A 144,179-nucleotide genomic window follows, 5' to 3' on the forward strand; every position below is an offset into this window, starting at 1 on the left:
TATGCTATAGATACATGATATAATTCATGACACAATTATGTCACTCCACTCAGTTAATTTCTGAACAAAAACTTTGAAGTGATCTGATAAGATGCCAGAGTTGAATGCATTCCAATTAAATTCTCTGGCAAAATCCCAGAAATACTGATACATATTCCATATAAATAATATTGATAATTAAGTTTCTTTAAGGCATTACAAAGTAACAAAACTTTGGTCAAAGATTTGAATATACATATACATATACATATACATATACATATACATATACATATATATATGTGTGTGTGTGTGTGTGTGTGTGTGTGTGTGTGTGTGTGTGTGTGTTATTCAGCTTTGTTCGGGTATTTTCCCACGTCATTGTAGTTGTGCTTTTAAAGTTGTAGCAACGTTTTGGCAGAATCTCATCTGCCATCAAATATATATATATATATACACACACATATATACATATATACACACACACACACACACACACACACACACACACACACATATATATATATATATATATATATATGCATACATACATACATACACATAAATACATATACACACACTCATATACACACACATTTAATATAAGAAGTTTCTTCAGTTCAGAAATTATCAAAAATAATCTACATTGAATAATCGGTAATAGGCAGAATAGACCAAATGAAACAATAACACAATATCTTATGTGTTCTCATGTCTTTTCTTCTCCTTATTAAATTTAACTTATTTTAAACCCAATTTTATGATTTTCATTTCTGAATCTGAATTCTTTACTTAATCTGTATGAAAAGTTTCCTCAAAACTTTGAACTTTGCATTTTTTTTCTGAACTTTTTCCAACCCTTATTCATTCTGTTGAAATTTGTAATTCAGGATCCACTATAGTATGCTATGCCAAGCTGATGTTTGTTGATTCAAGCTTAAGATGATACTATTGTTGGAATGGAATAATTAAAAAATATCCAAAGCACTTGCTATCTAGTTTTTATAATTGCTGGCTATGAAAGGGGCATGTCAAAATCTACAATAGTACTGCAATCCAAATAAAATTATAATTTATTTTATTAGCATTCTAAGGGTAGAACACAAATGTTAGTGTGGGGTGATTTTTCCAGTATTTTCAATATAGTAAATGATCCCACTTTAGTAACAATGCAAATGTAGGCAAAATAAATGTCATAAAATTGACTAAATATCATGGTTTGGCAGGATGAAGAAATAAATTAATAGATTAAGATCTGGTGAATATTATAAGAAACAATACTTTTTTTCCTCCTTAGGTAGTTCAGCTCATGAAGTTTGCCTTGGTTTCAAGCAGTTTCAAAAGGTCCTCTCAAAATGATCTCCCCATTTATCAGATATAGGTCAGCCTAAAGTAACAGGGAACAATATTGGAGTGGGAGCAAAGAGCAAAATACCAGAACTATAGACAACATGCTTTATATATACTGTATAGTGCCAACCCTTGCTATGCTTGGTTGAAAGGTTCATATAGCAGAAATAAAATACATCTACCAAGGAACTTAAATAGTCCCTGCAAAAAAGCATAGCAAAGAATACTAGGGCAGATAATCAAATAATTCTTTTGTATTTGGTAGTTTTCTATTTAAGAGAATTTAATAATCAAAGTGAAGATGCTTAGTGCTGTATAAAAATCATTTGGGAGAGAACCTCAGTCAATAGAGGTAAAATTCACCAATATACTCTGTAGTGCAAGGAATCATCTATTTAAAAGAGAAGAAATATTTCATTAGGCTAAAGGTTGTTTATTATTATTATAGCAAAAAAATTGAGCCATTCTGCTTATAATCATGAACAGAGTAGGCATTTTACAAGGATATTCAGCCAGATGGAGGCGATGAAGATATATTCACAATAATGTATCTTTTAATTTTAAAAGCTGAGAAATTGGTGTTTCTATGTGAGGCTGAAATCTATTCAAGTTTACAGCCAGCAACATTCTGGCCAGTCAAGATCATTAGCCTTTTCTGGAAAATATACAATAAGTCTATATTTGTAACATGCCAATATTTTTACCACACAAAGAGATGGTAATAATCATTAAGACTATTGCTGTACTTTTTAAAAAAAATATTATGGTGGGTGGGGTGGTGGTGGAAGCCAACCTGTGTCTGCTTATCTGCTTTGAGATAAGTTAAATTCTTTAAAATTGTAAATGAATTTCTTCGAGTGGCGGGATTCAAATTTTTTTACTACAGTTCTGTGGGCATGGCTTGGTGGGCATGGCATGGCTTGATGGGTGTGGCAGGGGAAGGTTACTGAAAAATCCCATTCTCTCCCCAGCCCACTAACCTGCTTTCCAGCTCCATTCTCCTGTGCAGGGAAACAAAAGAAGACCCAGCCAATCAGCTGGGACTCAGGAGGCAGATGGGAGTGAGGCTAACTAGAGATGTTATTTGCCAGTTCTCCAAATTATTCAAAATTTTCGCTACCAGTTTTCCAGAACTGGTCAGAACCTGCTTAATACCACCTCTGAATTTCTTAACATAGTAACAAGTTGTTGATTTTTCTTTTTCCTAAGGACTATTAATTTCTTTTTTGTAATTGAGAGTGATGACAATAAGAATAAGAACTTTCGAAGGATGAAATGACCCTTATCTTCTTTTTAGTAACTTACATGGTAGACTTTAGGAAAAACCCTCACATACTACCACCTCTTACACTATTAAACAATACAGTATCAACGGTAGAGGCCTTCAAATTTCTAGGTTCTATCATATCACATGACCTAAAATGGACACCTAACACCAAAAACATCATTAAAAAAGCTTTTTCTGCACCAACTCAGAAAGGTCAAACTGCCCAAAGAGCTGCTGATACAGTTCTACAGAGGAATTATTGAGTCTGTCATCTGCACCTCTATAATTGTCAGGTTTGGTTTTGAACCCAACAAGACAGACACAGACTTCAGAGGATAATTAGGACTGCAGAAAAAACAATTACTACCAACCTGACTTCCTTTGAAGACCTGCATGAGTCAAAAAAAAGGCTGTGAAAATATTTACAGACCCCTCACATCCTGAACATAAACCATTTCAACTCCTACCCTCAAAATGATGCTATAGAGCACTGCACACCAGAACAATTAGACACAAGAACAATTTTTCCCAAACACCATCATTCTGCTAAACAATACTCCCTCAATACTGTCCAAGTATTTACTAAGTCTGCATTACTATTACTACTAATCTTCTGATAGTTCCTATCAACCATCTCCTCCCACTTGTGACTGTATGACTGCAGCTTTGTTGCTTGTATCTTTACAATTTATATTGACTGTTTCCTAGTATGATTTGATTGCCTATTTGTACCCTATGACTATCATTAAGTGTTGTACCTTATGATTCTTGATGAACATATATATTTTTAATGTACACTGAGAGCATACGAACCAAGACAAATTCCTTGTATGTCTAATCACACTTGGCCAATAAAGAATTCATTCATTCATTCATTCATTCATTTATTCATTCATTCATTCATCCATTCATTCATTCACATAGCTCAAAGTAAAATAACCATTCTATTGCACACTACCCCAGATTAATCTGTAGAATCCAAACCACATTTTTGCTATTCAATGTTGTTCAGTAGAAACCATTTACTTAGTTTTGACTCTTAAGTACATGACCAGCTATTTTATATTCTTTAGTCACAAATGTGTACCAATAATTAAAACATTATCACTATTTCAGATAAGTATCCTTATTTCATGAGGTTATACTAAATATCTTTGGGCTACCTATTTTATTTTCAAAGCTTTTAATGCATACTTTCTTGTCTAGCAGTTTGTCTAATAGTAATGCATGTTAGACAAACCATACAAGCTTTTCCCTATTAACTGTATCATACAAAAGACTGAACCATAAAATTATCAGCCTTAGAATTGTATGTAAGATACATTTATAGTGGTAATTAACAGGACAAAGGAGAAGAGGCAAGCAAAGAGCATGCTGACTTGATAACATCAATCTGATGCCAAGTTGAACATACAATAGTTGAAAGAAGCTGTGCTTGACAGGTAGCATGGAAAACACACTTTCCTATAAAGTCACCAAGAGTTGGACATGATTAAATGATTAACAACAACAAATAACAACAATGTTCTGAGGATCCAAGGAATTAGCTACATGATATAAACTTCATCATTTTTCCATGATTAAGGATGTCATACTTATTGAGTTCTTACTCGTCAGATTAATGTTTCAAACCAAGATTTAGATTTATTAAAATTAACAGCTAATCTTTTAAATTTCCTCATGTTTCAATGGTATATTCTGAATAGGTTTCACATTATTCATTGTTCCAGATATAACTCAAAACAACTTTGGAGGGAAAAAAAGTTTGAGTAATGGGAGATAAAAACAATTATGTTATTGTGTTATAACTAGTCTGGAAAACAATGTTTAACTACTATGGTAGCAAATACTTTTCTATATCCCTTTAATATCATGTATTCATTGTTTGGTAGATATATGGAATCACTGAAGCAGTAGGTGTGAGCTTAATAGTATATAATATTAGCTATATAATTTTAAACACTGATTTAAATATATTGATTGAGAATATTGATGTTTTCCAAATTTTTCAGATTATTTGATACAGTATATATTTGTATTTATTTTTAAAGAACTTTAAATTTTTTGTCAACCATCCTAGAAACATATTAAACCACTACAATTTTATTCAGGTGACTATTTGCATTTCATTTATCCATATTTCACAATGGAAATGGCTTGTTTCTCTGAAATTAAAGAATGTGATGTCAGAATGCTTTGAAACTGGTATTAATACATCTCTTCACATTTTGATGACAGAACATAAAATTATTAGAAATTTCATCAAAACATAATTTTAGACCTAAGTAAAAGTCTTTTGGTCTGTCATTTGAATCTTGCCGAGTAGGATTTATTTATCCATTAGGCACAACTGGACTATGAAAACATTTTATTTTACTTTAAATTAGAGTAACTAAAAATGAAGTAGAGATTATTTTTATGCCCTTTAATAAAAAATTTATTTTCACACTTCTAATAGAGCAAGCAAAAATGCACCAAATTTGAAGATAAAATTGATGATATTACTTGTAAACTTAGGTTATTGAATAACAGGCATCATAAATAATTAGCAACCATTTATTGTTACAAAAATAATGTATTTATTATAAAAATACAAAGAAAATTTTGAAAAAAATTTCAGTGAAAAAATAAAGGATGCATTTAAAATATAATTAATAATGTAAGTCATAATTGAGCTAATTCCTGGCAGAACATATATTTTGTTGTAATAGCCATAGCATAAATACTTAGTGTAAATTTTACAAAAGTCTAAATATTTTGATTTTTGATGTTAAAATGTTGTATCTATAAATATACTCAAAAAAGTGAAATATATCCCAATGTTTTTATCTTATGAGTGTACTTTCCACCTAGCAGAGGTGTCAAATTCAAGGCCCACAGGCTGAATCTGGCCTGTGGGGTGCTTAATTCTGGCCCATGGAACTGGCCTGGAAATAGCAAAGGACTGGCTAGCAGTGCCTATGGCAGCCAAAACGGGGCACAGAGATGCCACACATAATCCCCCATGCCCTGTTTTCACACTCCATTTTGGTTGGCAGAGTGCTGCAGGATGCCATCCAGGCTAAAAATGGGCCATGGGGGGCCATGCATTTTGGCTCGCAGGTGCTACGGAGGTCTCTGTCCCATTTTATCATCACCCTGCCCCCCTCCCCCCAAACTGGCACACAGAGGAGAAATACAATGCTGATCTGGCCCTTGAAGAAATCAGTTTGACGCTCCTGACCTAGAGCATGTACAGCTCATAATTCTTGATGGACTGGGCATTGAGAATTAAAGAAAGATGATCATTTGACTGATGATGTTACATACCCTAATAATGAAGCATCTGCAGGAAGAGAAGCAAAGGTTAATAAGCCAACAAAGTTGAAATCTACAGCATCTACTAATCAGTAGAAAAAGATTTGAATATTTAAATCTGTACCTTAGCCCTTCTCAAGAGGCGGGCTTGTAAACTTCTGGCAGGCTTAATAATTGAGCTCTGTAGTTCTACAGTTGGCAAATATGAGAGATATTAACAAGACAAATATGTTTTATTGTATTTACCAGCTGATTACTGTTACTTCAAAGCCTGTAAATTTTTATGTTTATTCATCTGCAATGGTAGTATAGTGACAGAAGGCAAGCTTGATGTTAATGAGAAAACAGGCTTGGGAAGTGCTGTGAAGACATTTGAGCAGCATCACTACCATTAGCTGCCTTTCAAATGTGGCATTTAAAGCCACATGCTTTTCACACTGTGAATATAAGTGATTTATGAGGACACAATTGCATTGCAAAGGCATCTGTACTGGGACTTTATGTTTTGTTTCTTTTAATTACTGCAATATGTTGAGTTGCATCAATAGCTTACAGCCTTGTTTGAGATTATGTGTGTGTGTGTGTGTATGTAATATATATATATATATATATATATATATATATATATATATATATATATATATTAGAATTTGCAAAGTTCAACATTTTGTCTACGTTCATTAAATCTTTTGCTATCCTTCTTGATATATTTGTCTTTGAAAGTTCGCAGACCAAAAATAATTCATCTCTAGCAAAAATATAATTTGATAAATGTTTAATTTTCTTTTTTAGGATGGACAATTATGAATATACTTCAAATTTAAACTTAACTTTCCTAATCTGTAACAAAAAATGTAAAATATAAACCTAGGAAGAAACAAGTGCTATCTTTGTGTTGCTAATTCTCTGTCTTGCCGTTATCTACAACAACCAGTTTTGGAGCAAATAAACCTACTATACAGTGATATCGTTGGAAATCCTTGGATTTTGGCAACTTTTGAAAATACAAAAGAGGAAGGAAACTTTGCACATATCTCTGGATATGTAAGAAGCAAGGCTCTTATTACAGCAGGTAATTGAGAGATGCATGAAATATTTGGGCACATTAAATAAAATTTACTATTCAAAGCCCATAGATGTGTGATAAAAAAACTGTGCTCTTTAAGAACTAAGGATGAAGCAAACATCTCACATGAGCCAGTTATTCAATATAAAAATTGTTTTAAAATCATGGCATAGAAATGCTAAATGAAATTATAGCTGTTTTCTTTCTTCTGTCTCTGTTGCAATGAAACACAGTAAGAAAACAAGCTTAGGAAAACCCTGACCTAAGATCAGATAATTTCCAAAGTACATGAGCAAGCATCCCTAACTGAAACAGAGAAAATCTATGAACAAACAAAAGACCTATGTCTTCAAACATAGAGAAAAATCCTATTTTTCCTGCAAAATATCTGAGGGTATTATACCCACAATGAGACAAAGGGTTTGGCCAGCATATTAAAGCAGATTACTATAAACCATGGGGATAATTTGACATTATTCCTTTCAAGAAAAAATGTCTGAATCAGGAAAAGGCTGGAAAAGAGGGAAGAGGCAGTGGGAAATGATGTATTGTGGAAGGCAATGCCTCAAAGGAGCTTTACTGCAGTGCCAATAAAGATATATAAACTGATATAAACTTAGGTTATCTGGACAGTAGAACATCTGCTCAGTTCTTTAGAAATAAAGATTTTGTTCATGATTTCAATACAAGGTGCAAGAAGGCTGGTTTGGATAGCAAGCAGAAAGTATATAAGCTTGTAGAAGGTTCTAATGAAATGCAAAGTGAGTGATAGAAAGCCCACATATTAAGGTTAGATTTTACAGATTTGTACTCCAATTTACTAACTGTAAGTTATATTGTCAGACAGAGTTGAATTATTTGAGTTTACTTAAGCACAAGTAAGAATGGTGATCTATTCTCAAAAGGACATTGTTAAAATTCTTTCAGAGCGGATTCCCCAAAGAATTGTAAATTTTCTGTTAAGAAAAAAAAAAGAGATTGTAAAGCAACATAAGATGATAAAATGGAACCATTAGAACAGAGACCAAACCAGGAAGATATAAAGGGAAGAACTAGCCATAAATCTCAATATTGTAAGTTGCAAAATGCTGATCGGTAATACTTTATGTAATTTACATAGCAAATTCCTTGAGAAGCAAATAGCACAAAAGTAGTGAGACTGTTGAAAATTCGGTAAATGAAACACAATAGTTGACAGTGGGTTTCAAAAACCATACCTTAGTTTATTAAGCCAGAAGGAAAAATCAGTATTTTGTAATTGCCTTGGATGAAGTGTCCTGTTACTATTTGTACTCAGGATAATTTGCTCATCATTTGCTTACATAAAGATTTTGCAGTCTGATAAAGCCAGCATAGCATCTTGTTAAGGTGTTCACAGAGTTTTATACACAATTTTATGCACAGTAAAACTAACAGAAGTTTATACAGGCAGACAGAGAGACTTAAAGCCAAGAGGAAAAGAATCAACCCACTCAGTTGAGGGCCTGAGGGGATATCCAAAACATGCATGAACCACAAAAACAGAAAACAGCAGGATTTGGGAGATAGATAATCTTTGTCCCAATTATGAGACATTTTTCATCCAAATTCTTCCACAGTGGCAGGCCGAGCCCTGTACTATAAATTGTCCATCTGAGTAGTATTTTTCCTTATATGGTGAATTAGAGGAATTACATTGAATAAATATACCATAAATTATATTGAATAGCCCTGTTGCTTATTTAAGCTGTCTGGAACCCTCCAACTGAGTATGGTACCTGATTCTTATAGTGGCAAAACTATCAGTTGGGCCAACAGAAAGCAAGTTACTGGAATTCACCCTTCATTGAGGCTGAATATATTTCAAAGAGCGAAAGCATTCATAAAGCCATATTGATTTCTAAATTACTATAGAACTTTGGCATGATTAAGTCAAATTTAAAGTGATGTTTAAAAATAACATTCAGTTCAGTTGTAGCAGAAAGAAAGTATAAATTTATGAATAAAGCACATTGACACCAAATGCTATATGAATGGAATGAACAAAAAATAATTTATCAGTATTCTTCTACAGAACATGTAATTCCAATGTCAAAGAATATTCTTCTGCCTACTTGCCCTACATGGTAACTGTTATAATCCTTGCTGTAAATGATAAATCCTACATGCTACCTAATTATGCAAGGAAATATCTGTAATCAAATAACCAAGCTTAGAAAGCATTAATAATTTCACAGACCAAATGGTAATTGATGCACTATTGAAACTATTGAACCAAAGATTTTAGAAACCTTCAGTAAAGAAAGTTGTGAGTGGACATTGACAACGTAAGAAGATATGTTGGACATTACATCATTGCTTTGCAGCTATAGTAATTATTTTACCCATGAAGGAAATGGTGAAAGATTTCATATAGTTTTCATATACCATATACCTGTTTCTCACTTATTATTACAAGGGTTATATTTGAGAGATAAGAGAACTTCCTGCATCAATTTTTTTATGTTTCCCTCTATTCAAGAATAAGTTAAAATAAGTGAGGCTTTCCTATCTTCATGTATTTTTTTCCAAACCTAATTTTTAATATGGATAACTAATATTCCAAACCCAACTGTTAATATGGATAATTAATATAGTTATATTAATGGATAACTAGGCATGTAAGACAACTATATTATGAATATTTATCTTATTCTACTTAATTAGTTGGATTTTTTTCAGCAATACTTAGTGTTTTTGATATCATACTTTAATTTATTAGAAGGTTTTCCAGGATAACAATGAGCATGCAAAATCAAACACATTTCCAGTAATTCAGGTATAATAGATTAACTTACTATCTTTCTCGAACATCACTTGGCTCATTTTGGATACTTGCTTGTTATTTTGGGTACTGTTAAATCTGTACCTGAGGTCCCTAACTGTAATCACTGCTTCTTGTTTGTCTACAGGCTGTAAAACGAAAAAAAAATACAATTTAATATTGCTATTTTTTATATCATTTGTTCTCTTCTGAATTGCTAGATTAACAAAGATTCCATCAGGTTTCTACAAATCACATGTAATATTGGATGCTGGGCAAATTATGCCCTTGGGAATGAGAAATAATTAAGAAGTATGTTCACTGATATTTCAATGTCAAAGGAAGTAATATTCAGGCAATGTAATATCTCAGTTATATCAAACCATATCATAATACAATGAACTAAGTATTAATTGTAGTTCAGTAATCATATTTCCAATATTGTCTTTCTATCCCATAGAAATTGAGCTACTACTCAACTAGTCCTTTGATCTTGTTAGTTGCCTATTGAAAGAACAGATGTCACTAAAGCCAGATATACTTAGGATGCTTCTCCTTCTTGTTTCTGTTTCCATGTACACATGCAAGTGTTTTGCTTTGCCATTAAGAGCCAGATGTTTTAATGATTCAAATAGTAAAGCATCTCTTTCAAATGCTTTATATAAATCCTAAATAGCATTAAAAAAATCCCAGCACCTACTTTTTTGGTTGCTTAGTGCACTGTAATCTGAAATGATGTCAAATGCCTGGCAGTTTATATTGCTGATCAATTTTGTGCATCCCCTTTGCTGAAAGAAATGTATGTCCTTCAAAATGGGAAAATGCATAATCCTTCCCAACAGGTGCGTTATTTTGTTCAGAGGATGGAGGATTGTGTATATATCTTGATTGAGGCATAGGAAGCCACTTATGTCACAGTCTGTCTTGTCACTTTTAAAGAATATTCTTTACTTACTTGATTGAAGTCATTTCTTCATGATAACTTGATTAGAAAATCAAAGTTATAAATACTAATAGGTTATAGTAACAGAATCTTACAAGTCTTTTCCTTTATCTTCAGGAGAACTAGTGAGCTTCAATCTGAGATGCTTTCTCAAATTACATTTCTGCTCGGACTCAGCTTTCTTTTTCTAACCATATTCTTGGTTGCTGATCCCACTGTCACTTGAGGATGTTCCTAGCTATTTCTTCTAACTGTCACGAGATTCTTCTACAATTAGATTCCCATCACAGATTCAATAAACCTTCCCAAAAAGAAGATGGTGGACTGGTAGTTGTTCCATCTATCTAAGATCCAAGGAGTTCACAAGGAAATGGTACAGTTCAATTTCCTTCAAAGCTGTTGGCTTCACCCTCTCCCAGAGAAAAACATTAACTGCCTTTTAGAATGAGCAACTCACCTGCCCTGATCTGCACAAATGAGCCAGGAATAGCATGGACAAAATCCACAAGAGGTCATAGTGGAAAATACCCAAAAATGTCATCAGAACCTCTAGGCCAAAAGGAATCTCAGGTTACAAAGTTACACAATATCCTAATCATCTCCTTGTATTCTGTCCAGAAGCCTAATAAAAGCATGGTAATTTTCACCTTCTGTAGCAGATGATTTCCACACATATAATTTTCAAAATAGTGTGTTTGTTGTTTATTGCTCATTGTCTATAATCCATCCATGATTTCAATTTTTTTTAATGGAAAAGTAGTCAATAAGTTCAAATAACTGCTGAGCATTATCTTATTGTAAGCATGGTCAGAATACGTCTTCCTGAGATGTGGCATGGAAAAGTACAGTCTGAAGTTTTAAATGCTACTTAAAATAAGTGTAAACAGGGTTCATATAAGCACTTTGTTGAGTGTAAATACAACAGACATGAATGCTGACTTAATGTTTGGTATAAGTTAGTAAATTTTATTCCTGCATAAACTGATAAGTAGCCTTTTAAAGAACCTTTAGTTTTTGCTATATATATTGGAAAGAAAATAACAACTGAATGTTTGCTACACTTTAGTAATACTTCAATTTTTTTTCACCACAGATATATATTTTCTTACCATGCATGACCATATATAAATCGTGTTCTGCTGATTATTCTTTCTGTTCCCCTTCCTCCTATTCATTTAATGTCTACATCCATAATAATGTGCTTAAATTATGTCAGGAAAAGTTTAGTAGCAACTTTTCTTGCTTATTTTATTAAAAGGCATAGGTTTCTGGGAACTGATTTGGTTCTATTGATGTTTGTCTTGATTTCATTGCGTAGGTAATTCTGTCTCCTGAATGCCAAGCTGAAATCCATCAGATGAGCATCTCTGTCACATAGGTCAGAATAAATGAGGTTGCAGCATATGACACTACATCTGTAAATAGATCTTGATTAGTGATGAAGTTGATGTGTGGGCTGAAAGTTGTTGGATTCTTGAGGGAGGGAAGGAAGTAAAGAAGGAAGAAATCATTTTTGGAAGTGAGGAGAGATGAAGGAAGGAGAGGGGAAAGAAGAGGAGGGGAAAAAGGGAAGGGGTAGGGGAAGGGGAAAGAAGGAAGGTAGGTAGACAGATAGGGTTTTCAATGCTCCCTGCCAGCTTTGCACAAGTGCACTCCAACTCCCAGTGGTTTTTTTTTAACCGCATGTGTTAATTCTGTTTCTGTTAGGTTAGGAAATATCTCTGAAACAATGAACCAACAGATTACAATTCACTTAGTAATCAACTAAACTTGTGGTTGATTATATTTGAGGATTTACTATCTTCAAAAATGTAATCCCTCTACCCTGAAGTGATATATCCATGCAACAATCTGAGACAAGCTTATTTTCCAGTGTTATATGGAAGGGAGAATTTACAAGATGCTCAGAAAAGCCTCTGCCAGGTTTCAGTTGCTGGAGTACATAAATTAATTAGTTAGTTAAGATTTTAAAAAAGCTACAGGTCTGGATTCAATTCTTCCTACAGCAATAGGATGCCATTATGAATGGTGGATTTCAGTTTTGGCTTCACTTTTCATTTACATCAATAAAATAGACTCATCCTTAGAGGTTGGGGAATTGCCATAATTATTTCTATCTGGAAGAAAAGAAAGAAAGGCAATCCAGTCAATTACTGTTCAGTGAATCTTCTTAGTGCAACTAGTAAAATTATGCTAGACCCTTTTATTGGAAACTTGAACATTAGTGGAAGAGGTTCAGGCAGGTCACTCAATGGTGGATTAAGGACTGATTCTCTCCCATTTGATTCAAAAATATATTCAGCTGCATTAATTCAGTCCTGTTTGCCTTGTTTGTAGACCTCAAACAAGCTTTTGATTCCATTTCTGGAAAACCTCTTTGGAAAAAATTCAAAACATTTACAAACCATAGACAATATTCACTTTATTATGTTAATAAAAATATCAGTTTGAGAGTAAGGTTTATTATAGTCAGTTACCTCTCAAATTTAGTGTCAACTAGCAAAAGGGTTAAATGAGGGTATATTTGGGCTCTACTTTTTAAAACTGCTATATTAGTACATATTACTGCTATAATGGTTGATACCTTAAGAAAGGAAGAGTTTTATCTCCCAAAACAGGCTAATAGATTTCTGTCTGTATTGCTTTACAGACAATGCTATTATACTATTGTAAATACTGGTAAGAAGGTCTTATAACTGTTGAGGTAATTCCCTGTTAGGAGAATGAGCGCATACAGGGAGATGTATCTGAGAGTAGTGTTTGAATAATACACACACAGCACACAGATACATTGTACAGTAAATTTAGGTTTTTACTTCCAGAAAGGTTTAAGCAAAGTTCAAAATAGGCAATCCAAAGTTGTTCACATGTTAAATCAGTCAGTTTTCAATCCAGGGATAATCCAAATATCAAAGTCCAGTGTCAAAAACAGTTCAGTAACAAACTTAAATCAAATCCAGTAATATCAGTCAGTTAGAAGAAATGGAGGAACAGCAACATTTTCCAACAAAAGGAAACAGAGATTCACTCTCTTCTGAAACTCAGACTAAACAACCCAGATTTCTGGCTCCATCTTATGGCCATTTGAGAAACTACTCCCAATTACATGCTCTTACATTCCCTTAAAAAGACAGTATTAAAATGTCTATCCTGGTCTATATATTTCTAACCCAAATACCTGTTAGGTGACTTACATTCCTAACAATAACCTTGGGTGGGATTCTACTGGTTCGGACTGGTTCTATAGAACCAGTTGTTATGATTCTGTGCAGTTGGGAGAAGTGGCAAATCACACCACTGGCTGGACCTACCCCACCCCACCCAGTCACTCCTTATCTCACATATGTGCCATCCAACTTGCCTGCATTGTGCCTTCGCCTATTTTTTGGTAAGTTGCTATTATTCCTCCCCCCCCCCAATGATCAGCTGTTTTGATTATCAGCTGTGCCACAGTTTAGATTAGCTAGAAACCAGGGAATCATCAAATTTCTTGCTTTCTACCTAATCTAAATCATTGTTGTACTGCTTTGCCTTTGCCAGGAGACTTCCCTGAGACCCAGTCAGGATGATATTCAGCAGGTTGTGGGGGGAGAAGTGGCCTGAGAGCAGAGCTGAACTTTCCTTAGGACTGAAGTTTCTATTTTTCAGTGCAGACTCAGGCAGCAGATTACAGAAAGGTAGATCTGTGAGTGAATCTGTGATTCTGCAATCAACTCAATCTGCCTGCCTGCTTTGTCTGATTTTTGGTAAAAGTTGTTCAGTTTTTTATTAAAAAATCAATATTTACATAAATAGTTACAATATTTACATACAAGTTACACCCACCCAGTCACATGACCAAGCCACACCCAGTCAACAAGCAATGACCACCCAGTCACATGACCACCAAGCCACACCCAAAAATTAGGCCATGCCCATAGAACTGGTTGTTAAGAAATTTGAATCCCACCCCTCCTTATAACTTTCTGCAGGGATCATTTTTTACACATGAACTATGAAGAAACAATGTCTGCATTCTGAATGGAATGACAAAAAGTTCTGCTGCTCTTTCTTAGGGCATATCATAAAACAACTCTCCTGTTTTAAGTTCCTGCAATTTGTGCTGCATGTTTCAGGGAAGTCACATACTCATATCTTCCAGGTTGTTCTGAGTTCTCATAAGAGTTCAGCAGCAATCCTCTATTTCCTCTATGTCTTTTTCTCTAAGCCCGGTGTGTACTAGGTGTTGTAAAGCTTTTTGAAGGTTCAAGAGGGTGCCATGGTTGGAGCACAGTTAAGCCCAGGTGTCAGCCATGGAAATTAGGCAGAGTTCAAACTTCTTAAGAAAGCTACTTCAGGTAGCAAAATCTCTAGATTTGAAGGCAGGATTTTTTTAAACGTCAAAACAAGATATCATGTTCACCATATTGATGCAAAAAACTTAGCAAGGATACAAAAATTCCAAGGGTGTGCATTTATTGATTAATGATTGATTAATTCTAGATTTTAATTCTATCCCAATCACATAATTGTTGAACTAAAAGGGGGAACTAATCTGTAATGCTATGGTTCAAGATTAATAAAAACAATAATGATACATAAAAATATTTTAAAATCATTCCTCATAACATGTCTATGTTGCTATTGTAACTAAGTAAAAAGAACCTTCAGGCAGCTCCATTTTAACATGCTTTTGAGAGAGCAATGTAATTGGATCAAATCTGATTTCAGATGGTAAATTGGGAAACCATGAGTTCCATTTTAACCCTGAAAGTCAGCTAGGTGATCTTGGGCCAGTCACTGTCTCTAAGCTCAATTCACCTCATATAATTGTTGTTGTACAGAAAATAGATAGTGTTGGATATATTATTTTGTGAAAAATAATAGTCAGAATATAAATAAATGCATACATACATACATACATACTTCTAAGGCATATTTATAATAGATTCTAGTATTTGTTAATATGCAATCTGTTATATTTTGCATCAAGTGCAGTTTCTGAGCTGCCTTAAAAGACAGCTCCAATCAGGTAGTAGTCCAACTGGATGGATGTGAGACTATGAGTTACTATTTCTAAATCCTCCCACTCCAGGTGAAGTCCAACTGAAGCTGGTGAAAGCTATCCTGACAATATCATCCACCTGCCCATGTGGCAGCATTGCTGTATTCAGAAGTTACCTGCAAGTTATTGACCTGATATCTCAGAAGCACAACCCCTTCAAGAGGAATCAGTAAGGCTGGCAAAGTATCTCAATGTAGAAACAGCAAATTCCTTTGTGTTTGGGTTCAACTTCAATCTCTTTCAGATTAGTCAATTTGACAAATCTCAGCTATTAACAGCATCCATATGCTAGTAATTCAGATGTTGTTACTTCACAAGAGGTCTGTAGGGGGCGTTTATAAGCGCACCAACGTGTCTACCATGTCCTATTGTTTCTTTTATTTTTCTTATACGTATCCATGTATTCATAATTATGTTTTTACTTATTACTTATTTACTGTCAATTACTTGTAAGCAATTGACAAACCAAATAAAATAAATAAATAAATTCAGATGCTGTATTGATAAATTGTGGTACCAATCTTTAAAACAAATGTAAGTTTTTGTTCACATCATACAATTAATACCTTACCAAATTACAGAAAGACTTCCTAAAATATTTGCAGTGGTGTTTTAACCGCATAAAATGGATGAAAAAAAAAAAAGAGATTATCCAGTCAAGTAATTTTTCACAAAAGTGGAGAATGGGTTAATTATTTTCAAGCCTTAAATCACATTTACATTTTGCCACATATCCATTGATGTTATCAGGAATTCAGCAGAATTCATACACTGTACACGACCCTTCTTAAGTGGCAGGAAAAGAGATTACAATTAGTCTTTCTCTCAATCCTCTCCAAATATTTTTGCTTAATTAATTGCACAGTTATATCAGGAGTCATAAGAAATGTGTCTGTTTCTTTTTACACAGCTGTGGGCTAAATTTGTAACAGGCATTTCTGCTCTCTAGTGTATTTCTGCATCTTGAATATATATATATATATATATATATATATATATATATATATATATATATATATATGGATCTTTGGTTGTTCGGGTTTTCTCCGCGTAAGATTGAGTATCTAGGCAACATTTCGATGAAGTCTCATTCATCATCTTCAGGCTTCTGTCTCGGCTCTTGCTTCTCAGAGGATGTGAGAAGCAAGAGCCAAGACAGAAGCCTGAAGATGATGAATGAGACTTCATCGAAACGCTGCCTAGATACTCGAATCTTATGCGGGCGAAACCCGAACAAACAAAGATCCACATACAAATACCCGAGAACCTCAGAAAATATATATATATATATATATATATATATATATATATATATATGTGTGTGTGTGTGTGTGTGTGTGTGTGTGTGTTTGTGTGTTTGTGTGGTATTCAGCTTTGTTCGGGTATTTTCCCACATCATTATAGTTGTGTTTTTAAAGTTGTAGCAACATTTCGGCAGAATCTCATCTGCCATCATCAGGCTTCTGTATTGTGTTCATCTGTGAGTCAGACTTTTACAGTTGTTTCAGTTTTAAATTTGGGGCTACCCTACTGCTGTGCTAGAATGTTTTTTTCTTCATCCTGATTGGTTGGGAGTCTTGGTCTGTGTTTATTGGTCTTGGACTTTGCTGTGTTCTGCTTGATTGATGTTTCTAATAACTTCTGTTTGTTTTGTGGCTTTTTGTGTATCTTGATTGGCTGGCAACATTGTGCTCCTGTATTGGAGGCTTTTAGTGCAGCTTGGCTCCAAGTAAATGGATACCTATCATTTGTCAGGAAGCTGGGTTTCATCTGGGTGCCTGGTTGGGGTGTGTTTGAGCTGGAGGTATCAGGGGGGATCTGTTTGTGCCCAGGTGTTTGCCTGGCTTGTGGTGTGGAGATTTTTTTTGTTTGTGAGTGCAGGCTTCCAAATAATTGACAGTCTGGTGGAATCATCTCTTCTATTCATGCTTTCAGGTCTTTTGATGCTATGACCTGTGGCTTCCATGTGTTGGACTAGTGAGGAAGTGTGTTCCAGCTTTTTTACTGCATTTTTGTGTTCATCCAGATGGGTACTTATTCTTCTATTGGTCTGTCCAATGTATGTGGCCGGGCATGATGCACAGGGGACTTCATATATGCCTTGGTTTTCCAGGTCAATTTTATCTTTGGGGTTTCTAAGGATGGCTGCTATTTTTCTGTCTGTTTTGAAGGCAGTCTTGATGTGATGTCTGTGTAGTATCTTACTGATTTTGTCTGTTGTACCTCTTATGTAGGGCAGGAACGCTGTTCCATAGGTCTGTTCATCTTCTGGGTCTCCATTATGTCTCAGTGTGTTTTTGTGGATCAAGATGGTGATTTTGCTTTTGTGGAAACTGTTGGCTGTCAGTACTTTAGTCAGGGTGCATAGTTCAGTCTTTATGTGTGTCTTGTCTGCCAGGTGTTTGGTTCTAGCAATTAGTGTTTTGGCCACAGAGTTTATCTGTGCTGGGTGGTGGTGGGATTGGGCGTTGAGGTAGCGGTTGGTGTGTGTTTTCTTCTGGTATATGGTGTGTCCTAGTGTGCCATCTGGTTTTTTTTTTTTTTTTTTTGTAGATTAGTACATCTAGGAATGGTAGTTGTTTGTTTGTTTCCATTTCCATGGTGAACTTGATTTTGGGGTGTGTGCTGTTTAGGTGTGTTAGGAAATTGATTAGGTTTTCTTTTCCATGGGGCCAAATCACAAATGTGTCATCGATGTATCTTAACCATAGTTTGGGTTTGTGGGGGGAGGAGGGGGGGCATTAGCCAGGGCTCTGGATTCGAATTCTTCCATGAACAGGTTTGCAATGATGGGTGACAGTGGTGATCCCATAGGGGTTCCTTCAATTTGCTTGTATCTTTCACATGCTCTTCTCTTTGGGCAGGTTACTTTGGAAAGGTGATTCTTGAAAAAGTATGGGACTGTATCTTCTATTTATTATACTGCTCATGTTCAATTAAGTCAATACATTCAGTGCAGCAAAAAGAAAAGTAACCCAAATACATATGCAGAAATATATTTAAACATGCATTAATATGTGGATATTACTATGGTTTCATTGGGCTTTGGTGATACCAATGTATGGATTTGTTAAGATCATAGAGCAAGGAAAGTAAAATACATTTACTAAAACTGAAAAAGTCTAAGAATAGCAAAAGGAATACAACAGTCACAAATACAAACAAGTGAATAGAATTAGATCATTCAAGCTAAATGTTTTTCTATTAAATATGTTAAACTACCATAAATCTACCATGCATTATAAGTATTAATCAGCTCAGATATCCAAACTGAGCATGTTGAATATTTCAAACTGGATAAAGCATGTGTCATGTGCATAGATAAGTCTGCCTTTTCTGACTGCTAAGCATTTAGCTAAGGTCTGCAGGGAATGTACACTCATGCTGACCTCAGTGCATGTGAAACTTTCTACACAATCCCTATTAAAGCATGGTCCCACATCATACAAATATGAATACAGCTAGTCCTCTAATCTTCTCCTGAATCCATATTTATTCAAAGCAAATATTGGATGATGCATCAATGATGATATTCATAACAGCTGGTTGTGAATATACACTTCATTAGCTTCACTGTGTCTGTGTCTTCAGCAAAAACTATCTGTCTTGTCTTTTGTCAATACACTAGAAGGCTGTTCCTTTTATCACTGCTCTTCCTGATCTCAGGCAATAACAATTTGAGAATGGACAGTTTGAGAATGGAATAAGATAAACATTCCATTCACATGTAGAAATCTACCAATACATAACATATTAGACTTTCTATCTCTCCTCATGCTTAAATCTACAAAACCAATTTGAAATAGCATATTATAGTCTTACAATCTGGATGAAGAATAGTGATCAAAATGGGAATTTTTTTAATAACCACAACAAAACAGATCACACAACAAAAATATTTTCCGGAGTTGTTTCCCAAAATATGGAGCCAGCTGAATAGAATCAGGACAGGTCATGCCAGAACTAAGGCAAAGCTCTTTAAGTGGGGAATGGCTGAAAGCCTACAATGTGCACTGGAACAAACTATAACATATATAATACAAGAATGACTCCTCAGGAAATTTCAAGGCACGTGGAATGATTGCAACCATATCACAAGTGCTTAGATGGTTAGCTTCCTTAGATATTGGTTTATAACATCTATGACATTACTATTCCCATGGCTCTATATTATGGAGATATTATTATAGTTTTATCTTAATTTAACATTTTATCTCCTGTATTGTATTGTATTTGTTGAGTCCAAAGTCTTCCTCGCTTGTTCCAAACAGGATTTTTCCCATTTTGTCACTAAAACGTTAAAGAAGAATATCAGCATAAATTATGTTTATGTTATAAGGACAATTCTTATAATAAATCTCCCATCCCACTTCTTCAGTGTAGACATCAATACTACATATATGCATATCTGCTTTACAATAGGGTTAGGTTTGGTATTGTGGAAGCTTCTCATTGATGTTTATAAATAGAGGTGCATGGTTTCAGATTCAGACTTTATGACAGGACATCACTATATTTCTTACTAGTGACATGCATAATCCAGTCATATTTTAATCTAGAGCCCTGTATAAGGACTAAAGCATCACCATTATTTAATTTAGAGCATTGTATTCTGTGTCATTAGATGTAATTTCTGTTGGGTATGTCAAGACTTATATCTACTGTAGATGTAAATGACTGATATCATAGACAATAACAAAAGAAAAAGCAATCCATTTAAGAAGGAAGAACATCTGCAAAGACATTTTATGTATTATATTTTCTAATATAATGTAAGATCAGTATATTTCAATGAAATGTTCAATAAAATAGTCTACCTGAGGTACATACTATTTTGATTTCAAAAGAATCACATTACAATAATTAACTACATAATATATCAATCCTTAACTGGTCTTTTGAGAGTCTTCTAGATGTGATATTCAGAATAGTTTAATCACGCAGAAAAAAACAAACCCTAGGGGAGAATTTATTGTTTATTGTGTATAGGTGCTCAGATCATGATTTCAAAGACTGTTTTATTTCCTTTTCCTTCTATAAGCTGTGGTCAAAATCTTCCCTACATATAATTCTAGCAGTCAGTTTCAGCCCTTTGTTCAAAATTTATTCCAGAAGAAAAATTTATTCCAGAAAGGTTGGTTGTTTAATTCAAATGCTTCTGTCCCTTTGGTTTCAGGATTATTAAAAACAGTTTTAGAATCTCTGAAAAGCATATTTTCTTTTTTAATATTAATTTATTGCAGTGTCTGTCACAAAGGCAAGTAGAATAGGTGAGTACAGATGCTGTTAGCAGATTTCATTTTTAGAAAAGCATCACTAATAACTTCAAAGAGCAGTTCCTGCCTCCCTCTTGTCTCTTGTCCTCCCTGTCTTTGCTATGTATGTACTTCTGTTCAAGGGTTTTCTTTACAAGTTGACCTGGAAAATGGTGTGTAAAATATTGTAATACACCAATTTATCACGTTATTTCCACTGAGATTGCAAAGGAAAAGATGATTGAGATCACTGTATTAAGCTGTTTGCACATAACACCCGAAGCCAATATCACTTCATTTCAAAGATGTGCTCTCAAGCTTTCATCTTCCTTTGCTATCTGAGCTGCTTTGAAACCTTTTTTAAAAAAAAATATTTCTAAAGAATCAGCACTTGAAGGCATAAACTACATGCCTCATTGAAACAAACAGAAGTGCATCTCCTATTATTTCGGTGAACTAGCAGTACTCAGTAGAGTTGATTCTCATGTTAATTGGTGGAAATTTAGGGCAGAATAAGAAGTATTGATATAATTAGATTATTCATTTAGTATCCCACTTTTGCATTCATAGAAGAGTCATGTTAGCTAGTACCTTTAAATCTTAACAACAAAATAAATTTTAAAACAAAAGAGAAATTACCTTAAAAGCTTTAAGGTAATTTCTTACCTAAAGGTAAGGGCACTGGTATTTAAAGGCTAATTGAAGAAATGAGTCTTTACCTTTTGTTCTAAATGTGGAGTAAGGAATGGCCAAAGATAACTTCTAAAAAAATACATTGTCTCGTTTAAGAGCAATTCAGAAGGAGGCCATTTCTGAGCATCTAATAAATGAGTCATTATAGGTAGTTCAAAAGATTTCTTCTAGAGATCTTAACCCAGGCAAAAAATACTGAATCTTTTTCGAACATTTAACATCAAAATATATAATTGTGCTCAGAAATTAATTGACAACTAGTACAAATCAGGAGTACCTTATGATCCTGAAATAAAACTATTAAAAGAAACAAGAAGAATGTACAATAGAAACGCTGCTTGAGTATTTTGAAAAAGATTATAAGTCATAATGAAGCAGTAGGGGTGAGTCCTGACCCTCTTAGTCATGTTGGCCATATCTAATCTTCAAAGTAGTCTATGCCAGCAAGGCTCAAAGTCATGCAATTTCTTTGAATATACAGAAATGGATCCTTGCTGCAATCATCATTTTAAGACATTTTGAATGCTTTTGAAGATTAAACGTAACCATTTTGGAAGGGTGAAACTCAAACCCCAGCTCTTCTGATTTTCTTTAATCTATTTGATGTGTCAATAGAAATATACATTGTAATAATAAAAATAAAGATGCAATACACAAATTATAAAAGCAGTATGAAACCATTAAAATAATATACAAAAAAGAAAAAAGTAAGAATAAATATGTTGTATAATGCCATTTGTGACAATCAATGATATTAAAGGTGTTTATTGTAGAGAAAATATTTTGCTCCCTTGTCCTTCTAAAAGGCAAAAGAATATGATTTAAATAGTCCTTTCATCACTGTGATAATGTAATTGTGAATGTATATGTATATATTTATCTAATATAACATTTTAAAAAATAGAGATCACAGTAATAGTTTCAGTGGCTTGCCCTTCAATAACTTTATCTTGGAAGAGCTATATTCTGTTGTTGTCACTCTGCAGTAGTGTCATTGCAAACACAAATGTAAATATAATCTTGAAATTAGACAGACCAATTCATAGCTATTATGAAAAATCAATATAAATCTTCTGCTGCCTCCCTAGTAAGTATGGGTTATACCTCATGCAGAGAAGAGAAGTATGTCATAGGAATTATATTTTTTATGCCTTTGAATCAGCGTTGACCCCTGGAGAGAGGATATACAAATCTATGCATTTTCTTCACAAGGTTTTTCAGAAGTGGATTTCCATTGCCTCCTTCTCAGAGCTGGGAGATAGGGTCTCACCCAAGGTCATCCAGTTGGCTTCATGCCTAAACAGGCCTAGAATTCATGGCTTCTAGCCTAGTGTCTTAATCACTACACCAAACTGACCCTCATGTTATTTGGTGTCAGAATAACAAGCAACTATATCAATAGCTTGAGAATACATATTACAAAGCATGCAGGATTGTAAAATTCTAGTTTTTATTCTTAATATTGTAATTATTGTTTTTGAATACCATATTATCACCATTATCATTATGTCCTGGTCATTGCATAATATATGTGAATATATTTTGTAACCATAATTAGAATCAGAAACCTGGTCATTAAATGAAACCAAAACTGTGCTTATGATCTTACTTCAGCTTTCATTTGCTTTACAGATCTGTTGTAAATGATCTGTCACAGATGGCTGTAAATACAAGAATTGATAATACTTACTTGTTCATCATTTGTCACTACAAGTAGTCACTAAATAAGGCAGTTGCTAAACAAGGACTATTTGTACTAACAAATCAAATAAAATAGCAACAACATCAGGAAGCAAATTAAAAGAGAACTGGAATAGCTTTTTCTGGTCTGTTAGTTTTCTTCCTGGAAAGAAAAGACCACAGGGCATAAAATTACATATTTTTTTCATTTATTCTTTTAACTTTTCCAGCAAACATTTAGAGTTAGTACATATTTTTACTAATTTTTACTGCGTTGCATAAGCAAATATCTATTGCATGAACTCAAGCTTTATAACGATTTATACACAATAATAATCCAGAAATGGATCAGGAGGTCGTTAAAATCTTTTCCAATATCTGTAAGAGGTGTTCTAATGGGTGGTCTTGAATGAATCATAGAAGACCTACTTTGTTTTAATATTGAATTATATGCTTTGATATTGCATAATCTGCTGTCTAAGAAACCTTGGTTAGTTATGTCTAAACCAGGGGTGTCAAACTCAATTTTATTGAGGGCCACATCAGGGTTGTGTTTGACTTCAGGGGCTGGGATGGGCATGCCATTGTGGGCATGGCCAGCTTGACGTAACTCATGTCGGGGGCATCGGTGGTGGCCCAAGCACTCTGCCAGTGAAAATGGGCTCCTGAGCTCTGTTTTCAGCCATGACAGCCTCCTGCCACCATCTGCCAATGAAAACAGAGCCCAGAGGGGAGGCACATGCAGCCCTATGTGCTCTGTTTTTGCCGGGAGAAGGCCACCATGGCTGAAAACAGAGCTCAGGAGCCTGTTTTCACAGGCAGAGGACAACAGGAGGCCATCACAGATGGAAATGGAGCCTGGGAGGGTCACACACAACCCTCCTGAGCTCTGTTTTTGCTGGCAGAGGGCAACAGGAGGCCGTCACAGCTGAAAAAAGAGCCAGGGAGGGTCACACAGCCCTGTGATCCAGATCTAAGCAACCCACTGAGCCTTGAGTATGACACTCCTAGTCTAAACTATTCTCTGGTCTCTAAAGGCAGCACCAATGATAAGCATTCAGTCCCACTTAATTTGGGCCTCCAAAGAGATGTGTTCTAGGAAATAATGTAATTGTTAGCTCCCAAGTTCCAAATAAAAATAATTAAATCATGGATATCATTTCTATAAATTTTCTTTATAAAAATTTGATATTTATTTCAGTAAGAACCAAATAAAATATTTAGTCTCATTCCTAGATTATCATAACTAATTGGTTAAGCTATTTTACTGACAAACTTTTTCAGATTACTTTTAGTTTTTTTTTCAAATAATTACAGAAGATAAATAAATAGATAGAGATGTAGATATATAGATCAGTTTATAGATCAAAATTGCCCCATTTTAGTAATTCACCAAAGATCCATCTATTGTTAATACTTAGGCCTGATCATAAACATTAATTTATAATTAATACAATATTCTTAAATGTGAGGGTGCAGTCTGGAATTGAACTTCAGCATATTGATATATAATTTTGTGGTGTGTAGATCTAAACTTTTTTCTATTTATAAAGATTTAAGTCTTGCCATACTAATACTGAACTAAAACTTATTCTGAAATATTCATCCAAACAGTCTTACTAAATTTAATAAAAAATAAACTTCTATTTGAGAAGAAAATTTTGAGAAATCATTGTGATTGTATTCAGAGTTAGGGTAGTTATCTTAATTAAGAACTATGGGCAAGAGTCCTGGCTTTTATTGTATAATGTTATCTTCAATATGCAGCTTTTATTATTGAATACAACCTCAAGAGAAAATGTGATGAAGGGAGTCTTCCCAATATTCCTTTTCAATTCAGAATCATGAACAAAAGTGATATTATGAAATAATACAGTGTGACTAAGTGAAGAAACAAAACACCAACATTAAAGTGATCTTTAAAATACTATCCTCTCCTCAACTCCCCCTCACAAAAATCTGGGTGAATCCTAAATAAATAAGAACAAGAAAAAACTAGAATGCTCGGACTGGAGAAACTTTCTTTCACAGAACAAAACTTTTCAGAAATTGGAAGGCTCTTTAGCTTGATTTTATGTTATTGCTTAAGACGCGTCATACAGTAATGATTAAATAGTATCTGAATTTGTCAAGTTATTTTTTGGATGCATTACTCGAGATGCATTTCTTAAAACTCAGGGGTTCTCAGGGTTGCCACAAAGAAGAGGGAGTCTCCAAAGCACCTGAGGGCAGGACAAGAAGCAATCTATGGAAACTAATCAAGGAGAGAAGCTAAGAAGAAATTTCCGGACAGTTAGAACAATTAACCTACCTGTCAATGAATACTTCAGTTTCAACCATAACAACACAAGAGCACACAATAGATACAAAGTTAACTGCACCAAACTTGATTCCAGGAAATACGACTTCAGTAACAGAGTGGTCAATGTCTGGAATACTCTACCTGACTCTGTGGTTTTTTCCCCAATCTCCAAAAACATTAACCTTAGACTATCTTCCATTGACCTCACCTCTTTCCTAAGAGGTCTGTAGGCGGTGTGCATAAGCGCACCAATGTGCCTAACATCCCTGTCCTATTGTTTCTTTTTATTTTTCCTATATGTATCCATTTCATGTATTCATAACTATGTTTATACTTATACCTATTATCTTTTAAGTGATTGACGAATCAAATAAAAAATAAAAATAAAACTTGCCTGCAGAAGTTGTGAATTCTCCAACACTGGAAGTTTTTAAGAAGAGATTGGACAAATATTTGTCTGAAATAGTATAGAGTTTCCTGCCTGAAGAGGGGGTCGGACTAGAAAACCGCCAAGATCCCTTCCAACTCTGTTATTCTATTCTATTCTATTCTATTCTATTCTATTCTATTCTATTCTATTCTATTCTATTCTATTCTATTCTATTCTATTTAAGTGCACTAAAATTGCTTGTCTTCTTTCATTTCTTCCCTTCTTTAGTGACATTGAAGAGAACAGGAATCAAAAGGATGTCCACTTAAAAGTGTAAACACTCTGAATCATAAATTGTTGGTAATAAGTCCTAGCACATGAAAACATTGGGTCTCTGCTGGTCAATACTTGCTCCTTCAAAACTGCAACCATTGGGAAAAAAATCTGACTCAAATAAAGCAAGTATATTTCTTCTCCCATACTTCAGAACTGGGTGGAATCTATTTTTCCCACGTTATCATACTCCTACAGTTTGAGGTGGTATGTGTGTGTATGTGCTTTCAACACACTGCCCAGTATAACATAATTTAATTTGCATTAAATTAATCCTCAGCATAATTTTACAAGGATCTACATTTGTGCCATTAAAAATGCTTGCAAATTTTATTGTTTATTTCTAAGAGCATTTTCTTTGCCTAAAAAGATTGTGCCAAATGCCATATCTGAAGGGCAAATAGTGATGAAATTTGATGTAACTCCTTTACAACTGATGTTTTCTACTTTTATATCTATGAATATGTGAGTAGAACCTCTCCAGGCCTATCTGAGCTTATAATTGAGACCTGGCTCTATTTCTGTTTGTTTTTTTACTTTTTAAAGTCATACTGAATGATTAAATAGTTATTTATAGCTCAGGCTTTGTTTACAAACTTAATTGCAGATATAATTTGCTATATATTATTTAAATGTACTGACCTGCTTTGCTTGTAATAGTTGAGAGTCTGTTGCTGACAATATATGCTTATTTCCTATTTTAAAAAAATGTTAATATATTTGCACCAAAGTAGTTCTAATTATGTTGAAATATATCTTTTAAATAGCAGTTAATCATAATCACTCCCTCAGCCTTTTAGAAAAGTTTCATTTATACCAATTAACTTAGTCATTCTGTATAAAGTATAGCAGCTCCAATGCAAAAGCCATTTTTAAAACTATCATGTAGATATAAAATTGTATAAAACAGGGGTGCCAAACTCAAGGCCCAGAGGCCAGATCTAGCCTGCAGGTGCTTAGATCCAGCCCATCAGGCTGCCCTGGAAACAGTTAATGTCCAGCCCTGAGTGCCTCTGTCAGTGAAAACAGAACTCGGAAGAGCTCCATTTTCATCCAGGATGGCCTCCTGCAATCCTCTGCCAGCAAAAACAGAGTTCACGAGGGCCATGCAAGCCCCACCCCCCTTGCTCTGTTTTCACTGGCAGAAGGCTGCAGGACACTATCCCGGCTAAAAATGGAGTTTGGGAACCCGTTTTCGCTGGCAGAGCCCTCAGACCATAGGTGCCCCAACACAAGTGACATCAAAGTGCCAATGCCCTTGGCCTATCCCTGGCTTCCAGGGATAGTCAAACATAACCCTGACGCAGCTTTCAGTGAAATCAAGTTTGACACCCCTGGTGTAGAACGTAGATCTAATTAGATCTGGCCTGTAAAAATCAGGTCAACCACTCTTCTCCAGATGTCTGTAGTTCAGATCACATGACCCTATTGAAATGTTCCATGTTCCATTTTTTTTAGCAGAAAAAAGCATGTTATGTATAAGAATCAACAAGCATCTTGCTTACTGAATGATCAAGTATTAAATAATACTGTACATTGAATTTATTATGTGTTTGAAGGGGTTCTCCATCTGCACTACTAACAACTGTGGGGAAGGGGAAAACAAATTAGGATGATAAATGCAGCCTCAGGAACCATAATACAAGCAATGATATTTTATATGTACATCACAACTTTGTATGCATATACAAAAGGACTGCAACTTCCTATTTAACACTTTGGTGCTACTTTCATTGTTTGGACAAAAGTAGCCTGATCGGTAGACACTGTTACTAACAGACCTGGTAAATAAAATTTGGAATGTACAGTGTCCATTCATTTTAATCAAATCAAATCAAACCTTTAGTATGGTTATAGAGCAGCATACATTGATTTAAATAAACATTAAATTTTGTTTAATTCATCCTTTAGTATATAATATATCTGGTTGTTGTCTTCCAAGTATTTATGCAAGGAAAGCACATTTTAAATGGGAAAGCAAATATTAACATATCATGATTTTTTTTTAATATAATAAACAAAAATATTTTTATATGTTTATTATTTTATAATTTTGTTTTGTGCTGCCTAGAGTTACTTTTCATGATATGGGCAGCCCTATAAATGTAATGATAGATGATAGATAGATAGATAGATAGATAGATAGATAGATAGATAGATAGATAGGCAGACAGATATAAGTCTCAAATGCCATTGCCCAAGATTGACAAAAATGAATTACCTTTTATGCAAAATAAGAAGTTACTTGGTTTTGTGATCTAATTATCCCTTTGATTTTCAGCCTTCATAAGCCCATAGAAATTATTTGTTTCAGCTGCATGCTTTCAAGATTTAGTATGATGAGTGCCTTGGAAACTTCATATTTGCAAATGACAAGGCAGGAAATGGGGAGATTTCCAAGTCTGATTTTGTATTCCAAGAAAGCAATTCACATAAACAAAGGCTAAATGAACTAGCTATGTCTTGTCAGGAATAAAAAGAAATCAAGGAAAATCCTATCTATAACTCATAAATATCCCAATATAGCCAATGTTGAAAGATTATCTATCCACTACATAAAAATGTAATGTTTACTATACAAAATTGTAGGTAGGGCATTAAAAATTCCCTGCTGAATTCAACCTTTTATGCTGTTTACAGTAGTATATTCTGACTTGAAATGTTTGATATGTAATGACATTTAACATTATTTTTTATTTAAGGCAGAGATATTATCCACCTTCACAACAATTGTTCCATAATTTTGGAACCAAAAGGGATGAATTTATGCTATGTTCTTGGTATCATTAGACCCAATGATAAACTGAGTCACTCAGGAAAAAATAATACATCAAAGTATTCATTTTTGCATCATCTGCATAGCCAGTTATTCACTTCCACAATTTTTTTGGTTCTTCTCGAGTCACAGCCTTCAACTGAAAAAGGCAACAAAGCAACCCTTTTCTGTTATCTTCTAATATTTTATCCCTTGCAATGTCTTCAAAATTATTTGGTTGTGTCATTTATTCCCATACAGATCAATATAAAAGGATATTTGTCAATAGACTTAAAGGGTCTTATAGGTTTTTTTCTTCCACATTCTGAATGTATGTGGTCTGGTAAGACAGCACACTTTTCTTAACAAACTCTCTGGCCCAACAGATTCTTGTTTAATCCTTCTCAGAGGAAATCATCCCAATCCATCACTGTCTCTTCTTCAAGGAAGTGTCAGGAGTACTTCCTTTTGTGTAGAGTGCTCTTCCTCAGCTTGTGGAAGTTTGTCTTTGTTAGGGGTGTCATGTTATGTCTGTCCATTGCTCCATATAGCTTTCTTCTGTCTTCCAGAGCTTCTTGCCATTGTTCCTCCACAAGCACTTTTTATGTATGTCTAATTCAAGAAATTAGCTGGGTTTTTTTTTTTTTGATAAATTGGAGGGCTATAGTAGTGGCCAATTTTGACTTTAGCTTTTTTTTGTTATAGTTGTTTATTATGTTCATAGATTGCTCAAATTACATCCATGTTTGAGTGGCCTTGTTTACATTATGCATAAGAAAGCACTATTGTAATACAAAGCAAAAAATAATAATTGTAAATAAAAATATTAGCAACATTAAAAACAACAACATCTAATTGCACCCGGAAATACTAAAATTCATCAACAAATGTTGATACTAATGTGGGAAAAACTCATACCATATTAGCCTTCCAGGCCTGCTGAATCAGCCAGGTTTTTCTAACTTCCAGCAGAATCAAAGAAAAACTTCCTAAAGGTAAGAGCTATTTGACAACGGAACAAATGTATTTTCATTTTTGCCATTCACATTTCTTTCTGTCCCTCTTTTTGCATTCTTTCTTTAATGATTCTATTCCACCATTTCTTTGATATTAGTGTAACTCTTGTCCCACCGTGAGATATCCTGTGGCAAGATGGCCATGGCAAGTTATCCTGCAATGAGTTGGCCATGGCAAGCTGGCTGTGGTGAGTTAGCCATGGTGAGTTAGCCATGGTGAGTTGGTCATGGCAAATTGTCATAGACCCTGTTGGAGACACTTAGATGATTTCTGATGTGTGAATTGAAGTATATGATCTCAATAAAAGCCTTACATTTTATGATTCTATGAAGATAATCCCCCATTTTACCCAATCATAAAATTTTAGAATAAATTGGCAGGTTTCTAGGCAGTTACAAAATTGTAGGAGCTTAATTGTGCCAGTTCAGGAAAAAAGGATAGCAAATATTTTAAAACTAGATATGTGTTACTTAATATATGCTATGTGATGCTATTCAGTTTTCTTAATTTAAGAAACAAAGAATTTAACTACTTGAGAAATTGTAGATAGGTGATTTCATATTGTAATCTTCACATGTTCAAGAACAGTTACTAAAATTTACAGAACAATTTCATGGAAAATTGAAGTTGTTTCTTTTCTTTTTTCTTTTCTTTTTTTACATTCTGATTTTAGATTTGAATCCTTTTTGAGAAAAGATAGCATCTATTCTATTGGAAAATTAATGGAAATAATTTCTGACTTGGTCTTGTAATAATAGGGACAAATTATATTGGGATACACAATCCCAAGATGTACAAGACATGTCCTTCTACATAATACAAGCTACTATAATGTACTTATTTCTGATGCTTCTGTCATGCCCCTGTTGGAATCTGACTTGGAGGGGGAAGCCGAACAGCTGACAGGGAGTGGGAGTGTGACTCTGTTGGCTGTGGAAGAAACTTGGGAAGGGCAAAGTCCAGCTGGGCAGAGCAGGGGAGGGGTAGAGCAAGGGAGAAGGAATTCAGAGAAAGACCCAGGACCAACCCCTCTTCATCCTAGGCAATGTAGGGAGGAACAGAGAAGCGAGCAACGTGAGTTGCATGGCTTATGGGGGAGGAAAGGGCCCTGATTCTCTTCATTAGCTGTAGCTGGGAACACAGTGTATAAAAAAAGAAGCTATATGCAAGCTATTGGGAGCAAATGTGAATTTATCTTGTATTGTCATGGCTTATTTGTGTTCCTGGCATCTTCCTAATTGTGTGAGTGTTGGTGTGCTTTCAAATCTAAAATTCCTTCTGCCCTGTCAAGCTAATTACTTCAGCTTGATTTGTTTGGATTTTTAGTTACAGTTTGTGTGTACCTTGTTTTGGACTGAACTTTCTACAGTTAAAAGAGAGTTTTTCCCCAGCTGAAGATAACCTGAACATTGGGGGCAAAGTTGGAGATGATAAAGGGACTATTATTGCTTATTTGACTGTGTTGCCTTTGTGCCATGCCCTGGGTCATCACAGATTCTTTAATTTAGAGAGTTATAAAGTTATATTGTAATGATAAGAGTTATAATAATAAAACATCTACTCTTCAACATATTAGTCTGGAAAAGCTTTCTCCTGCCAATCAAGTTGACAAGAAAAATTGATTCACAATTTAATATGACCAAATCCTAATCAGATATTTATGGGCAATTTAAGCAACCAAACACTAAAAAGTGCTGAATCAAAGAAGACAAAGAAGTTGACAAATGAACAAGTAATTATTCTCTGAGTTATAGAGAAACATAATGGCGACAAACATCAATTGCTTACTTGATGCATTCAATAATGGTGCTATGTAATATAATAATGGTTGAAACTGCTACTTAATGCTTTTATTTTTATCCTACACCTTAGAATGTAGCAGTCAGACAAAATTGTCCAACTTTTTCCATTAATAGAATGGAAAACTTGGATTTTTCTCATAGAATCCACATTCCCAAAATAGGAATGAAAGCATGACATTTAGATTTAATTAAAAAAAAAACATATCATGAATTTTGTTCTTAACCTTCATGAAGAACACTTGAGCTAGTTGTATCTAAAGTTGAATTTAAAATAAGTACTTTGTAATAGAAAATAGTTAATTGTCAACTATTAAGATAATGGATAGGTTTTTATATTTGGCTCCAGTATTATCACTTTTTCTTCACTTTATACTTTTATTCAGGTAGATCACTTTGGATTTAATGTACATTATTTGGCCTTTCATGAAAAATGGAAAGTTAGAATAGAATAGAATAGAATTCTTTATTGGCCAAGTGTGATTGGACACACAAGGAAATTGTTTTAGTGCAAATGCTCTCAGTATACATAAAAGAAAAGATACATTCATCAAGAGTCTTAAGGTACAACACTTAGTGATAGTCATAGGGTACAATAAGCAATCAAATTATACTAGGAAACAGTCAATACAAATCGTAAGGATACAAGCGACAAAGTTACAGTCATACAGTCACAAGTGGGAGGGGATGGGTGATAAGGAGTGATGAGAAGGTTAATAGTAATAGTAGTGCAGACTTTTTAAATGGCTGAACAGTGTTAAGGAAATTATTTGTTTAGCAGAGTGATGGCTTTCGAGAAAAAACTGTTCTTGTGTCTAGTTGTTCTGGTGTGCAATGCTCTATAGCATCATTTTGAGGGAAGGAGTTGAAACAGTTTATGTCCGGGATGTGAGGGGTCTGTAAATATTTTCATGCACTAGCTAAAATATTATTTAAGGTATATGATAAGCACCTGTAAATACATGCTAATTAGTATGGGATGATGCAGTACAGCTTACATTTGACTTTGAAAGTTTCTCTTGAGCAAATTTGACCATCATTGTGGGGTCAAATCATGCTGTGATATGAATGGCCATATAAATAATAAAGAAAAAAAGATGTTCTGGCTACATAATGTAATTGATTCTGAAAAAATCTTTCTTATTAAAGTTACATATGGCTATGACTTAATAAGAAAGATAAACACTTCTTAATTTAATATAAACTATTTTTTTTTAAAAGCTGTAAATCTTTCACCCATCTTGGCTCTTGCCATCCTTGTTTCCTATCTTTGGGTGAACAATGGAAGTCATCAGAACCAATCAATTAAAAAATGAATCTTAGAAAAAACCTTCAGCACCCATAGCAGGTGAGGCTTTACTGTGTTGCATTTCTTTGACTTTATTTTAAAAAGCCAGCTGCCTGCACTCGATAGATTAATAACAGACAAAACCATTTTTGTCATGATATTTTTATGGTAAGACATTTCATTTCAGAGAACAGAGACATTCTATTAAGATCTATAACAGTATTTGAAAATGTGTGGGAAAACTCTATCTTTGATAAAGATATTACTTCTACATTATATTTACTTTTTGTTATTTAATCTTTCCAGGCCAGGTGAAGGTTCTCATACCAATATTCAATGAAAGTACATCAAAAAGCTATCTGGGGTTGAAAAGCTCTAGCTTGAAACACACAGAAATAATATTAGCAATGTCTCTGTCCTTTAACTGTACTGCTTCAGAAATTTTGAACTCCACAACTCACGGCAATCTTGATAAAGATGCTTTTATGAGAAAGCTTTTCTATCCAATATTGCTCAGCTCTTACCTTACCAAGTTTCTGAACTTGCTGTGTGTATGGTACATGACTGACATAACAATGTCCAAGCCATATTCGATTATGTTTCCTAGTCTTAATCTTTTTAATGCAATTTTTTTTAGTTCAATTGATTGATAAACTGATTTTAAGATACATAAACTGATTTTAAGATAAAGTATGAAACTGTCAAGGTGGCTAACAAGTAAGATGATAAAAGATTCAATTAAAGCATTTTATTAAATCCACTTTCTATCAGGATTCCCTAAGAAAGCAATAAAAAGTAATGATGGAATGATGAAAGTGATAAAATAGCTGTGACAGAATAAAACAAATAAATGAAAACATTGAGGAGTCTGGGTGAATAAAATTTAGCCAGACAGAAATCCAGTATAGCACATTTCCTTCTATTTACCAGTTTCATCACTCAGGTTGATAGCACCATGAAACAAATCCTTTGGCAAAATTTCATATAAAAGATTAATATGCCAACATTCCAAGCAGTTAAAGAACTTTAGAGATAAAAGTCAACTCTTTCATTTGTTCCCCCAAATAAACTTGAAGCTAATAAAGCTTTTATAAAGCTGTTTCTAACAGTAAATTCCAGTGGTCTTGTTGAATATAAACAAGTTAAAACCTTCATGTCAACATAATGCATTGAATTATGTAGACTGGATTCACTGGATAATAAAGATTTTAATTCCTGAATGTTTTTGTGTGTATCTTATAGATTTCTGACTGCTAATCATGAAAATAACATGTAATTTAACCTATCACATACTGTTTTGTAGATATCTTCTATTTTTACATAATGATCTGTGGTGGGATTCAAATTTTTTTACTACCAGTTCAGTGAGCGTGGCTTAATATTTGCTGGTTCTCCAAACTACTCAAAATTTCTGCTACCAGTTCTCCAGAATAATGATGACAATATTCAGTATCTGCTAACTATGGTGCACACATTAAAACAAAAATGAAAATCTGGAACTGTTGTGGAAGCACATCCATACAACATTCATCCATACAAATGGAATGTCTGAATTCTAAAAGTAATGGCTGTGCTGCTTGTAATGCAGCTTGGATATACCAAGCACTGTTGTTAAAGATGCAAATGGGACAGCCGTGCAAGATTTCAGAGAAAGCCTGGATGATACTATGAAAAGCCTTATTACTTTTAACAGTTCAAAATAATGTATTATAGTATTATAGACTAGATTACTAAATATGAAAGTGTATGGGAAGAGATTTTTTTGTAAGTTTCTACCAGTTTTTAATCAGGTTACTTACAAACTGTAAGAGAACTTGAAATGGGACAGCATGACAGACAACTGGATAGAGAAACATATAATTCTGATATCCATTATTCTGCTTTTCCCTTTATTGAATATGTGGAATCTATGTTATTTTTAGAACATACATACATACATACATACATACATACATACATACATACATACATACATACCAGAGGTGGTATTCAACTGGTTTGCACTGCCTCGGGTGAACCGGTAGCAGTGATTTGACGTGGGTCAGCAAACCAGTGGCTGGCCATGTCCCCGAACAGGGTGCCCGGTGCCCGGTCACCTGGTTGTCCACGTGTCCTGGTAGCTCTCTAGCTTTCCCTACCACGTGGTGGTCATGGCACAACTCAGGCAGATGTCCCAGGGCTGCTGCACATGCATACTGCATGTGCAGCCACTACATACACAGTGTGCATGTGCAGCAGTCCTGGGACATCCACCTGCCCTCCCAGAGCACGTTTTCTTCCTTCTCCCAGCAGACGCATCTCTTCCAGTCCGGCCTGGCCCAGCCAGTCAACAGATGGGTGGGCGGATATCCTGGGGCTTCTCACCCCTCTTGTTGTAATATGCCTGCATTAGCCCCTCAGGCCAGCTGAGCCAGGAGCACTGTTCCCAGGCTTCTACTTGGCTGTGCATGGTCGATGCATGAAGAGGCTGGTCCTGCCCCTCAACCTCCACTCCCTAGCCTGGCCTGAGAAGGTAAGGGTGACCAGCTGGGTCCTTATCTTCCCCTCTCTCCCCCCTCCTTTCTCTCTGTGTCCCTATATCTCCCTCAAAGCCATGGCTGGCTTTCCTTGGTGCTCTTTGCTACTTTCATTTCTTCTTTTTGGAATCCAGACTGACTGAACAAGGATCGCCAGCCCTGCTGGAAGCGTCCTTTCAGGCAACCCTTCTCTTCCTCCTCTTCCTCATGTATGCACACCTCCCTCCTGGACCTGCCACGGCTGCCGGTCATGAGAGGAGGAGGAGAAGGGTTGCCCCAAGGGACTGGCTAAACAAGGATTGGCTGCTGTGCTGGAAGCATCACTTCAGGTGACCCATCTACCCCTCCCCTTCCTCTTGTGACCGGCAGCTGTGGTAGGGCTGGGAGGATGGCATACATGCCCAAGGAGGAGAAGGAGGAGGGTCGCCCGAAGGGATTGGCTGAACAAGGATCACCAGCCATGTTGGAAGCATCTCTTCGGGTGATTCATATCCCGCTCCCCTTCCTCTTGTGACCAGCAGCCATAACAGGGCCAGGAGGATGGTGTGCACACCCGAGGAGAGGGAGGAGGAGGAGGAGGGTTGCCTGAAGTGACTGGCTGAACAAGGATCACCAGCCGCGCTGGAAGCATCTCTTTGGGCGACCTGTCTCCCCCTCCCCTTCCTCTCATGACCAGCAGCCATGGCGGGGGTGGGAGGATGGCGTGCATACCTGAGGAGGAGGAGAGTCACCTGAAGGGATGGTTCCAGCATGGCTGGCGATCCTTGTTCAGCCAGTCTTGATTCCAAAAAGAAATGAAAGTAGCAAAGAGCACTTGGCCTAGCTGCGGCATTGAGACACAGAGAGAGAGAGAGGGAGAGGGAGAGATGGGGAGCGAGTGGGGAAGATAGGGAGAGGGACAGAGATAGATACAAAGGGGGAGAGAGAGCCATAGAGAGAGACACACAGAGAGGAGGGAGAGAGAGGGAAAGAGAGAGAAAAAGGGAGGGAAAGAGAGAGAAAAGGGGAGGGAAAGAGAGAAAAAGAAGGAATGAGAGAGGAAGGGAGAGAGACAAGACAGAAAAGAAAGAGAAAAGAGAAAGAAAGAGAAAAGAAAGGAAGTAAAAGGAAGAAAAGGGATAGATAAAGAAAGGGAGAAATGGAAGGAAGGGACAAAGAAAGAAAAAGAAAGAGGGAGGGAGGAGGAGAAAGTGAATGAGATATATGAATGGATAGATAAATACAAGGAAGGAGGGAGGGAGAAAAAAAGGGAGAGGAAGGAAGGACACAAACCCTGGCTTCAGAAGACTCTTTGAAGCAGCACAGCAATCTAGGGCTGGCCTGCAAGGGATCTTGGAGGTCATCTAGTCCAATCCCCTCCTCCAGCAGGAGATCCTTACAGAATCGTAGAAAAGCAGGGTTAGAAGTGTGTGTGTGTGTGTGTGTGTGTATGGCTGTCAAAACTTCAAAAATAGTTTAAGTAGCTCTGTGGAGATCAGTCATAAATTAGAACACTTGTTAAGCAACCTGCCATTAAGTGAGGACCACTTGTATTTGGTTTGCCAGTCACATGGTCACCTGGCCAGCCCACCTAGTCACATGCCCACAAAGCCATGCCCATCCAATCATGTGAGCACAAAGCCATGCCCCTCTGGTCATGTGACCAAGTCACGCGCACCTAGTCACATGACCACCAAGCCACACCCACAAATTAAGCCACGGCTACAGAACCTGTAGTAAAAAAAAATTGAATCTCACCACTGATACATACATACGTACATACATACATACACATGGTACATACTCTATATGTGGAACAAATTTACAGTAAGTTACTGAAGCACCAGACTGGATTTGTCTGTTTAAATGTTTTTCTGTGAATTCCTTTGAATTTAGGATTGAATACATTCCTATAATACATAAATGTTTCTTACATTGATTAAGTTATGTTAACCCTTACAACTTTTTTCCCAATAAGCTAGGCTACATTTTAGCCATTTTGATCTGAGAACTGTTTGTGTCTTCATTTTCCTTTTTTAAACTTGTAACTCTAATTAAGAATTTTATTTTAAATGGTTTCTTTGAATCTCATTTAGAGATAAAAGGATGTCATATGTTAACTGCAACAATATTTGACACTGTTTTCAATCTACAGTTCAAATGGAGTTTCTTGCTAGTGTTCAGGTAGACACCCTTTAGACATAAAGTAAAACAGGTTCAAATGGCCATTTCAGAGAATATCTACAGAAAATTGGCCTTTTTTCTTTTGATTGCTCTACTGTATTTTAGAAAAATTTTCTTGTTCTTGTTTCAGAATTCTTTTTAGCTTCATTTTATGTATGTGTGTGTACTGAAAAGTTTGAACATGTTTATATACACACATACCTAAATACACACACACACACACACACACACACACACGTGTAATTTGACATTTATGTTTTTGCTTTAATATTTATTTTCTTGACAGTCCTCTGTGGATTTGTTTTGTTTTCCTCTTTGCACTGTACTTTGTTGCTGTTGCCTTTTTCTGTTTTATTTGTTCCATATTTAATTTTTAGTGACATTAGATTTCAACAGACATCATAAGAAGAAACATATTCAAGGGGATGATAAATTTATTTCAAGGCAGACTATCTCTGCTTCTGAAAACATAACATGCCAAACTGATCAGTTTTGATCTCTGACTTGGGATGACTACAGTCCTAGAGAGACAGAGGGAAGAAATTTATTAAATTTATCAGTTTTATGAATAGAAACATAAATGATTGTACAATAAAACCTAATGGTAATTATAGTGTATGATATCTTCCAAATGTCTAGATATCATGCTTAAAAATATTGGCAATACATATCCCAAATATAAGATTTAAATGCTCTTACTTTGTGGAGGGGCTTAAAATGTTCTTACCTTGTGGAGAAGCTAAATCTCTCCAGAATGAAACTAGCATCTTTCTAGAACTAGTTATTTTCAATAAATAAGATATAGAAAATTGAAATCCTACTTTTCTAATAATATTTTTATACAGCCACAGTCTATAGGTTATATTCCCTGCATTTGCAATTTGAATCCACTTGAAAGAGAATATAGATTGAGGAAATACTATTCTTATTTTCTTTCCTGCAGAAACAACACTGATACACACACATACACACACACATGAATATATGCAGCAAATTCTTTTCCAAATTTTCAATAAAATGTGGTTTATATTTTTGGGGTTTTATTTATTTTAAATAAAAAAATTGGCACATGTCTGATTTTCCTAAATTCAAATAGTTATGGTTTGGTATGGGGAATGCAGGATATCTATCATGGATTTGTTTCTAGATAAAATATTCTAATTAGGAAAAAAAAACCCACTTATTTGTGAAGGCTGCCTTAACATTTTTTTCCTCAACATTACATCAGAATGCATTGACTATGTTTGATCTTACCTCAAAGTGATAAAAATGCAGATATTGATTCAAGTCACTTTCAAAACTGTATAGATTGAGGGAATCTGCATACAAATTGTGAATATTAAACAATGTGGTACACAAAACAAAAGCAGGTTTTCTTGTAGTTCTAAACAATCACAGTATTTCAGAACTTCAGAATTGGAAAACGGCATTATAATTTAATCCATGATCTCTCTGCTTTTCTCTTTTCTGGGAAGATTTTGTAAAGGCAGACTATACTCTGAGGAAAGTCGTTAGTTTGTGTCTCTCCTTTCCTGATTGTCTTTGTTTGCTCATTCCTTCCTAGAGCTGCAAAAAGCATATGGTCTTGAAATCTTAGTGTCAGTGCACTACCATGAAGATAATTTTCAGGCTATCTATCCTTCTTTTTAAAAGGGAATAGGGATATGTGAATGGGAATAAACAACAAATATAGAAAGCAGTCAATAAAATTTGAGAATAAATATGAAAAAAATACTTTCCCTCCCATAATAAAGCACAGGGCATAACATATAAGATTTAGTAAACCATACACAATTTCATATGAATACAATATTTATTTCAAGATTAATCCCTCATGGTAAACATAACAATATTGTCAAAAGATTGTTTTTGTTGCATATTTCTAAGTTTTAATAGTCTCCTCTTTCTTCTCTAAGTTTAACATTCATTCCTGTTGCTAAACCTTATATATCCATATGTTGTTATTCCAAAGTTAACATGTATTGAATAATTATTGCCTTACTAAGAATTTTCTTGAATTCATGTTTCTAAATTGCTAGTGTTCTTCAATTACAGTTTTATGACTAAATACCTTATAAAGTCAGAGAATTGTACTGTTCAGTAGCTAATAGTACCAGATGGCTTTGTAGCTGAGAACAGTTTATCAGAACCAAGTCAATCAATTTGAAATAAAATAGCTCATTTGAGTTTCTTTTGTGTTTGTGTGCACCCGGCTTGAAAACTTCCAGGACTAAACACTGGGTTGTTGTTTTTTGCAAATATAATTACTTGCAATGGTTTTCCAGCTCTTCATTAATAGTTTTCCCAAACCCTTCCTTCATTTCTTCTATTCATTCTAACTTGTTTTGATTTTGCATGCATTCATTATGAGTTACTTGCTACATAATTAGTCCATAAATTTCAACTCTATCTGTGGTAACAATATTTAAGGCAGTGAAATATTATAAAATACTATCAACACCTCTACAGTTCAAGGAGTCATTGTTTACAAGATAACCTCTATTTTAGTGGCTTGTAATTTGAATAATTAAAAATAACTTAATTAAAAAACAATGATTTTCTTCCAAAGATAAACAATAAAATTTGAGAAATACTTTACCTTAAATTATATTGAATTTGTCATATCCTTCAAGTTGCATTGAACACGAAATGCTGCTTTATGAATAGATGCCACTCAAAATAAATTGCAGACATCAAATGTTGACATTTATCACTACTGTTAAGGTTTGAAATGCTGCTAAACAAGGATAGTGGTTGTAAGATGAGATTTTATCAAAATGATGAAATGTGAATTTTTGGCATCATGACTCAAGCTATCCCCTTGTACATTTTTGCATGATTTAGAATATAAATGGAGTAGATGTGAAATTTATCTGTCTGATTTCTTTATATTCTGGTAGTTACAAAGGCTGTCACATTGGTAATGAGGCAAAGAGGAAATAAAATACTGCTTCCTCACCATTGTTGTTTTACCACAAAAATCTTACTAATATAGGAGATGACCAGGGTGAACCTCAGGGAAGGATCAAATGCATCATAAATCATGGATTCCTGTAAGCCTGCAAGAGGAAAACCTTCTATGCACCAATTCCACCCTCACTTTCTACAATTTTGTAAACAACAAACTAAAGGACTCAATGTCTATCCCACCCCTGAAAGGACCTAATGATAAAGACTGCAACAATGACACCATTAAAGCCAACCTCTTTAACACATTCTTTGGGTCAGTAGTTGTAAACAGCAATGGAACATGCCCAATATTTCTTAGTTGAACCACAGACAACTACAATGATCTAATACATATCGATTTTACAGAAGACAATGTTGAAAATGCACTACGCAATCTAAAACCATCTAAACTATTGGATTGGATGGAATATGTGCCTACTTCTTAAAAAAGCTATCCACTGCCATAGCCGAAGCACTAAGCATAATCTTTGAAAAATCTTTCAGGACTAGCTCCTTACCAACCCTATGGTCACTAGCCACAGTCATCCCCATCTTCAAAAAGGAACACCCCAGCATAATTGAAAATTCCTCTCTAATAAACAATTTGGTTTCAGAACTATCCTGTAATCTGCAACTCTTACACTGAAAAAAACATATGAACAACACAACTTGATTAGGGCAAAGCAATTGATGCAATTTACATAGACTTCTGTAAAGTCTTTGATTCAGTGGTTCACGACAAACGGTTCCTAAGATTAAAATTTTATGGTATCTCTGTACACCTGCATAACTGGATAGAAGCTTTCCTGTCAAACAGACAACAAGTGGTCAAAATTGGGAGTGTCCTGTCAAATCCTGTACCTTCAACAATGGTGTTTCCCAAGGCAGCATTCTTGTACCAATTCTCTTCATACTCTATATAAATGACCACTGTAATCATATTAAGAGAAACTGCGTTCTTTTCACTGATGATGTAAAGCTATTCAACACCACGGACAATATTGCTACCATTCAAAAAGACTTCAACTATGTGTCAGAATGGTTAAACAAATGGAAACTTCAAATCTCAACAAATAAATGCTCTGTCTTACATATTGGAAAAAAAAAATAGAAAATAAAATACAAGCTGAATAATCAAGACCTTGTTGATGACCCAGACTTTGCCAAAGACCTTGGAGTACTCATCTCAAATGATCTAAGTGCTAGAGCCCACTGTAACTACATAGCCAAAGGGTATTAAGAGTTGTAAACCTAATCCTGTGTAGCTTTTTCACTGGTAATATCACTCTACTAACTAGAGCATACAAAACATTTGCTAGACCAATACTTGAATACAGTTTATCATATCTGATATTAATACAATTGAGAAACTCCAGAAATATTTCACAAAAGTTCTGCACTCCTCTACTTGTTGCAGAATACCTTTTGCCACCAGACTTGAAATTTTAGACCTAGAAAACCTAGAACTATGCTGCCTTCGGTTCAATCTAAGTATAGTACATAAAATTATATATTGCAATGTCCTACCTGTCAATGAATACTTCAGCTTCAACCACTACAATACAAGAGCACACAATAGATATAAACTCAAGGTAAACTGCACCAAACTTGATTGCAGGAAATACAACCTCAGCAACAGAGTGGTCAATGTCTGGAATAGTCTAACTGACTGTGGTTTCTTCCCCAAACCCCAAAAACTTTAACCTTAGACTGTCTACTATTGATCTCACCCCTGAGAGGTCTGTAGGCAGCGTGCATAAGCGCACCAACGTGCCTACCGTCCCTGTCCTATTGTTTCTTTTTTTCCTTATTCGTATCCATTTCATATATTCATAACCATGTTTATACTTATACCTGTTATCTAATAATCACTTCACAAAATAAAATAAATAAAAATTTAAAAAAATCTAAATCCGGTCCACCTTGAATGCCCACTTAATTCCCACTCATTGTTCTTGATTGTTAGTAGCTCAGATTCTTATAAAAGGCTTAAGCTTGCAATAAATCTTTATAATCATCAACTGCCTGAATCTTCTGATTTCCCTGATATTTGACAACTAATAAATAATTTGTGGTTTGGTTCAATTCTTTGCACCTTGAATGTTATATCCTAAACTGGCGTTAAAGCTTTTATTCTTTATAATGTTTCCCCCAAAGAATAAAGAACCCATAAGCAACGTTTAACTCACCATTACCTTCAAAAGGCTTGTTCATTGTATCTTGAATGGAATTTCCAATAGATCTCATGAAACTTTCAAGAGTGAAGGCTGCCCAGAAGGAATCGTGCATTTATTTATTTATTTTTTCTTTTATTCTGGCATATGATCCCAAATTATATCTTGCACCTCTATTACAATACTTCACATTGTGAGCATGCCCCTAAATATTTGGTTTTCTCCAATCTCAATGAATAGGCCACTTTCACATAAATGAAAAAGAAACTAGACTGTTTCAATGGAAAAGATTATGAGCACAGGCCTTTTTACTTTTTCAGGTGAATATTGAGTAGGTTACTGACATTAAATTAGAGAAAAGTAAGCAAAGATAAAGGGTGATCAGAGGGCGATGAGAACTTTGTGATTTAGTCTTTCTTTTCTTCTTTTTGTCCTACTCACCCTATTATTTTTTTCCACAAATATTGTCAGATCATTTTTAAACTAATGGAGCTTGATTCAAATACTAGATTCTACAATCAATTTTAGAGATACTATATTTGTATCTGTGGTGTGTCTGTCTGTCTGTCTGTCTGTCTGTCTATCTATCTATCTATCTATCTATCTATCTATCTATCTATCTATCTATCTAACTATCTATCTATCTATCATCTATCTACCTACCTACACATAAACACACACACACACACTTCATTTTTGTATATAACATTGACTTCACATATGCTGTGGGACGCCACGTTATTTATTTCTTTTCTCCATTTGTTAAACAATTATGAAAAAGAAAAGTTTTGCATTGACCTTTGACTGGTTAAATATCACTCATCAAGCAGGGACCTTTACTCTAGTGTTTATGACAGAGTGTCTCTAAAAATATCAGCTGAACAAATTATAAGTCAATACGTATAGAAAAAATAATTTCAGCAGGCCTGAAAAAAACATTTATCAATGGGGAGCTTATTGTCACTTTGTCCTTTTGAATATTGCTTTGGTCTTTTAAAGTAAAACACATGCACTTACAAGAATTACAATTAAAGTTGAGGAAAAAAACACATGTTTGCAAATGATCTCATGATTTGAAGTTCATAATTCCAAGTTTTACTCCTGACTAGCAGTATGCCAAATACTGCAGCTGTGTTAGGATTTAAAACAGGGGCCAGGGAGGAGTACAGACATTTTTACAAATCTTTCCTTTCAGTGTAACACTGGATTTTAGCATCAGTTCTTTTTCTTATCTCCTCATATTGAACAGAATTGGATAGATGGCAAAGTATGCCAATTGTGTCAAAATTGTGTAAACTTAGCAATGTGAAGAATGTAGCCTTTGCTATTCAGTTTGATGGTGTTTTGTTAAAATGCTTTCAGAAAAAAATGGTTACCAGGATATTTAGGACACAGATTTACTGCCTAGGCAAAGTGTCCGTAATGACCCAGTAGACCAGAACATCTTCAAAAGACCTGTCATGATCCATCAAATCAATGATCTGTGAAATATAAATTCTCTATGGAAGCTGTTATGGGCCATTAAGTAAATAATAGCTGCTTTATAAACTCAGTATTAACTTCATAGTTATTAGAGAAGGTCAAGGTGAATGGGGAAAACTAAGAACTAATCCCAAACTCTGAATGAAACTGAAATTTCAGAAAAACTATTTCCATCAAATTGTTACTGTGTGTGTGTGTGTGTGTGTGTGTGTGTGTGTGTGTGTTTGTCTGTATCCAATATGTGCAATTGTTATGCATTTCTAGGATCATAAACCACCTTTATTGAGATGCTCAATCGACAGTAGAAATTTAGAACTAGATACTGACACCCACAACTAAACAATTACAACTAACCATTAATAATAAACTCAACAATGTGCCCATCTATTCACACAAAGCAGCATAACAGCAGTAGCTATCAAAAGTTCTTAAGTTGTTGTTGTTGTTGTTGTTGTTATTATTATTATTATTATTATTATTATTATTATTATTATTATTATTATTATTATGAAAGTATGATAATGTTTAGGTTTGAACAAGTTTAAGTTTGATATTAATTTTGACTTTTTATAGGTTCAGCTTAAAGCAAAGCCATGGAAGTATTACTGAGTGTGCACCCTTTAAAAAAGAGAAACAGACAAATAACAAACTAGCATATAATTAGTAGCAAACACATACACACATTTCGGGATCCTTGATGCATTGCTTTATTATACATAGCCACCATTAATACTTTTAAAAGTTAAGCCATTTGGTTTTATGTTTTCTTTTAGTTTATAGTTTACTAAAATATTTTATATTGTAAAATACTTGCTCTCTCTTATAGGCATTGTGTTAATATTTTGAACAATATCTATGTAAAAAATAATCTTAGTGCACTGTTTTCATCAAGAATATGTATCAACAGCAGGAATAAGTCCGCATTACTTCAGATCAAGTAAGAAAATTCGTGATTCTGAATTTTAGAGTGTTAATATTGGCAACAACTAACTAAATCTTTTATATTTGAGAATAGATGAAATTTTGAATATGACTATTGTTAAGTTTGGATACAGAGAGAAAGAGGGGGCAAGAAGGAGAGAAAGAGAGACAGAAAGAGAGACAGACAGATAGACAGGAACTTCCAACTAGGAATTAGAAGATGGGTATCATTTTTTTTCTTTTTAGAAAGTTAAAGCATCTATGATGTAGGAAGTTACAATAAGCAACACAACTTTTGTTTACTTTCTATGAGTGAACACTACATCAGAAAGCACAACTAGGAAATTATGAATATGAATCATAGCACAGCATAAATACTTGAACTTTCAGGGATTTCCACAAGAGACCTGCTAGGTACCAGAGATACCTAATGAAGTTTGTGTTCCTGGGTCAGAGAATTATTACAGAACACTGAATTAATTAACAAGTTCTGTAATATATGGTTTTCAGAATCCTTACCCATATCTCTAGTAAATAACAAATTACAATCTCCATCATGTCCCAGTCATGATCATTTTCTTAAACACTTTGAGTTTATACATTCAAATGTACCCATGTACACAACCGCACACACACACACACACACACACACACACACACACATTTTGGCACATCTCATCTCACAGTTTGTAATTTGTAAAATTGTAACAATGATTCAAATTAGTTCAGAATGGTCTGTTTCAGAAGAGCATCATTTAATTTGGCCATCTCCTGTATGTACCCAGTCCAGCAGTAGATGGTGCCCTAATTATACATACGTGTTTCTGGTTATGGGTATGTTGTGTTAAGGCCTGCAATACTAAAGCAAACATTCCAGCTCTGTCAGCATATAATGACCTCATGCATTAAGATACTTGACAATGTTTATGGCACTACTTATGTCTGGCTAATCTTTAGTGATGCTTAAAGTACAATGCATGAGTAATTGTCAGTTAAAGGAATAGAAATGAATAAAGCTCAATACTGAAAACATTTGCTTGTAATAACTTTTCTATCTAAATGAGATCAGTTTAAGTGCAGCTCTCATGAAATAGATATTATTTCCTAAGTGATAGTGCAGCTTCCAACATGTGATTTTTAAAAAAATCAAAGTTATTCTTAATCAAAGCAAATTCAAATGACTTATTAGAACCAACTGTTCCGAGGCATTAATCAGTTATGAAGATAAGATGTACCTAAAAAGAAAATAATAAATTTTAATTCAAGTCCATTTTTAGCACTTTCTCTGATATTTGAATGGTGACTTGAAATGATCCTGAATTTGCCAGGTAATGAAACAACTATATCAACCTGTCCAGGAGGTAATTTATAAGTAGAAAGTAAACAAAATTAGAAATTTTCAAGTTTCATTATCTCCTGAAATGATTTCCTGGATCAGTAGTTCCTACTTGTGCACTGTTGAGTAAAATTTATCCACGGTAAATACATTTAACTGAATATTTAATTTCTTTTCCAATATCTAAAGAATGCCTCTAATATACATAATTAAAAACAAGGGAAGCATATTTCAAAAACAGATTGCTAAATTAAATACCTCCTCCTCTTAACTAGAGAGACTCAACCATTCTTCATTTCTTGTAACAATTTGGAAGATATTTGCTGTTTTATGGAATTCTTTTTTAAACTCAATGTAATTGATGATGTAACTAGGACCTTTTTGAATTTCCAAGTCCTCTATTAGCAATACAAAAATAACTGATGAGTTAAAAATGCAATTTTTGTGTTTAATAAATTAAAATTCATTATATATTGTAGACATAGTTCAAATGTGTTTGTTTGTGCATATGCACACACACACACAAACACACACACACACACACACAGACACAACTATAGTACTTAGACTTTTATACCACTTCACAGTGCTTTACAGACCTCTCTAAGCAGTTTATAGAATCAGCATATTGCTCCCAACAATCTAGGTCTTCAGTTTACCAACCTCAGAAGGACAGAAAGTTGAGACAACCTTGAGCCAGTGAGAATCAAACTGCCAAACTGCAGGCAACCAACCAGCAGTCAGCAGAAGTAGCCTGCAGTATTGCATTCTAACTGCTGTGCCACCATGGCTCACATATACTTGAAAGTGCTTCTAACTGAAATACTAAGTACTAATATTGTCCACACAATATTAATTACTAATACTTCTGGACAATATTAATATTGTCCAGAAAACCTTATACAATTTCAGAATATTAAAAAGGACAAATTAGGGCAAATTTCTTATGATTTTAAAATTTGTTTTTTAACAAATAAATTATAAAACTAATGAAGTTTGTAAATGCATTGCTTTTCATGTTTTGGAATATTCTCAGATTCTTAATTTGATTTATTCTGTAAACATCTTAAAACATCTTCCTGGCAATGTGAAACCTTTCACTACATTATGAAAGTCTAGAAATAATAATAAAGGGTTGCTTGCCAATATTCATTTCAACTTTGGTCTGAAGTTATTTATATGCTAAACTCATTTCTCCATTTCATTTACAATTTTTGTTGTTATTTTTATCTCTGTAAAATGATTGGAAGGCCAATTAAAAATAATTAGGTGATCAAACATAATTGGCTTGGCCTCAGAGTTTGTGAATAAGATTCTGTTCATGATAAATCCTACTTTCTTCAGTCATACCTCACCTTTTCCTCTATAGACAATTGCATTCCACTCACCCACCACCACCCAAAAGCTGCTATTAGGTATCTGAACACATTAGTAAAGTGAAACAGGAGACTTGGAGAAAGAATTGTAACAATTCTGAACTTGAACTGAACATGTGTGGCTGAACCCAAGCCATCTAATCTAATCCAATGTTGTCTTTGTTTAACTGATTGTGCCAACATTTAAATCCTTAAAACATAGATATCATCATTCTAGGCTGATAATTTCAAAACTTCAAAATTGCAGAGCATATATTTGCATGTATCTGACTTTTTAAATTTCTTCTACTTTAGACAATTAACAAAAATTCCAAGACAGTTATAGAACTGAGCCCTGATCTGAGTTACTATCTCTCTCTCTCTCTCTCTCTCTCTTTTCCCCCTTCTCTTTATGAACAGGGAGATGTTCCATGATGCCATAGTAGCTATGCTGGTGATACAGATATATGGAATCATTACCATTGTTGAACCTGCTTCTTTGATCAATGCTTTCATAGATCTCAACTAAATTTTCACTAACAACAGATGCCTTGGGGCTGTCTCAAATAGCCATGCATAGTAATCAGATGCCTGTGCCTATCTTTCAAATTTTGTTTGCTTTATATTCTTAAAAAATGAAACATTCATGTGCTTTGTAAAAGATAATTCTAAGGCATATGTTGAAGTTCCTTAAAATATGTTCCTGGAAGCAGAAAAGTTTCCTGTATTTTTATCTTATATCTAAAATTACCTTCTAAATAAAACTTTATACAGTGGTGCTATCCGCCACTTAGTAAATGAACGGTCATATCTGTTATAAAAATAACTAGCATACTAGCGTTATCTGTTATTTATATGACAAGAACCACATTACAAATAAACCATGCTGCCTTCTAATCTAGAGTAAATAATTTCTTACCTATAAGATGAATTCTATTTAAAGAATGATTAATTACAACCAAAATTATATACCATAATGCATCAATTGATCATTAAATCTATTCTCACTGAGCACTTATCTCATGAACAGAAGTGACAAAGTATTACTGGTAAACAATTACTAGAAAGTTCTAATATGTTCCAAATCAAGTAATTCATTAGACCCTTGCCAGCTGTGCTCTTCTACAGTTTTAGTCATCATGCAGCCACCAATGTATTATGGTTAAGGAAACATTGAACTCAACCACAATAGTTTGAAATACACCAAGTTTGAACTTATAAAAATAGTCATATTTTTCCCAGAAAGTTCTTGAGCTTTAACGAAATAAAGGTTAGTGATGGGTACTATTATAAAGATATATTTTTATAAATATGAAAATATTGGAACATGTAGTTGGGATGCGTGTGAAAATCTGTGATTTCTTACTTTGTCTAAGGGAAAAGTACATCATGCAATACTTTTTTTTGGTATAATTGCCACATTTTCCTTCCTTCCTTCCTTCCTTCCTTCCTTCCTTCCTTCCTTCCTTCCTTCCTTCCTTCCTTCCTGCCTGCCTGCCTGCCTGCCTGCCTGCCTGCCTGCCTTCCTTCCTTCCTTCCTTCCTTCCTTCCTTCCTTTGTCTCTCCCTTCTGTCTGTCTCCCTCATATTAAGGCTGGGTGTTGCTGCTGTTTTCAGTCATGTTAACAGAAAGCAAGCATAAAGCAAAAAAAACAACAACCCACTACTGCTAGTAAGTACTGAGACTCATATCTAAGAAAGGCTTTGAAAAATTTCCCAAATTCATCTGTACATAAATAGGATAGATAATTTTGAGAGACCATTTGCATTTCTACCATACGAACACCTGCATTGCACAGTTCTGGATCAGAATATGTTTAAGAAGTGTGGATTTGCTTCCTCCTTTCTCTATTATTATTTCTTAATGGAAGATATGATGCTGATATATCTCTGAGGCATCTGCTTCATTTAAAATCAACCCTTCATGTGACCTAAATCAAATGGGTTTGATATTAGACTGTAGCTGTCATGTTTAACATGCTACATTTTAGATGCAGGCAAAACTTCAATTTCTGAAAGTCATCATTTAATATTAAATAATATATCCAATCTTTTTAAATTGAAGGAATAACCTTCACCATGTAACACAAACTGTATTTAATGAATACAGTTTCTTGGAATTTATAATAGTGATCAACTATCAGCAGGACTTACAATTCTTACATTGAGAAAGATAGCAAAATATTCAAACAACTGAACTACCTTCTTGCATTTGTATTTGAATCTTTTAATAGTCAGGTTTTGCTTTTCTGTTACTTAAATTTGGAAAGAAAAAAATGAATTCTTAGTTGTAGTTCTGGCTTTGCTTTCTTTTAACCTTATATCTAACACTCTTATTAGTCTATGTTATATTCTTATTATATTATTAGCATTTATTGAAGAATACTTAGATCTATATACTGTTTCACCATGCTTTACAGTCCTCTATAAGCAGTTTACAGAGTCTGCATATTGGCCCCCAACAATCTGGGTCCCCATTTTACTGACCTTGGAAGTATGAAGGCTGAGACAACCTTGAGCTAGTAAGACCTGAACTGCCAAACTGCTGGCAGTCGGCAGTCAGCAGAAGTAGCCTGCAGTACTGCATTCTAACCACTGCACCACCATGGCTCTTGGAACAGTCAAATATTTCTAAATGTCTTGTTAGCAAGGAACTGCCAAGACAAAAGTAGAAAGGAATATCATTTGTTGCTTATCAGTATTGTTGATATACAGTGGAGGACAAGTAACTTTCAAATAGCTTGAGAATTTCACATATTTTGTTGTTGTCTCAGACTATAACATGGCAATAAGAGAACTGAAATTTGTAGCCTCCTTTGTAGGGTTCCTGATACCATTTTTCTCTGAAATTTGGAAGAACCAGCTTCAGAAATCAACAGGAAAGCACAGTGAAAATACAATGTTACAATTTCAACATAAATTATTGCAGGCATGACATCCGCTGTGGGAAATCCCATGATATCAACAGAAACCTTAACTGATTTATCATTCCCTGCTGAAGCAATCAGTCTCCTTCTCTACTTCAACTGCTCAAAATTCTTCTTAAAAAAACAGTGTGGGGGGGGGGGGAGATCCCTAATTGGCAGTGATATATCCCTGAGTTATTTGTTAATATATTCCCTTAGAGCATATGAAAAAGAAACTCACAGAAGTTTTAATTTATACAGGGATTAAAACACAGAAATAACCAAAGTTCCAAAAAGTAATGGCAAAAATTATATGTAATGAGCCTGAATCAATCCACCACTGAATGAAAAAAATCTCTCCTATTGAAGTTCATGAACTATAATCTGTCATGCTGGCCCAGTGCAAGTGGATATATGGATTCTTTTTGTTTTCCAGTCTAAGATTGAGGGGAAATCACTTCCCAAGGTCACCTGGCAGGATAAGGAAGAATAAGACTTGGATCTTAACCACTGCATCACATTGGCTTTAAAATATACATGCTCATTAAAATAATGACTGCTATTTTGCAGACGATGAGAGTGGAAGGAAATTAAGAGAGAAGAAATGCCATATTTATTTTTCTTATACCCTCAGGCTTATAATAATAATAAAGATATCACAGCAAGAAAAAATATATTAGGAAAATGGAATTGGCTCAGATGAAACTCAATGTTTCAGAGTTTTATAATGTCCAATTGGGACAGACTGCTTGCAATTTAACCACAAGCCTTGAAAGAAATAGATTGGCAAACTTGCCTTCCTCAAAAGAGCTGCAATTATTGGAGATTATTGGTTTTACAGCATTGGCCCTTAGTCTTCTGTGGCTATTTGTAATCTGCCTACTTCTGGTCACTTGCCAGCCATGTAGAACAGTCAATTTCATTCCTCCCCTGCCCCATTGCTCTTTTTCATAAGTCAATTGGTTCTGATGGTCTCTCTGAGGTAGAATGGGTAACATGAGTAGTGACCCAAAGCGAGCAATTAAAGCAGCAAATTTCCATGACCTCTGCCTTTCCCATGGCTTGTTATGTGTCTCCATGCTTGGTTAAGTAATTCATATATTAAAATAATCAAAGGTAATTATTGTTGACATGCTCTGAAAACTAATGTTTTCTTTTTTTCCCATTTTACTAATGTTGAAGATAATTTATATCTTAGAGGAATTATTTTACAAGTCTGGTATGTGGCATTTTCTCCCTTTTGCTGATGATCTTCCTGCTACGTTCTTATAATAAGCATTAAAATTTAAGTATACTGGTTCTTGGCAATTGTCTTGGGCTCATATTCATGATAACTGCTAACTCCCCAGGTCATACACAGCTTAATTGAAAATCTTCCTCACACTGAAGTCAACTTCAGGATTATCATTCTGTCACTGTGTTATCAAGAGACTTAAGTGTTAATAGAGATTCTTCATTAGGATTTCCACTCTCTACCTTAGTTTCTCACATTGCTCAATTGCTTTGAGATTTTTCTATTCCACAGCTGAAGGCCTTAAAAGAAAAAAAACAGAGAATTTTCATTAAAGAAGTATAGAAAGCGATCAATATCTGCCTTTCCCATTTATTATCCCCCCAATGTATTTTGCAAGAAACAAGCAACCATTCTCAGTCCTTTCTTTTCCTTCCTTTCCTTTCCCTTCCCTTCCCTTCCCTTTCCTTTTATCATCTATATTCAAGGGCATTAATTCTAGAGCAAAATTTCAAAAGGTGAAATAATTTCCAAAGCTCTTTCTAATAGCTGTCATTGAATGGCAAAATCTATTGTGTGGAGAGCCAATTACAGACTGAAATTATATATTTATCAGCATTTTAAAGTGCAGACCTCCAAGATTACAGCTAAAGTAAATTGGTGTCTCTTGGGTCCAGAACAAACAAATAGAAAAGGGCAATAAATGTGCTGAAACCAATTTCTTGTCAGGATTGCACTTTTGGTCAATATCAGCATGTGCTGGTACTCTGCAATTTTATCAACTTAAAAATTGTTCATTGCTATCATTGTAAAAGCAACATGTGATTATTATTATTTGTTTATTTGGCCAATGACTGGCAACATGAAATAAAAAAGAATAAAAGACAACAATTACAATCAGGATTGACAGAGAAAAATGGGTACAATTATATATTGACAACTATAAAATTGTTTTTAACTAGATTTTCCTTATTATCATTGCAGCAGCACAAAATTTGCTAATTGCACAAATGGTAGATGGGTTTATATCCTGGAGAAGATAGTTTGCATAGAAATTATCTGATCTCCCTAGAAATCTCTCTAATAGAGGGAGAATATAGGTTGATCTGATGTCTCCGTAGAATTTGCTGCACAATAAGACATGCAAGATATCTTCAACTTACCCATAGCCACATGTACACAATAAGAAGATTTTATCATACCTGTTCTGCAGACATGCTGAGGAGTAGACATTTAATATGGCTCTAAAATGCTATTCTACTCTTAGGAAACATTTGATCAACATATGCTTATGTAATCAGTTTTTTTGTGTGTGTGTGTGCGGGGGGAAGATAATACCCAACAAATGTTAACCACCTTGTAAGCTGATAGCTGTGGAGACTGAGGAAAAGATGATGACTAGATTTCAAGGGTGCTGAGGGGTTATAAGCTATGTTAAACTTACTAACTGTGATTGAGAATAAATAATGTTAACTGAAATATTAGGCAGGCCTGCTAACACACATAATGTGTTTTATATTTTATAGCAATAGCACCTAGACTTACAGTGTTATTTATAATGCTCTACAGTTCTCTATAAGAGATTTACAGAGTCAGCATATTGTACCCAACAATCTGGGTCCTCATTTCACTGACCTTGGAAGGATAGAAGGCTAAGTCAACCTTGAGCCTTGTAAGATTCAAACTGCTGGTAATCGGCAGTCAGCAGAAGTAGCCTGCAGTACTGCATTCTAACCACTGCGCTTATAACTCTTTTAAGTCATATACTTAGATTTTCAGTCTGACTTGTCCAATTTATGACTAGTATATAACCAAAAAAAAAGGATCAACTTGCTTTGTTCATGAAAACACCACTGTATGAAATACTAGCCCTCACATTATCAGATAGCTACTGAGCTCATTGCATTTTAGCCTCTTTTTTTCTAAAGCTGATAAGCCTCGGTCATACTGAGTTACACACATTTGCTATATATAATCTTATACAAAGACCAATGTATTAGTGCCATTGAATGGTGAAAAATTATGCAGTGTATTATGTTTTTTTTCCTATATTACTTTTAGAATAATGTAAAAAAATATTTGGTAGAATGAGAGGCATCATATTATATTAGGCATCCAGCCACTTTTTTTAGTCATTGGATAGAATGCATAGAATTGAAAGAAGAATAATGGTACTATCTAAAGTTCCTATGCAATTTGTTTAGGTGATTGAAAACTTTCCATGTTTGGGAATTGTGCTTACTTTCTGCTTTGGATTGCTAAAATGTTTATCTTAAATTTCTAATCAGGCTTTCATTTATCTTACACAGTTGACCTTTGCAAGCAGGGAAGGATGATGAAGTAAGTGCAGCCCTTTTGGCAACTGTGATTAGCTCCTTTCTCCTTCCCTCTTCCCTCTTTTTTTCTTCTCCTTTCATTCAAGAATTATTGAAGATATTTTTATACAATAAACTAATGAGAAGAAATGGACCATTTTTCTCTCTGGATCCATATAAATAATAATAGTAATTTGCTGTTTAAAAAGTGTAGGAATGTCAGAGAGGACTTTTCTGACTATGACAGATGTTGTGAATTTTTGTTGGTTTTTATTTTGCAGTATTTTTCTGATGCATTTGCTTTTGCCTCTAAAAAAATTACTGAAGTATTTGTAGATTTCAAACAGAGAAGGTTATTCCTTTTTTATTTTCTGTGTTTATTAATAATTCTAAATGATGTTTTCCTTGTAGCCTGGGTTTTAAAAGGCTATGGTCTGTTTCTCAACCTAGGTGTTATCTGAAACATGCTTGTTTGCTTTTAAATGGGGATGAAAATTGCTTTCCTACAGAGCATTTATAAAAGAGATGAATGTGAATGATCATTCTAAATGTACAAGGGGCATGATTCTTATAATTAATTTTTTCCTAGGTAATTGGAAAAAATATATAAGGTTTTTTAATATATATTTAACATTATCATTCAATGGTGCATTAGTAAATCAAAGTTTCTGACTCTGGAGCACATTAGTTCAAATGGAACTATTTTATAAATATAGGCTTTGGAAAACTCTTGAGATACCTAAGCCAGTAACCTATTTTTATAAAAGGTTTGTGGAAGAGGTGGTATTCAGCAAGTTCTGACCAGTTCTGAAGAACCAATAGCGGAAATTTTGAGTAGTTTGGAGAACCGGCAAATACCACCTCTGGCTGGCCACGCCCCTATGTATTGTCTACCTCCCGAGTCCCAGCGGATAAGCTGGATCTTCTTTTTCCCTGTACAGGAGAACAGAGCTGGAAAGCAGGTGAGTGGGGTGGAGGGAATGGGATTTTGCAGTAACCTTCCCTTGCCACGCCAACAAGCCACGCCCATCAAGCTATGTCCACCAAGCCATGCCCACAGAACCAGTAGTAAAAAATTTTGAAACCCACCACTGTTTTGTGGCAAACATAATCACACACACACACACACACACACACACACGCACACACACACTGTTTGGAAAAATTAGCTGGAAGGTTCTATTTTTAATGCCTTAATCATTTATTTTAAAACGAAATTAATACATCATAACTGTTTGTCTAAATTTATTTCATGTATTTTGTACACCACAGAAAATGGTTAATAAAACTGCATATAGTTGTTCTATTGTTAGGTGCCTTTGGAACTTGGAACATCAACCTTAACACACTAAATTAAAGTAACATCTATTTTGTTACATTATTGGTATTTTTAAGACTGAAATTCATATAATTCTTAATATGACTTTATGTTGTTTTCATAGCTAGTTAGCTGTATCCCCAAGATTTGGAATGTAACAAAATAATTAGGATAGTACATTTTTCATGCTTGTAGAATTGCCAAAATAAGTATTATATAAGATTGAAAAGAAAAAAGGTACACCCATTGCAACAATGTGTGTAACCTGGTAAATTTTGGCCCTTGTTTCATTTTAATTGACAGAGGACCAAGGAAGGTGACTTTGATCAATCTGGTCATTTTTTTGTGGATTTTGCTTTGTCCATGGAAAAAATAATCTAGTCCTTTTCCCTCTGAGGGGAGTACATTTATATATTTTTATTGTTTTGTTACATTTTATATGTCCATATTTTTCTTCTTTTTGGAAGGGGAATAATTAGATGTGATAAAACAAGAAAAAAATAAGATAAAGTATTGTCATGATTTTTAATGAGGAAAGAGTCCATTTATGGCGTTTAACATGGAAGAATAATAGTAAAATAGGAGCTTGATATGAAGAAATATAGTTATTCTGTGTAGAAGAACTGAATCATCTTCTTTTCAATCTAAAATTATCCAATTAACATAAAATATGGGCAATGAAGCATACTTAAGTGAAAAAAAATTCATTCCAGCTCATAGCTAAATAATAATTTTCATAGAGTTAGGTTATGGCTAACAGGTTGTACAGTTAAAATCAGGATTACATACAGTATATTCAGAAAGGAAAAGTGCTAACTATTATAGTTTCCACAATCTTAGTACCAGTTGCTGGGTACTAAGGGAACATGAGTAGGAGACAACCACTGGATTAATGTGTTGTCTTATATAAGTAGTAAGTATATGTAAAAATGTGTCATGTTTGTGCAATATAGAGGTTACATCAGCTTCTTTTTATTTTATTGACACGTACAATTTGTTTGGAGATGACCAAACTTCTATCTGTATTGCTAATGACAACAAATTTTATTTACAAGAATACCACTATGTGCCCACTAGTCCAAAAAGGACTAGTTCAAAAAAGACTAGTTGGCATATATTTTTGAACTCATGACTGGAAGAGCATTGCATCCCTCATTTTTTCCTCGTCCAGCAAATCACACTAAGCTCTTCTGGTGCAGTCTATTTCCTGCTCTGGACTACTTTGAAAAGCTGACTATATTCTAAGTCAGGGGTGTCAAACTCGCAAGGTCACATTGTCATCAGATGATGTATTGCGACTTTCCCCCCCTCACTAAACCGGGGTTGGGCGTGGCTAGCATGTGATGCATCTGGCATGTGGGCAGCAAGTTTGATACCCCTGGTCAAAGTCATTCCATGTGATCAGTATGTTTATTTTTTTGGGGGGGGGGGTTGGTTTTCCCTCAGAGGGTAGTCTTAGCTAGTTAATTATCTGAAATGGATAACCTGGATGAAGACTATTTATCAATGTACTTGATGTCTGTATCAAATGTGAAAGTAACTTGAGGCAGCTTATACTACACATAGCAATAATGTATTTTAAAAATGAAACAAATTTAATTAAACAGCACATGAAAAAAAAATCATCCTAAACTTTGACCTAAGTTGTAAACTTTCAACATAGCTTAATATGATTTATTTTTTATTTTTTTTATTTTATTTGGTTTGTCAATTGCTTATAAGTTAATAAGTATAAGTAAAAACATAGTTATGAATACATAGATACATATAAGAAAAATAAAAGAAACAATAGGACAGGGACGGTAGGCACACTGGTGCACTTATGCATGCCCTCTACCCTCTTAGGAAAGGGGTGAGGTCAATAGTAGACAGTCTAAAGTTAAAGCTTTTGGGGGGTTTGGGAAAGAAACCACAGAGTCAGGTAGAGTATTCCAGACATTGATCACTCTATTGCTGGTCGTATTTCCTGCAATCAAGTTTGGTGCGATTAACCTTGAGTTTGTATCTATTGTTTGCTCTTGTATTGTTATGGTTGAAGCTGAAGTATTCATTGACAGGTAGGACATCGCATGTATGATTTTATATACTATACTTAGATCGGACTGAAGACAGCATAGTTCTAGGTTTTCTAGGTCTAGAATTTCAAGTCTGGTGGCATAAGGTATTCTGCAATGAGTAGAGGAGTGGAGAACTCTACTTGTGAAATATTTCTCGACTTTCTCAACTGTGTTAATATCAGATACATAATGTGGGTTCCAGACTGATGAGCTGTATTCGAGTATTGGTCTAGCAAATGTTTTGTATGCTCTCATTATTAGTGTAATATTACCAGAGAAAAAGCTACGTAAGATTAGGTTAACAACTCTTAATGCCTTTTTGGCTATGTAGTTACAGTGGGCTCTAGCACTTAGATCATTAGAGATGAGTACTCCAAGGTCCTTGACAGAGTTTGGATCATCAACAAGGTCTTGACTATTCAGCCTGTATTTTATTTTATTGATGGTGTGCATGCCACTGCAGAAAAGGTAGGATCATGTGTAGCTGTCAGAAGGCATTCAGTTGTTTTTGGTCTTCTATGTCATAATTGTTTGGGGGTGCCCTACAAGATATTTATGACTTATGGCAATTGCCAGGACAAATCAATGCAATTTCTTGCCAGCAATTGCCTTCTTTTTGAGATACTGGGGTTAAAGTTACCTAGCCTTTAAACTCACTGTTTCCCAGTTTTAACCTGGTGCTTTAACAATTATGGCAAACTGGCTCTCACACTTAATAATTTAATAGATTAATCGCCTGAAAACTGAAAGGATTTTTTTCAGGTGGTGTTATCTTTACCTGCAGGATGCCTGAATGCAGGTAGGCATTTGGAGAGGCTCCTTTCTTGTCCCTACGTGGTTTATTCACTCACAGGAATTGAACCACCGACCTGCTGACATCAGCGGTGCGCAGGCCCAGCGTCTTACCATGTAAGCCATCGTGGCCTCCCATATTATAGAAAGGGCTATTTTTAGACAACCATGATATAAATTTATTTCAAGAAATAATCTGATTGAAGCATTAGTATTTGTCATATTTTTTTCAATAATGTAGAAAAATTAATAAAATTTGTTTAGTGGATTATAGTGGAGAGAGAAACTACTAATGTAAAGGGGATTACTTGGAAGGAACACATAGGCATCCTTTATTAATTCATCTTAATTATCTGCATTGTATTTTATTAAATAGGTAACCCATGACAGAAAATTTTTTAATGCTTGCATATTCTTGTCTAGTCATTTATTTTCTAACTTCAGATTTTTACTAAAGCAGACATTTTAACAATTTGACAATGGTGTCTCAAGTTAAGCTATGCCAAGCTGTAGACATCATTTATGTCTTATACACATATTCTGGTAGATGCAGCACAATAAAGCTATCACAAAACACACTATGTAGAAAGATGAAACTATAGCCATATTCACAGAATGTCCCAGGCAGTGTAAATTGTGTATTTATATAAAAATGGCAATATTTTTGAATACTGTGGAATTAAGTTTGTACCAGTGTGCTGAAGGACATGTAGAACAAGTTACTCAAGTAAAGAGATAATAAGGAATTACATGAGGATGATAAAGAAATGCAAAATTCCCGAAACATAGAAATTATATTTGAGAAATTTGAAGATTTTTTTTCAGCACCTTTGTGTATTCTTTAGCAAATTGTAGAGGGTCAGCACTGCACTAGAATATAAGAGAAAAGCAAATATAGTCTTATCTTTAAAAAGGGAAAAAATAGAACTCATGAAACTGCATCTCAGATTGACACTGATACTTGGAAAATATTATTAAACTGTCCGTTTGTGAACATTTTATAAAAAAGAATGCATTGCTTCATAGTAGTCAGCATGGGTTTATTCAAAGTTTTGCAGCGATAATTCAGCACCAGAAAAATAAACACAGATGGCTGATACTTCATTTAACATCTTTATAAACATAATAAGTAGATTTTACAAACAAGTTGTAGATTTCTCCAACATGGAGCACACTCAAACACAAGTAACAAGTTGCAAGTAACTGTTGCAAGTAACTTCAGCAGCAACTTGGGAGCTCAGAAACAGACATCAGTTTCACTTTAGTTCAGCAGGCAAGCAAGATACACAGCAAAGGAGAGAAGCAGTTTCATCTTTAATAGACAGTAAACATAGCTCAACATAGCTTCAGAGCTGCAGAGCTTAACATAGAGCCATGCCTAGGCTACTTTTTGTTTCAGTTTCCAACCTAGGCTAATTCTAGTTTCAGATTCCGAAACAGTCCTTGTTATGTCTTTGGGACTGGTTGGAGTCCCCAACCAGGTCTGCTGTTTGAGCGGGAGCACCAGCCGCTCCCATTGGCTGGCACCATTTGACAGCCGGCTATAAAAGGCGGCTGTCGAGCAGTGCCAGCCCCGTTGCCGCCAGCTAGCCTGCCTAGCGAGAAGGCAGACGTGGCAACCCTTTATTCATTGCAATAAAGCCTTTTACGTTTCACTCTGGTTCAGCCTCGTTCCTCCGCCGCTCTACAACACTGGCGACGAGGGCGGGATGTGATCAGAGGCTACCAGTAGTGCGATTCCGAAGAGCTGAAGCCACATAGAGCGAGCCACGGGCGCTGAAGCCGCTGATGCTCACAAAGAGCGCGAAATTCAAAAAGCCTCCGGGTTTGAGCTGTAGTCATTAGAGCGAAGTCACGGGTGCTGAAGCCGCAGCCGCCGGCGCTCACAAAGGGCGCGAAATTCAAAAAAAGCCTCCGTAGCCGGAGAGACAGACACCGCCTGATAAGCGCAGCCGCAAGCGCTCTTTTAAGAGCGCGAATTTTGAATCAAGACTGAAGGGACGAGCCCTGCCGTTTCCAAAATGAATGCCAATCCGACATTCCCGCCATTCAAGCCAGCCGAGGAAACGTGGGACTCATACAAAAACCGTTTCAGCTACTTCCTCGATGCCATCGGTTTAGCAGATGCTGCTGAGCACAGGAAAAAATCCTATTTCCTCAGCTACTGTGGGGCTGCGGTTTTTGACACCGCTACAGCACTAGTTGCTCCTCGCGCTATCAGGAGCATTCCGTGGGATGAACTCCAAGAGATCCTCTCCAACCACTACTCACCTAAGCCATCCCAGATAGCCAGGAGATATGCTTTCCGAACCAGAAAACAGGCTGAGGGAGAGTCAATTAATGAGTATGTGGCAGCTCTGAGGACAGCTGCCTTACAGTGTGGTTTCAGAGACTACCTAGAAGACATGTTATTAGACCAGATCATCTGTGGGGTTAGAGACCTTAGGCTTCAAAGACGTTTGCTAGCAAAAAAGGACTTAAACCTAGCTTTAGCCGTGGAGGAAGCCCAAGCTGCTGAGCTCTCTGCCCAATCAGCAGCTGAAATTCAAGGAACTCCTGTAAAACCCAGCAGTTCCACCATCCATTCAGAGGAAGTTTTCCTTGAAGAAGACCCCATAGACTCAACAGACATTAACCGCCTTAAGCAACAAAACCCTTCACAGGTAGGAGCAGGACAGAGAAACAACTTCGCCCCCAAGCAACCTCCCATTTGCCTAGCTTGCGGAGGCTCCCACTCTAGGGCATCCTGCAGGTTTAAGAACGCCATCTGCCTGAATTGTCAAAAGAAAGGCCACCTCGCTAGAATCTGCCTAGCAGGGCGAACCTTTCCTCAAAGACCTCCACCACCTAATACTTTCCAAAGGCAAGTGGAGGACTGCTATATCTGCTACCACGCTAACCAAACTTCCCAGACTCCTAATAAAATCAGTATTTCTGTTTCTTTAGAAGGTAAGCCCTGCAGGATGGAAGTAGACACGGGATCTGCACTTTCAATCATCTCCTGGGAAACCCTAAAGAAGATTCATCCCAGATTTGCGAAGAAGAAGCTGCAGAGATGCCACCTGACACTGCGGGACTACCAGGGCAAGAACATTCCTGTCCTCAGGAAAGGCAAGATTTTAGTTCAATTCCAAGCCTTTAAAGGCCGTTTGCCTTTGTGGTTGTTAATGGTGCCCTCCCCAGTCTGTTGGGGCTAGATTGGTTCCCCTTCCTCGGCCTTAGTGTAACTGGGATCCATGCTGTCTCAACTTCTGACGTAGACGCCCTATTCTCAGATTACTCTGATGTTTTTAGCAGCGAGCTGGGTTGTTATTCTGGCACCCCCATCTCCTTCTCTGTGGACCCCCAGGCAATTCCTCTTCGCCTTAAGCCACGCAGAGTGCCTTTCGCCATCCGTCCCAAGTTAGATTTAGAATTAGATAAGTTACTAAAGCAAGGGGTGTTAGAACCAACTGACTTTGCCAAATGGGAGACCCCCATAGTAACTCCACTCAAGAAAGATGGCAGTTTAAGAATCTGCGCAGACTATAAGACCACCCTCAATCGTTATCTACAGGTCAGCGCCTACCCTGTCCCTGTTATTCAACACCTGTTACACACCTTCGAACCCGGCTCCATCTTTGCCAAATTAGATATGTCCCAGGCATACCAACAGTTCCCTGTGGATGATCAGACAGCTGAGTTACAAACCATAGTCACACATAGAGGGGCATTCAAGTGCAAACGCCTCCAATTCGGCGTAAGTGTAGCCCCGGGTATATTCCAATCCCTCATGGAAAGGATTCTCCAAGGTCTCCCGGGGGTTGTCCCTTACTTCGATGACATTTTAGTCTCAGCAATTGACAGACCTCAGCTCATTCAGAGGGTCAGAGCAGTCCTAGAGAAGTTTAGGCAGCATGGCCTCAAACTTAAAAGGGAGAAGTGCGCCATTGCCACTAGGCAAGTGGACTTTCTGGGGTATAGGATAGATGCCTCTGGCATTCACCCAGTCGAATCCAAAGTAAAGGCTATCCATGAGGCGCCTACACCAACTAACAAGACGGAGCTCCAAGCCTTTCTGGGGCTACTAAACTTTTACGCCTCATTTCTCCCGCACAAAGCATCTATTGCTGAACCCTTACACAGACTGTTAGACAAAGAATCCCCCTGGCATTGGGGACCCAAAGAAGCCCATGCCTTCAAGTCAGTCAAATCCTTACTCACATCTGATGCAGTCTTAATCCAATTTGATCAATGACTTCCCCTGGTCCTAGCTGCTGATGCATCCCCCTTTGGGATTGGGGCTGTTCTGAGCCACAGGCTTCCCAACGGTTCCGAGGCACCAATCGCTTTCTTCTCTAGGACCTTCTCTACTGCAGAAAGGAACTACAGCCAAATTGATAAGGAGGCCTTGGCTGCAGTAGCTGCAGTAAAAAATTTTCATGAATTTTTGTTTGGGCACCATTTTGAGCTTATAACCGACCATAAACCACTCCTGGGGCTGTTATCAGGGGATAAGCAAACCCCACAGGTACTATCACCTAGAATGACCAGGTGGACTTTGTTCCTGGCCGCTTATTCATTCAAGTTGGAAAAAACCCTGGAAAAAACTTGAGTCACGCCGATGCCCTTAGTCGCTGCCCCCTACCAGTCCCAGTCGAAGACCCAGCACCTGTTCATGCCATTTTTGAAGTTAACGAACTTAAATTGCCGGTTACAGCCGAGGACATTGCTGCGCACTCAAAAAAAGACAGAATAGTTGCCCAAGTTATGGACTGGGTGGGAAGTGGGTGGCCGGAAACACAATACACCACTGACTTTGCTCCTTTCAAAACCCGTAAGCAGGAATTGTCGAAACTACAAGGATGTCTGTTGTGGGGGACAAGGGAAGTCATCCCAGCCACTCTTCGTGTACCCATCCTGAAGGTACTTCATGAGGGCCACCCGGGCATCATAAGGATGAAGGCTCTGGCCCGCAGCTACGTTTGGTCGCCCGGCATGGATGCCCAAATCTCCAACTGGGTAAGCTCATGCCAACCTTGCCAAGAAACCAGGGCTGCCCCACCAGCAGCCACGCCTACCAAGTGGGCACATCGACCTGGCTGGACCAGTACATGGCAGGACCTTCTTGGTTGTAGTAGACTCTTATTCCAAATGGATAGACTTGGCCCTACTACCCTCGACAACCACTCAAGCAATTGTTAAGGCCCTGACCCGCTTCTTCGTTACCCATGGGCTCCCTGACACACTGGTGTCTGACAATGGCCCCCAGTTCACGTCATGTGAGTTTAGCATGTACGTTGCCAACTTGGGCATCAGACACATCCTTACAGCCCCCTTTCACCCCGCTAGTAACGGGATGGCTGAGAGGGCAGTCAGGTCAGCAAAAGAGGCACTTGCCAGGTTTGGCCAGGAAAACTGGCACTCCAAACTGTCACGTTACCTCCTGAGCCAACATACGATGCCATGCACCGCTACAAATAAATCCCCTGCCGAGCTCTTGATGGGGAGACGCCTTAGGACCACCCTGGACAGGTTGCACCCCCACTACTGCCCGGACACCCCTTTAGGATCTGACAGTTTGGTCAGGGATTTTGCCTTGCATGACCTGGTGTATGCCAGGAATTATGCAGGGGATCCTCTGTGGGTACCAGGTCAAGTTGTGTCAGTCACAGGTCCTAGATCCTACAGGGTCCTCCTGGAAGACGGACGCCTGTGGCGTAGGCACGTGGACCAGCTCAGAAGGCGATGGAGAAGCACAACTGATACCAACCCAGCCCAACCTCCTAGCACCGAGGACTCCCTGCCGGTACCAGCCTACCCAGTCGGGAGCTCCCTGCAGGATCCGATCTACCCCATCGACCAGGAGAGTTTGCTGGAGGGCCCGAGCTGTCAACAAGGGACACCGAACCAACAGCCAAGCGAACCTGTCTGCCGGCCGGACCAAGCGACTCGCCAAGGTCAGCCCGAACATGGGGACTTACCTAATTCACAGAGCACCACACCTGACCGAACCCACTTCCCAACAACCTCCGAGATGATTCCTGGGGGCAAGGACTTGACGCCAGCCAGCAGCTTGCCCGGGTTGCGACGTTCTGGCCGCCAGCGCAGACAACCAACTTACCTGAAGGACTACGCATGCTCCCAGCTGGGGGAAAGGAGTGTTATGTCTTTGGGACTGGTTGGAGTCCCCAACCAGGTCCGCTGTTTGAGCGGGAGCACCAGCCGCTCCCATTGGCTGGCACCGTTTGACAGCCGGCTATAAAAGGCGGCTGTCGAGCAGTGCCAGCCCCGTTGCTGCCAGCTAGCCTGCCTAGCGAGAAGGCAGACGCGGCAACCCTTTATTCATTGCAATAAAGCCTTTTACGTTTCACTCTGGTTCAGCCTCGTTCCTCCGCCGCTCTACAACAGTCCTCATTGGCTGACTTAGTTGCTATGCCTATTCATTGGCTGACATTGTTACCATGCTCTATTCCAGTTCATGAATATACTCTGACAGGGTTTTTCAAGTAATGAAAAGTTAGTCCAATCTTCTATGAAAGATTGTGAGAAGACTGATAAATAGGAGAAACTACAGACATGAACAATAAACAGATGGATTATGAGTTAGTTGATTCCTATCTCGTAAATAGTGTAGCAGCTGAATACCACTTAGAAAAATCCCCAAAAGTAGAACATTCAAAGCAATTCCTCCTTAATGAGCTTAGTAATAAAAGCTGGCAAAAAGTTACGGTAATAATATCTAAGATTCTATACCTTGCCTTTGAAGTTTTTTTTTCTATTAAAACATTTTGTTGGAAGTCTATGCAATTCTTGCTTCCATCACTGTGTTCTGTGGTATGACAAGTTTTATAACAGGATACACACACACACACACACACACACACACACACACCCTGCCTAAAAAAATCAAAGTCCCTGTGCTGGGCTGAAATTTTAGGGTTCCATTCTTAATACTGTTCTGTACAACATATTTATAACTTAAATGTGCTGTTAAAAGCATTACTGCTGACTTTGCAGATTATCATGAAGACACAAAAAGCTGGACAAATGGACAGAAACAAACAAGATGAAGCTAATATTTTGTAAAGTTCTAAATTTGTGTAGGAAAAATTGAAGGCATTATAGAATTAGTAGGATCTTGAACCTGAACGTGAGCCAATAATGTGACAGCCTCAAACAAATGACAATAACCACAAAATCGAAATCTCTAAGCTGTATCAAAAGAACCACAGTGTTAAAATGTCATTATTCATTGTATTTTGCATTTGTTGGATCATACATAGATTGCTGGGTCCACTACTGAACACTACATCTTAGGAAAGATATTAGCAAATGGAGTGTGATCAGGATGGCAACCAACAAGCTAAGTGGGAGGGAAAGGGAGACCAAAAATTGGCATTTGGGGATATTTGTACTCTAAAGAGTAGCTAGTGGAGGGGAGGGCTGTTTTCAAGATTCTGAGTATCATGTAGATGGACAGAATTATTCAGCATTGTTATAGAATATGAAGGACAAGAAATAATGGATTAAAATAGAAGGAAACAGATTTTATATCAAGAAAAATATCCTAATGGTAAAATATGTTCAATAGTGGAACAGATTACCTTGGCTGGACTCTTCTTCTGAAGCTGAATATTATCTTTCAGAATGTAGCTACAGGGGAATCCTTTGTTACTTTAGGGTTTCAACTGGGTGGGACATCAGATCTTTTTTAATAATATTCTCTGATTTTAGGAAATTCAGGTATCATGGTAATGAAATTTCATCAACATAATGCTATAGAAAAAAAGGTGAAAAGTATAGAAATATGCATGTGATAAAAGAAAATGCATATAAGAATACCACATCCTAAAAATGAAGTGCAAAAGCACTATGAACTATAAATAAAATATTCAAAATAAATTATAAAATACTGCGAAATAAGTATTTTTCCAGGAGACTAACATTTTTTTTCAAATAATGGAGGAATGTGACAAATTAAATTTAACATAAGATTAAGAACTGAAAAAAATGTAGTAAGTCACTACTGGGATTATTCATTCTTCTTTACAGTTCATTCTGTATGATCATTCTGACAAAGATTCTTTTATTAAGCAGTTCTCTGGATGAAATAACTTTGAATCTATGTTGTAAGTTCCGTACAAATAAAGGTAACAAATATTGCTTCTTTAGCATATACATGCAGTAAAGTTATTTATTTTATATAACTTACATTATAACTATTTGCCAAGTGATATTAGACTTTGTAGAAGTAAATGTAACAATTTAAATTGAAGAATTGGTGAAATTAACTTTCCTGTTTAAAGGAGAAAATCCGTTTTTGTTTTTTGTTTTGGTCTGTAACCATGACTTCCGGATACATGGACCTTCAAAACTGCTCTGGGGATTTTTCATTACTCTTAACAGCGTGTTTCTCAAACCTATAAAATTTCAAGTGGTAGAAGAATTCTGGAAGTTGAAGTACACAAACCTTAATCCTGCCAGTATTGAGAACACTGTTTTCTCTCTCTCTGTTTCTGAGGAGGAAGGGAAACAGATAAGAAGAACATTCTGTCATGCTAGTGCAACATTGGATTTCATTTCATTTTTTCCCTCAGAATGTTAAAGTACATGTCCTCTGTCAAAGCAATCTATTTCTGAGTCAATGTTCTGCTTCATATACCAAACAGTGTGAAGAAGCGCTGCAGAAGCACCAAAGAAAGAGTAACGGAATATCATAAGGGAATTAAAGTACCTTAAATGAGATTCTGGTCCAAAGAAGTTAAGCTTTACATATAAAGTAAGGCTTCCCTTTCTGCTTGGTCATTTTCAGAGGACTGCTTTTAAAAAGAGGATGAATATATTTACTTTTCCATGCATAGTAGAAGTCCTCATTTATCCAGAAAGTCAAAAGTCAATAAAGCAAACAACAAATCCTTGTTGATTTTAACTTTTCTGGCCAAGTTTTGTATGTGCCTAGTATAGAAATCATATTATATCTATTTCTTTCTGTCCAGAAAAGCTGTTTTATCGGCCCTTAAATCAGCCTTCAATACTTGCAGCGGGCAGCATTATCCACTATACTACAGGCAATAGGCTTATATTTGACCTAGGAAGGTAAACCTAACTATTCTTTTATACATACATACATACATACATACATACATGTGTAGTGTGTAGATAGATAGATAGATAGATAACTTCTGTACATTAAAACATTGCACACAGCTTCAGATTTACTTCCTTAGCCTGCACATGACCATTAGACCCAGGAGATGTCATGGATTGAGTAAAATGTGATGAAACTCACTTAACAACGCTCTTGCTTAGAAACCAAAATTTTGGGCTCAATTGTGGTCATAAGTGAAAGACTATCTGCCTTCTTCTGCATGGCAGCCTTGTCCTAGTAAACTCCTCTGCCAATTTTCCTCTCTGTTAGAGGCACCAAAATAATCCAGATTCCAGATGAGATAAGGTCTTCTGCTGGAGCAGGGAGTTGGACTAGATGGCCTCCAAGGTCCCTTCTAACACTGCTATTCTATGATTCTGTAAGGATTTCCTGGTGAAGCAGGGGGTTGGACTAGAACAGGGGTCTTCAAACTTGACAGCTTTAAATCTTGTGGACTTCAACTCCCAGAATTCCTCCTCCAGTCATGTTAGCTAAGGCGGTTGAATTCTACAAATCTTAAACTTGCCAAGTTTGAAAATCCTTGGACTAGAAGACGACCTCTGAGATCCCTTCCAGCCCTAGATTCCTGTACTATTTCAAAGAGTCTTCTGAAGCCAGGATTTGTGTCCTTCCTTCCTCTCCTTTTTTTCTCCCTCCCTCCATCCCTCCCTCTTTCCATGTATCTATCTATCCATCCATTCATTCATATATCTCATTCACTTTTTCCTCCCTCCTGCTCCCTTCCTTCCTTTCTTTCTTTCTTTCTTTCTTTCTTTCTTTCTTTCTTTCTTTCTTTCTTTCTTTCTTTCTTTCTTTCTTTCTTTCTTTCTTTCTCTCCCTTCCTTCCATCCCATCTTTCTTTGTTTATCCCTTTCTCTTTCTTTCTCCCTTTTTTCTTTCCCTTTTCTTTCTTTCTTGTTTCTTCCTTCTCTCTTTCTTTCTCTCTCTCTCTCTTTCCCTCTCTCCCTTTTCCTCTCCCTTTCTCTCTCTTTTTTTCCCTCTCTCTTTCTCTTTCTCTCTTTCCCTCTCTCTTTCTCTTTCTCTCTTTGTCTTTCTATCCCTTCCCTTTCTCCTTCCCTCTCTCCTTCTAAAGCTAGGAGAGGAAACACACCTGAAACAAACATACACACACACTTCCAAGTGCCCACCTGAAACAAACACACACACACACATTTTCAAGTGCCACTCCTTACGAGGGTTCTTCCTGGCCAGTCTCCAGTCCCATGTTGGAAAAGTCAGCAGGCAAGGCTCCAAGTCCAACAAAGGGGCTGCAGGTTGGACTTCCTCCCCTCCTGCTTTTGGGAAAAGGAAAGGGCTGGAAACTTCAAGCGAGGCTCGTGCTGCAGCGTCGTACCCCGCCCCCAGCAGCTCTGGGCTAGGGAAAGATTTGGCTTTCCCAACTGCTTGAAATGTTACTTTTATCCCACAGCTGGTGACAGAGGAAAAGGCAAGCCAGCCAGAGCTGTTGCCACTTGGCTCCCTGCCAGCCCACATCTCATCCCCTACCCAGATTCTCCAGCATCTTGTGGGGCTTGCCTGCCAAGAGGCATGAGGGAGCAACAAGAAAGCACGAGGCTATTCTGCCTGCATCACCCCTCTGCCAGCCACCCGTCCCTCACCGAACAAGCATTTTGGCAATTGTTGGGAGGCAGGGGAGCTTCATTTGTTCAACTTCTACCTATTCACCATTAGGCACCACAAAAAAAGGAGGAGGTTAATATGGCCTGACAAGAAAAGAGAGCAGCGAGGAAATTAGCACTCTCTAAATACTGTTTAACTCTTTCCTCATCAATATTCTCGTGTGTGTATAGTTTCCCATAATAGTCTCATATGATTTCCTTCTTCTCTTTAGTACCATAGCAAACTTGGCCTTGGTCATCTATTAATTGCAATATTTTCCTTGATTCTTTCTTCTTTCTCAATTTATATGCTAACCATCTACCTGGTTTATTTGCATCTTCAAAGTAGTTCTGTTTAGCACCTCTGATTTTCTGTGCTAATTCTTCTTTTTCTATTAGACCCATTTTATGTTTAATTATATCCATTTTTAACTTAATGTCCTTTTTCTGTGGCATTTTCTGTAGCTCTTTTTCAAGTCCTTTATACTCATCCTCTAATGCCTTAGAGGCTAGTCTTTTCATGGTATTTCTTTTCCTTGTGTAGTTGATTATCAAGCCTCTAGCATATACCTTCATTGTATCCCATACGTTCTGGATTGATGTATCTTCTTTTTTTTGTTTTCTCTAAAGAAGAAAGCCAGTTCTTTCTCGATCCACTGTGTGAAGTCTTTTTCCTTTAATATAGTATTATTTAGCGTCCATCTAGATCTTCTTCTTTGTCCTTTCCATTTAATTGTCATTGGATTGTGATCTGCCGAAGTACTTATTCCAATATTTATTTCTTGAATATTAGCTATCAATTTTGTTGACTTCCATATCATATCTATTCTGGACCATGATAAGTGTCTATTTGAATAGAAAGTGTATTGTTTAGTTTTAGCATTTATTTCTCACCATGTACCTTTTAAGTTTATTTCATCTACCATTTTAAAAAAAGATTTAGGGAGAGTCTTTCTGTTTTGCTTTATTGTTTTCTGTGCTGTATAGTCCAGTTTATTATCTATGATTTCATTAAAATCTCCCATCATAACTATATTAGCACAGTCCAGTTCAATTATTTTCATATGTAATTTTTTATAAAATTCTTCTTGATTGTCATTTGGGGCATAGATTGTAATCAGGAGTGTTTTCATATTATTGTCCATTATTTCCACCATTAGTATTCTTCCATCGTCATCAGTATAGATAAATTTCGCTGGGATAATATCTTTAATGTATAAAACCACTCCTCTTTTCTTGCATTGTGTCAAAGAAGTAAATATTTTCCCTAATTTTGGCTGTATCAACAATTGTTCATATTGCTTTTTGATATGTACTTCTTTTAGGCAGATTATATCAAATTTTAATTTCTCTAATTTATGGAAAGTTTTCCTTCTTTTAACAGCTGAGTTAAGTCCATTTATATTAATTGTTATCAATTTTTTCTCTTCCATGGTTATATTTTATAGTTAGGTTTAGCAGCTCTTGTAGATCTTAGTTCACGTTGTTCTTTGGCTTCCACCTTTCCACCTACTGCACCTTCTTCTTTTTCAGTAGCCATTTGGCAGTCCTCTTGGAATTCAATTAGTGAGATTTCTTTTTCTGCCTTTTCCTCTTTCCCTCCAAAAAATTCTGTGTAAAATGATTCAGCTTTCTCAATTGAGTCAATTCTATGTCTCTGTTCTTGCCATGTGAATATTAAACCTTCTGGAATCAGCCATCCATAATTCACCCCCTTTTTAAGTAGCATTTTGGTCAGAAATCGGTATTCTCATCTCTCTCACTCTTCTGGGTACTTGTTTCAGAACCACAATCTCCCTGTCTTTATATTTCAATGTTTTCTCTCTTGCCACTTGCAATATTTGTGTGTTAATGGCTTTCTTTGTAAATCTGATGTGAACTTCTCTTGGTAGGCTATTTCTCATTGCATATCTTGTGAAGACTCGATAAACCTCATCTATTCCATCCATCATCTTCTCTTTAGTAATTTCCAAAGCTTCAGCCAAAATTTCTATCATTATCTCAGCTAGGTTCTGTCCCTTTTCTTCCTCTGTTTTGGAATCTGAGATAAAATTGTGATCTGTCCATCTCCCATCTTCAGCATCCCACTTTTATCTTGTTCAACCACATTTAAGCAGCTATCAATATCTCCAATCTTCTTTTCTCTTTGTTTGTCTTCTTCAATTTTTTGGAATCTCTCATCATACTTCATCATCATTTGTTGAATGTTCTCCACCTTTTCATCAGTTTTCCCTGTTCTCTTTTCAATATTCTCTGTTCTTATTTGAATATTTTGAATTCCTTGCATAATCATCTGCAGAGTCACTTTTTCCTGTTCTTTTTCTTGCTGTAACATTGTCTGTATTGAACGTTGTCATCCAGATGGTGAAGAGGAAGAAGTAGAAGTTGAGGAACCAGAGGCTATTAATTTCCTACTCATTTCAGACAATTCAAAATCTTCAGGTTCTTCTAGACCTTAATCCACTTGTGAAATAACCAATTGCAATTCCAAATAAAAATAGTAGGAAAAAAGAAATCAAATAGTAATAATAATAATAATAATAATAATAATAATAATATTTCTTCAGGTTCTTGTATACCTTAATCCATTCGATTGGCTAGATAGCAGTAAAAACTCAAAACTGGAAGAAAAGACCATAAACACACACACAAAAAGAAAAAACTGTTAAATCCTGAAAAAGACGGAAAAGTAAAAAACTAAAAAACTAAAAAAGAGAAAAGGAAAGTTCTTCAGGTTCTTCAACACCTTAATCCAATTAAGAGGTCTCAGGTATAAAAGGATGCATAAAAAAAAGAAAGCCACAAAAAAATAAAAAAATAAAAAAAACCAATATGGAGGGTAAAAAAAAATACAAGGGAGGGAGAGAAAAAAAAAAGAGACTACCCCCTTAAAAAGAAAAGGAAGGAAATGATTAATACTAAAGGTTTTCTTTTAAAATAAAATGCAAATGTAAAAAATTTGACTTCAAAAAACGAAAAGAAACAATAAAACAAGTTCCGGAAGGCCAAAAATCCAAATAGCTATTACGAAAAGTAAACTAGTAAGGAGGGGGTTTGTTAAAGTAAGAAATAGCGCAGCTTAAAAAAAATAAAAAGAGCACACTGCACCTTGTTTGGTTATCCAAGGCTTTTGTTAAAATGTATAACTCTTTTCTCTAGTCTATCACCTTTTTTTTTTCTATAAGCTTCAGCACCAGACTCCAGCTGTTTATAGAAACCCAGAAGAGCACCTGCAATAATACTCTCCCATGCTCTTCCCCCTATCTTATCAAATAGCAATGTCCTTGAAAAGAAGTCTCAGTTCTTTCTCAACTTTGTCTGGTCCAAGCCTCTAGTTGGCAGTGTTACAAAGTTTCTTTGCTTTCACTTTCCCCCTCCTTTTCCAAACAAAATATAATAAAAATTAATTAAAAAGGGAAAAAGATATTTAAAAAGATGACTAAAAGGGAGTCTCTAGCCTAGAATATTATAAAGTCAAAAAGGAGAGAAAGAATAGGTGAAAGAAGAAAAAAAAACCAGTCCAGTTTCAAAATATAAAATCATGTGTAGAAAATCCAGCAATGAGAAAAAAAATATACATATTACTTCGACATTCCTGTTTAAAATCGCCACTTAATCACTTCTGTCAAAACTTTTACAGATTCTTTCTTTTCCTTAGGGTGTCCTTTCAAATCTTAAAATAAAGAAAAAGTTCTCACCAAACCAGCACACTTTCTCTTTCTGTTCTCTTTCGTTTCAAAGCTGTCCCAACTTCAGCAGCTTTCATGGCTGCCTCTTTGCCGCTGGCAAAAAGAGCTTCTCCTGGATCTATCAGGGACTTTGCGGTATCCCTGGGATTGACAGGATGCGCTCTTTACATTCAACATTTCTTCGGGATGGTTTAGATCCAATTGGACCCTCCAGGAGCAAAGATATCAGCAGTGATCTCAGACCTCCAAGGTCTCATGCCGTATCATCGCGATGCCAGCTCTGCCCTAATTTACGCCAGATAGCTAAAGAGATTGAAACAATGTTAGAAAGCAATATAGCGATGATGGAGTTAACTGAAGCACTCAAGAAGCAAAATAATGGAAAGGCACCAGATGGACTTCCGGCAGAATTTTATAAAACACTACAAGAATCATTGAACCTTCCATTGCTAGAAGTTATGAATGAAGTTATGTTAAAGAAGAAGATACCTAAATCATGGTCAGAAGCTTATATTACACTTGTCCCAAAAGAGGAGGCTGATCCATTACAAATCAAGAACTATAGACCTATTTCCTTACTAAACGCAGATTATAACATTTTTGCTTCAATATTGGCAGAAAGACTTAAAAAATACTTAAATAATTTTATCCATCTTGATCAAAATGGATTTCTGCCAGAGACAAATTAAAGATAATATGAGAGTAACCTTGGATATTCTGGAATACTACGAGGCACACCCTGAAAAACAAATGGCTTTGATATTTCTAGATGCACAGAAGGCATTTGATAATGTGAATTGGCGATTCATGTTATTACATCTGGAACAGATGGACTTTCCTAAAAAAATTATTCAAGCAATAGAAGCTCTATATCATAAGCAAACAGCAAAGGTAATGATAGAGGGAGAACTGACAGACTCTATTGATATAAGAAAAGGAACAAGACAAGGGTGCCCACTATCACCTATGTTGTTTGTGTTAACCTTGGAAGTGCTAAACAGAAATATTACAGAAGAAAAGGATATAAAAGGGATGAAAATTAAAAAGGAAGAATTTAAGTTGCAAGCATTCGCAGATGATCTGGTTTTCATTTTAGAAGACCCACTAGAAACATCTTTAAAATTGATAAAAAAGATAGAGCATATGGAAAGGTGGCTGGTTTGAAAATAAATAAAGATAAGACAAAGATTTTGACAAAGAATATGCTATTAAGACAAAAGGAAGAACTGGCAGATCTATTGAAAATTCAGGTCACGAATAAGATCAAGTACTTGCGGATATATTTGACAGCAAGATGCAGTACACTAAAAGAGAATAATTATATCAATTAAACAGCAGATAGCACTAGATTTGGCGAAATGGGAGAATTTACAACTGTCATTAATAGGGAGAATATCAACAATCAAGATGAATATATTACCCAGAATTTTATACTTGTTCCAAACAATTCCAATTAGGCTTGGAAAAGATTACTTTGAAGATTTAAATAAAATTGTGTTGAAATATATATGGCAAGGTAAGAAAGCGAAAATAAAGTTAAAATTTTTGCAAGATGCTAGAATAAGAGGAGGATTTGGTTTGCCTAATTGGGAGTTGTATTACCAAGCAACAAATTTGATGTGGGTTAAGGAATGGATAACATTAAGAAATACTAGATTGTTGACATTAGAAGGACATGATCTGTTTTGGGGGTTGCATGCTTTTCTATGGTATAAAGGAACTAAAACACAGGGGTATTTTAGAAGACATTATATACAGGAGTCTCTGTGGTTAAACTGGGAAAAGACTAAAAGACAATGTTATTTGAAAATTCCAGTCTGGCTATCGACTATTGAAGCATTTTCTCATCCTATAATATATAAAAAGGAACAAACAGTTAGATATGGTGAAATATTGAATGAAAAGGGTGAACTTAAATCTATACAAAAATTAGAGGAACAAGGTATAAAGATGAATTAGTTTTCATATGTGCAAATACATTCAAGGTATGATGAAGACTCTAAAACAGAACGTTTCTATGATAAACTGACTGATTTAGATAAGATTTTGACAGGTACTGATGAAAAGGTGATTAAAAAATTGTATAGATATTTATTAGAAATTAAACTAGAAGAAGAACAAGTTAAAGAAACTATGATTGCTTGGGGGAAGAATTTTGGATATGGGATCGATTTAGAGAAATGGCAAAAGTTGTGGTCTCAAAATTATAAAATGACAATGTCAACAGCATATAAAGAAAATTTGTATAAGATGTTTTACAGGTGGCATTTTCCTCCAACAAGAATAGCAAGAATGTTCAAGAACAAATCTGAAAAAGGTTGGAAATGCCATCAGACACCTGGCTCATATTACCATATGTGGTGAACTTGTGCGGATGCTAAAAAATATTAGACTAAAATCCACACATGGTTGGAAAAAAATGACAAAAAAGCATATAGATTTGAAACCAGAGATATTTTTATTGGGAATTTTACCTGAAATATATAGTAAAGAATTGAAATACCTGAATGTAAATGTATTAACAGCTAAAAACTGGAAAAATGAGAAAATACCATCACAGGAGGAAATCATTAAGAAAATATTGGAATGTGCTGAAATGAGTAGATTGACATTTGAAATCAGAGAACAAGATGATAAACAATTTTATAAAATTTGGGATCTATTCTATCAATGGTTAAACAATAAAACATGGTAATGAAATATGTAGATTCTTAGAAAATAATAAATATATAAAGATGTATTCTTTTCTTATTATATCTACAAAATGATTGTAGGATGGATTTGAGATGGTAATATGAACTGTCATAAAACAAAATATGATTATTTCCTAAAACATGAATGAATAAAAGTATAGTCAAATGATTGATGAACAATGATATTAATGTATTTAATACTTGATTGAAAATATGAAAATATATACAATATAATTGTAATTGAAGACTACGAAATGGAAGCACAAAAGAATTTGTAAACCAACCGGCACACTGTATGTGTATATATGGAAGATGGCTTGATGTTTTTATGTTTTGTTTGTCTATGTTCATTTTAAAAACCAATAAAAAAAAAGAGCGGCAAGAAAGATGCAAGAAATGAGGCCAGAAAGCGAAATCAAGTCCACACCCCCACACAAAGCCCCTCACCTGCTCTGCGCACTCGGCCCCGCTCCCCGCCCCACCACTTCACTCCCACTAACCATTTCCTTGGTTTCTCAACCGTCTTTTCACACAAACTTCTCCCACATGACCCTTATTGGCCCACTGTTCAAGCAGCTTTAGTTGTCAATTTCTAGCATTATCTCTGTTTGGGTATTAAGTTACAGCCTCTTTGGGCAATGAGGAGTATTGAGGATACCCAGAAAGGTGGGAAAAGGTTGCCATGCTCACCCTTTCTCTTGGTTTTCCCCCATGCCTGCTAGCACCCAGTCCCATTAACCTGCAGTTCTTCTTAAAGCTGAGCAATCATACTCTCCCATGAAACACGCCCCTCCCCCTTTAAAATGGTGGAAGAGGGAAAGGTAAACCAGCCAGGGCACAGTTGTTGCCACTCGGTTCCCTCCCTGCCAGCCTGCATCACATCCCCTGCCTGGATTCTCTGCTGAGGCTCACCTGCTGGGAGGTGGGGGGGCCACTAGGAAGCATGAGGCTATGCCACCTGCATCACCCAGGGCAGCCATCCCCCCCTCACTGGACTGAGCATTTTGGCAGAGTGCAGGCTCCCACTGTGACATCAGTACAAATTCCATAGGCTGGAAAGTATGGCTGATGGCGGGGAAGGAAGATTTGCTCTAGTGAAGCTTGACTGCCTTTTGGGCCCTGCTCTGGGCTGCCACCTGCTCGACCTCCACCCCACCTTGGATCCCGCATCAGCCTGCAAAAAGGGGACATGTTGCTTCCAGGCCAGCCCAACTGGCAGATGGGAGAGCAGATGAACCTCGGGCGAGGCATTTTCTCTCAGGCCTCCCACTTGGAAGGTCCCACAGAAGCTGAAGCTAAGCCCAAAACGCAGCCGAGCCTCGCCATGCCCCCCAGGCAGCCCTTTGGCTGATCGCAGCAAACCTGGTGTGGATCTTCCTTCCCCGCTGTCAGCATTAGGCTCTCTCACAGCATTCTCAGTGGCTGCCTGCAGTTGCCCAAAGTATGCAGGTCAGCAGGAAGGAGAGGGAAGGGGCCGTAGACAAAGGGGCGATATGGGCGAGGTAGCGTCATGCTCCCTAGCATCCCCCACCCCGCACCCACCCCTAGCAGGCAAGGTCCAGAAACTGTGGAGAATCCAGGCAGGGAATGAAGACCCAAGAGGTGATGGGTCAGCCCTGGCTTGCCTTCCTCTCTGCCACCAGCAAGCCAGGCATACTGGAGGCCAGAGGCAGTGGAGGGAAGCTTACTAGGTCACGAATGCTGCATGGGATGGAGCAGCGGTGCTGGTGGCTAAGCAAGCCAGACAGGGACAGTGTGGGAGGGGGCAGCTAGCTAGGCCCCAGCCAGTGCCACCATCTGGGATGGGGCCACGCCGGTGGGGAAGCCAGCCAGCTGAGCCTGGGAATAATGGGGACCCCTGCCAAATCCGGGAATGGTGGGGGGCTAGTGCAACTTGCAGGCTTACCTGTGAACAGTAGGCAGATCAGGGCTGCTCAGTTGAGGTGCAGGCACCACATGGGAAGGCTAGAATGGCAAGCCACAAGGACCCAGCATGCATCATAGAAAGGGAGGAGTGACTGGGCAGAGTGAGCAAGCATCGGGCAAACCACACAAGTGAGCATCGAGTGAGCAGAGCAAGTGGTGACTGGGCAGCCAGATTTGGAGTGTGGCCAGCCAGAAGTTACTACCAGTTCGGCAACCCACACCAAATCCTTCCTACTGGTTCACCCAATCCGCTGCAAACTGGCTGAATACCACCACTGATTATGCCACAGTGTCACTGTATATTATTTGTTTCATTGAAATGTTCAAATATTTGGAATATAACATTTGAAAGAAGCACATCTGTTAGATCTGGGAGGATAGGTCCAAGAACGGAGACAAGACTCAGATAGCAACAACAGCTCTTTATTAGTGACTTCAGATCTGAGCAAACTATCCCAGCCGCAGAAGCCCCTTATATCAGGCTGGCTGTGGCTAGGCAGCCAATGACGGCGATTTGAGTTTACCGCGCTTGGTTGGGCCAATCGCAGCAGCCCGTTTACTAGCCAATCAAATCAGTCTGGGTGACCAATCATGATCCGCTATTAGCGAGCCAATCAGAGTTGCAGGCTTTCGAGCCTGCTAGTCCAGAACACCCCTCCCCTCTCGGTTCTGTTTAAGGGGCGGGGTTATGTAGTCTCGCAGGTAGGCGGGTCTTCATACCTGTCTACCAGACTTGCATAATTCCAATTGTCCGTGTTCAATTTCGGGTTCAGACGGACTGCTTGCTGGATCTAACTGGAACTGTGAACCGGTGCCATAGTTGTGACTCTCCTCTGCTGACCTCGGGGTGATTGAGTCATCAGCTTCGTTGCTACTGCTATGACTCCCTGGGCTCGCTGAACCTGCTTGGTTGCTGCTTCTAGGTGAAGTGTTCGTTTGCCCAGGTTCAACTACGGTTGGTAAGTATTGTAAGCTATGATGTGGTGATCTCGGGGTTAGTTCTGATGGGACAGGTGTAGGTTCTATTATAGGACTCACAGCTTCCCCTCCCCCCCTGGTGTTGAGGTTGGGCATTTCCATGCTCTGCCATCAGTGGTCAGTAGGCGGTAGGAGTGGGGGCCCGTGACTTGAGTTATTTGAGCAGGAATCTACAGGGGATCCCCTGAAAAGTTTTTTGCAAATACAAGGTCTCCTACCTTAAAGGCACGGTGCTTGCTGCTGGAGCCCAGGGGTTTTTCCAGGGTGTAAGCAGGGTGTAACCAGTCTAGAGGTGATCTGAGTTTCCTGGCCATCAGGAGTTCAGCTGGGCTCTTGTTGGTCGTGCTGTTAGGTGTGATGTGCTGGAGAAGGAGCATCCTAGTGACTTTATCATGGATTTTTCCTTGTTCCATTTTTTGTAGAGTTTTCTTTGTGAACTGAACCATTCATTCAGCCCTACCATTCACCACTGGATGAGCCATCGATGTGAGTACGTGTCGGATGCCTCGTTCTGCTAGGTATTGTTCGAAGGCTAAGGCAGTAAATTGGGGCCCATTGTCGGAGACCAGGACATCGGGTAGGCCGTGTGTTGCAAAGAGTCTGTTTAATTTCTTGATGACTGCATCTGTAGTGGTTGTTTTCATTTTATTAACCTCAAGCCAATTAGAATATGCGTCTACTGTTATTAGGAAAGTGTGTCATTTAGTAGGTCGCACAAAGTCAATATGAATATGTGACCAGGGACCTCTGGGTGTTTCCCATTCTGCTGGTGGAGCTTTTGGTGGGGCTGAGCAGTTTTCTTGGCATCTGTTACAGGAGGCGACCCAGGTTTCAATTTGTTTGTCCATACCTGGCCACCAGGCGTAGCTCCTCGCACGATGCCTGGGTGTCTATCGTGTAGTATTTGTAGGACTTTTTTTTGTAGTTTAACTGGTATGACCACTTGGTCTCCCCATAATATGCACCCCTTTTGTGAGAAAAGTTCTGTCTGTCTGTTCTTGAAGGGTTTAAAGGTTTCCTTGGGCTTGTTTTCTGGCCATCCCCTCTCCACCCAACCGAGAACTCGTGCCAAACATGAGTCTTTTTTGGTTTCAAAGGCGATGTCCTGCGCAGTTAGTGGAGGTGAGGGAATTGTCTCGATTTGTAGTATTGGTAGCATGGGAGCTGGGTCATCTTGCAGTTCGGGTAATGAAGAGCGGCTCAAGGTGTCCGCGTGAGGAATAGATTTTCCAGGGCGATGCCTTAGTTGCTAGTCGTAGGCAGCTAGGAACTCCGACCACCACATCATTCTGGGGGATAGAATATGTGGAGTAGGTTTATCGCCTGCCAGGATGCCAAGTAATGGTTTATGATCTGTGATGATGGAAAATGATCTCCCATATACATATTCGTGGAAACTTTTGATTGCAGATACAATTGCAAGGGCTTCCTTGTCTAGGTGACTATAGTTTCTTTCTGTCTTTGATAAGGTTCTCGAAAAAAATGCAATTGGTGCTTCGGTACCGTTTGGTACGACATGGCTCAGGGTGGCCCCCACCCCAAAAGGTGAGGCGTCACAAGTAACAGTCACTAAAGTAAAAATCACAAGTAAAAATCACTAAAGTAACAATAAAAGTCAAGATTGCAAAATAGATATTAGATTTTCCTTTGGTTTTCTTTTTATAGGTGCCAGGCATTGAGTTCTTCCTAAAGTAGAATTTTAGCAATTATATTAATATGTATTGATATAAAACTTATCCAAATTTACCTAAATAAGCACTCACTGCATTTTTATCCTCTCGTCTTCTCTCTTTTCCTTTCCTCTGACCTTAGAAGACTGGACCAAAAAGTGCTGATAAGGGAATAATAACACATGGGCAGAATACCATGCAACTGGATAATGGGTGGAGCAAGAGGTTCAGAAGAAACCATTCCTAATTTCTCAAACTGTAAAGGAGATGGGCAGAAGATTGTACCTTCAAACTTTTAAGAGTTTGTCAATGAAGTTTTACAAAAAGAAAAGTTAGTTGATCTGTCTGTGATTTCGATTTGGCTGCAAGGCTGATATTCCCTTCCTTATATCAGATTGGCTTAGAGGACTGTAATTACAATGTCCATCTCAACCTATCCAGACTCATTGTAAAATGTGAAAAACCCCATCTATCATCTGCTATCATCTGATAGGATTCTTCATAATGCACAGTTCTGTGTGGATTGTGTGTACAGAAGTATTATGACAAGTGTTGAGGGGGTACTTTGCTTTGGCAAAGATTCATGCAAAGTACCTCCTTTGAAATTGTTTATCGAAGTAATAATGCCCCTTCAACTTTTAACAAGCAAATGAAGCAAACTTCAATAAAGTCATCCAGTTAGCTGCTACAACAGTATATTCAATCCCATTAGTAATTGAAAAAACATAATACATACATACATACATATATAAAGTTTCTATATTGCTACAACTTATGTAAATTCCTAAAAAGTATAAAGATTGTATGAAAAAATTGTTCTGTTCTAGACAATGACCAGTAAAACAATTGCTTTGAACATTTTTAATTGGATCCTTAACTCAGTAAAAAATCAGAATTAAGTCAACAAAAAGCTATCCTTTGCTGAAATAGATAAATCAATAATGTTGTTCACACTTTTCAAAACTTCCTATTTACAGAAACCATTGAAGGACAAGGTGAGGATAAGCTTGCTTTTTGTTGTTTTTCAGACTGGAACTTGATCTCATTACTAAAGCAAAATTCCAGAAGATGGTATTCCTTCTTGAATTTTAAATAGTCAACATAAATAATGATAATAATTTTAATAACTTCCAATAATAGATGGTAATTGAAAAATAATTTTATCACTGGTAGAAATAGTATAGGATTATTATGTATAAATGATTAAATTTATAGGCAGAAGAGAGACATACTATTAATTCCTTTTCATTAATTTATCAAACCAAGCCCTAAACACACCATTATTACATATTCAGTTTACATATTTATTGAATATTACATGCTTCTAATGGAAAGTTGAATAGGATGACATCCATCTTTGAGATTAAGAAGCTTGACAAAAGCAGTTATGTATGTTCCCCATTCATTAAACTTCCGCTCCACGAATTGAACTAGTTGTCAGTCTAGTTCTGGTCCAATTAATGGTGTTGGTGGAGCTGCATTAACAGAGGCATAGAATCAAGGACTTGTGAAACATTAGTATCACTTAATAATGCCTTGATAAGACCACACTTGACTATTGTATCCAGTTTTGGTCATCATGGCATAAAAAGAGGTTAAGAATCTAGAAAATACAGAAAAGAACAACAACGATGATTGGTGGCTAAAACATATGAAGAACAGTTAAAGGAATTGGGTATGTCTAATTCAGGACTGTCAAGCTCACATTGTCATGGCATCGTCATGTGATGTATCACTACTTTTTCCCCCTTCACTAAACCAGGTATGGGCATGGCCAACACACAATGCATCTGGCCACGAGTTTGACAGTCTGCTTTAGTCTAATGAAAAGAAGAATGCAATGACATGATAACAGTGTTCCAATATCTAAGGGCTGCAAAAATGGAGATGGGTTCAACCTATTCACCAAAGCATCTGAAGGCAGGAAAAGAAGCAATAGATGGGCATTGAACTAGAAGACCTCCAAATACCTTCTAACTCTGTTATTCTGTTAATTCTGAATAACAACGGACAGAGAGTGGTTGCCTGAAAAATGCCAACTGCAATCCAAGAAGCAATAGCATAGTCCAAATACATTCTGAGAGTCACAGAAAGCCAAACTATGTAGACATCTAGTTAAAGAATCATAAAACAAAGAAAGGGGGAAAAAACTTACAAAATCCAAATGGTTGATTTAAAGAAAGATGCAAGCAAAGCAGCAATATAACAGGCTGTCTGCTTGTCTTTTGCCTTGCAAGGAGCCTCATTGAGGAGCATTGCTCTGCTCACCTCTGTAAGCATCTATCCCTTGTGCCTGGAGTTTGTGCCTCATCATTTGTCTGCTCTAAATAGGTGTTACCTGTGGTTTATGTCCATGCTTATTCTGATCATGCTATGGCTGACCAGTTCCAATTTAATCCTGCCTTACTGATTCCTTAGGCTGACAATCCTGAAGCATCAGCTCAACTGGAACATCAAGGTCAGAATTAGATTCTGAATTGTACCTCATAACACACTGCTTTGAGACAAATACTTGTCTTACCATGTATATTTGTGTTGTTGTTGCCATATTCTTATTACTAGGACATCCGGTGGCACTTCCATCGAAGACAGATTGGAGTTCGTGATGTGCACTGCTTCGACCATGAAGCTACCTATTGGAGGATCCCAATCAGGGCCAGATCTACTCTGGAAGGGTGGTGAAGAAGGGGGAGAATGCCTGCTGGGTCAAGAGGAACTGCATCTCCCCTCCCTGGCTATGAACATTCCCAGCCTGAAGACAGGCTGTAGGGGCAGTCTTTAATGGCTGCCCTGAAGATGGGAAGCTATCTGGGGACTAAGTAGGTGCTGGAGTGGTGAACTGGTGAGCAGTGTGACCAGGCAAAATACTATGGACTTTTCAAGGCAACCCTGGGAAATAGAAGGAAAGAGCCCTCGTTTAAAGATTGTGGAAGCAGCAATTGGAAAGAAATAGGAACATTGTAAGGTAAATGAAATTGTATTATAAAAGGGCTTAAACAGAAATGATACTACTCAGAATTATTTTTTTATAATAACAGAATAAGAAACTGAATTTGGATTACTATACAGAAATTGGCATTAATTAGGCATTGGTTAGAATGCTGGTATTGATCATACTTAAAAGATATAACAGCTAATTGCTGAAAATTAGCTGAGGTAATACAAGTTTTTTAAAAAGAAGAAATTTAAAAGATGGAAAGTGCAAACTGATGTAACAGCACCATCTAATAAAGGATTCTTTTTCCTTTGATTCTATGGAAAACTACATTTTTTTGGTCTGGTAAAGGTGTGAATTGAAAATGAAATAAAAGACTATAATATAACAATAATCCCTGAAACACAAAAAAGATTACAGCAAAGGGACAAATGAAGATATTATCTTGGGATTCCTTGGGGGATCAGGACTCTGATAAGGAAACTGAAGGATTAATAACGGAAACTAAGATAAATGGACATTCCTGGCAAAGTTTAAAGTAAAAGACCTGTTTTTTTAAATAAGATGCAGAATAATTTAATTGAATAAGCAAAATGAATGAATTGTGCAAAGTGTGAGGGGAGTAATAAAAGAAAGCATGGAACTATGGAATATATTGGCAGAAAAGTTAGAAATGGTGATGCAGCTCATAGAAGAACAACGAAAGCCTAAGAAGGAGGAGTTAAAGAAAGAAGAAACCAGCTCAAAAGAGCAAAAAGAACAATGGACATTGCAAAAAGACATGAAAGGAATTAAAACTAAGACTTTAATGACAGATGTGACAAACAAAAGGGAAAATATTTCCAAGACTAAACAAAAGAAGAAAAAATACCAAAAAAAAAAACAACCCTGCAAAAGAGAAATCAGGAGAGGGAGGGGAAAAATAAGTGAATGGGAAATGAAAACAAGAATAATAACAGGGGAAAAAAGAGGAGCTAAGAGAAAGGACCAGAAAAGTTTAGAAAAGGGAAAACAGGCCAGAATTAGAAGAAATTACAGGGCCGAGAGACTAAGAGATCGTGGTTAAAGATAAAATAGAGGGGGGATTCCACATGGAAATGTATTTTGGTATTTTAAAATATAGATTAGGGAGGTTTGAAATTTAAAGTTTATTGGGAATTACTTTTAAAAATAAAGAAATAAGTTTAATTAGAATTAAAGGGGAATAAGAATTCACTGCAAGAATATAATATAATTACATGATGAGAAAAATGATTATAGAGTAAGAGAAATAAACATGATGAGTAAAATGATTTTATTGTTATTAAATATTTTTTTCTTTTATCTATACTATATTAAATATGAAATAGAAAATGCAATTTATTATACACATGATATTAGAAAAAAAAGAATATGGTAAATTTTAAATGATTATATTGTAAAGATTATTATATCATGATTAAAAAGGTGATGAATGGAAACTAAATATAATTCCATATGTAAAATTTGGTTAAATGGAAACAAAGAGGAAAATAAAATGGTTATATGTATACATTGTAGATGGGGTGGGTGGGGGGGAATACCATATAGATCCTGAATGGGGAAAAAAAGAAACATATGCATATAAAATAGTAAATAGGGAATTATTGTTGTTAATTGGAAGGTAATAATTAATTGATATTAGCTTTCTTTTATTTTGTTTGCTATACATCAGCTTTGAGAAAATAAAAGAAGAAAATATGTAAAATAAAATAGGTGGTAAGATGGAGATCAAAATGAAAATAAATGTTCGGCCCCAGGCTTTGTGAAACGTAATTAAACACAAACTTGTTTTAAAAGTAGAACCTATTTTAATGCAATGCTGGGAATTATTTTCATTCACAGCCAAAACTAACTTAAAGAGATAAGCACACGCCTCTCAGTGCTGTGGAATGCTGCCAAAAACAGATGTATCCAAATTAATTATAACAGTACCAGAAAAAACCGACCAGAATATGCAGAGCTTCAAGAAGGACTCAGAATATATTGAACTGCTTGGCTTCCTGCAAAGCTTTCATCATTGAGGTCTGACTTTTATACCTCATGGGAGGGGCAATCACCTCCCAGCCTTACTCCTAAGTCACCCCCTCTGCTTTGGCTGCTCTCACCTTCTAGCAGCTCTGCACACACACACACACACACACACACTGTGAACAGGCTCCCTTGGGTCCTCTGCTTCACTGCTGCCAGACTCCGAAGGCAGCACCCCATTCCCAGAGGATGCTGGCCCCATCCCTCATCCAAGTCCTCTCCAGATCCCTGACTGGTTCCCTTTCGCCCTCACTGTCTGATATCTCTGCCGTCCGCACCAGCTGTCGGTGAACCACAACAATAAAAATGAGAAAATGTTTTTGTAACTGGAATAATGGATGAAAAAATATGAAGAGAAAATTTATTAAAAGGAAAATGGAATAGATAACGTTTTGATATGAAACTAGATAAGAAAGCTGGAAATGTAACTATGACTATGTATGTATGTTGTAACCTGGAATCACATTGCTCACTTGAAGAGATATGCAAAAAATAAAAAAATATTTTGAAAACAAATTCTTATTACTTCATGATTTTGGCCATGTTTATCATTATTCATCAGTAGGATTAACTTTTTTATTTTTTTTACCATGTAGTTCATTTTTAGCCCTTCTGGAATCTAAGACATTAAAAACTCTTCTACCCTTATTTCTTTAAAGCCAATTGTAAGTTCACTAAACAAGCTTCTTCACATCTTATAGTGAATATTAACTAAACTTTTAAAATTTCAATTTCATTTTCATAATGAATTTTCTTTAAAACAATTGTTTATAGTCAAAAAATTAATGCTAACTGCCTATCCCAACTTCCCACTAGTATTTTGACCATATTTTTGATTCTACCAGTCATTTTTTCCAATCTTCTAATTCTTTAATATACGATATTTGGTTGAAATGTTATATGACTATGGGAACAATGTAGGTAATTGTCTCACTCATTTTCCTATTTTGAACTCTATTTTTCCAATTTTAGTTTTTTCAGGAGTTTATTGTTGTAAAATTTCTTCCAAAAATAATCAGTTATCCAGGCACATTCCTTGACTTAATATACTCTATGTTCTGGTATAATCATAACAATTCCTCTGTGTCTTCTACCATTGTGTCTGTGTGCCACAAGTTTTGATGGAGAATTATATAAATTCTTTAGTTTTTAACTAAAGAATGGGTCTGATTTATTATGATGTTTCCTAGTATGATTTATATGTGTTATATGTTTCCTATATATATGTTTCCTAGTATGATTTATAGTACCCTATGACCACTTCGAAATGTTATACCTATGATTCTTCACGTATGTATCTTGAGAGCATATGCACAAAAACAAATTCCTTGTGTGTCCAATCACACTTGGCCAATAAAGAATTCTATTCTGTTCTGTTCTATTCTATCAACTAGTAAAGGAATATTTTATTAGAAAATAAAATGTCAATAAAGTTATTCTTGTTCTTATAAGTCTATTGGCTAAAATCTGTTTTACAAGTAGTCCTCGATTTACAACAGTTCATTTAGTTACCGTTCAAAGTTACAACAGCCCTGAAAAAAATGATCCTCATCATCCTCCCAGGATCTTCATGGTTACATGATCAAAATTCAGATGCTGTGACTGATTCACTTAACAACTGTGGCAAGAAAGATCGTAAAATGGACAAACTCATTTAACAAATGTTTCACTTAGCAACATAAATTTTGGGCTCAGTTATGGTCGTAATTTGAGGACTACGTGTATTACACTTATAGTTATTTTCTTAACTCTATGACTCTATGGTTATCCTGTGCTTCAGACTTTTTAAAGTCCTCTTTTGTGATTTTTTTTAAAAAATTTGCTCAATATCATAGTTGCATTCCCTTCAAATGGATTGTTACTACTGCTGCTTCATCAGGCAGTTGTAAACAGAAGGTAACTGTTTCTAGACCAGGCTTTGCTGAACTTCTGAAATATTAACCACTGTTATCTGTAAGACCAGCGGTGATTGGACACACATTGCTGGCTTTGATAGTCCCTTCCTGTTGCTGGTTATATCAGCTCAAGAACTGAGTGGATAAAGTGGAATGGGTACAACCCATAGCTAACACTGGCACTGCTCCCAGCATTTATCCCATTGCTTGTCTAATTGCACACTTCTCTCAACTGAATGACATTTTCCAGTGGTTACCTCCTATAATCTGAATTACTCATAATCTTTCCCCTCTTCTTTTACCCTTCAAACTTTATAGAATGCCTGACCCACCAGGAACTCCTGCTACCAATCATTCAGTTATTAAAGCTACTAAAGCCCACCTGCCATATTAATCTCCTGAAAGGATAATTATGTTGATTATAATTAATTAAAGTGGTTCTCCTGTCTTTGGGGAGCAGCTCTTGAATCACTGTTCAAACCCAAATATTGTCTTAGATCCACAAAATTTTCTAAATAACTGTCTAAAGAAGGAGCCATTTAACATTCTATTACATTTTCAGTAATGATAGGAAACAGTTTGAGGAACTGGACAGGAGCCTGACATGAAAACCGCAATAGATACAATACAATATTTAAAATCTGCCACTAAAGTTGTCTGCATGGCAGACATTAAAACTGTGAGGTACATTCAACTGCTGTCAAATGCTGAAAATTTCAAACACCATAACCAATGAAGAAAATACAAAACTTATGAATATGAGCACACCAGAAGGAAAGAATATGCAAAGGGATAAATATCCAAGTATTTCAAAACCTAGATGGATAGTCAGAATATGTTTTATTAGAACAACTGAAAAGGAACAGATTTACCTGTCATAAATTCCTAGGTAATACACATTTCTCTTATGCTAATCAATCACTACTTTCCATTCATACAGGAAAAGAAATACCTTAGCACACCTGAACTACAAGTAAGAAAAAATATTTTTTATCCAGAGGCCAAAACTCTCTTCCATTTATCTGCCACTTGAAAGAAAATGTCAGAATACTGTATTTAGATTTAATGGTTGCGAAGACAGAGTTTTCTCAAGGGGTAGGGTTTAAATATAAGGAAACATCAGCTTCACCTTTAGATTGAGCTAGTTTGCTGAAACATTTAATGAAGATACTTGGACACTGTTAAGTCTCTAAGCTGGAAGCCATCCTCATTCAAACTGATTATTTTTGTTCAATTCAGAAATAAATAGCTTTAATTTTTTTCATTTCAGATCATTTAGAAGCAATTTTATAAAACTTAAGTAATTTGATTGAATGACCATTACTTCAAAATTAATTGGAAACTGTTATAATAAAAATCCAATAAGTAAGATACTAAAAGTAAAACAACACACGCAAACACACACACACAAGTTAGACACAGTGCATACAGGTGCAATCTCTATATAGATTGGAATTAAACAGGAGAGACAGAATTTTTCAGGGAGGTTATCAGTTATGTGAACAATCACAATTGTCCAATTTCATGTGCAAAAATATAGGGCAAAAATACATTAAGAATAATATGTCAGTCTTGCTAGACAGAAAACAAAAGCAGGTAAACTAATTCTTCTTTATTTGTCAAAATTACATTACAGAATCTTGCAAGTCTGAAAGTATCTTTCTTTGTCCCATCTCATTTTCAGCTTGAGAAACTATAGATAGTCTTTTCTGACCGTCTTGCCCTGCCCATTATCCGTCTGCAGGTTATGTTTAGTTGTTTAGCTGTTTCATAGGTCTCCAAGGTCGTTACCATGTACCATTACAGGACAAGAGTGGGGGAAGCATTGGTATATAATTGGGCATAAAGATTAAAATGGACATTGTCTCTTCATGGTGACAGGGTGGAAAACAAATATTTTAATGTTTTTTTCCTAATATCATAAAATGAAAACAACTGAAAAAATGTGGAATGCCTCTGGGCTACAGTGAAGGGCAAAAACTGTACTGCAGTGCTTTCCAGAATTGCAATAATATTATCAGAAAATTAGTTGGCATACTATAAGAAATAAATGATGGATTTCCTCCCGCTGTGTCAGTAATAAATGGAATTGTTTAATTATTGTATTATCTTGATAAGAACTAAAAGAAAAGAAGGAATAGGTAATAGTATGTTTTACTGATGCAGAATACATAAACATATTAGACAAAATCAAAGGAGCCAAGAGATGCAGGAGACCATGTTCTCATTATTATGCATGCAAGCAAACTGTGTATCATCTGTCACATGCAACTCTCTTGACTATAAACAATGAAGTGGCAAAACCATTGTGAGATCTTGTAAAATGTGCTAAAATCTTCTTGATAATTGCATGATGAAACAGACAAAAATAAATGAACTCAATGTAGTTTCATACATTTTATTTTTTGTTGTCTTTAATTCCAGATTTATGTAGACAAAATGTCTATTTCACTACTATGGACAGATTTGTACATTGCATTTTGTGAATTAACAAAGTAAACATTAATTGTACTTCTTAGCTGATGGGCGAGGAACAAAGCAGGATAGCTGTAAAGTTGTATCTAGAGTAGAGATACTATTCTAATATATATATATATATATATATATATATATGTGTGTGTGTGTGTGTGTGTGTGTGTGTGTGTATGTATATGTATATGTATATGTATGTATGTATGTATGTATGTATATGTATGTATGTATGTATGTATGTATGTATATATATATATGGCATTCAGCTTTGTTCGGGTATTTTCCCACATCATTGTACTCGTGCTTTTAAAGTTGTAGCAGAATTTCATCTGCCATCATCAGGCTTCTGTATAGTGTTCATCTGTGAGTCCGGCTTTTATAGTGGTTTCAGATTTAAATTTGGGGCAGCCTATTGCTGTGCCAGAATGGTTTTTTCTTCACCCTGATTGGTTGGGCGTCTAATTTAATTCATTGTATTGTAATACAGTCCTTACAAAGATTACCCATAATTGCACACATATGTTTTTGAATATTTCTCTGCTCAGTAAATAATAAAAAAGGAAAATCTGTTATATCAGGGCATACATTGATGTTTTTGTCTCAATATTGTTGAAAGTTTATAATAAATGACATGTTTTTCTATAGTTAGACATATATAACCTTGCGAGTAATTGCCTTATTTCTGCATTATATGTTGACAGCAAAATATTGATAGTAGCTATGGCTCATATATTACAGGTTATACTATCTTCATTTATCCATCTGAACAAACTGATTTTACAAAAGATTAATAAGTGTGTGATAATAGTGGATTGTTCATTGATATTCTTGTTATACACTCATGAAAATTGGACTGGTGGCTTTCTTGAAGGTGAAAAAAGCCTTTGCAGTAGTATGCTTCGGTGGAGATATTTCAAAGAAACATTGGCCAAATGTCTACATCTTTTGTAAAATTATTGCAATTGATTGAATTACTTTTTTGTGGTAAGGGTGGCCACACAAATTTAATAATAAACATATTATTAGGAACCCTAATGCTATGGTACTGTTATTTCAAACAAAATTACATTATGGGTATGTTTGTATGTATGTATGTTTAAATATGTTTGTGAATGTAATATTATAAAGATAAGGTCCAAATCCTACTAGAGTTTCACAAAACCTTAAAGACGTGGTTTTATCACTGAATGGGATGATACAAATGTGTAATAGATTCCATGCAATGATTATGTTGATTTGTCATAGGTGGTTTTATTTTAATCTTTTGCTGATTAGGTATCTGTTGAGTTTATTTTTTATATATATATTTCATGTTTTATGGTGTTTTTAACTGTTTAACTGTTCTTTGTCACCAAGAATCATAAATTTACTAAGGGTGTCCATATTGAATAAATGAATGAATGAGCAAACTACTTCTATAGTAGAAGTATAAAACATAGCATTTTTTTCAATATATCAAGTACCGTAAATTTATCAAGCATTTATCACTATATCAAGTACTGTAAATCGACCTGTTTACAGGCAGGATAACATCATCAGTATAGTGTCACTTCCATTCAAAGTGGAATTTTACAACAATGCTTTAGGGTGTCTGAAGGAATAATAATATCACTTCCATTCAAAGTGGAATTTTACAACAATGCTTTAGGGTTTCTGAAGGACAAAAACAAAGCTTTGGAACCACATGAAGCCCCAAAGTTTATATGCATCTGGTTTACAATAGAAAAAAATGGGAACTATGTGGCTTATAAAATTAAATCGAGATTATAAGAATGAACGCTCTGGCCATTAGTTTGGCAATAGTATGTTGATGAAGAATTTACTTGGATCCTTCAATAATTTTTGTAAGAGAGGCTAACATTTTACCTGTTCATAATTCCAAAGACAAATGGTTTTTAAAAATCAAAATAAAACAGTTTTGGAAACATATATACATATCTCAAGAAGCAAAACTTGTAATATAGTAAAGCAGGAATGATTACATTTTTTGTAATGCAATTAACATTTCTACAACCTCTATTTCCTTTCTCAGTGTATTTATGAGGCTAGTAAATTATACAGTGACATGAGCAGATTCCAAAAGACTACTGAAGGACAGAATAAGCTTGCGGGATATTTTATATATACATAATTTAGTGGGAGAGTTGACTATGAGGCCACTGATGTTACAGTTTCCATTATAGTTAGAACATGGAATGGTGTCTTAACCTAATGAAATAATGCCATTTAAATCAAAGAAATATTTTAAATGCTAATACAGAAAGCATTCTATGTTTACGAAGAGGCAATAAAAATGCTACTATTTTTTTTAAAAAAGTTGTTGCTATTCATTAGGTTGAATAATAAGGATCCAGTAAAAATAATGGGAAATATGTTTTTATAGCATAGGGAAATATGTGATACATGGATAATATGTTGTATATCATCTGAAGATTCAGAAGCCTTGGTCACTTGCTCTTTTCATATTCTGATATAAACTGTTCTTATTCACATATCCAAGGCTGGCGTACGTAGTACATAGTACATAGAAACAATCCATATACAGTCCTTGCTAATTCTCCATATATTCCTGAACCCCTCCTCCTGCTTCTATATTGTGTAAAGACTATATCTTTTTGTTTATGTATATTGATAAAATGATCAAGAGTTAAAACTGATTCATGGAAAAGCCATGAAAGCTTTTGAAAGCTATGAATTATTCCTTTTTGTCAGATATTCCTCATTTTAAAAAATATAAAAAGAAATCTTAGATGTGTCATGCTTTTTGTAATTATAATCAATAAATGCTATATTCAGCTAAGTGCAGTTTAGAAAGTATAACTTTTACAAATACAAGCATCTTTGTGTGAAAGTTTTCAAGCAGAAATGACAGCTGTCATTGGATGACATGAATTAGTGATGCTACTTAATTCTTTGAAAATAAAGCAAAACAAAAACTGGTGCAAAAATTAGTCATCCAATATTTTTACATTTTTTATTTTTGTAAAATATACAATCTTAAAACATATTTCAGTCTGGACTTCATTGGTTATTTTATAGGGAAAAAACTGGATAAATAATAAAAATAAAAAATTAAATGGACCAGTCATAATTTAATTTTTCCCTTTTTAGCATGGACTAATTGATGTTGTTCACAATAACTAAATTCACACAGCGTGCTAATAAGGGGTGTTTTATTCAATTGCTTTCAACTCTTTGTGATCTTGTGGGCAACAGATTTCCAGGATTATCTGTCAGTGTTGGCCAATGTATAGTAAGTTCTTGTAAACTCATGTTGCAGTATTGTATAAAACCAACTTACCTTTCACCATCCTTTTTTTCTGTTTTCCTTAATTTTTCCCAACAGATTTTTCCCCTGAAATTCTTGGCTTTGTATCACATATTCAAAATATGTAAGATGTAGTTCTAGTGAATTATGTATTTTACTTTATCTAATATTGAATAATAAATTCTTATCTGGTTTACTGTTCTCTCTTTAGCAGGAAGGCAGCTTTCTTAAAAAATGTCGTCTAGTATAGCTCATTCATTCTGTTACAAATTGTTATAACTGAGATATAGCAGAATTAGATATATTGGTGATCACATGCTGCTATGAGTCAGATGCTAGGCTCACAGAAAACATACATGTCCAAGCAAATGACATGTTTTGTATTAATAGTGTCATGCCTCGTTCATACTACATGACAAAAATGTTAACACATGAAGGGTCTCTATTATCATCTCCTGTATGCAAGCCAACTTCAAATGAGGAAATGACAATTCAGCATTTTTAAAATTATAATTCCAGTTCTTAATGACCATTTAGTATATATGTTACATTTCTGCCATATAAGTAAAATTGATGTAGCTAATGAAATAGATGAATTGTGTAGTGGTTGTCTTTGCACCCATATGTACAACGAACTTTTTTGTCCTATTATCTATCTTGAAAGGTAAGACCTACAATATTATAGCTTTTTTATCTTTCTTTATTAGCATCATTGGGTGTGGACTCATCCAATAATGTGCTGAATCATGAGCCACTGAATCCAATTTTAGCCAAGTCTAATTTGTCATGTGAATCCAGCCAATATTGTTTAGAGAGATGAGTTTTTCTTTTATCTCTATTTCTTGGAAAGACAGAGGAAAGCTTTATTAAAAAAAATCAATTTTCCCCATAGAGAGAAATATGAATGAAATCCAGATTGACACTTAGTTGCACAGAAGGAAGATGCCTGCTGGTTAAAAACTCACTGACCTACAAAACAGAAAAAGGCATGAAGGAGATGACTGATGTAGCAACCTTTATTCAACCATTATCGTCTGTCAATGACTTGAAGAAAGAGTGGTGGTAAACTGCCAATAGTCATCTTGAGTTCTGTCATTTGGGTGGCAAAAGGAGATGCAATTCCAAATTCATCTTTATGTGTGTATATCTATATGTAGATGTAAATGCAGATGTAGATATATACTACGTATATGAATATTGTATTAAATATTTTTTTAAATACAAATGAATATAAAATAATATAAATAAGCAAAAAAAGAAAATCAATGAGAAAACTAAAACTATCAGAAAGAAAAAAGATGTACAAAGAAAATTGAAAAGATACAAAGAGATATCTTGTAATTTCTTTATAGCAGTTAAAAGTACAATTATAAATTTATCACTTATTCTACATTTACACATTAACCTTCTTCTTTTATAACCTATTCTATCTAATTATCAAAACCATGAATCATAAGCTTATTTTTTTCGGTTTCATTAAAAAGTTTGTAAGAGGTTTCTGATCAGTAATCAATGCAGACATTGTTTTTTCTGACCCAAAAAATCAATTTAATCATCTTAGCAAATTTCATCTTTAACAACCATTCTTCCATTGTGCATAATTTTCATTTGGGGGCATACAATAATTTATTTTATTTTTTATTTATTTATTTTGTCAAACGCTTACAATATAATAGAAATAAGAATAAACATAAGTTTAAATACATGAAATAGGAACTAATAATTGGGGACAATAGGACAGGGATGGTAGGCATGATTGTGCACTTATGCACACCCCTTACAGACCTCTTAGGAATGGGATGAGATTGTTCGAGATTAGTTTGAGGGTAAAGGAGTGGGAGTTTGAGCATGTGACAACAGGTAGTGAGTTCCAGACACTGACCACTCTGTTGCTGAAATCGTACTTCGTGCAATCAAGTTTGGAGTAGTTTACATTTAGTTTGTATCTGTTGTGTGCTCTTGTGTTGTTGTGGTTAAAGCTGAAATATTCATTAACTGGTGAGACATTGTAACATATGATTTTATTATGTACTACGCTTAAGTCCAATCTTAGCCGGCGTAGTTCAAGGTTGTCTAAACCTAGAATCTCAAATCTGGTGGTGTAGGGTATTCTGTTGCGAACAGAGGACTGTAGTACTCTTCTTGTAAAATACTTGTGGACTCGCTCAATTTTATTAATGTCTGATATATGATGTGGATTCCAGACAGCAGAGCTGTATTTAAGTCTTGGTCTAACAAAGGTTAGGTATGCCCTAGTTTGCAAATCAATATTACAGAGGAGAAGCTTCATAAGATCAGATGTATAACTCTTAAAGCCTTTTTTGCAATGTTGCTGCAGTGAGCTCTAGCACTTAGGTCATTAGATATGAGAAGTCCAAGGTCCTTGACAGAGTGGGGGTCATCAATGAGGTCATATTCGCCTAGCTTGTATTTGGTGCATTGATTTTTTTTACCAATGTGTAGGAGAGAGCATTTGTTGGTCAAGATTTGGAGTTGCCAACTGTTTGACCATTCAGACATATAATCAAGGTTGCTTTGAAGGATGGTAGTATTGTTGGTGGTGTTGAATAGTTTTACATCTTCAGTGAAGAGGATGCAGTTGCTAATAAGGTGATCACAAAGGTCATTTATATAGAGTGTAAAGAATGTGGGTCCTAGAACATTTCCTAGGGGAACACCGCTGTTAACTGGTACAGGATTTGATAGGGCATTTCCTATTTTTACTATTTGTTGCCTGTTTTACAGGAAGGCAGTAATCCACTTATGAAGGGATCCAGAAATGCCGTAAGGTTTTAATTTTAATAGTAGTTTTTCATGTGCCACTGAGTCAAAGGCTTTGCATAAGTCTATGTAAATTACATCTATTGCTTTGCCTTTGTCAAGTAATGTAGTCCATATGTTTTTGCAGTGTAGAAGTTGCAAATTGCAGGGCATTTTTTTCTGAAACCAAATTGTTTGTTGAAGAATAGGTTGTTTGATTCTAGGTGGAAGGTAATGCATTGATTAATAATTGATTCCAAAACTTTGCACATGACACAACACAATGAGATTTGTCTGTAGTTTTCAACTAGGCAGGGATCACCTTTTTTAAGATAGGGGTGCTAATGAACTGGTAATGAATTGGTTCTGAATGATATCTGATATATTATGCTTAGGGGTTCTACTATGGCAGTGGAGAGCTTTTTTAAGAAGTATGCACATAAGCCATCAGGGCCAATAAATAAGGATGGCTTTAGGTGACAGTGCATTTTCTACATTAGCTTCATTAAAGTCAATATAATTGCAGTTAGTTGTAATACGATCAGGAAATGTGGGGCATGAGCCATTACTGTTTACAAAGACTGAATTGAAAAATGTGTTGAAAAGATTTGCCTTAATGGCTTCATCGCTGTAGTCTTTCCCATTTGGTCCTTTTAAGGGTGGGATGGTTTTTGAGTCTTTAAGTTTGATGTTTACAAAGTTATAGAAGGTGCGGGTGGATTTTGTGCATAGAAGGTTTTCCTCTTGCTTGCAGTGGTAATTGGTGAATTCTGCCTTTATCTGTCGGCATAAGGTGTTGTATCGGTTTTTAAAGTTTGCTACGTATTTAGTTTTTTTTTTACACCATATGGATTTTTTTTAGATTGAAGTTTTCCTATTATTTTGGGTAAATTGTTTGGGTAAATTTGTTTTTTGTTTTGGGGGGTTACTAATAGAACATATAGTTTAATGACTCTTTCGAGTTCAAGCAAGAAAGCGTTATAATGTTCTTCTGTAGTATTACAGCCAGAGAACAGAATGTGCCAATCAAAAAGATGATAAGTAGGTGGCTATGAGTTCATAATTGGCTTTTTTAAAATTGTATTTTGGGGATCCATTATTATGATCCTTTTTGAGATGGTGTAAATTTAGACAAAAGTCAATCATGCTATGGTCACTGTTTGAAAATGGTTCCTGTATTTGTAGGTCAAAAATTGAGTTTGAGCTGTTGCAAAAGATGAGATCAAGGCAATTGTTTAGTGTTGTTATATATTAATTGATCCAGTCCCAGTGTGGAAACGGCATTGTACAGGGTTGCATGAATGGGTTCGGATGTACATTCATTTAGTGTCCAATTTATAATCTCACTGTAATTATTGTATACAAAAATTGTCTGCTGCTCACTCAAGTGAGTATGGACATGTGAATGTGTGCTTGCCGGCCATTTCCGGAACCTAGTTGCAAACCCCTCATGGTTCACTAATGAACTGTGGCCCACAGGTTGGTTATTTTTAGTTTATCAGGTATGATCATTGCAAACAACTTATAATCATTATTTGTGAATAAGGTCAGCTTCTTGTTAGAGTCAAATGTTGCAAAGTTTCTTGTTAAAGTCAAATGTTGTTTTTTAGGTATTCATGTTTACTGACCTCTTTAAACTCCATGACATCTTTTGTGAGATAGATTTCATAAAGTTTATAACTTTAGAAACGTCACTTATATATCTGTTTCTAATCTACCTCAGTTCCTCTGTAATACTTGATAAAGTTTAAATACTCATCTATTTTCCCTAGAAAGATGTTTCTTCCTTTATACATCTTCACAGAGGACTTATCTGTTTTTCAAATTGAATTCCAATTTGTTCAAAAGCTCTTTTACTGAAAAATAATCTTTTAAAATAACTGTCCCATTTATTCATTTTAAACTTTCTTAAATTGTCTCATTGTTAAACTTTTTGCCTAAAAAAGTTTTTAAGTTTTTAAAAAACCCTTTTTATTATTCCATTGCAATTCAGAAAAAATAATAATTTACCAAGTAGAATTTTCTTATTCTGTTTTTCAGAAAAATCTCTCTTTATCTGTACATTAATTTCATCTGAAGATAGTTAAGAAATGAGTCTTGTGTAAGCCTTATGTCTATATAAGAAAAATTAAGGCTGTGAGTTTGATTAAAATTCTTTGACGCTCAGCAACTCAGTTCATGAATTGACTACAAAATCTGTTTCTACAGTCTACTTCCAAGGAGCAGCTGATGATCTCACAATCTCTCCTTTTCTCAGAGGAAATTTGCCAACTACAATTCACTGTCTGTCCATCCATATCTAACACAATGAGATCCCCACTTCTTCAGGCACTTCTAGTTTCTTTACTGGAACTCTAGATTCCAGTATACATTATAATGTGGTCTTTGCAGAAACAATCAATAGGAAATCAGAAGTTGATATTTTTTATATGTTAAGGAAGATAACAAGAGATCATTGCATATCTCTGATGATGATGATGACATATTATTATTTTTAATAACTATTTACTACCGATAGAAATTACATTCTTGAAGGTCCATCTCTTGGTTTATTATATATTGAAAAACAGATGAAATCTATACTATTTTTGGAACATATTTTCCCAGCCTTGGAAACTTTAAGATGCGTGTGAAATTCTGAGAGATAATTGTACACATCTTAAAGTTGCCAAGTTGAGAAATTCTGACTCAGAAGAAATGCTCTTGCATGTATATACCATCCTAAAAAAATAAGGATGAAGAAAATTCCACTATTTAGCAAAATACATTGACAAACATATGTTTCTTTTTCTGTCAGGACATAGGAGAATGACTGGCAGATCCAGAGGAAGTGATGAAAAGAGTGTTCAGCCTAGAATCACTTCATAGTACAAAGAAAGTCTATCCACATTGACTGCTGTTGACTCTTATCTAACTCTAACCAGGTGCTCTTAGTTGAGAAGTTTCTTTAAAAATTAATTCATTAAATTTGATCTTCATATATGGACCTGATCTTTTGCACCTGACAGGATATCCATACAACAGTTATATTATTTTCTATATTTATTTGTTGATTTAAATATTTGCAGCTAGTTTTTGAGTTGCAAATAAATTACAATATCCAACTTTTAACAAGACAATTCCTTTCTGGCTTTTAGAATAATTTTTCATGTCTCAATAATGCCCATTATTTCCCACTTGTAGTTGTTGACCTAGAGTATCTCATTAATGGCTTTCTACCTATTGCAATGAACATTATATGTTGATATTTTTAATCTTGCAGGACAGTACAGTATAAAATCAGGTAAAATAGATGCTAACATTCAACATCCATAATTGAATACTTATCCTTCTAGAACAAAAGAGAACTAGTTATCTTTCTCATTAAGTACACCTTGCAACAGTCCTGGTCAGCATTACCAATTACTAAATAATAATTTATAATTGAAATTGCAGTCTAATATTATCAGAAGACCATTATTTTCCATCTGTGTATTATTAGGAAGAATCTGAAAAATTAAGAATTCAAAGGATTTTTATTGATTCAAAAATATACAAACAAATTAAATATTTTCAAAGAGATAAAAGGTAAACATAGTAGTTCCCTCAAGTTGATAGGCTTGCAAATAATGAACTGCACACTTTTTGTCACACAGACAAATAGAAAATATAAAACCATTTCCAAAATTAGAAAAGTCCAGTGAAAAGAGAAAGTCTTGATTCCGCCTGGTTGCTAGGTTATATCTAAAAAAACCTAGTTTTTAGATTATTATTATTTTTTTAGTATTGAATAGGGCTGTAGAACTCAAGGCCTGGGGATAGATCCACCCAATGGGGTGCTTGGATCTGGCTCAAGGGGCTGCCCTGGAATCAGCAAAGGACCACCTGCAGTGTTTCTGCCTGTAAAACTGGAGCTCATCACAGCCAAAAACAGAGCTCACAAACACATTTTCTCTGGCAGAGCGCTCACACCCACCTTGCCCCCCCCCCCAACTCCTCAAGGTCAAATACAACCCTGATGCAGGCCTCAATGAAATCAAGTTTGACACCTTTGTTCTAGAACAAGCTGTGAAAGTAAAGATGCTGTTAAAGAAGAATTCAAATATCCTTGTTCTCTTTTCATGTGAAATCTGTGGGACTTGCCCAAATATGCTGGAATATTGAACAAAGGTTTATCTACTCTCTACCTTGACTTAAAAGCAAACTATAACAGTTGTTTAAAGCAGCACCTGGTTTTTTCTTTCTTTTGTTCAGCAGGACAAGGACTCATGGTCTAGCATCAGGTAGAAACCATTACACCAAACTGGCTCTTATCTAGATACTATGGTTATGCTAATAAAGATATTTAACAGTATAAGAAGTTTTTTTCTCTCTTTTTAAACAGATGTTGGCTCATGCATGCTGATTTCCCCCCCGTCCATTATTTTATTTCTAGCACAGCTTTTTCTGGGAGCTCAAAACATGAGAGTTTCCCTAATTCTGCTTTCGATTCTTATGTATTCTGCAATATGTGAACAAAACAGAATAACAGAGTTGGACCTTGGAAGTCTTCTATCCCAACCTTCAGGTATGTAGGTCTAGGTATGTTCGGGTCTTTTCCCGTGTAAGTTTAAGAGTATCTTGGCGATGTTTCGGCAAGGTCCCACTCGCCATCCTCAGGCTGGTGCTTTCGGCTTTGTACCAGTGCAAGCAGTGTGTGATCGGAGCTGCCATCTCTCTATAAATACTGGTGGGGGAGGGCTGGTGTGCTGGGCTGGTTGGCTGTGCTGCTCCCTTTTGATTGGTTGATGGAGTTGATGTTGGTATAATGGGCTGTGTGATGGCCTTGTGAGTTTTGTTGTGGAGATATCCTGGATCTTGTGCTGTAATCTCCTGGGTCATTTGTTTTGTAGTGATCTTTTTTCCATTAGCCTCTCGTGATTTAACGGCTTGGGTAATGGGGTGTGTGATGGGCTTGTGAGTTCTTTTGTTGTGGTATCCTGGTTCCTGTGTTGTAATCTCCTGGGTCATTTGTGTTTTGATCTCTTTTCCATTAGCCTCCTTTGTAGTAACGGCTTGGATAATGGTTTGTGTGATGGCGTTGTAATTTCGGAATTCCTAGGAAACATTTTGCTGGGTTTGTTTTTAGCAACATCTTTTTTAAATTTGGAAACAATTCCCAGTGATTCAGAAAACTACCTCAAGTAGGAAATGTGAATATAGTGGTATATATTTGTGATGTGATAATATGAAAGGGATTGATATGAAAGTACAGCAAGTGTTGATTAAAATTACCCAGTACCTTGAAACAAGAATATTTCAATGTTCTTCCAAATCTTCAAACATTAAGTTTTATGAGTTGTATATAGAAAATATGTTTTCAATGGTATTGTCTCTTCAGCAACCAACAAACAATTAATCATAACTAACCATAAGGAACAGTCAGATGTAGGTGTAGAATTAATGATTTATTCTGTTTCTGCTTTTTGTCTATCTGTCTGTCAATTCTTTGTCAGTAGGTAGTCAATAAACTGAGACAGAGGATCTGTAGTATGTGTGTCAAGAGATTGTGAGTCTGCTTAAAATGTTATGGGACAAATAGATGGACCACAGTCAACAGTTTTATATTCAAGAATATATTCAACTTTCTGAAATAAAGATGATGGTGTGCAGGACAAAGCACACAGATTATTAGTATACTGTATATTATAAGAAATGCCAAAGAAGGATTCATTGAATGGAAATACTGACAATCCAAAAGTTGCTGGTAATGCATTTACTAAGCCCTTGTTCTGAGGATACATTAAAACCCTAGAATGTCAGCCTTAGAAGCCATTTTTTTATTTGGAAACTTTGAGGCTGCTACATTCAGTGCCTGGGAACTTGGGAGGGGGGATTCCATAGTAAGGTAGAAGATTAGACACAACAACATTATTTCTCAGAGAGTCAAGGACATTTTTCCCTGAACCTGAAGGGGAGTGACTGGAGGGATGTCTCCAGTTAGGACAAAGATTTGATTGGGCCATGTGATGGCCTGATGGATGCAGGGGATAGATCTTTGATTTTCTTTTGGGAAGGGAAAACCCGGAACTCTCCAATTTGGGTTTTCCCATATGTACCAATATGACAACTCTAATAAAATAGAACTTTGAGGAAATGCTTGTCTCAGAATTTATTGGTTTGGAGTTGATTAGTTGGAATCTTGATAATTATGGAAATTATGGGAGGAAACATGATCCAATGAAAAACAATGTTGAAAATATTACTTCAAAGGCACTGAATTTTCAGCCCATCATAACCTATTGACCACTAGGAGCACTAGTGCAGGTAGATAATTTAATATTTTCTCTTTGGCTTTCTATATGGGGTTGGGTTTTGTTTTGTTTTTGCCTTTTCTTTGTCTTATTATTAGGCATGGATTCATGGCACACTTGATCTCTGATTGTTCTCATTATAGATTGTTAGTAGTTGGATGCTCTTTTCTGTTACAGTTATAAACCTGCTTCACCAATCTTTGCTCAGGTTAGATTTCTTGTCTCAGGAATCCCCATAAATATTCACAATTGCATTTTTCCCAAATTGAACAATCAAAAAATCCTGAAGTATGAAATTTGTCTTTTATTGTGCAATGAAACTTTCCTGAAGATTGTAATCTTGGGAAGTGCAGAAGAAAATTTAACTGAATTACTTTGAAGTTTATATATGTTTAAGGTTACAGTTCTATGCCCAGTTATTTATCACTAAGCTTTTAAAGGATGGCAAAATTGCAATCATAGTTACCATAAAATAAGCCCATAAACTCACTGAAACTTACTTCTGAATATATATATGCATAAACTTGCACTGTGATGAGACATTAAAAAATGAAATGTCTTCCTAAAGTGCTGCATTAGAAAACTGTTAGACATTGTTTTGTTTTGTTTTGTTCTTAGATATCTATGTTCTTTGAAAATTGGAAGCAATACAGTTCATTTTTAAGTTTTTTTTCCTGCAAACATCTTATTAATGCAGCTTCTGGATAGGTTCTTATGCAAATTCTAGATGTTGATAACTTCTTACGTACACATAAATGGCATTTTATAATCCTTTATTTGATTTATCCTCCTGTTGACTAAAATTCAGCTGAGTAGATGAGTCCTTAACTATGCAAAAGTTGATATTTGTTTTTCTTAATCATGTCTAACATCTACAAATGGAAATGCATGTAAATTAACAGAGAAAAATTCAGCTCTCAGCATCTTTACAGTATAAAATTCCTGAATGACATTAAGCTAATAACAATTCTGGCTGTCTAAACCCTCTCTCCTCTCCTCCCCTTCCCCTCCTCTCCTCCCCTTCCCCTTTTCTCCCTCTCTCCTTTCCCTTGTCTCTGACCCTCCTTCCACCCATATTTGAATCTTTCCATGGAGAAACCAAAAAGTCAGACTCTTGCAAGCCAAAGCATTCCTTCTGACAAACTATGGATATAGAAGTTGAACTTTGAAGAAGCAAGATGTGTATTGATGTTTTGAAGTTTATGGTGGAGAAGACTCCTGAGAATGACATGAACAACCAAGAAAACAAATAAATGGATAATTAAACAAATCAACCAGAGTTCTCATTCAAGGCACAAATGACCAGGCTCAAATTATCCTACTTAAGATAAATTATGCAAAGACCTAACTTTCTGGGAAAAGATATAATGCTGAGAAAGATGGGAAGAAAGAGAAGAAAAGTACAGTCAGCAGCAAAGTGCATGTACTCAGTTACTGGTGATTGTGCACCAGGTGAAAGCCTAAAAACCAGGTTGGAAACAGATCATAATGGAAGAAATCAATCCATGTAGTTGGTAAGAATTGATTCTCTTATCAATTCTGGCATATAATCAATGAAAAAGAATATTATTTTATTCTTTTTTTTAATTCTATTTTTTAAAATTTTTATATTTCTTAACCACCCCTTTCCTTGGATATTCTTTTTACAAAATTATCCATTCAGGTTTTTATTCTCTGCAATAGATATCTAACACTGTTATTTTTCCTGCTCAATAGCTTGATAATTCTAATGGAAGTTATTTCAGATGTTCTAACAAATCATATTTTATTAGGAATTGGCTTCTTTGGAATATTAGATATTTATTTGGAAGTGTACCTGAGGCAAATTTCATAGTGGATCTTTTCAGTTCACCAGATCTGAGGTGCATTGAGGCTGTTGTTCTCTTTCTCTCCTTTAGAACATGTACAACAGGCTTTACTTTTAAATATATTTTAAAGGAGCTGGCAGAGGTCATCTTAGAACCACTGCACCATATCTTTCAAAAATCCTGGAGCACCGGGGAACTACCAGATGACTGAAAAAGATCTGATGTGGTTCCCATCTTCAAAAAAGGGAGAGAAAAAACAGACCCAGGAAACTAATCAGCCTAACATCAATACTCGGGAAGATATTGGAAAAGATAATAAAAAAACCAGATCTGCCAACATTTAGAAACAAGTAAAATAATAACTAGCAGTCAGCATGGGTTTGTTAAGAACAGATCATGTCAAACCAATCTTTTTTCATTCTTCAACAAGTGACTAAATTAATAGACCAGCAAAATACTGTGGACATAATATATTTAGATTTCAGCAAGGCATTCAACAAAGTAGACTACAACCTACTTCTTAGTAAGCTAGGAAAAGGTGGAATAGATAGCACCACCACTAGATGGACTCACAATTGACTGACAAAGTGTAATCAATGAGTAGTCCTTAATGGGTCTAAGTCTACATGGAGGGAAGTAAGCAGTGGATGCCACATGGTTCCATCTTAGGCCCAGTACTCTTCAATATAGTCATTAATGACTTAGATGAGGGAATAGTACTCTTCAATATCGTCATTAATGACTTAGATGAGGGAATAGAAGGGGAAGTTACCAAATTTGCAGATGATACTAAGCTGGCAGGAATAACTAACACCCAAGAAAATAGGCTCAAGATCCAGATGGATCTTGACAGACTAGAACACTGGGCTGTATCTAACAAAATGAAATTCAATGTAGAGAAAAGTAAAAGAAAAGTTCTACACTTAGGCAAGAAACACCAAAAATACACTTATAGACTGGGTGAAACCAGGGTTAATAGCAGTAACTGTGAGAGGGATATTGAAGTCTTAGTGGACAACCAGCTAAATATGAGCCAGCAGTGTGCAACAGCAGCCAAAAAAGCTAATGCAATCCTAAATTGTATTAACAGAGGGATACAATCAAGATCAAGTGAGGTACTAATACCACTCTATTAAGCCTTAGTAACACCACACCTAAAGTACTGCATCCAGTTTTGGTCACCACACTATAAAAAGATGTTGAGACTCTAGAAAAAGTACAGAGAAGAACAACCAGGATGATTCGGGACTAGAGACTACAATGTATGAAAAATGGTTACAGGAACTTGGCATGGCTAGTCTAGTGAAGTGAAGGACCAGGGGAGACATGATAGCAGTCTTCCAATATTTGAGGAGCTGTCACAGAGGGAAAGGGGTCAAGCTATTTTCTAAACCATTGTACTGTAGGCCAGACAAGGAACCATGGATAGAAACTGAACAAGGAGAGATTTAATCTGGAATTAAGGAGAAACTTTCTGACAGTGAGAACAATCAACCAATGGAACAGCCTGCCCTCAGAAGTTGTGGAAATGCCATCACTTGAGACTTTCAAGAAGAGTTTGAACTTCCATTTTTCAGAAATGGTATAGGGTCACCTGCTTGGGCAGGCCATTGGACTAGATGACCTACAAGATTCCTTCTAACTCTGATTATCTGTTATTTGTTATCTGTTATCTGATATTTTGTCTGATGTGTCCAATTTCTTGTGGCATTTGTTAGTTTACCCTATTTATTGTGGAACATCCATATTCACTTAGTAAATAATTTTACAACAAATTATAAATAAATTACATATAGGCAAATTTGGTGAAGTATTTCACTTAGTTTTCTACCAGGAGTTTGGTAAAGCAGTTTTAGCATTTTGTCATCTCTGTTAAATATTATTTATTATATATCTGAATTTCTTCTGAACTGAACTTGACTGAATGTGAATCTTCTATTTAAGATTGATTTAGTCACCAATTGCTTTAAGATTATCCACAGGGACCAATGTGGTTATCATACTCTTTTATTTTTTCTTCTGAATTCTCCTAAAACTGTTCATAGCATTTAAGTACTATTACTAAGTGGTGGAATTCAAATAATTTAACAACCAGTTCTCTGCCCTAATGATTTCTTCCAACAACCAGTTCACCAAACTGCTCAGAAAGTTAACAACTGGTTGTTCCGAACTGGTGCTAACTGGCTGAATCCCACCACCCCTGGTTAAGCAAATCTTTTTCTTAGGATGCTATAATAAGTGGGTGAAAAATGTGCACCAAAGCATAGACATTTTCTTCAGCAAACGTTAATTCCTTATAAAAACCTGTATCTTACCCAATATTTTCTTCACGTATTTGCACATTTTAACATTTTTCAGTCACCTTTAGGACATATTTTACCATAGTAAAATAAAATCCATTTACTTTCTCCAGTTTTTCAATGTATTTATTGCTTGCAATATTAATTTTATTTTCACATCAACAAAAGCAGTCATTTTGGGCTTTGGCACTTTTTTTTTCAATCCATATTTTATGTTCAAACATAGAATTTCTATTCAATTTTCTAGCAAATCATTTGAGTTTTCAGCTAATACCATGGCAACATATGCATATAAAAGTATCCACACAGTCAAGTCCCCAAGTTATCACATTCTTATATACATGTAATAAATGTATTAAATAATTAAGGTTACAGCCTATGTTCTTAACTTACAGTGCAATTTTTTTCTGTTGTATTCAATTTTTCTCATACACAAACATCTTTCATGTTTTAACAATAAATCTTAAAGTCTAAATTCATGAAAACATTCTATAATTGAAGCCTCTTCACTTTATCATTCATTTTTAAAATCAACAAATGTGCAATAAACTTTCTTACATTCATGTTGTGGCTCCGATTCCCCAGCCTGTGCTGTTAGAGGAAGAGGACTCGGAAGATGAGGAGGAGGAACTGGGAATGCCTTCCTCCCCAGGACCTTCCTCTCTGGCAATGCCTTCCTCCCTGATAATACCTCAGGTTTCATCAGACAACTGAGAGGAACATCCTGGGATTAATCAGGAGGAGGAAGGCATATCAGAGCAGCCCCTGACAGGGAGTCAAGTGGACGAATGTTGGCTTGATCCTAGGCAGCGTCATAGGAAGAAATTTGAGCTGCAATGTAGGAGGCGTGGGAGGGTCAGAGAGTGAGCTGAGTCATTAAAACACACACACCAGGGGATAAAAGTGGGTGTGTTTTCTCTGGAAACTTTGTACGGGACAAAGTTTACTTCTCTTCCAGGTTTTCATTGTGACAGTTTTTTGTGGTCTCCTTTGGAATCTTCAGTGAGTAGTTTTTCTTGTTATCTCTTCGGACTTGGCAGGCAGAGTGTGTTTGAATGCCAAGGACATTATCAGTGTAAAGGATTAACTCTGTAAAGTCCGAGTCAGCTTGCCTGCCTGTGTTTGTGTGAGTTTGTTCTCTTTCATCTTTTTTGGAAAGAAGAAAGGTGAGACATAACACATTCATATATTTTTCTAAGGCTGTATAAGAGAGATTAAGAGGGGGAGACTCTAAATCTAATCTGTTCTCTTAAAAGAAAGTCCTAACATAAAACTATACTGACCTTCCAAATTGTTGCTTCTCATGCCCTTTCCATCAGAATAGTGTCCAACATGCTTACTGCTATGAAATAACATCCTTCCTAAGGTTGCTAAATAAGCAAAGAACAATCAGATTTTAACATTTCTGTAGTTATACCATCTCATAATCTTTTGATGTGTTTTTCTCATTGGCATGAACTTGTATCATTTTTACAGTACCATACTTTTTCATATCCCTGTCATTTCCATACAACTTTCTAAAATAGTCTTTCCAGCATTATCTTAGTCTAGTTGGGTCTCAAATCATTTCTTCATTTTTATTTTTAATCATATTCATACTGATAGAAAGTACCCTACTTAATCTTCCTTATACATTTCTAAAACAATCTTTTACTACTATCATTTTGCATATTTTCTGTGTTTTGATCTTACCCATTTCTTGTTTTTTGACTATGTTCTTTGTACCTTTTTCCTTTGTAATCACATTTTATCTCCTCGGTTTTTGCAGAAATTGTTTTGTTATCTGCATTTTTCTCATAGATACTTTATCATTCTACCAACCACCCCTTTTCTTTAAACATAACTCCTCAATTATCATGGAACTCTGCAACATTGCTCCTTTCATTGTTCAATCAGCTTCCACACCTCTTTTTTTTCTAATTCATTCTGTCTGGAGATTAATCTTTCTTCTAATATTTTCCACTTAGAACAAGGATTTCCATTTTTTATTATCATCTCAGTGTCATCCTAGTTTTTCTTTACTTATTTAATTTTTCCTGATATGAACTTTGATTCTAGAAAAAAGAAATGTCCCATATTCAAAATCCTTGGTTTCCTTTTTATTAGAGTGAGGTACTTTCATCATTGACTTCTCATGACTGCCAGAACTATCCCTAGATTTATACTGATAAGTTTTTGGAAGTAGTTTATATTCTAGAGCTAAGTAAAGTAAGAGGTACAAAGTCAAAGTCATCCAATTGGCTTTGTGACTAAGGCAGGATTGAACTTATTGTTTCCTAGTTCCTAGCCAAGTGCCTTAACAACTAAACAGAATTGGCTCTTGTCTCACCTAGATATCCTTCACTATTTTTTTTTCAGAATTTCATCATAAACAATCAGTTCATGGAATGATCAAGAGATAGATAATTTTGCCTTTTGGATATATAGGCATTTCTATTTAAAAGAAACATTTTTCTCATCAAACAGTGACTGTTTCGTTCATTCTGGATCTCTAATAACTTATTTCTCACTCATCCATCCATTCATATCAAGTTAAGAAATTACTTTTCACTGTAATGTAACACCTGATTATCTCCAGCCTATAGAATCCTACTTTCATAAGTTCCTACAAGAATTTATATAACCTCATCTTATACTTTCTGCCCTACATTTGCCTTTTTTCACAAGTAAACTTATATATTCATTCTGTACATGTTTAAACACCACCAAATCAGACACTTTCATTCAGATTTATTACATATTCCTCCTTTCTTAGATTCACATGATTAAAATTATTTAGGAAAACCTGAAGGTGGTTGATTTTTCTTTAAGTTATATTTTATGAGATGCTTGCTTCTAAATTTTATCAACTGATTGATCTTTAAAACAAGAAACATACAAGCAAAACCTTTAAGATAACTTTTGTTCCTTTTTACATGTTCATTACATAAACTGAAATGACAAAAATGTGTTTCTTTAGTTCTTCTAACATGCTCCTGTTTCCTTGATTTTACATTCTATATTAAATTATTCTGGTTTCTTTTCTGTACGTGATATATCCAATTAAGTCTATGAATCTTATTGGAAATGTCACAAATTCACCTGGTCTTTACTTTAGAAAGCATTCTTAGTTTAGGGTGCTATTTTCAGAAGTGCTTCTATAAACATGTACTGGAACTTAGTAATAGCACTTGATTTATTTAAGATAACGGGCTACAATAGTCCTTTAAGACACAGTATAATTTTTGCTTAATCTTTGTTAGAATTTATAATTTACAATTTGATACGTCATTACAAGAGGTTCTTTAAGATGATAACAAATAAACTACATGACAATGTAGCTGAGCTCAGAGGGAAGGAAAATTAGAAATCTCATTCATAAATTAATATGGAACTGGATTTGTTCTGCAGCTTTTTGATCTAATCTACAAATGATTTTCAGAAAAAATAGAGTAATTGGACAGCTATAGAAATCCTAGCATCAAGGAGGGGAAAAAAACATATGAAACATTGGATAACAGATCATCAGAGTTGGAATGGACCTTGTAGGTCATCTAGTCCAAACCCCCACCCAAGCAGGAGACCCTAAATCATTTCTGACAAATGGCATTCAAATCTCCTCTTGAAAGTCTCAACTGATGGTGGTCCACAACTTCCAAGGGCAAGCTGTTCCATTGGTTGATTGTTCTGTCAGAAAGTTTCTCCTTATTTCCAGGTTAAATCTCTCCTTGTTCAGTTTCCATCTATTATTCCTTGTCTGGCCTACAGGTGCTTTGGAAAATAGCTTGACCCCTTCCTCTCTGTGGCAGCCCCTCAAATACTGGAAGACTGCTATCATGTGTCCCCGGTCGTTCTCTTTACTAGACTAGCCATGCCCAGTTCCTGTAACCGTTCTTTGTATGTTTTAGTCTCCAGTCCCCTAATCATCCTGGTTGCTCTTCTCTGTACATTTTCTAGAGTCTCAACATCTTTTTATAGTGTGTTGACCAAAACTGGATGCAGGCTTCATGGCTAGGGACATAAAAATTGTATTATTGAAAAGAGGTAACAGCAGAATTTTCTAAGATAATGCAGGAATCAGTTGGACTAAGATAAACTACTTTTAGCTACTATAATAAATTGAAAAAAATCTCCTCCTGGGCCTTTCTTCTTCCTGGTTTGTTCAGTTTGATATGAAAGTTTATTCTGTCTTCCATCCTTCCGAGATCGGTAAAATGAGGACCCAGATTGTTGGGGACAATATGCTGACTCTGCTCTATAAAACACTGTGGAGCGGTATATAAGTCTGCTATTTGCTCTTCCTATTGCTCTTCCTATCCAGATAATATGAAGATAATATGAAGTTTTTTCTGCGTGTCCAAGTTTGGCTTGCGTAAAACAAAACAAAACAAAAACCTAAATACCCCAATGAAGAAGTCATAATGAGCAATTGATAGAAAAGACATATCAGACTTCTGACACAGGGTAATATCCAAATTCAGTCTGAGTGTCATTTATATATTTGTTACATTTTTTGAGAGAGAAAGAGAGAAATGTGGATGCTTTGCTAAAGATTTGAGGCAATTAAATATTTACACTTAAATATTTAAAAGACTTCCGGCAAAAGGCACATACCACTTCATGAGACTAGTGGTGACTAGTTCTTTAAAAGAAGAAATTGGTCCCAGCCTGTGATCTGAGACTTCTTTGATTTTACTTCTTTTCTTATATGACACAACAGGAGAAAATGAATGGTTTTTTTTTTTTGTATAACAATTTTTAAAGATAATTCTATTTGCTAATATATATCCTCTTAGTTTTTTCATCTTCAGGCTAAGCATGCCTAGAACCTGGTTTCCAGAACTATTTTGGTAAGTATCCTTTGAACTCACTTACTTCAGTTAAGCTGAATTCTTGTACTTTTTAGACTGTGATGCCTAGAACTGGATAAAATATTCCAAGCACTAATTGATTAAGGTAGAGAAAAAAAGAGCAAATATTTCTCAAGAACTGAACTTTGTGTTCCTGTTAATGATCATAAAATACTATTTGACTATTTTAGTAATTACATGACATTGTTGTCTGTAATTTAACTTGTGTTCAACTTTTATTAACACTCAGATCTTTTCACAACTTATCTTGTGCTCTACATTTTTTTCCATAGATGGTGTTTAAGTTTTTCAACTAGTTAACTTTTATTCTGTACATTTTGGCACACTGTTCAATATGTCTACTTCCTTTTTTGAAAAAAAAATCTTCTTTTCCAAAGTATTAGCTTCCCTTCTTAATTTTATATTATTTATAAATCTGGCCATTTCAACTCCTTAATGAGGTGTGTGTGAGTATGTGTGCATGAACAAGCGCACGCACACACAACACAAACATATATTTCCAAGCAGATGTGGGGCAGTGGTGAGATTCAATTTTTTTACTACTGGTTCTGTGGGTGTGGCTTTATGGGTGTGGCAGGGAAAGGATACTGTAACATCTCCAGTCAGAGGTGGTATTTGCTGATTCTCCAAACTACTCAAAATTTCTGCTACTGGTTTTCCAGAACTGGTCAGAACCTGTTGAATACCACCAATGATATGGGGTAATTTTAAAGAACTCTCTAGGTACATTTGCTCAGCTGATTTGTTTGCTTAAAACATTTATTTACCAGTTCATCTTATATTAAATTCTGCTATCAACCAACAATTAAAACAACTGCTCTAAGTTTAACATTTTATTAATGAGGATATTATAAAAGACTTCCTGGAGTCAAAATATACCATATCTATTAAATTAGTAAAGCTGTCAAAAAAGGAAATAAGGTTAATCTTCTCTTGTTTGAAGATAGGAACATTTGCTGTCTTAAATTATCTGAGGCTTCACCAATTCTCCAGGAGTTCTTAAAAGTTAGTATAAACACTTCTGCAATCACACATCCTCTAGCTTTTCAGTACCCTACAATGTAATGTCATTTGGCCAGTGACATTATCTATCTATCTATCTATCTATCTATCTATCTATCTATCTATCTATCTATCTATCTATCTATCTATCTATGCATCTATGTATCTATGTACTTATGTATATATGTATGTGCAGACTGCTTATAAATATAGATTTTGTATAGCCAAATATAATATGAAATATTGGATTCACAATTCAGCAGGTTAAAAAAAGATAGTTGTACAAATGTATTAAAACTGCCTATCTATCTATCATCTATCTATTATCTATTTATTTATGCATGCATGCATATATATTTATATCCTACCTTTATTATTTTTACAAATAAAGTGGCAAACATATCTAACACACCTTCCTCTTAACTATTTCTCCACAACAACAACCCTGTGAGTCAGCAAAGAGCATGGGATTCTACCGGTTCTGTCCAGTTCTGTAGAACCCCTTGTTAACTTTCTAAGAAGTTCGGAGAACTGGTAGTTAGAAGAAACCTCCTTTTGTTTTTTTCCACCCTTATTACATTCTTGGCAGAAAGTCTAGACTTCCTGGCTCCGGAGCTTATGAGACTGACTTTCTTAAAAGGGAAAGGTTGTTTTAAGATTTTTACACTGCTGTAGGGAGGAAATACTTCCCTGGACAATCAGCACTTTGAAGAAATAATTGAATAATGAAGCAAAGCTTTTAGTGACAGGAACCAAGATGAGTGACATTCAGCAAGGCTTCTTGGCTAGCTAGAAAGATTGACATTCAAACGTGAGTTTACATACCCTTTCTGAGTTTTTGTCTAAAACTGTTTTTTGGTGAAGCTTAATTCTGTGTTTGGTGATGTTTAACCCTGTCTTTATTGATGGGATAATTTTTCCTATTCAGCTTCAACAAGCAACAGCTACTGTTGTGATTTAATTATTTGTATTGTGTTTTAATTTTTTTCTGCCTCATGTTTTTTTTTCTATCTGGGGAGGAGGGTCTTCCTTCACTGCTTTAGTATTATTTGACACTGTCCTTTTGGGGTATACTTCCAAGAGGCAAGATTGACACTGATTTTTTTTTTTACTGCCTTTCTGGAGGGCATTTTCCTTAAATCTGGATGATTTCCTTAGGATATCTTGTGAGGTGAGTGAGACCAGCTGGTATCTTTAAGTGGTGCAAATGGATCTAAGGATTGCTTTTCCTGGGTGTGCTTTTCCTGCAGAGCTTAAATGACCTCTCTGCTAAAGGGTTTCACCTTATGAGCAAGAGTTAGCTGCTTGATAGTTATCACTGCATTGTAACTATTTTCATTCCTCAAGGTTCTCTGGCACCCTGCCTGATTTATAACTCTGGCTTGCAGGTATTTTTAATCTAATGATTGGTATTTAGGGCAGCTTTTTGCAAGCAAAGAAGCTTTTTGTATTTTTGTACAGGTAATCCTTGACTTACAACAGTTCATTTAGTGACCATTCAAAGTTACAATCATACTGAAAAAATGACATTACCATTTTTCACACTTATGACCATAGCAGCATTCTCACTGTGATGAGAGGCCAGGCGAGGAGAAGCGCGCCCGTGATATGAGTGATGTCGAGTTGGCCACGCCCATCCAGTCACATGACCATCAAGCCACTCCCACCAACTAAACCATGCCCATAGAACCGGTTGTTAAAAAAAACGAATCCCACCCATGGCTAAGAGGATGCAAAGTGACCCAGCTGGTTTTCTCTCTTTCATTCTTGTTCTTAATTAAAAAGTAATTTGGCCAGGGAGTTTACTTAAACGTTCTTTTACTTCTTCATGTTTATCTTGAGTGGCATCACCTTCCTTCCTCTTACACAGAGATGGCCAACAATGTAATAAATAAATAAATAAATAAATAAATAAATAAATAAGGCATTCTGCCTTCTCATTGTCACACTTTAACAATTCAATCAAGACATGCATAATCTGTGCATTTTTTAAAATAGTCTTCCCTCCCCAAAAAGTTTTCTTTTCTTTTTCTTTTCTTTTGTTCTTGGGCCTTTCTTACAAGCCCAATATTTTTTTTTAGCTCTAGCTCAGAATAGTTTCTAGCTATTTCCTTGTATCCTTCTTTGAATATGCAACCATCCTTCTATTTCCTCTATAAGTTCTTTTTGTTTGTTTTTTTATTGTTCAGCAATTTAGAAAACCATGTATTTATGCATATTACTTTTTCATTTTCTTCAATTCTAATAGGAATTATTTGTAATTATGCCTTCAAACTCTAGCTTGGTGGGATTCCCCATTCTTTTCATAATTTCAGGCTATAGGATTTGACTTCAGTTCCATATGTATTCACCAAAATCTGCCCTTCTGAAATTCAATAAGTAACTTTGACTTTTCTCTATTTGTCTCCATTTTGAATCATAGGCACAAAAATAACATGAGTTCTTTAATAATTGGTCATCCCTATAAATTGAATACATTTATATAATAATAAAATCATCTTTTTCTAAGTTTTATTTATTTATTTATTTGATTTGTCAATCGCTTACAAGATAATAGGTATAAGTATATACATAGTTATGAATATATGAATTGGGTACATATAAGAAAAATAAAAGAAACAATAAGACAGGGACGGTAGGCACGTTGGTGCGCTTATGCATGCCCCCTACAGACCTCTTAGGAAAGGGCTGAGGTCAATAGTAGACAGTCTAATGTTAGTTTTTGGGGTTTGGGGAACAAACCACAGAGTCAGATAGAGTATTCCAGACATTGACCACTCTGTTGCTGAAGTTGTATTTTCTGCAATCAAGTTTGATGCGGTTTACCTTGAGTTTGTATCTATTGTTTGGTCTTGTGTTGTTGTGGTTGAAGCTGAAGTATTCATTGACAGCTAAGTCATTGCAATGTATGATTTTATATACCATACTTAGATCAGACCAAAGACAGTGTAATTCAAGGTTTTCTAGGTCTACAATTTCAAGTCTGGTGGCCTAAGGTATTCTACAATGAGTAGAGGAGTGGAGAACTCTTCTTATGAAATATTTCTGGACTTTCTCAACTGTGTTAATATCAGATATGTAATGTGGGTTCCAGACTGATGAGCTGTATTCGAGTATTGGTCTAGCAAATTTTGTATGCTCTAGTTAGTAGTGTGATAGTCACCTGGAATCTTTCAATTGTATTTCATTTATATTTCCAAGTTTGGACCTTTGGATCTTGTTCTTAATAACCACCAACCCAGAACTCATGTCTTTATAAATGCAGGATGCAAAAAAGCTCAGTGTCAGTTTATTTGATTTCTTGCCCAAACAAAGGAGACAAGATAGTTGCAATTTAACAAAAGTTGTAATAAAATAATGAAGAAAAAGAATAGTTTCAAGCTATTAGGTGCTTTCTTCTGAAGCTGTCAGCCTAAGCTCCTTGACCTGCACTTGTCTCCTTTTGCCATTCAGACAATCAGGGTTCCCTCCCCTTTTATTTTCTTTTCATCATCTCAATAAATGAGGTCAGGCACTGTGACTGAAAAATAATTGCTAGGGAGGATCTTTCAAATCAGTTCCTTTCTTAATTTTCCCAGTTGTTGATATTAATTATTCAGATTAGTTGTTGAGACAGATTTCCACCTATGCAAACTGCTACTTGAAATTAGGGTCATTCTGATCAAATTAAAAAACTTCACTACCAGCCTGTTTAATTAGAATGCTAAGGATCCTCGGCTTTTATCCTATTTCTTTCTTGAAAGATAGTACCAGCAAATTAAACTGTATTGTCAGAACCTTGACTTGTTATGTTATGCCAAGTAATTTCAAAAAGAAAATATGGTGTGAAAGTGATGAATTAGGGCTTATCAAAAAAATTTCAGATCTATTGACTATGCTATATACCAAATTAATGAGTTTTTTAAAATATTATTCTACTGATGGCAATTAGCTTAATAGTGCCATGATATTTGACTTAGCACTATCACTGCTTTTTGAATGGCCAATGCAATTTATATCCATTATTTTTTAATGTAGTTATAATGATCTACACTTATTGCACTTCTGCAAGTCAGTTCCTTCTGACTTCAGTGTGTCTCTTTCTTTCTCTTCCTCCCTCTCTGTCCCCCACATCCGTAAATTTATTTTTCAGCAGACTAACATTACATTTACCTAGGAAACAAGAGGCATTTGAGTTTTAGCTGTTGTCTCTCCTAATTTTGATGGGTGGTAGTGAGCGTAAATATCTTTACCTATATTAGAAAGAATTTAGGTAAATGTTTATAACAGATTCCTAGGATAGGCTGGGATTTGGCATGCAGTTGGTAAGTTACAAAAGGGTTGTTTATCATTAAGATCTGCTTTGTAATGAAAGGCAACGTGAAATGAGGGCAGGGGGGGAAGAAGTAGCAGCTTGTGCTTAACCAAGTTTCTGAACCTGAAGGTCCCTGCTCTTCTGCCACCTCTCTTTTGTTGGTGCAATTTACCCGGGTGGGGGGGTTGTCCCAAGACCCTTTGAGTTTATTCATTCATTTACATTTCCCCAAGGGGCTTTTTGGGGGGTGGGTGTTTCTACCCTGCAATGCAGCCATCATCTCCCCCAGGCCCAGCAAGACGCCGTCCTCCAGTAGGTGGGGGTTCAGGGAAGTGTCCTGTTGATCATTAAAGCAATCTGAAAGACCACCCTTTGGGGCCACCAGGATGATCTTCACCAAGCTCAGGCAAAAAACCCAGGAGCCCCTCCACTCTGCCCCCTCCCTGCCCCCACGTGCTTGCTCTACTCAAGTCAGAGATGGGGGGAACAAGCCTTGGATTCCCAGAGCGCACCTGGGAGGGGGCTTATCTAGGATGGAAACTAAGCAGGGTTGGAGCTGGGATGGAGTTGCCAGGAGAGGATTTCCAAGGCTGCAGAGAGAAGTTTAAAAGAATGGGACAGGAGAAGACAAAAGCTTCTTTGGCAACCCACCTGCGATCCAAATGGTTGCAGTGGGAAATTGAGGTGGGGGGGGGAATAGGGCTATCTGAGGGGACGAAGAAGAGTGGCTGGCTTAGGAAGCAGAAACGCAGCGGGAATCTTGGGGTCGTCTGATATTTATTCTGACAACAGTATATGTAAATTGCATTGAGCTTGCAGTTGCATTGAGTTTGCAGTTGCATTGAGTTTGCAGTTGCATTGAGTTTGCAGTTGGGAACCTGATGCATAGGCACACCTCGCCCCGCAGCGGCTGGAGACTCTGCCTTCAAGGGAGCTTTCGCTGGCCAATAGAAGCGGCCTCACAGCGAGGACAGTGTGTGTGTGCACTCGCCCGGAGGCCACTTTTACCGGCCGATCGAAGTGGCTGTTGACTGCACTTGGGGAGCTTCCATCACCCGAAAGAGACTGCTTAATGGCAAGGGGACATGGGCAGCCACGCCTCGCCCTGAAGCGGCTGGGGACTCTGCCTTCGGGGCTCTTTCGTCTGCTGATAGAAGCAGCCTAGCAGCGAGGTATGTGCGTTTGGACCGGTCTAGGTGGGGGAGGAATTTAAGTCACCCCCAAAAAGACAGCCTAGCCATTTTTTCAGGGGTCAAAAAAAATAAGGCCCGACCTTATTTTTTGAGAAACACGGTATTTATGGAGCACAGACAACCCATACCTAATTCACTATGCTTTCTATGTACATTTTTCTTTAACTTTCTGTTATTAACAGAAAAAAATAATAGAAAAGAAGGTAATAGAAGAGATAAGAGATAACACTTTAAAAATAAACACAATTATTGTTGCATAAGCTTTTGAAAGCTTTATGAAAAAGGATGGTACCTTTTTACGTTTATGAAATCGTATGTTAAACAGTCTTAAGCTTTACTTATAGAATGTTGTTTGAACTTAAGGAAAGGAAGAGTGAATAGTAATAGAAAGAAAAATAGAAAGATATTCTAACATACTGTAATTGTTGGACTAGAATCAGGGGTGGGATTCTATCTGGTCAGACCAGTTTTATAGAACCAGTTGTTATGATTCTGCACAGTTCGGAGAACTGGCAAATCATGCCACTGGCTGGCCCCGCCCTATCCTGCCCTCTCACTCCTTATACCTGGCATGTGCACTATCCCAATTGCCTGTGTTGTGCCTTCACCTAATTTTTGATAAGTTGCTATTGTTTTCCTTTTTTCCCCCTACCATCAGCTGTTCCAAATATCAGCTGTGCTGGGAGATTTAGATTAACTAGAAAGCAGGAAGTTGTTGGATTTCTTGCTTTCTAGCTAATCTAAAAGCAGAGCTGAACCTTTCTTAGGACTGAAGATTCTATTTTTTCAGTGCAAACTCAGGCAGCAGATTACAGAATAATAGATCTCTGAGTGAATCTGTGATTCTGTGAGCAATTTATTCTGCCTGCCTGCTTTGCTTGCTTTTGGGTAAAGTTGCTCTTTTTTATATAAAAAAAATTCAATATTTACATACATGGTGTGTTGTGACATAATTCTGTGAGTTTGCTTGCAAGCAAATTTTATGTGACAGATTCAGGAAGCAGATTGCAGAAAGATAGATCTCTGAGTGAATCTGATTCTGTGAGCAACTCAATGTGCTGGTCTGCTTTGCCTGATTTTGGATAAAAATTACTCTTTTTTTAATAAATCAATATTTACATAAATATTTACAATATTTACACACAAGCCATGCCCAGCCAGTCACATGACCACTAAGCCATACACAGTCATCAAGCCATGCCCACCCAATCACATGAACACCAAGCCACACCTACAAATTAGGCCATGCCCACAGAACCGGCTGGGAAGAAATTTGAATTTGAATAAAATTTAACAGTGATCAATTCTTTTTATCATACTATATGGACTAACTCTCTCAATGCAAAAAAAAATGTGCATATAATACTGAACTATTTCTCTGTTGATATTTAGAATTTAGAATATTTAGAATTAAAATTAGGTTATTCAGTGTCTCCCCTGCCTTCTTTTTTCATATACACTACAGGTAGTCATCAACACAAATACATGGATCCATAGACACAAATATGTTTATGATATTGCTAGGAGTTAAGGTCAACTCAAACAATACAGATAGTTGTCATGTTAAGCCCCAATTGACCCCAAAATTTATATTGCTAAGCAAGATAGCTGTTGAGTAAGTAAGTTTTGCCCCATTTTTATTACCTTTCTTGCCACTGTTAACTGAATCACTGTACTTATAAAGTTACTAACACAACTGTTAAGTGAATCTAGCTTCTCTATTAACTTGCTTGTAAGAAGGTTGCAAAATGTGATCAGATGACACTGGGGCATAAATACATGCCAGTTTCAAGTGTTCAAATTTTGATGATATGCCATAGGGATACTGCAACAGGCATAAGTGTGAAAAATGGTCATGATTAAGGTATTTTTAGTGCTGTTGTAACTTTGAATGGCCATTAAACAAATAGTTGTATGTCAAGGACTATCTGTATATCATACATGCCAGACCTCATGTCCAAATACCACAGGATTTGATACCCCTCCATAAAAAAAATATTGTTCTTATACCTCTTTCTCAAGATCATACCCTTTGCATTAAATCAAAACACATTTATATTGCAATCAGAAGATCAGCAATCAGAAGGCAAACAAATGAATAAACAAAGCATATGTTTAGCATCAGATGACTGATTATCTTATAGCTAAAAGGTTATACAATAATACATGTGTCCTCCTTGAGTGAATCTACAATATTATAAGTGATTTCCATAACATTAATAAGCATACAATAATCAACTCTTTATACATAGAATACAAAAAATGTATTACTAGAAGTAAACTTTTTTTTGTAGAAATGATAATGTTAAATATTTAGCATACTTCAGAGAGATAAAAACCTTAGGCAAATCCAGACAAATAGCAGAGCAGTCGTCGTCATAGCTGCCTAGTGTAATTAACATTGAGATCTTAGATATATTGACTCTATCCCATCTCACATGTGTTGACTTTTTTCTAAAGTTGGGCTAACAATATACTCATAGACCTTATATACATGCAGTAACTGCAACTAGATATATATTTGGAGTAATAGTAAATAGCAATTTCTTATGTATTATATCTTCAGTTATATAGATGGCAGTACTTTTTTGCAATGGCAAAAATTTGGCAGGGGAAGAAAGCGAGAATAAAACTGAAATTGCTACAAGATGCAAGAATAAGAGGAGGATTTGCTTTGCCCAATTGGGAATTATATTATCAAGCAAAGAGTCTGATGTGGGTAAAGGAGTAGATAACACTAAGGAATACTAGACTTTTGAATTTAGAAGGACATGACCTGCTGTTAGGTTGGCATGCCTTCCTCTAGTATTAGGGAACTAAAGCACAGGGTATTTTAGAATACATTATATTTGAGAAACATTGTTTCTAAACTGGGAAAAGATAAAAAAGCAATATTATTTAAAAATTCCGCTATCGTTATCTACTATTGAAGCTTTTTCCTATCCAATAATATATAAAAAAGAACAAACAGTTAGATATGGTAAGATATTGAATGAAAAGGGTGAACTTAAATCTATGTAAGCATTGGAAGAACAAAGTGTAAAAATGAATTGGTTTTCATATTCGCAAATACAATCTAGATTTGATAAAGATGTTAAAACAGAAGGTATCTATGATAAGTTGACTGATTTAGAAAATTTTTTGACAGGTACTGATGAAAAAGTAATCAAAAAACTTTATGGACATTTGCTAGAGTTTAAATTAGGGGAAGAACAAGTAGAAGAAATTATGATTGCGTGGGGGAAAAATTTCGGATATGGGATTGATTTAGATAAATGGCAAAAATTGTGGTATCAAAATTATAAAATGTCAATGTCAACTGCATATAAAGAAAATTTGTATAAGACATTTTACAGGTGGCACTTACCCTCGACGAGAATTGCGAGGATGTTCAAGAATAAATCGGATAAATGTTGGAAATGTCATCAGATACCTGGTTCATATTACCACATGTGGTGGACATTTATTTATTTATTTGATTTGTCAATCACTTACAATATAATAGGTATAACTATATACAATGTTATGAATACATGAAATGGGTACATATAAGAAAAATAAAAGAAACAAGAGGACAGGGACGGTAGGCACATTGGTGCGCTTATGAATGGCCCCTACAGACCACTTAGGAAAGGGGTGAGGTCAATAGTAGACAGTCTAAGGTTCAAATTTTTTGGAGTTTAGGGAAGAAACCACAGAGTCAGATAGAGCATTCCAGACATTGACCATTCTGTTGCTGAAGTCATATTTCCTGCAATCAAATTTGGTGCACTTTACCTTGAGTTTGTATCTATTGTGTGCTCTTGTGTTGTTATGGTTGAAGCTGAAGTATTCATTGACAGGTAGGACATTGCAATGTATGATTTTATATACCATGCTTAGATCAGACCGAAGATGGCATAATTCAAGGTTTTCTAAGTCTAGAACTTCAAGTCTGGTGGTATAAGGTATTCTACAACGAGTAAAGAATGGAGAACTTTTCTTATGAAATATTTCTGGACTTTCTCAACTGTGCTAATATCAGATGTGTAATGTGGGTTCCAGACTGATGAGCTGTATTCGAGTATTGGTCTAGCAAATGTTTTGTATGCTCTAGTTAGTAAAGTGATATTACCAGTGAAAAAGCTACGTAGGATTAGGTTAATAACTCTTAACGCCTTTTTGGCTGTGTAGTTACAGTGGGCTCTAGCACTTAGATCATTAGAAATGAGTATTCCAAGGTCCTTTACAGAGCTTGGATCATCAACAAGGTCTTGTCTATTCAGCTTGTATTCTATTGTCTGATTTTTTTTTTGCCAATATGTAAGACAGAGCATTTATTTGTTGAGATTTGAAGTTGCCATTTGTTTGACCATTCTGATACATAGTCAAGATCTTTTTGAAGGGTAGCAGTATTGTCTGCGGTATTGAACAGCTTTACATCATCAGCGAAGAGAATGCAGTTGCTCTTAATATGATCACAGAGGTCATTTATGTAGAGTATGAAGAGATTTGGTCCTAGAACACTGCCTTGGGGGACACCACTATTGACAGGTACAGAATTTGATAGGACACTCCCAATTTGACCATTTGTTGTCTGTTTGACAGAAATGCTTCTATCCAGTTATGTAGTTGTCCAGAGATACCATAAGATTTTTGTTTTAGGAGTAGTTTGTCGTGTACCACTGAATCAAAGTCTTTACAGAAGTCTATGTAGATTGTGTCTATTGCTTTGCCCTGATTGAGTTGTGTAGTCCATATGTTTTTGCAGTGTAAGAGTTGCAGATTGCAGGATGGTTTTTTCCTGAAACCAAATTGTTTATTGGAGAGTAGGTTGCTTGTCTCTAAGTGGAGGATAATGGATTGGTTAATAATTGATTCCATGACTTTACAGGTGATGCAGCATAAAGAGACTGGTCTGTAATTTTCAACTAGGCTGGGCTCTCCCTTTTTGAAGATGGGGAAGACCATGGCTTGTGACCATAGGTTAGGCAAGGAGCTGGTCCTGAAAGATTTTTCAAAGATTATGCTTAGAGGTTCGGCTATGGCAGTGGATAGCTTTTTTAAGTAGGCACACATTCCATCCGGTCCAATAGATAGAGGTTGTTTTAGACTGCATAGTGCTTTTTCAACATTGTCTTCTGTAAAATCAATATGTATTAGATCATTGTAGTTGTCTGTGGTCTGGCTAGGAAATACTGGGCATGATCCATTGCTGTTTACAAATACTGAGCCAAAGAATGTGTTAAAGATGTTGGCTTTAATGGTGTCGTCGTTGCAGTCTTTACCATTAGGTCCTTTCAGGGGTAGGATGGACCTTGAATCTTTTAGTTTGTTGTTTACAAAATTGTAAAAAGCGTGAGTGGAATTGGTGCATAGAAGGTTTTCCTCTTGTTTAATGTGATAATTGGTGCATTTAGTTTATATCTGGTAGCATAAATTTTTGTATCGGCTTTTGAAATTGGCAACATTACTAGATTTGTTTTTCCTCCAGAGTGATCTCTTTTTGGATTGAAGTTTCCTTATTGTTATGGGTAATCTGTTTTTTTTTTTTGGGGGAGGGAGTTCTTGTTGGTACATATCGTTTGATGACTCTTTTGACTTCAAGTAAAAATATGTTGTAATGGTCTTCAACAGTATTGCATCCAGTGAATAGAGATTGCCAATCAAGGGATGAGAGATCGTTGTCTATAAGATCATAGTTGCATTTTTTGAAGTTATAATTGGGGATTACGTCATTGTGATGATTTTTGTGTGGGGGTATGTTGAGACAAAAGTCAATCATATTGTGATCACTGCTGGAAAAGAGTTCTTTAGTTTGTAGTCCATAAATTAAATTCAAACTATTGCAGAAGATGAGATCAAGGCAGTTGTTTAGTTTAGTGTTGTTGGTTACTAGTTGTTCCAGTCCCAGATTTGTAACAGCATTGTAGAAAGTTGCATGTATGGGTTCAGTTGTACATTCATTTAGGGTCCAGTCAATATGAGGTAGATTGAAGTCACCAAGAAAGATAAAAGCGTCTGGGCAGGATGTTAGTAATATATTTAGCTTGTTTACATGTTCAAAGTCATAATCAGGTGCTCTGTAACATAGTAAGTATCGAAATGTGATATTTAAGGATAGTTCACAGATGATGGTCTCAGGAAGAGCGAGCTCCTGGGTAACTTAGATGTTTTTTAGATGTAAGGACTTTTTATAGAAGATAGTAACACCACCTCCTCTATGAATTTCACGATCTGATCGGTAAGCATGATAGTGTCTTACTGTGGTAATGGAGTCAGGGAGAGATGCGTTGAGCCATGTTTCACAGAAAAATATGATGTCAAATTTAGCCATATTTAGTAAGAGGAGAAATTCAGGTATTTTATTCATAAGGCTTCTTGCATTGAGTAGCTTGCATTTAAGGCCAGCAGTAGTTGGAATTGAGGTAGTTAGGGGCGTGCCTGCCTAATCTTGGGTGATGGTGGATTGTTTGAGGTAGGGTTGTGGTTGAAGGTTAAAGCTGAGTTGCGGGTTGTGTGACTTACTTTTGATACAGTCACCATGCTAGTCAATGTATAGGTCCTTCCCTCTATTGTCTAGAAGTTTTTTGAGTTCAGTGCAGAGTACACGGGGGCGGGCACATTGCTGTATGGTTAGGTCAGGGCGAGAACGGAGGTTCTTATGGTTGGTGTTGGTTTTGGCAAGTGAATTTATAGTGTAAATGAATTTAACTTTGCTTGATTCATTTTTGCAAATGACCCTGCAGAAGCGTGGGGCCACAGAGCCATCTCTGTTTTTGAGCTCTCGGACAATGTGGGAAATGTCAAGTATTTCATCAGGGGAGATGGTTGATGCTTGATAATCACTGATGATGTTTCAGACAGTTGTGATGTCATCATTATCATTGATGTCCTCTAGACCAAATAAGATGGTGTTTGGACGTTTCCGTTCACGCTCAACAGTTTCTCTGATGAGGATTGGGATATCATTATTTGTCTGGCTTATTTGACATGTTCGGATGTAAAAAGATATTGGACTATAATCCACACATGGTTGGAAAAAATGACAAAACAACACATAGACTTTAAACCTAAGATATTTTTACTGGGAATTATACCAGAAATATATTGTAAAGAATTGAAATATTTGATTGTAAATGTTTTAACAGTGGCTAGAATTGTATTTGATAAGAATTGGAAAAATGAAAAAATACCTATGCAGGAGGAAATTATTAAGAAAATCATGTACTGTGCCGAAATGAGTAAATTGACATTTGAAATTAGAGAACAAGAGGATAAACAATTTTATATGATATGGGATTTATTTTATCAATGGTTAGATAAAAAGACATGGTAAAGAAATAGATTAGTAAGCCTAAAATAAAAGCTAATAGATTGATAAAGAATACAACATAAAATATATAACCATTGGATGAATGTATAAGATTAAATCAAAATGAAAATTAGAATATCTCGTATAAAATGATGGAAAAATAGTTAAATGAATGTTTAATAATTGATATTATATAAGCACAAACTAGACCAATAAGATGAGAATTTATATAACTTGTAATGGTAAAAAAAGGATAGCACAAACGATTGTAACCAACTGACACACTGTATGTATATAATTGAAAGAGGGTTTTACGTTTTTATGTTTTGTTCGTATGTTTGTTGTAAAAAATAAAAACTTTTGAAAAAAAAAAGTTATGTATTCAAGTAATTTGGTTCTGGAAAAGTTCAAAAGTTTCCAGGAACCAATTTCAATTTCGAATGACAATTGAGAAGCATGCATAGAAAATATTGTAAGCCACATGTTGAGACTTTTATCAGGATACTGTAGTGATGCTATGATAAATCACATCCTCCATGTGTTTCAAGGAATCTAAAATATGGAATTAGATCTATAGGGTCTCTCCTACTTTTATCTATTTTATGGATGGCACTTCCAGATGTCAGGACTTGAAAAAGGAGAGGCTTTTTGTTCAGGAAAATTTATTGCACACTTTGGTTTAAGCAATGCAGATGTCAAGCCCGAAATTGACATAAGTGTAGCCATTTTAGTTAGTATATATTCTTTTCCTTACTTTCTCTGTGGCAGTCACAAGGGGAAGGGTTTTGAGCTTGCCACATTCCTAAGGGGCGAGTGTTGAGGTAATTCCCCATTAGGAGAATGAGCGCATACAGGGAGAAATATTTAAGAGAAGTGTTTGAATAATATACACACAGTACACAGATACACTGTACAGTAAATGTAGGTTTTTGCTTCCAGAAAGGTTTAAGCAAAGTCCAAAATAAGCAATCCAAAGTCATTCACAAGTAAATCAGTCAGTTTTCAATCCAGGCATAATCCAAATATCAAAGTCCAGTGTCAAAAAACAGTTCAGTAACAGACTTACATTAAATCCAGTAATATCAGTCAATTAGAAGAAATGGAGGAAGGGCAATACTTTCCAACAGAAGGAAACAGAGATACTCACTCAGACACACTTTCTTCTGAGACATATTACTGCTATAATGGTTGATACCTTAAGAAAGGAAGAGTTTTATCTCCCAAAACAGGCTAATAGATTTCTGTCTGTATTGCTTTACAGACAATGCTATTATACTATTGTAAATACTGGTAAGAAGGTCTTATAACTGTTGAGGTAATTCCCTGTTAGGAGAATGAGCGCATACAGGGAGATGTATCTGAGAGTAGTGTTTGAATAATACACACACAGCACACAGATACATTGTACAGTAAATTTAGGTTTTTACTTCCAGAAAGGTTTAAGCAAAGTTCAAAATAGGCAATCCAAAGTTGTTCACATGTTAAATCAGTCAGTTTTCAATCCAGGGATAATCCAAATATCAAAGTCCAGTGTCAAAAACAGTTCAGTAACAAACTTAAATCAAATCCAGTAATATCAGTCAGTTAGAAGAAATGGAGGAACAGCAACATTTTCCAACAAAAGGAAACAGAGATTCACTCTCTTCTGAGACTCAGACTAAAACAACCCAGGTTTCTGGCTCCATCTTATGGCTGTTTGAGAAACCACACCCAATTTCATGCTCTTGCATTCCCTTAAAGAGACAGTATTAAAATGTCTTTCCTGGTTTATATATTTCTAACCCAAATACCTGTCAGGTGACTTATATTCCTAACAGGGAGGAGTGGAGATAAAGAGAGTTGTTTTGCCTAGGTGGTCTTTCTTCCCTGGTAAACAAGCTGTCCTTGCTTGGGGCCCTTGAGGTGGAGATTTATGATATCAAGCAACGCTGAATTACTTCTATTGGAGAATGTGACTTTTGGGGGTTGTTTCTAACTTTTAATATTGTGGAGTAATTCCGGCTTGTGTCAGATCCAGAATTACCATAGACCTTGCCAATTTGATGCTTTCCTAAATCTTTTTTGAAGATGGACTTTGTACTTTTCTTTTTAAATAGATTTCATCACTTGGAAACACGACAGCAGCGATATTATAGCTTTAGGAGTAAAAAGGGGTGGGAATGGTAAATAAAAGGATAACCAGCTTTGAACTAGGATGAGGCCATTATAGGAAAATAAACAAGTGTTTAATGTGTTTCGATACTAAGAATGTTTCTTTGTGACTGCTACATTTGCTTTCTGATATGTTTACCAAAAAGCTTAATCCTTATCAGGTCTTGATTTTTTGAGACAGAGACCACAGTTAAGTTGCTGAGTTACAGAAGGGCCATCCATTGATAAACAAATGCATATTCCAATGGCACTGGAAAAAAAAGTGATGTGTGAGCCTTTTTCACACTTACGACTGTTGCAGCATCCCCAATGGCCATGTGCTCAAAATTTGGATGTTTTGGCAACTGGCTCATATTTATGATGGCTGCTGTGTCCCAGGGTCATGTGATCTCTTTTTGTGAACTTCTGTCAAGCAACGTCAGTGGGAAAGCCAGATTCATTTAACAACTGTGTCACAAACTTAACAACTGCTGTGATTCACTAAACTGTGTCAAGAAAGATTGTAAAATGGGACAAAAATCAGTTAACAATTATCTCACTTAGCAACAGAAATTTTGGACTCAGTTGTGGTCATAAGTTGAGGACCACCTATAATATAATTGTAACTGTTGGTGCCAGCTGTTTTCTGTTGAGGGTTTTATGTAAACACTGGGTATTAACATGCGGTTTATTTTTATTATTCAACTTTATATATTTATTTTTCCTTTGACTACTCACAGCTATATTTGTTTGGGTTAAATTAATTAGAAGCATTAATAATGTTTCTAGAAAGTGAAACTTGCAATTTCTAGTTATTTTTATGTGATAAAAAGCTGATAAATACAATGTTGTACTACTTGGGAATGCATGATAAAAGTATCTAGGAGACTGATCATTAATGTACTGTCTTAATAATGCTGGAAACCTGCTCTTACATTTCCACTTATCTTATACATTGACAACAAATACAAGTTCTTTTTTTCTATAGATAATGAAAATAACCTTGGTTATATAATGCAACTGCATTTTTCTGCAATTAGAAGATGGCAAATGCAACTGCAGGGTTAAAAAATATTTTCCCCAATCACTGCAATATCTGTTGCTCATCTCAGTATTGTGCCTAGTGCTTATTGCTTAAGACCATGCTTGCATTTAAAGTCAGTGTATAAAAACCATTACTGTTAACTGTTATTGTTGAAACTTCCATGAAAATTAATACTTCAGATTAGCTTAAATATATAAGTTATATTTAGAAAACATGTTACAAAAATTTTGGCCATTCTTCAGGGATTTTAGCCACAAATCTAGGGTTAATAGAGAAATTAATTTCATTTGCTTACATGTTATTAAATTTATAATAAATATAGGAAGTAGCAGGGTTAGGCGATAGTGACTGGCCAAAAATCAGCCATTTATCTTCCATGGTTGTGTATGGATTGGATGTTATATTTTTCTGGTCATGTATCATTCGTTACATCATGCTCTTTACCCAATACATTCAGTTTGCAATTTTCAAATGGAGATAGCAAACAGGCGTTGATAACAAAATCCTCTCATTTCAGGATTTCCCAACACAGTCTGCAACTAAAGTCATTTCTATTAGTAAAAAAGAATGTAACTCATGATATTTTCTCCTTAATTGAAAGAAACTGTTTTCCAAGATAAAATCTGTCTAGAAGACTTTACTGTAAAATTATATTAATTTTGTAATAATTGTTCAAGAGACAGGCTATTTTTAGGATACTTTTATATGGCAAGATGAAAAAGAATAATGGAAGCATGAAAAGGTTTAAAAATCAATTTGGTCCTTTAACATTTCAAATATTTTTTTCAATACCTAAATCATGTTGAAGCTTTGCCTGAGAGGCCAATTTTACATATTTTAGTTACTATAAAAAAGAAAGTTAGAACAAACATGGATACCCCCAACCCCCAATCTGTTAAATGTGCTATGGGCCACTAATTAAGAGCATCCCCTGATAATGATTGAAATGCATACCATAAACACAAACTTTTAAAAAGCATTCTGAATTAGCTTCAACACAGTGATATGTGTCTAATACTGTATTGGAAAAGCAACTGAAGGGGGCAGTATATTGCCTAAATAACTGCATGATTTTAAAAAAGCTGTTCCAAGAGCTCCAGCTGCACTAATGGTTTGAAAGAAACATTGGTGATAGACTTGTAGAGAAAATGGGCGATATCTGACAAACTTTTTCTGTCCACAAAAAGAGTTTCTTGCTGACAACTAAGACATACTCTCCAATTAGAAGCAAGAATCACACAACCATGTATCAAGATACAGACTGAGAAAGTTATTCCCCAGGAATGTAAATACTAAGTGGACTAGTATAATTGATTTAATTCTCTATCTACTTAGTTATACACTATGCAGCTGTGCAACTGTCAAGGACAAGTTCTCGTTAAGACCAAGGAAACAGAGGTGCAAATTTATTCTGAGACAAATATCTTATTTCCCTCTGAGTTTTTTTAAGGAACTGTAATCCCCAAAACGGACAAATCTCACTTCTTTTCATTCCGTTTCCAACACTTGCTTTTATTTTCATTTGTATTTGACTCAAGTGGAATATAAATATGATTAGTCTCATGTATTTAATAATTTCCCCTTTCTTTTACATTAAAATATGTGTGTCAAGACTCCTGAGGTCTTGTTTTCTTCAGCTGATGATTTTAATCCTATTGTATAAACTGCCTGAAGTCACTTTGTAATTGATGCAGCATATAAATCACAAATTAAACAAATGAAAAGATATTCAATGTTAAAACATATGAAGGTTTAAGGGCTGTGCCCAAGCTGCCTGGTACCAAAGGCGAGTCTCACACCTCAGGTTGCACATTTCTAAAATAAGGCTACTGTATATCCTGAGCAGTTCCTGGCTTTTTCAGTCTGCTTTAATGAATAGAATATTAAAAGAAGTTCACATGCTGCACTGGACAAATTTCTTCCTTGGTTCTCTGTGATGTCTTCTTTTTAAAAAAATTCTTTTTAAAAGAAGTAGTCGTTTTCCTTCTCTTCACTATGTTTTTAAACAATTGTGTACAGTTGTTTGGACATGAGGCAGTACTTTTAAAGCATATACTAGATAGTTATGTGCTACTTAGTATACAGCCCTACACAGTATTGCATTTCTCATTCAATCATAAGAACCGTAAGAACCTGCTGAATATGCCCCTATCAATCATCAGTACATTCACCTGAGAGAGGCATAAATTAAGATATTCTTTGTGGTATCCTTTGCTATAGAATAGCATAAACTGGGGAACAGTAATGGCCTCTTTCATAGCTCCAAAACCTATTTGGGAAGCTTTGGGAGGTCAAATTGCTACTGAAAAATTACTGTGGTAGGGAAGATCCAATGTCATAAATGTTAGATTAGTATACATTAGGATTATTTAGTGTTCATGAAAAACTATTGTATAATGTAGAAATATTTGTGTTTCTATTTTATTACCTTAAACTACTTAGAGCTAAATATGATAGGAGTAAATTAGAAGTTGCACTAAATAAATGTTTACATTGCTCAGATTAAGTGAAAATTCCCATGCATCATAGATAATCAATTGATTTTCTGTACAAGTGATCAAACTACCATGTTCTCCCAAAAATAAGAACTGGTCTTATATGTTTTTTTGCCACCAAAAAGGCATCAGATCTTATTTTCAGGGGATGTCTTCCACTGACTCACCTCATGGCAGTGGCATGGACAGCCCCACACAGCAGGAGGCCACTGCTGATCCACTTCTTCTGCGGCCAAAAAATGAGGTCCAGATTGGTGCACATGTCATCTCTGACCTCTGTTTTGCCATCAGAGGCCTCTTCAGCTGATAACAAAGCTCCAGATTGAGGTCTGGCTGCAACTGTCCAAAGGTAAGTAGTAGGGCAGTTCCGCCCCCCCCACATTCCAACCCAAGCTTAATTATTACCCATGTGCCTCACACCACCCATGCATACTGGAGTGGGCAGGGTCTTAACTAGGGCTTATTTGGTGGTAGGACTTATTTTGGGTGCATGTGTAAAAATCAAGCTAGTGTTTATTTTAGAATAGATCTTTTTTTCGGGGAAACGGTACATATTCAGAATCATGATGGTTAAATGTTACTTCTATCTATCTATTGCTATCTCTCTGTGTATAGATAGACAAGAGATAGTGTTCCGAACTAGCAGGCTCGAAAGCCTGCAAACCTGATTGGCCCGCTGATAGCCGATCATGATTGGTTGCCAAAGACTGATGCGATTGGCTAGTAAACGGGCTGCCGCGATTGGCCCTGCCAAGAGCGGCAAACTCAAATTGCCTTCATTGGCTGCCTAGCCGCAGCCAGCCCTATATAAGGGGCTGCTGCGGCTGGGATTAGTTGCTCAGATCTGAAGTCACTAATAAAGAGCTGTTGTTGCTATCTGAGTCTTGCCTCCGTTCTTGAACCATCCTCCCAGATCTAACAGATAGATAGAGAGAAAGAGAGAGAGAGAAAGAATATATGCAATAGTCCTTGAAAGTCCTTTGGTACATCCATAGTATACAGTAGGCACTCTGTTTTTAAGCAAACATCCATAGCTCTGAAGGAGTGAAGTTTTCTTTTATACAATCATTGGTGCAAGAAGTAATGTATTTGGAAAGCAACTTCATATTTCCTCGCTGCTGAGTTTAATAGAATGATGGTAAATTGAATTGTTTGGAAGATTGCCTCTTCTTACTAATAGCAAAAAGCTCAAAAACTGGACTTTTGATTACTTGGTCCATTGGGTTTTGTTGGGTTTATTGAAGAGATTTTCTATTGCAAAGAAATTTAGAAAAAATATTAGTAGAAAAAAAAGTAGAAATTATTGTTCATTCTTTAAAAGCTCATTTAGAAGGCAGCAGGGAATATTAGTCTGCATAATTAATTTACCCCTGACACAACAAAAATACTCAATAATAATAGTGTGCAGATTATGACCATAATCCTAAATTACTTTCATGTGAATAATTCATCTGTGTAGTTTGGGATTATTTGAAATTCAGTCACTTTTGAAGCACAGCTTTTAAGTATTCTAATTAACATTAGAAAGTATTTTCCATTATCAGTTCCAAACCACTGACTGAGATCCAGCTGAAAAGATTTCCATACTGAAATAAAGTTTAGCAGTATCAAAACAGGATCTGTGTATAAAAATCAAAACTCTTCAAGAGCTTTGCTCTCAAAACAAAACTTGACCATTATTGCAGGTGCTTTAAGTATTTCAACTTTTCCAAGCACTTGATTGAAGTTTGCTACCTTATTTTATTTGTACTGATGCATTTTTCTCTCACTTTCTCCCTGCCCTCCTTCCTGAAATACCTGATCATGTCCCCACCACTATTGGATTAGACTGGATGAGATGATATGACCATGGAGTGCTAGATAAAGGTATTTAAGTATGTTTTTATAAGGACAGTTTTTGCCTTTTCCTTCACTTCTGGAGAAGGGGAATCAGGACTATTACAACTAACCAATTTGTATTGAACTACTTATATTGGGCTGGAAAAGCCACAACTAAGACAAAAGTCAAACTGAAGACATTTGAGTAGGAGGTAGAAATGTAATTTGAGAAAGTTACTTAACAGACAACAGATAATCAGAGTTGTACCTTGTAGGTCATCTAGTCCAACCCCCTGCCCAAGCAGGAGACCCTACACCATTTCTGACAAATGGCAGTCCAATCTCTTCTTGAAAGTCTCAAGTGATGAAGCTCCCACAACTTCTGAAGGTAACTTCTGTTCCATTGGTTGATTGTTCTCACTGTCAGAAAGTTTCTCCTTATTTCCAGATTGAATTTCTCCTTGTTCAATTTCCATCCATTATTCTTTGTCTGGCCAGGTGATTTGGAAAATAGCTTGACCTCTTCCTCTCAGTGGCAGCCCCTCAAATATTGGAAGACTGCTATCATGTCTCCCCTGGTCCTTCTGTTCACTAGACTAGCCATGCCAAGTTCCTGTAACCGTTCTTCATATGTTTTAGTCTCCAGTCCCCTAATCATCCTGGTTGCTCTTTTCTGTACTTTTTCTGGAGTCTGAACATCTTTTTTATAGTGTAGTGACCAAAACTGGATACAGTACTCTAGTTGTGGTCTTACTAAAGCTTTATAGAGTGGTATTAGTACCTCACTTGATCTTGATTGTATCCCTCTGTTAATGTAATTTAGGATTGCATTAGCTTTTTTGGCAGCTGCTGCACACTGCTGGCTCATATTTAGCTGGTTGTCCACTAAGACTCCAAGATCCATCTCACACTTACTGCTATTAAGCCTGGTTTCACCCAGTCTATATGTGTACTTTTGATTATTTTTTTTGCCTAAGTGTAGGACTTTTATCTACATTGAATTTCATCTTGTTAAATATGGCACAGTGTTCTAGTCTGTCAAGATCAATCTGGGTGGACTTTCTTTAGTACTCTTGAAAATAATGGGAAAGCACATTCAGATTTGCAAGATTGTTGCTCTAATTTTATAATTATAATAGTATTGTATTCACAACATGGCTTCCTAGTCTTGTCTACCTGGAAGGGCTGACACTTACCAATGAGTACATTCTGTTGGTTTGCTTTGTCATGCTTCCATCCCCTCCCACATTAGGATCCCATACCAGATCAATTTTAAGGTTTCTATATTAACTAATTAACTCACTTTTTAAAAAGATTAAAATGTCTTCAGAAGCCAGATTTCTAATCTACCTTGTTGATTAAATAGAAATAGGATGGCAAGATCATGACCCAGATTGAAATGGGTGTCCCACCTACTGGCATCACTAGATTGTCAGTATAGAACATATCATTTTTATTCCTTTTGTGTATACTTCAGTGCTCCCTATCAGTGGTGGGATTCAATTTTTTTTTACTCCCAGTTCTGTAAGTGTGGCTTGGTGGGCATGTCAGGGGAAGGATGCAGTAAAATCTTCAGTCAGAGGTGGGATTGGCCGGTTGTCTGAACTACTCAAAATTTCTGCTACCAGTTCTCCAGAACTGGTCAGAACCTGCTAAATACCACCTTTGCTTCCTATATATGTCCCCTTGTGGTTGAAAAATGGAATGATTGACCTGTCCACGTATAGTCTGAAAAGCCTTCAAATTGACTAGCCTGTTCCTAATTTAACTAGAATAGCTGAAAGGACAATAAAAAAATTCAGCATTTGTGTTTCTATATCCTAGCTGCCTGGTCTAATTCATAAAGGAACAAACCAGTTCAGAGATACATGAAAACTCACACAATTTTCACACAAGTGATACCCAATGGGGTCTCTCTAGTAACTTAGACCTAAATTAAGATTCAGCTACCATCACCAGCTCATGGTTCCCACACATCCCATGAATTAACGTTATTTGAGACCTTCTCTTTTGGCCCAGATTGATTATTCATACATATTAATGAATGCTCTAGAGCCGTGATGGTGAGCCTATGGCATGCACCCATGTGCACTGGCCAGCTGATCCAGCATGGGACCCCTAGAAACTGCAAAAGCAGCTTCTGGTTTCCAGTGTGTGCATGTACGCTTATGCACAGAAATACAGTATGGAAGACTGTATATAACCAAATAGAATTGAAACTTTATTTAAGTCCTGAGAAACAAGTATTCAGAAGCATCTTAAGTTAGGTTCCTTCCTGATTCATTGGGATATAAGAAAGAGGGGAGATAAAACACAATAAGGCTTGCAAGATTGATATCAGATTCACTAGATAGACTAGACCAGAAAAGCAACTCCACAGAAAGAGTAGAATTGTTCTTTATTGATGCTATAATAGCAGAATTATTAACTTCTAATTTAAAAGATTTCATACTTAGGTAATTAAAATAAACAAGGAATAAAAAGGGGAAAATGATTATTTTTAAACTGTTTACATTTTCCTATCTTCAATATCTATAGAAAGAAAGACCTTGCCTTTGAAGCGTTTTGAGATGGTTATTTTAGGTGCCATCATAAACTAGCAAGAAAACATTTATTTTTAAACTGAAGTTGGACCACATAACCCTTTAAGTAAGGAATGTCTTCAGACAGAAGTAGTTTGTCTGGCAGCCTTTCAAACAGAAGGAGCACACTATATAAATTACCGTATAGACCGTCTTCAGTAAATCTTCTCCTTTATGTTAAGCCCACCTTTTGAAGGTAACTGCAGAAGTTAAGTTATCAGACTTTGAACTCGTCCTTTGGTTTAATTTGTTTGGGAAATAGGTTGTTGGTGATTAATCTATCTCCTTACTCCTGTGCTAATCTTTTTTAAAAGTCTGTGTAAACAGTAACTCAAATTTCTGCCAGATATTGTTCCTTGATGATGATATTATATAGTTAAATGTGTGTGTAAATATAGAGTAGGATTAAAAACATACTCAGATGGCTGTGCAAGATGGTGTTTTGATTTGGAAAAAAAACTAAGGAAAAGCTGTTGTATATTTCTGGGAACACATTTACACTTTATGCAATTTGTTATATAATGTAGACATGTTCACTGCAGGAAAATATCACTTCCATGAGAACATGTCATTCATATCATAGAGTTCATATTTTATGACTTATTCTTACTGAAGTGTAAATATGTTGCTATTAAAAATCATTTTCCACAGAAACAAAGCTTTATTTGCAGTTTTGCATTGGGTAGATTTCCCATGGTTTTCTACTCAACTCTTTTCTTATTTTCCTTATGAATGAGTAGATTATTCTCATATGGAGTATGATGCCTAATAAAAAACCAGTTGACTATTCAATGTCTATAACATTTTGACAGGGTCTTTCATTAGCAGAAATAAAAGTTCATGGATTAAAGTTTGTCATAGAAACAATGGAGGACAATGAAGGACAGTGACATAGAAAGTCCAGAAATTCCCACTCTCCATGTTAATCATTCAATGGATCAAAAGTTTTTATGCAGCATTTGGTTGTAACTAAGAGGAGATAGATTAGATTAAATTAAATTTTAAAATAAAGCAATATACATGTATAATATATTCATTCTCCACATATTCAATCCATTTCAAATACACACCTTAGGATCATGGATTATATTTTTGGAATAAAGTGTTAATTTTCAATAAATGTAATAATATTTATATTTTTGTCAGATAATACGTCATGTATAACCAGTATGTGTTTTGTGTGAGAAAGCATACATTGTCTCTGAAACTAGAAGCAAAAGGATCCTTGTGGTTATACAATTTGGTTGGTCTCTAATTAAGAAAACTTGTCATTTTCTGCAGAATTAAAAAATAGGAAATCTGTCGGGTTCCATTAGATTAATAGCCTAATGCAAAAAAAAAAAAACCAACCACTTGTCTAATCCTGAAGTATTTTCATTTTAAAGTGGAAGGTTACAGCCTTACATTAATGGTTCCTTAGAATTATGACACTTACACTGTTTATCAGTATCTGTTCAGTTAAAAATTAAAAATAATTAAGGATTGCCCCACCATGTTTTCAGTCAATATGCAAACCAATTAACAAATCATCTTGGGAAGTTCTGTAGAAATGACAAATTTCAAGCCTTAAACTAAATTGTAGTTTAACATTTGGAAGATGAAGTATTTCAAATGAAACGTTTTTCCTAAAGGTTTTAGTTCTTCACAATCTTTTTTAAAAAAACTTTTTGAGACTAATGTTGTTAGCATGTAACAGAGTTGGTATTCAGCAGGTTCTGACCATATCTGGAGAACCAGTAGCAGAAATTTTGAGTAGTTCAGAAAACCAGCAAATACCACCTCTGACTGGAGATTTTACAGTATCCTTCCCCTGCCATGCCCATGAAGCCACACCCACAGAACCGGTAGTAAAAAAATTTGAATCCCACCACTGGCATGTACATTAAGAATTTATAATTTGTTGGCAAAACTTCATATTAAGGAAAATCAAAGCTAAAAGCATGTGCTGTATAATTAATTTGTTAACCATTATTGTTTCTTAGTTTTAGATAAGAATATGAGAGCTTTTATGGCTGGATAAGCTTAATACCTGAAATAAAGCCCAGAAATGACATCTGATATCTTAGCAACAGTAGACTGCAGCTGGAAATGTTGGTGTTGCTGTGCTTTCTTCTGTTTCTTGCTTCTCTGACTTCTTTCTTCTTTTATGACCCCATGCTAATAGAATTTTAAAATCATTACAATCATCATCTTTTTCCTGGAATTTCTTCTTGTCCACTCAACCTTTTTCTGGTTCCTGTTCTGTTATTCATAGTTACAACTGTTAAAAAAAAGAACTGTTGCTGTTGTGCTATTGTTCCTTTTTTTTCTCTGGGCTTTCCAAGAATTTCAATACCTTTTTTTCAGCAATAAAGTTGTGTAAGGCCTCCTATGATCTCAGAGGTCTAGGCATACTCTGCTGATTGACAGACCCGTGAGACAGAGAGCTACCAGAAAGATCATATGTGCAATAACTGAAATGGCAAAAGCTAATTTAAGTTTTCCTTCCCTCCTTCCCACTCTCTCTGTCTCTCTTTCTCATATGTGTGTGTGCATGTGTGTGTGTATTCTGTATGTGTGTAACTATATGTTCATACCATTTGCTTTTTAGAACATTGGTGAACTGCTATTTAAGAATGACCAATTCTGGAACATGAACTGGACATTAGATTGGCTTTGACTCTACTGGCCTTTTGCAAACACATTTTATTTTTATTTATTTGTCAAGTGATTATAAGATAACAGATATAAGTATAAACATAATTATGAATACATGAAATGGATACATATAAGGAAAAAAAACCAGTAGGACAGGGATGATAGGCACGTTGGTGCGCATATGCACGTCCCCTACAGACCTCTTAGTAAAGTGGTGAGGTCAATAGTAGACAGTCTAAAGTTCAAGTTTTTGGGGTTTGGGGAAGGAACCAGAGAATCAGTAGAGTATTCCAAACATTGACCACTCTGTTGCTGAATTCATATTTCCTGCAATCAAGTCTGAGTTTGTATCTATTGTGTGCTCTTCTATTGTTCTGGTTGAAGCTGAAGTATTCATTGATAGGTAGGACATTGAAATATATAATTTTATGTATTATACTTAGATCGGACTGAAGGCATCGTAGTTTTAGGTTTTCTAGGTCTAGAATTTCAAGTCTGGTGGCATAAGGTATTCTGCAACGAGTAGAGGAGTGCAGAACTCTTCTTGTGAAATATTTCTGGACTTTCTCAACTATATTAATATCAGATATGTAATGCGGTTCCAGATTGATTAGCTGTATTCAAGTATTGGTCTAGCAAATGTTTTGTCTGCTCTAGTTAGTAGTGTGATATTACCAGAGAAAAAGCTACGCAGGATTAGGTTAACAACTCTTAATGCCTTTTTGGCTATGTAGTTACAGTGGGCTCTAGCACTTAGATCATTAGAGATGAAAACTCCAAGGTCCTTGACAGAGTTTGGATCATCAACAAGGTCTTGATTATTCAGCTTGTATTTTATTTTCTGATTATTATTTTTTTGCCAATATGTAAGACAGAGCATTTATTTGTAGAGATTTGAAGTTCCCACTTGTTTGACCATTCTGATACATAGTCGAGGTCTTTTTGAAGGATAGCAGTATTGTCAGTGGTTGTGATGACCCGTAGTCTCTCAAAATAACCCAAAACCCAAAACATACATTAAAATCCGTTAAGGCCTTCAACTTAACTTCACCGTTTTATTAGGCACAGTTTAAAGTCACAAAAGTAAATAATGAGGCAAAAAGAAAACCAAAACAAACCGCACTGATGAGAGTTCCAAATCAAGACAAGCTAACTAATCATAAACTCCAGGAAAATAACCAAGGAGAGTCCATGGGAAGAACGCCAGCAAAGATAAACCTCTTTCAAAGTAAACACTAAACTTTGACTCCAGCAATTCTAAATGCATAGTTACAAACTTATATACATAGCTCCCAGCTGCAAGCCATGAGGATCATGGTAATCTGCTCTTGAGTAGACTTCGTTTTTCCCTGATCCTCTCCTCCCTCTGTGACCTAGATAGGGGGTGGGCCTGGATCCTCCTCTGACTGCTCAGCTGGCCTCTGCCCTTCCCCAGCCTCCTCCACCATCTCTGGAGCCACACTCCCACTCCCTGTTGGCTGTTCCTCCTCTTCCTCAGAGTCAGTCTCCACCAGGGGCATGACAGTGGTGTTGAATAGTTTTACATCATCAGTGAAAAGAACACAGTTGCTCTTAATATGATCACAGAGGTCATTTATGTAGAGTATGAAGAGAGTTGATCCTAGAACAGTGGAACAGTGTTACTTGGGGGACACCACTATTGACAGGTACAGAATTTGATAGGACACTCCCAATTTTCACCATTTGTTGTCTGTTTGACAGGAATGCTTCTCTCCAGTTATGCAGGTGTCCAGAGATACAATAAGATTTAATTTTAGGAGTAGTTTGTTGTGTACCACTGAATCAAAGTCTTTACAGAAGTCTATATAGATTGTGTCTATTGCTTTGCCCTGACCGAGTTGTGTAGTCCATATGTTTTTGCAGTGTAAGAGTTGCAGATTTACAGGATAGTTTTTTTCTGAAACCAAATTGTTTATCAGAGAGTAGGTTGTTTGACTCTAAATGGAGGATAATGGATTGGTTAATAATTGATTCCATGACTTTACAGGTGACACAGCATGAAGCAATTGGTCTGTAATTTTCAACTAGGCGGTCTCCCTTTTTGAAGATGGGGATGACCATGGCTAGTGACCATAGGTTTGGCAAGGAGCTGGTGCTGAAGAATTTTTCAAAGATTATGCTTAGAGGTTAGGCTATGACACTGGATAACTTTTTTAAGAAGTAGGCACATATTCCATCTCGTCCAATAGAGATGGTTTTAGATTGCGTAGTGCTTTTTCAACATTGTCTTCTATAAAATTGATATGTATTAGATGTAGATGTAGTTGTCTGTGGTTCGACTAGGAAATACTGGGCATGATCCATTGCTGTTTACAAATACTGAGCCAAAGCATGTGTTAAAGAAGTTGGCTTTAATGGTGCAGTCGTTACCATTAAGTCCTTTCAGAGGTGGGATGGACCGTGAATCTTTTAGTTTGTTGTTTACAAAATTGTACAAAGCGTGGGTGGAATTGGTACATAGAAGGTTTGCCTCTTGTTTAATGTGATAATTGGTGCATTCAGTCTTTATCTGGTAGCATAAATTTTTGTATTGGCTTTTGAAATTGGCAACGTGACCAGATTTGTTTTTCCACCAAAGCGATTTCTTTTTGGATTGAAGCTTCCTTATTGTTATGGGTAATCTGTTTTTTTCTGGTTTTGGAAGTTGTTAATGGTACATATAGTTTGATGACTCTTTTGACTTCAAGTAAAAATATGTTGTAATGGTCTTCAACAGTATTGCATCCAGTGAATAGAAATTGCCAATCAAGGGATGAGAGATCATTGTCTATAAGATCATAGTTGCCTTTTTTGAAGTTATGATGATTTTTGTATGGACGTATGTTGAGACAAAAGTCAGTCATGTTGTGGTCACTTTCTATGTTGTGGAAAAGGGTTCTTTAATTTGTATTCCATAAATTGAATTCAAACTATTGCAGAAGATAAGATTGAGGTAATTGTTAAGTCTCGTATTATGGTTACTAGTTGTTCCAGTTCCACATTTGTTATAGCATTGTAGAAGGTTGCGTGTATGGCTTCAGTTTTACATTCATTTAGGGTCCAGTTAATATGAGGTAGATTGAAGTCACCAAGAAAGATAAAAGCATGTGGGCAGGATGTAGCCCATGTTAGTAGTGAATTTAGCTTGTTTACATGTTTGATGTTATAATCAGGGGCTCTGTAACATAGTAATAATTGAAATGTGATATTTAAGGACAGTTCACAGATGATGGTCTCAGGAAGACCAAGCTCCTGGGTAACTTATATGTTTTTTAGATGTAAGGACTTTTTATAGAAGATAGCAACACCACCTCTTCTACAGATTTCATGATCTGATCACTAAACATGATAGTCTCTTACTGTGGTAATAGAGTCAGGGAGAGATGCATTGAGCCATATTTCACAGACAAATATGATGTCAAATTTAGCCATATTTAATAAGAGGAGAAATTCAGGTATTTTATTCATAAGGCTTCTTGCATTGAGTAGCTTGCATTTAAGGCCAGCTTTAGTTGGGAACTGAGGTAGTTAAGGGTGTGTGTGCCTAGTCTTGGGTGATGGTGGATTGGTTGAATGCTGAGTTGTGGGTTGTGTGACTTACTTTTGATACAGTTAGCATGACAGTCAATGTACAGATCCTTCTCTTCATTGTCTAGACATTTTTTGAGTTCTGTGCAGAGTTCACGGGAGCGGAGACATTGCTGTAAGTTTAGCTCAGGCAAGAATGGAGGTTCTTATGGTTGGTGTTGCTTTTGGCGAGTGAATTTATAGGATAAATGAATTTACGTTTGCTTGATTCATTTTTGCAAATGATCATGCAGAAGCTTGGGGCCACCGAGCTGTCTCTGTTTTTGAACTCTGGGCCGATACGGGAAATGTCAAATATTTCATCAGTGGAGATGGTTGATGCTTGATAGTCACTGATGTTGCAGACAATTGAGATGTCATCATTGCCTCTAAACCAAATAAGATGGCATTTGGATGCTTCTGTTCACGCTCGATATCTTCTCTGATGAGGATTGGGTTATCATTGTTTGTTAGATTTGTGTTTTTTTGTGGATTGGGTTGTAGAGATGTGGTTTGTAGCTATTGGATGATTGGGTTTTTGTGTTGCGTCTTTTTTTTCAAGGTTAGTTAATCTTTCTTTTAAAGTGTCCAGGGATGCTACTATGGTCTCAAGGGATGTTATTCATATTTCTATGGTATCAACTCTTTCAAACGGGGCAATATATTTGTCCAGTTTGGGTCTGCATGATGGGCAGAAATATTGAAATGCATGTTTTGGGATGATTCTAGGAATTGAGTTATTTGCTTAGGTAATCCCAAGCAGCCACACGGAGAGTAGTTGTCACATAGAGAACATGGTTTCATCATTTGGGGATTTGGATGTGTGGCTGAGTCCATGCAATGTTTATCTTTATTATTGGCAGTGGCTTTGTTTTTGCTGCTGATTATGTGTACATTGTATCTATTGCTGTATGTTCATAGTGTTTTTAGTTGTGGTGAGTTGCCCAGAGTTATGATTTCAAGACGGAAAACCATATGTATTGAATAAATAAATAAATTCACCCTGATTTATCAATAGTGTAAACCAGATTATGGATACAGCATGTAATTCCACCAATACATAAAAAGCAAACAGCAGTGCTATTCTCTGAAAGATTTGGGCTCCATGCTACCAATAGGTCTCAATTCCCTATTGACAGTAGGCTTCTGCATTAATGTTGTTAGCTTCAATATGCAATCAAATGAACTCCATTGGAAAAAAACAACATGAGACAATTTTGCCTTCATCTTTTCACATTTGTTTTAGTTTGGCTGTCAGTCCTGAAATATTGTGGAGCAACTTCAGGGTTGCCACAGCAAGGCCACAGCCAGGCCAGTTGGAGTTGTGGGAACGTGAGTGGGGAGATACAGATAGCTGTAGTATGTGTAGCCAAAATATCATTATTTCCTGTGGGAGCCAAGGACACTTTACCAGGCATTGGAGAAGCATGGACAAAAGCCAGCCGGAGCAGGGACTGTGACCTTGATTGGACCATGTGATGGACATGTGACCTGGGGGACAAGAACTTTGAGTTTTGATTTGGGTGGGGCAAATTTCGGATCCTTCGGAGTCGGGTTTTCCCCAGCTGTGCCAATATGACACTCCTAATAAATTCATACTTTGAAAAATTCTAGGTCTCAGTTTTGATTGTTTGGGGTCTGTTACTTGGAACACTGACATTGACTTTGAAAGAGCAGATATTGTCTCCATACTCATTGGTAACAGAGTACAAATATCAATACTTGGGAAAGTGTGTTCCATATATCACTGCCCATTCTGAGTGATAATTCCATTATATCTTTATACTTGACATCCTGCAATTCATTTTTTTTCATCTCTAGTAAGCATTCAATCACTTCAGCATTAAATTTCATATTTAGAATTGCTCAGGATGTGATCATCTTCAGTGGTTACATTCTCCTTCAATCTCTCCCTTTCCTTTTTTCTATCTCTGCCCTATACCCAGACTTATGCCTCCTCTCCAGTGTTTAAAAAGCATGAAGCAATTTTTTACATATATTAGCATTATTGAAGCTGTTTAAAATTGATGTCCTTCAAATTTTTGAGAATGGTAAATAGGAGTTAGTAGTAGCATAAAAGCCAAGGGGGCTTTAAATAATATAACAGGAAAAGGAAGGGGCTGGAGAAAGAAAAGGGAAGGGTGCCATATACTGTAACTTTCGCAAATAATGATACATATGCAAATGAAACTACTTGCTCCAAACTGAAATGAAGAAGGGTCAAGGGAAATCCTAGAATTCTTCATCCATTATGGAATTTCTTTTCAGCATCTCTTTTTACTTCTGGAGAGAGGTTGTGGTAAACCACAAATATCTTGTAATTGCAATTAATATGACTGTTAGTTAGATAGGCTGTGAAATGCAGTTAAGCAGCTTCTGAAGGATTACTAGTTTACTGTTCCTGCTTTTAAACTCACATTTTATATATTCATTTAACCATAAAATAAGACTCATATGTTCCTTTGGAATAAGCTAAGCGAATCCCTGAACTGTTTATATTTTTAATAAATCCATATTTTCATCTCCCAAATGAAATTCTATAGTCTCAGTGACTAAAATAATACAAAATCTATTAGCAGTCTGTTTTTCAGATGTAAAAGCAGGAAACAATAGTAGAGGCTGACCTACAATTAAGTAAAGCTGTATATAAACTAAATATAACAGCAGGTTATGGTTCTTCCTGTAGAGAATAGCACATCTTCCTTTCCTTTTATCTCAGTATGAGGGGGAAAAAGCAGTCTCACCAAGTAGTATGTGGGAAGTTGACCACTTATAGAACACAGCAAAGTTGCTTAAATTTTTTTAAATGTTCATTTGACTGAATCAAAATGTTGTTTTTTTATAATGTGGATGCAATTATTTGATACTAAATTCTTAACATATAATATTTAGCACACAGTACAGATAATAGCTAAAGGTGTAATCAATGGCCAATACTATTTTAGGAATAAACAGTATTCTACAAATGTAAATGATTTTGTAGTACATATATATTCTTCACAACAAGCAATGCAATTCAATTCTTTCAAAGGAAAAATACAGGTAGTCCTTGACTTACAACCATTTGTTTAGTG

The 144,179-nt window shown here is 35.9% G+C and overlaps 1 long non-coding RNA gene across 1 annotated transcript; it reads right to left on the minus strand.

Moving 5' to 3' along the window:
• Nucleotides 1-23,502: 23,502 nt before the first annotated feature.
• Nucleotides 23,503-107,018, minus strand: LOC148125294 (uncharacterized). Its single transcript, XR_015744415.1, has 3 exons — nt 106,757-107,018; nt 66,321-66,492; nt 23,503-23,519 (listed from the first exon to the last, which is right to left on the minus strand). It is a non-coding gene; the product is annotated as an uncharacterized LOC148125294 (long non-coding RNA).
• Between the last annotated feature and the right edge of the window lie 37,161 nt (nt 107,019-144,179).

The sequence above is a fragment of the Pseudonaja textilis genome, chromosome 7, assembly GCF_049901715.1.
Source record: "Pseudonaja textilis isolate UNSWEBS1 chromosome 7, rPseTex1.2, whole genome shotgun sequence".
In the NCBI taxonomy this organism is placed as follows: Eukaryota; Metazoa; Chordata; class Lepidosauria; order Squamata; family Elapidae; genus Pseudonaja; species Pseudonaja textilis.